At 44.0% G+C, this 140465-nt stretch overlaps 11 protein-coding genes across 14 annotated transcripts in view; 4 read left to right on the forward strand and 7 right to left on the reverse strand.

Annotated features, from left to right (window-relative positions):
- Positions 1-3079: 3079 nt before the first annotated feature.
- Positions 3080-9866, reverse strand: tspan7 (tetraspanin 7). Its single transcript, XM_068746105.1, has 7 exons — positions 9801-9866; positions 4769-4957; positions 4445-4519; positions 4257-4352; positions 3586-3741; positions 3338-3421; positions 3080-3148 (listed from the first exon to the last, which is right to left on the reverse strand). Exons 1-7 carry the CDS (start codon positions 9864-9866, stop codon positions 3080-3082), a joined length of 735 nt encoding a protein of 244 aa, XP_068602206.1.
- Positions 9867-10412: 546 nt separating this feature from the next.
- Positions 10413-21928, reverse strand: katnal1 (katanin p60 subunit A-like 1). 2 transcript variants are annotated; one of them, XM_068746103.1, is made up of 11 exons: positions 21881-21928; positions 20406-20579; positions 19956-20116; positions 19469-19637; positions 19262-19383; positions 17890-17995; positions 13836-13994; positions 13625-13751; positions 13216-13350; positions 12994-13120; positions 10413-11627 (listed from the first exon to the last, which is right to left on the reverse strand). In XM_068746103.1, the coding sequence occupies exons 2-11, from the start codon at positions 20565-20567 to the stop codon at positions 11429-11431; spliced, it is 1467 nt and encodes a 488-aa protein (XP_068602204.1). In that variant the 5' UTR covers positions 20568-20579; positions 21881-21928; the 3' UTR covers positions 10413-11428. The 2 variants fall into 2 exon arrangements, with proteins under 2 accessions (XP_068602204.1, XP_068602205.1); XM_068746104.1 differs by lacking the exon at positions 21881-21928 and adding an exon at positions 21554-21611.
- Positions 21929-22283: 355 nt separating this feature from the next.
- On the reverse strand, positions 22284-25124 carry kbtbd7 (kelch repeat and BTB (POZ) domain containing 7). Its single transcript, XM_068746495.1, has 3 exons — positions 23212-25124; positions 23087-23116; positions 22284-22710 (listed from the first exon to the last, which is right to left on the reverse strand). The coding sequence occupies exon 1, from the start codon at positions 25068-25070 to the stop codon at positions 23220-23222; it is 1851 nt and encodes a 616-aa protein (XP_068602596.1). The 5' UTR covers positions 25071-25124; the 3' UTR covers positions 22284-22710; positions 23087-23116; positions 23212-23219.
- Positions 25125-28507: 3383 nt separating this feature from the next.
- Positions 28508-37056, reverse strand: slain1a (SLAIN motif family, member 1a). The gene is made up of 9 exons (XM_068746417.1): positions 36647-37056; positions 35280-35416; positions 33724-33840; positions 31975-32073; positions 31611-31754; positions 30392-30721; positions 29541-29729; positions 29073-29400; positions 28508-28583 (listed from the first exon to the last, which is right to left on the reverse strand). Exons 1-9 carry the CDS (start codon positions 37054-37056, stop codon positions 28508-28510), a joined length of 1830 nt encoding a protein of 609 aa, XP_068602518.1.
- Positions 37057-38756: 1700 nt separating this feature from the next.
- On the reverse strand, positions 38757-47320 carry scel (sciellin). Its single transcript, XM_068746366.1, has 23 exons — positions 47265-47320; positions 45889-45920; positions 45243-45297; positions 45108-45170; positions 44970-45002; positions 44816-44863; positions 43956-44024; positions 43827-43871; positions 43630-43701; positions 43078-43194; positions 42758-42826; positions 42607-42657; positions 41943-42008; positions 41741-41800; positions 41262-41336; positions 41143-41184; positions 41014-41055; positions 40724-40792; positions 40564-40614; positions 40366-40428; positions 39963-40071; positions 39246-39348; positions 38757-39136 (listed from the first exon to the last, which is right to left on the reverse strand). The coding sequence occupies exons 2-23, from the start codon at positions 45905-45907 to the stop codon at positions 39120-39122; spliced, it is 1338 nt and encodes a 445-aa protein (XP_068602467.1). The 5' UTR covers positions 45908-45920; positions 47265-47320; the 3' UTR covers positions 38757-39119.
- A 2822-nt stretch (positions 47321-50142) lies between these two features.
- mycbp2 (MYC binding protein 2) lies at positions 50143-100238 on the forward strand. The gene is made up of 81 exons (XM_068745927.1): positions 50143-50777; positions 52069-52144; positions 57062-57277; positions 57825-57978; positions 58778-58974; positions 59425-59667; positions 60533-60604; positions 60920-61016; positions 61137-61210; positions 63120-63258; positions 63413-63489; positions 64798-65002; positions 65125-65289; positions 65393-65551; positions 65678-65882; positions 65999-66144; positions 66660-66746; positions 67095-67199; positions 68544-68663; positions 68813-68894; positions 69344-69461; positions 69646-70004; positions 70168-70340; positions 71342-71467; positions 71708-71835; positions 72354-72445; positions 72586-72720; positions 72865-72948; positions 73042-73138; positions 73225-73417; positions 73584-73858; positions 74227-74448; positions 74591-74782; positions 75681-75887; positions 75980-76117; positions 76271-76449; positions 76532-76674; positions 76779-76879; positions 76958-77176; positions 77294-77516; positions 78360-78478; positions 78679-78766; positions 78856-78905; positions 78997-79169; positions 79630-79774; positions 79859-80065; positions 80365-80420; positions 80510-80625; positions 80835-80932; positions 81324-81440; positions 81967-82107; positions 85209-85341; positions 85419-85544; positions 89653-91290; positions 91449-91618; positions 91696-91943; positions 92042-92209; positions 92393-92550; positions 92646-92845; positions 93030-93179; positions 93260-93420; positions 93627-93783; positions 93863-94087; positions 94208-94273; positions 94705-94944; positions 95068-95157; positions 95250-95330; positions 95427-95693; positions 95897-96180; positions 96310-96406; positions 96492-96611; positions 96700-96801; positions 96892-97020; positions 97132-97264; positions 97339-97442; positions 97806-97994; positions 98093-98200; positions 98402-98611; positions 98688-98795; positions 99103-99268; positions 99376-100238. The coding sequence occupies exons 1-81, from the start codon at positions 50506-50508 to the stop codon at positions 99489-99491; spliced, it is 13749 nt and encodes a 4582-aa protein (XP_068602028.1). The 5' UTR covers positions 50143-50505; the 3' UTR covers positions 99492-100238.
- A 4073-nt stretch (positions 100239-104311) lies between these two features.
- On the forward strand, positions 104312-108068 carry fbxl3a (F-box and leucine-rich repeat protein 3a). Its single transcript, XM_068746331.1, has 4 exons — positions 104312-104677; positions 104794-104916; positions 105997-106168; positions 106654-108068. The coding sequence occupies exons 1-4, from the start codon at positions 104312-104314 to the stop codon at positions 107292-107294; spliced, it is 1302 nt and encodes a 433-aa protein (XP_068602432.1). The 3' UTR covers positions 107295-108068.
- A 1430-nt stretch (positions 108069-109498) lies between these two features.
- On the reverse strand, positions 109499-113511 carry cln5 (CLN5 intracellular trafficking protein). 2 transcript variants are annotated; one of them, XM_068746083.1, is made up of 4 exons: positions 113352-113511; positions 112546-112720; positions 111169-111394; positions 109499-110896 (listed from the first exon to the last, which is right to left on the reverse strand). In XM_068746083.1, exons 1-4 carry the CDS (start codon positions 113444-113446, stop codon positions 110403-110405), a joined length of 990 nt encoding a protein of 329 aa, XP_068602184.1. In that variant the 5' UTR covers positions 113447-113511; the 3' UTR covers positions 109499-110402. The 2 variants fall into 2 exon arrangements, with proteins under 2 accessions (XP_068602184.1, XP_068602185.1); XM_068746084.1 differs by lacking the exons at positions 112546-112720; positions 113352-113511 and adding an exon at positions 111752-111933.
- Positions 113512-114283: 772 nt separating this feature from the next.
- On the forward strand, positions 114284-116751 carry zgc:162944 (uncharacterized protein LOC569993 homolog). Of its 2 annotated transcripts, XM_068746086.1 has the most exons (5): positions 114284-114500; positions 114652-114823; positions 114971-115152; positions 115569-115588; positions 115999-116751. In XM_068746086.1, exons 1-5 carry the CDS (start codon positions 114306-114308, stop codon positions 116192-116194), a joined length of 765 nt encoding a protein of 254 aa, XP_068602187.1. In that variant the 5' UTR covers positions 114284-114305; the 3' UTR covers positions 116195-116751. The 2 variants fall into 2 exon arrangements, with proteins under 2 accessions (XP_068602187.1, XP_068602186.1); XM_068746085.1 differs by lacking the exon at positions 115569-115588 and having other exon boundaries at positions 114971-115169.
- Positions 116752-117518: 767 nt separating this feature from the next.
- On the forward strand, positions 117519-118885 carry kctd12.1 (potassium channel tetramerisation domain containing 12.1). The gene has a single exon (XM_068746330.1). The coding sequence runs from the start codon at positions 117519-117521 to the stop codon at positions 118383-118385; it is 867 nt and encodes a 288-aa protein (XP_068602431.1). The 3' UTR covers positions 118386-118885.
- An 18946-nt stretch (positions 118886-137831) lies between these two features.
- lmo7a (LIM domain 7a) overlaps positions 137832-140465 on the reverse strand; it is a 39418-nt gene continuing 36784 nt past the window's right edge. The window contains 4 exon segments of the mRNA XM_068746036.1: positions 137832-138493; positions 138567-138669; positions 139080-139188; positions 140250-140465. The exon segment at positions 140250-140465 is cut by the window's right edge and continues 99 nt beyond it. Of these exon segments, the coding sequence (XP_068602137.1) occupies positions 138471-138493; positions 138567-138669; positions 139080-139188; positions 140250-140465 (451 nt within the window). The 3' untranslated portion in view covers positions 137832-138470.

Genomic DNA, 140465 nt, shown 5'->3' on the forward strand with positions numbered 1-140465 from the left:
TCCTAAAGTCACTGTTTTCTCAGTATTATTAATCTTTCTCAAGGATGGTCCTGCTTTCCGTCTTGTGGTGTCAGTCTGTCCTTCCTCGGTTGCTCACGCCACGCAGATAATCTGCATCTGCCTTGGATTGAGCGGGACTATCGGCGGCCCCTGCTGCCTCAATTAATGAAAAACTCCGATGCAGATTTAGGAATGTGTTTCTCCATCTGTAAATCCCAGCTCGGTTGCACCAGAGAGCCTTCGGCCTCTTTCCCAGCCCACGTTATCCAGATAACTCGACCTTGTGACCTGACCTCTCCCCAACTAATCTCCAGGCTAAAAATAGCACAATCCATGATTAATGCATGGAAGCTTCCTAAATGGTCACATTTCTACTTCTGAAAATGACCAAACGACTAATAAATCAGGTAAACGTTGCTGATTTTTCAGCTTTTGCTGATGCCGCTGATGTTTGCGGTCCTGTAGAAACGTGAGACCGGCAGCACCGGGAATAAGAAACCTGTTAACTCTGTTTAAAGTGATTGTTCTGTGTCACTGCAGTATGAACAGATGGAGAACCACGTTGTTATTCTGGATATTTATTGATAATAAGACCACTGATGGTGCCGTAAATCAATAGTCGACAGCAGGGTGAAAATGTGTTCTTTTGTTTTTTGGTGTCTGGCGACCCCATGTGTTAGCAGGAAGGTATTACATCCGATTATTTACAGGCAACATCAGTTTCAGAAAAAGGATAATTAAAATTCATAGTGCTGGAAAACGTACATTCACGAAATAAATGTACAACTTCAGAAGCAATAGGGTTCGAAAAGCCACGACGAAATAGCATCGATAAAGTCTGGACTCTCTCTGCATCACTCTTGAAAGTAGAAACTTAATGCCAACCAAATCATCATAAATAAACAGTTCAATTGAAACATGTCACTCTCGACAGAACAAATCAGCCACAGTTACTATTTATGTGCATTTTTCCTATAAACTATCAAACAAATAGAGATTAAAAGCACAACCTGCCGGATGAAACAGTGACACCACATCGATACCGATATTACAATGAGAAACATTACATCATAGAAATGACATTTCCAAGTAAATATCTACAGATGGCGGTGGCGTGTTATGATTGCACTACGTAATACAAGGCTATTGTAAATACTAGATAGCTAATGTAAACGTATTTCACTGTGACGTTACATTCCACAGTAACAGACTGGAAATCAGTTTCAGCTACTTTTACTGACACATTTCTAAGACGTTGCTGAGTTGGTGTCGTTTTTTTTTTTTTTTTTTGACACTCCTCCCCTTCACCTCGCACGGTTTCCAGGACAGGAAGCGTCTTTTCTGGCAACTTTTTGTCACTTTTCAAAAGTGAAAAATCCCCAAAAAATTCACACAACGGTTGGCTAAATGTGCGTCGGTGTGATAGTTGTCCGGTAGTAAACCTTTCTCTTCATTCTCAAACTCACTTTTCATCTGATGACTGGATGCAACGCCACGAACGGCTTTAAAGAGGGACTGTATAAGAGTGGATTTACCTCCATTTGTGTAATTCAGCGTATTCCACCACCTTCTAAAAAGACAGTTTTTGACATTTTAAATCAGATCCTGAAATTGCACATTTTCACCACAAATTCCATCTGATAAAATTTGAAATTTGTTGTTTCATCTGGCTGAAATCTCAAACGAGGGGAGATCCCGCCTGACACAATTAGTGACCAAGATGACGTGCTTGCTCATGGGCAACCACTTACATCTTCAGTCTGCAGTGTGAGAGATTTGCTCCAAAGCTTATCCTGATTGTTTGTTTTTAAATTGGGCGAACAGATTTATTTCACAAAACAATAAATAATAGAATAGCATTCATTATTATTCAAATGATATGCATCGGCTGTGACGCAGGGCAAAGTGGAGCGCTATTTTAAAATGACTCGCAGACTTTGAAAGTAAAGCTTCCACATTTTGAATTCATTCCACAAGAAAAATGTAACTGATAGCGAATTGCAATTCTTGCACGTGTCTCGTGCACAGGTAGAAATCCTCTCACACAAATCTCCCTTTTCTGTTCCTTCTCGGCTTCCTCCTCAGTTTCATAGAATTAGTTCACAGAATGTCACGACCGCAGGAATATACAATGGCGAGCTACAGCAAAGTCAAAGTCAAATGCAAAACTAAAAACTATCTGCTAAAGTATTACTTTCAAGCTTTAGTAATGTAAAGTCTGTACAAAGAAGTGCGGCAGTCCGCTGGTGACGGCCTGTTGCCGAACGGAGACGGGCTAATGAGCAACTTCTACATCAAGCAGCAACGCGTTATGTGATGCAAAACATTTGGATGCAACAGCGGTGAGTCGAGGAATGGTGCTTTACAATAAGATACATCGAGATATTACATGAAGACCACAGGCAGAGAGACGGAGGGGGTAAATTCCAATACAGACATGTGATAGTGCTTTGGGAATTCACTCCGGTCACGCGCGAAGGCTCTTTGAATCCTCTTCATCTCCCTGGAAAAGCACAAACACAACGATAGAAGTCTTGATTCCTTGATAAGGAGGTCTGATGAAAACACTTCAGTTGACAGAGTGAATGCAACAACAACAAAAAGCTTAAATGAAGAAGACTATTTTATATACTTGCGCCTGTAGTTTAATCTCCTAACTTATTCTCAGATCTATTTTATGGAATATTCCACCACCCCCATCGCTGCCCAGTCTTTTAAGACTCTACAGCGTCATAATTCCATTAACCATATCTCAGCAGAGTCATCAGCCACCACCACCACCACCATCTATTTAGCCGCCGCTCAGCCGAGATGCCATCGATCACATTCTCCCTGAAAAGTCGTCGCATGCGTGTCTGACTCATCATGAATAATCACATCTCATCAGCAGCACTAAAAAGTCGTCTTTACTTCCGTCCTTTCTCTCTCGTCGTTGGAACAGGACAGCAACGCCTCACATTACGTTGCTAAACGTGCTACGGCGCTGTGGCTTGTTAATTCTGTGACACGTTACACAAAAGAACTGCTTCTGAGAGTTTCTTTTTTTTTTAAACGTCTCTCACCTGCCACGCCACGTCAGCTAGACCATCTCGTACTGATTGGCTGTGATGATCCTGGACAGACAGCAGGCCAGCAGCATGCCAATCAGCTGCAAGACGGACGGACAAGCACAACCATTCGTTTCGGGGTCGGGGGTCAAACATATTCAGAACGAACAGCGTCGGTACATGCACGTGTTTAGAAAACACATTTCACTGCAGACACGTCCAAAATACGTCAAAATGTCTTTGAATAAAAAGGTTTAGTGAAACATATTTATGTGATCTGTGACTCCTACCTGTGAGAAAGCGATCCCGAACGTCACTCCTGCAATAATGGCCATGTTGGTTTCCATGAATGAAGTGACCAGCTCATAGCAACCCTGAAAGGCAGGGGGCAGGTTACAGGTAAATGTTATATTGAGTGCAAATTGGTTTGAAAAGGTAAGCGAGGACCCGTCATATGAGTCTGTTTTGTATAAAGCCTCAGAAGCTAAATATAATACCCAAGATGAGACATCGCAAAAACACGAATCAGCGTGCTGACCTGATGGTAGACCTTGCTCGGGGCCAAAGTTGTGTTGCGGAGGTCTTCTGGGTTGCAGTCGGAGGAGTTGGAGCAGCAGCTGGCAGGAATGCCCTTGGAGGGGTAATAAACGCTGGCAAACCAACTGGTGTAGTTATAAACGCCGCAGCAGCGCAGCTGGAAGGGCAGAGCCAATCAGAACGCATTGTTCTTTCCCCAGAATAAAAATGCCACATCAGAAAATTATATGGATGAATAATCAATCAATACTTCTTCCGCCTCTGAAAAGTATCTGGCTTCCCGACCTTCTCGGGTTGCCCTGAACACATCGCATATGGTTTCTTGCTGAAGGATCAAACTTCACAAAGTCGCATAATTATGCTTTAATTTTCTTCAGAGAAAAGGATCAATAAGTTCCTAAAACAAACGGCACCATCAAATTTGATCAAATTGAACAGAAGTTAGCGTTGCATTTTTTTAATGTTTTAAGAAACAGGGTCCGGGTGTGCGTTCGTTCGTGTTGTGTGGATTTGGGTTTGTTTACAGCAGTTTGTTGTTGTTTTTTCAGCCCCCTCGTGTTTCATTAATTATTATTTTTTTGCTTATTCCATGTGATTTATTGGCAAAAATAAAACCTGTTAAAAAAGCTATTATTTTTCTGTAAAAAAAAGAAATGTGTTTCTGAGTCTGACCTTGTGCTGCAAGTTATCAACGGCGCGACTCGCCGCGTCCTCGGAATTATAGTTCAGGACGGCATCGGTGTACGTCCTGTGGAACGTCCCTTTTATCTGCGGCGTGCAAACACAAGCGGCGCTTAATGACACTTGTTAAAAGCCAAAAAAGCACTTAACACGGTCTAAATGGTCGAGAGCATTCTGACCTCATGGCGAAATACGAATCCAGAGATCCCAGCCACTAATTCAGCGAGGAAGACGAGGGAGAGGAACATAGCATACTGCAGATGAAGAACAGAGAGAGAGAGAGAGAGAGAGAGGAGTTTTACATCGTTTGCATAAAAACAGTCTAAAGTAAACGCTTGCACACACACACACACACACACACACACACACACACACACACACACACACACGACTACGACTACCATGGAGAAGATTAAGTGCATTTGAAACGAATTAATCAGCATCAGTAACACTCTGGTAGCAACATACCCCCACCCCTCCCCCAAATACAGCCCCTCCCTCACCAGCTTCAGCATCCATGGGCTCCCTCTGCAGGTGGCGAAGCATCCGAACAGGCCGAACACAATGATGACGGTGCCGGTGCCGATGAGGACGTACGGGGCGTTGGTGGAGTTGTCCGCTATCAGAGAGATGTACGGCCCCAGCATCAGCTTCCCCCATACCCCCACCGCCAGCAGGATGGCTCCCGTTATCTAGGGGGGGGGGGGGGGGGGGGGGCGGCAGAGAGAGCACGGCGTAAGAGGCAGCGCATCCAACAGGCTTCTATCGTCGCGCCGCCGCAATACTACAAACGCTAAAAGTGTTTCAGCAGCCTGATGAGGGGCAGGAGGAGAACGAGGATCGAGGAGAGCAATTAGAGCGAGGAGATGAGACAGGAGACATTTATCTGGAGTGCAGGAGAGCTTTATGAATATGACTGCGCACACACACACACACACACACACACGCACACTCAGAGAGAGAGAGAAAAGCGTGGAATAGAAGCCGTCAAAGGAGCTCTTTGATCCGACGCTCCTTCCTGTTGCGTCTCTCTTAGCATTTCAAATGAAGGCTGCGGATAAAAGAGCATGTTGTACGAGGCAGCTGAAGAGGCATGTGCCTCAGCTGGGCACGCCCTCCCAGCACAGGATGCAGAGGGGGGGGGGAACGGCTGCTGATGCTTCGACTCTAATGGGGGGGCAAGCTGCTCCCATCCGGCTGCCAGGCCCTCTGGCCGGAGAGGGAGCATCTGCACCAACCATCTACGTGCATCCAGAAACCTCCAAAGAGGCCGATGAGCTGCAGAGAGGGAGACGGAAGCAGACTTTATCAGTTTGGGCTTTGAATAAATGTCCCAAACTCAGATTCGACATTGTCCCGGGGACAAACGTCACAATGATGGGCTCAGAAAGTGTGCGTTTCTGCTGACTCTGTGTTTGTCTGCCGGTTAATGATTGTGTTACCAGCGTTTATACTTTGCTCCGATGCCAGGCGGAGCAACATATAACGATTGGGCAAAGGTTCCACAGCGGCCTCGGCCCGCTTTGCAGTTTAAACGCAGCTGCGGGGAGTCGTTTCAGCCCCCGGCACAGCGAGACCGTCACAGGCCCGAACAGATCATTATCACAACTGTAATACCGCTGCAATGCCGCTACTAATGAAACAAATACCGTTTAAGTTGTACAGACTCTTCATGATACAGGCGTGGGTTGAAAAGAAAACAACACCAAAGGTGATATATATATAAAAAAACAGCATTAATCGCACACTAAAAGCTTTAATGTACACTATTTTTCTCTTGGCACACATTTAGCATAAAACAAACCTGCATGAGCTTTATTGACTATTTGAAGGCGGATGTGATAAACCTTCACACGGGAGAGATGAGAAAAAAAGAAAACACAATCAAGAGCTGTTTTAATGCCAGTTTAATGCCTTCTCTCCGGATCTGACCATACGATCACTGTAAAAGGTCAAAACCCAAATGTCAAACACGCACGCCGAGATCCAGACAGTCACCGTGTTTTTTTTTAACATCGATTCTAACCAAGCTTGTTCCAATATGGAGAGAAATTTGTTTATTTTTATACAATCAAACAAAAAATTGATTTTCAACCAAAAATAATGATGTTGATAGATAATAATGGTCTTGTTTGCAAATATTATTTTTTATTGCAAATCCATTACTTTTGTTTGCAAATGTTTTTTTTGGGTTGCAAATCCATTTTTTGTTTGATTGCATAAAAAGAAACAAATTTCTCTCCGTATGTTCCACGATTGAAATCGCCCTCGCCGATTGCTTTCCGGTTTCCTTCGTGGACTCGCTAAGGAACGAAACGACCCTTTTTTTATTCCAGCCGCTGCTGCTGATTTCATTTTGTTCATCCTGATTCTATTAAGAGTGATTCTAACGAGCCGGAGGAAGTCAGCGTCATTGGAGAGAGAGAGAGAGAGAGAGAGAGAGAGCTGCTGCTCTTTGACTCTTCATGTCACCACGACGTGGAATATCTGCCCTCAGCAGCTGCCGCCGCAAACAGACAAAAGTGTTCGCATTAAAGGCAGCGGGGGGGGGGGGAATCCATTCCCAGGAGGAGGGCACAACCCCTCCTGCAGCTGAATCCTGGTGTCGGAGCTCCTCGGAGCCAACTGTCCCCCCCCCCCCCCCCCACCCCCACAACGTTTTGTTTGAAATTCAATGCTGGTTGCCGGCCACCCTGGCTACAGCCGAGCTGGAAACAGATTGCCCCCCCTCTTCGCTCCACCTCCCCCCTGATTAATAAAGAAGTAGAAGTTGTGATGACAGAACATGCTGGCGAGGACACCTCGCAGACTCCAGCACCTGCTCTGGATTTAAAGTGTCCTGTAAAGCACAGCGACAAAACCTATTCACACACACACACACACACACACACACACACACGGCAGCTTTCACGTCTGTCTCCGTGCCAACGGGCCTCTCCTCCCTTCCTCCGCAGGATTGGAGAGAGACTCCGGGATGCCAGAAACCCGATGCTGCGAGGCAGCGGCCAACAAGACGGCCAAATCCTGACTAAATATAAAGGTCCATGTCTGCAGCACAGCTCGTCCTCACTGAAGGACTCCGGTTCCAGGATCTCCGGCGGCCTTTACTTCCTCCAGGTGAAGAGAGTCCTCGCCGGCTCTTAAGACATTACGAGCAGATAAGGATCATTTCACAACCTATTTAATCCTAATCCTAATCACAACCCACAATCTCAACCTTTATTCTTCCTTAACGTTTGCTGCAGAATTTACATCCAGATAAATGGAATCCTCAATTTTAAGATGTTAGAAGACAAGATTCTAATCTGCTGTTGATTGTAACTCGCACGTTCAGTCGTTCATCCACCCCCCCCACCCCCCCAGAGTTTACTACGCGACCCTGTTGGTACGTTTGCGCATGGATCAATGAAGACGGAGATCTCGACCTCCCCTCTGGACAGACATACTGATGCATTCTCATTGGATAAATGTGGCTGCGTTCAGAAACGGAAATAATCCGACAGGTATGTTTCTTCCTTCTGCCGGTCAGTTAGCGCAGAACCTTACCTTTATATATTATATCATTCGAACATTTTGTTTACACAAATACATATTTTAAGACCGGCTGGGGCAATCAGATGGTCATAAATGCAAATCAGCAAAAAAGCATACAGAGAATAAAAAAATTATATTTCAAAGACATTTATCCTAAAAGGGGGGGGGTATCTATTCTTTAAATTAGTGCTGTTATGCGCCGCTTGTTTATTGATGAGAATACGGCAGCTTCTGAATTCATATCTGACGGAGGCTTTGCAAAGATCTTCCACAGCTGTCGATTCAGCGTTGGAATCATTCCAGGCTCTGGGCTCTCTGGTGTTTGTCATGAATCTGCAAGGTGTGTCTCCTGCTGTTGCTACGGCGTGTGGATGGACATAATACCAGGAAGGTGCACGCATCCGACCCCGACCGACAACAAAGTGACAAAAACAAACTATCCTCACAATGCAGATGACGTCAGACTTCAGAAAACTGGCTGGCATTGTTTCCCAGCTGTTGTTTAAAACCAAGAAAGCATTTGGCAGATGAGCGGATGATTAAAGATAACTGCTCGGCGCAGCATCTCATCCTGTGCGATGCTCTATGAGGCAAAAACGCCACCACAAAGCCCCGCCTCCAAATTTAGATTTAACTAGAAAACGACAATCAGAGATTGCAGATCCTCGCCTCCAATAGACTATTGGATCTTGTGAGACAGTAAATAGGGCTTCCGGATCAGAGGGGCCAAACCTGCTCTAGCTTGCTGCTCCGGAACGTACTACAAGACTCCTTCTGGACTCTTTTTCCCATCATGCCATTTGTGTCCCTCCCTCTTAAAGTGGCAGTTTACAGCACAGGCACAATTCCAGATGTAAAAATAATTCTAGAATCTGAATCCAGATCCGGATCAACGCCATTCTCGGGGAGGACCGAGCCACGGACAGAACCTTGCTTGTGTAAAAATTTCAAGTCGATTGGGTTACTAGTTTTTGAGTTATGCGCTCGGACAGACAAACAAACAAACAAACAAACAAACAGACAAACAAACGCACCCAATTGCAACACCCTCGCCTCCGCTTCGGCGAGGGTAACAAGCAAGTTAGAGAAAGAAGCTGAACATGAACTGAATTTAATTTCTAAAAAGGACAGTGCTTGATTGACAATAGAGAGAGAGATAAAGAAGTCTGATGATGAAAACACTTCTATCGTAGCTCGACGTACAGTAATACCTCGAGATACGAGCGCTTTAATTTTTTTCAGTTATGTTATATGGGAAACATTTATTTGACATACGAGTGATTTGAAGTACGAGTTCGGTCCAGGAACAAATTATACTCGTATATCAAGGTATTTCTGTACTTGTAAGATTTCCTTTTATATCAAGCAGTCCTGCACGGGGAAGGTCTTTGACCATAATAACGCCTTCGTTTTTGTATTTTGGGTGAAGCTCTGAAATGGTTGATCTTTCTTGATCAGTCAAAACACCAAATTTACCAGATTAATAATTAACCCTTTAATGTCTGATCTTACTGGGGCAGGGGAACCACAGAAATGAATTTAGACTTTTAGAGGCTCCCCCGTCTCACTTTAAAACGCGTTTCCATGCCCATATATGGTTGCGGGGTCCCTTTAAGGAGCCGGGGCGAACACAAAACGAGCGCTGTGTGGTCAGAAAACGGGCTTTACCGGGCCTGATGGAGCAGAGCAGGCCCGGAGCGTGGAGCAGACCGGTGATAATAACATCCGTGATGCTCAAACCAGCGACGATCAGCGGCCGCAACACGCGCAAAGCCAGCAGGAGCCGATCCATCCACACCCAGATAAACCAATCAATAGCGCAGCCGAGTATTAACAATCAATACAGCACGATCCCGTCGATGATGCTGCCCTGGCGCTGGCCGCCTCTTCATCACGCACCACGCGCGCACACACACACACACACACACACAGCGGTGGACTGGAAGGGGCTGCGAACATACAATAAAAACCAGAAACATGTGACATGAAAGCGAGACGCACCCAAAACACGAAGGAATACACGATGAGCAGCGTCTTGAGGCAGGTGATGACCGGTTTGGTTTCCATCCTGAAGCCGGGCTGCGATGTGAACGCCGGGAAGAGAACGCGCTGCGGGATCGGTCGCGTTGCGTGATGCAGCCGCGGCGTCACCGGAGCCGCGCACACGCGTTTACATAACGCGCGCCGGCATCGCCCTTTCGATCGGGCATCAGACTCAAACAGAGGATAACAGCGAGAGAGGGAATCGATCAGTGATTGATCGCTTATGTCGTTTCTCGGTAAGCGTCACTTGCTTGCTGCAGAAGCCGTTATAAGCAGCGCTTATAACGTGTTGTTGTGTGTGTCTGTGAAGCGGACCCACACGTCACAGCTGATGCGTAAAAGTCACGTTGAACGGGGAAAGGGTTTATGGACCGAAATCTATTGATACACAACTTAACATTTAATTGATGCACTTTGCTCATGATTTTCTCGACATTTATACATTAATTTATCCTCTTCGTGATTTACCTCGACCTCGAACCGACTCAGATCATTCGGCGCAGCACAGAAAACTTTGGAATGAAGCCACCAGCAGGAAAAAAAAAAAAGAGTCAACAGTGTTTTAGTAATTGAACACTTTGTATTATTTATTGTACATTTCAAAACAAATAACGGCAAAGGCATTTCAAACGCCAGATGCAGATCTCTGATCTAAAAGACGCAAAATATGCAGACATCCCATAAACATTCATGACAAACAGTAAAGGAGACATTCTGGATGTCGGGTCAGAACAATGTACCCACAGTGCTGCTTCAAGGCTCCACAGCTGCTACACATCAAAAACACGGACAGATGAGCTGTTGTAATGGCAACAGTTAAAAAAATACATAAACGGATATTTCAGGAGTAGATGTGCTCTGGAGATATTTAAGCATCAGCTAGGTTGTGTTGGAAAAAGATCTGTGACCTCAGCAGCCATTCAAATGTCACGCGTAAAAGTCGCCTGAATTCATTCCTCGCTCAATTTTCAACGGATCCATCTCCATGACAACTGAGAAAACTCAACCTGCTGATAAAGACTGCCGCGCAGTCTTCATCAGCAGGTTGAGTTTTCTCAGTTGTCATGGAGATGGATCCGTGAAATTGGTTGGTGGCTTTGCAACAGACATCGAGTCGGTTTTTCTGAGTAAGAAAATTATTTTTAAGACTAAACTTGAGTTTTACTGAGTCGATAAAATAAAGAAACCGAGACACAATCAAAGAACCGCATCCTTGAACAATCCGTGGGTGCAGAGTGTTTCAGCTTCACTGCAGTTGTTTGTCACAACAGAACTAACATTAAAAAATACATTTAAACCAGCAAAGAAACAAAAAAAACTAAATACAAACACATTGTCAGCTCTCACTTAACACAGATGTGTTTCTTCAAGTGTGTTCAGTCAGTAGTAAACACGTGGGCTACACGAGAAAAGCATTAAAAGTGCTTAAACGTACAGTGACGGGACGACGGCCTCCTACGGTTCTCTGAAGTAGTGAACGGAGAGAAAAGTTCCCGCTCCTCTTCTCTCGTACAAATCATATACAGACAGGCTGAAATATTTACCTCCGTCTCAGTTAGCTGGGACAGCGTGGCAGAACACACTCCCTACACTGACCCAAACTCGCTCATCCAGGCTTCGTACTTTTCCAGGTCGGCGGCAGAGACAGACTTGGAGATCTTCTTCAGCGTGAGCGCGAAGTCCTCCATGGTCACGGGCATCTGCAGCTCGTCTTTGGACAGGGCTCGGATCTCCTCGGCGCCGAGGCCTTGGATGCGACGACGCATGGCCATCATCGACGCGTCTCTGATGGACACAGGAAGACAGGAGCAGAGGAGGGGAGCTTCTGTCAGTAAACATCAAAGAGCCCGTAGCTCGCAGGACGTACATACAGGGGGTGTAACGTGACACCGGACTACACGCAGAATGGAGAGTTTGCTTTCCCCTCCACGTGCCGTTTTGTCTAAGCCTACGGGGAGGGCATAAAGTAATGCTCCGCGCTCACAGAGCCAAAACAAACGGCACATTCAAGATCAATCGCTATTATTAAATGTGAGGAGGATGTTCCAAGGCTCTTTACAGCAGAAGTTAAGCTTGTAAAGGTGCTCATTGGAGGGGGGGGGCAAACATTTTTATTCGCGGGCCACAATAGGTTCTAAAATTTGACAGCGGGGCCGGGCCGGGAACAGATGGATGGAGTGTTTGTGTGAACTAATATAAATGGCATGTAAAAGACATTACATGAAAGGATTTGGCCTCAGGTAGCATTAGAGCGAAAAAGGTCAAATGAATGAGGTTTATAATAAAATTGTATTTAATGATATTATTTGGACAAGTTCGGCGGGCCGTATTATAAAGCCTAACGGGCCGTATATGGCCCCCGGGCCTTAGTTTGCACATGCCTGGGCTAAACAGAAGTCTCTCTGTTGCGTTTCACCTCTGTAGATAAATGACCACGCATTAAAGAGAAGGAGAACGAGAGAAAGAGAGAAAGAGAGAAAGAGAGAAAGAGAGAAAGAGAGAAAGAGAGAAAGAGAGAAAGAGAGAAAGAGACGAGGCAGCTGAATGACTTTATCAGCATGTGAACATGAATCAGGAGGAGAAACAGACACACGTCTGTTCATCTGCATTCATGCTCCCTGAACTAGAAACACACGCACACACACACACACACACACACACACACACCACCCTTTTTTGTCCAATGACTGAGAAACCGTTCCCCTTTAAAATCTCTGGTACATCCAATATATAATTGACAGCATGATGAGGTTTGGTTCTGGTCCGGCTGGAAAGGAAAGGGTTTGATTTCTGGGATTTTTAGAGAGAAATAGCAACAATGATAAATCAACAGTCTTTAAAAAAAGGCATGAAGCTACATCTGCATGAACTGGATCCTGCCAAAGGTCGTCCGTAACGTGGCGTTACCTCCAGGCACGTCACCTGACATTTTTGCGATGCTTACGGTTATCGGTTATTGTTTTATTTCTGTTTTGTCTCTGAAGTAATTCACGTTTAAAGGCAACGGGAAACTAAATACATCATCTTGAAATTGTTCTTTTAAAATGACAGAAGCTACCCATTGAAATGTGCAGATAAATACACAAACACGTCTTTAAATCACTTGCGTATGCTCTAGTCTGCACACTGCCACACACACACACACACACACCTGCAGACGTTGGTAATATCTGCTCCAGAGTAGCCCTCGGTCTTCTCAGCGATGAGGTCGAGATCCACATCGGCCGCCACCTCCACCTCCCTCAGGCTGATCCTTAGGAGCTCCACCCGACCCACCGCTGGACGCACAATGAGAAACAGCACAAGTCGCGTGTCAGGACCGGGGCGGTTGTCCGGTTCCGTCGTTCTAGTTCCGTCGCGGGTCATGTGGCACCGGTGGGCAGAGAGATGTAGATTCGCTTCTCCAGCCGCCGCCGCATGGCCTCGTCGATGTCCCAGGGGAAGTTGGTCGCAGCGAGGACCATCACCATCTTAGAGGGGTCATCGTTCTCCAGAGCGCCCCCGACCCCTGGTCGCCACACACACACACACACACACACAATGAAAACGTACACAGGACATAGTCTACAAAGTGTATCTAGGACTAACTGGACAAGCTTAAGGGCGCCGTGTCTGCATTTCTATCGATCCTTTCCAAAGCAGTTTTAAAAGTTTACTGTGAAAATGAAAGGGCGCCATAGAAAAACATTATTGTAAACAATTTATACCGAGTGGATTTATTGATACGATCATATACAGAAAGTACTTCCTGGTACGTCTCCCCACCTCTTTATTCCACTCACCATCCATCTGAACCAGGAGCTCGGATTTGACCCTGCGGCTCGCTTCGTGCTCATCCGAAGTTCCTCTTCTGCCACAGATGGAGTCGATCTCGTCGATGAAGATGGTTGTTGGTGCATAAAATTGGGCCTGTTAAAAAATAACAATAAAAGGCGGCACTGTTCCTCTGCCACAGTGAAAAATAAAATACTCGCGTTGTGTAAGTACCGATACCATTTTGAACAGCAGGCAAACAAGCTTTTCTGACTCGCCCCTGTACTTGGAGGTGAGCGTAGACGAGGACACGTTGAAGAAAGTAGTCCCGCATTCTGTGGCCACTGCTTTGGCCAGCAGGGTCTTCCCTGTCCCGGGTGGGCCGACCATTAACACCCCCTAAGACAAAATGTTGCACAGCGTTAGAAACTCGAGGCAAATGTACGCATTTGCTTGTTCATAAGGCCCCCCTCCAGTCACCAGGGTTTCATAGTTCACTGATTTAATTATAATCGACGTAAATTAAAATAGTAAGTTAACGGCCAGAAAGAGGTTGCCGTGGTGAAAACAGCAAACGACCGTTTGTGTGACGATGCTGGGAAATGTTTGTTTCTTTAGAATACATTAAACACAAATTGAGTGCGAGGCAGCCTATCAGAGCGGAGCGGCAATTACCGATCCATTAGAGACGAAAGGGAGGGCGACATTTAGACGGGCAAGGCCGAGCTAAAAGAGAGCGACTGATCTAAAGACAGATATAATCAGCCTCGTGGAGGGATGTGTGAAAAAAAAAATTCATTCATTCACCCGATGCAGATAAACGGACTCATTATGGAGCTGAGGCTGGGAGGTCGCCGTCGCTGTTCATTAGGAATCACACAAGGAGACGATTTATGCACAGAAATATTCTAAACAAAGAAAAACCTCGAAGGAGATCAAAAGGCAGAAATAAAAACACTGAATGAGAGGGTTATTACTGACCTTCACCACGCCTCAGAATGAGAGGGTTATTACTGACCTTCACCAGGCCTCAGAATGAGAGGGTTATTACTGACCTTCACCACGCCTCAGAATGAGAGGGTTATTACTGACCTTCACCAGGCCTCAGAATGAGAGGGTTATTACTGACCTTCACCAGGCCTCAGAATGAGAGGGTTATTACTGACCTTCACCAGGCCTCAGAATGAGAGGGTTATTACTGACCTTCACCAGGCCTCAGAATGAGAGGGTTATTACTGACCTTCACCACGCCTCAGAATGAGAGGGTTATTACTGACCTTCACCAGGCCTCAGAATGAGAGGGTTATTACTGACCTTCACCAGGCCTCAGAATGAGAGGGTTATTACTGACCTTCACCATGCATCAGAATGAGAGGGTTATTACTGACCTTCACCAGGCCTCAGAATGAGAGGGTTATTACTGACCTTCACCAGGCCTCAGAATGAGAGGGTTATTACTGACCTTCACCATGCATCAGAATGAGAGGGTTATTACTGACCTTCACCACGCCTCAGAATGAGAGGGTTATTACTGACCTTCACCAGGCATCAGAATGAGAGGGTTATTACTGACCTTCACCAGGCCTCAGAATGAGAGGGTTATTACTGACCTTCACCAGGCCTCAGAATGAGAGGGTTATTACTGACCTTCACCATGCATCAGAATGAGAGGGTTATTACTGACCTTCACCACGCCTCAGAATGAGAGGGTTATTACTGACCTTCACCAGGCCTCAGAATGAGAGGGTTATTACTGACCTTCACCATGCATCAGGATGAGAGGGTTATTACTGACCTTCACCAAGCCTCAGAATGAGAGGGTTATTACTGACCTTCACCAGGCATCAGAATGAGAGGGTTATTACTGACCTTCACCATGCATCAGAATGAGAGGGTTATTACTGACCTTCACCACGCCTCAGAATGAGAGGGTTATTACTGACCTTCACCATGCATCAGGATGAGAGGGTTATTACTGACCTTCACCAGGCCTCAAAATGAGAGGGTTATTACTGACCTTCACCATGCATCAGAATGAGAGGGTTATTACTGACCTTCACCACGCCTCAGAATGAGAGGGTTATTACTGACCTTCACCAGGCCTCAGAATGAGAGGGTTATTACTGACCTTCACCATGCATCAGAATGAGAGGGTTATTACTGACCTTCACCACGCCTCAGAATGAGAGGGTTATTACTGACCTTCACCAGGCATCAGAATGAGAGGGTTATTACTGACCTTCACCAGGCATCAGAATGAGAGGGTTATTACTGACCTTCACCACGCCTCAGAATGAGAGGGTTATTACTGACCTTCACCACGCCTCAGAATGAGAGGGTTATTCCTGACCTTCACCAGGCATCAGAATGAGAGGGTTATCACTGACCTTCACCAGGCATCAGAATGAGAGGGTTATTACTGACCTTCACCACGCCTCAGAATGAGAGGGTTATTACTGACCTTCCCCATGCCTCAGAATGAGAGGGTTATTACTGACCTTCACCACGCCTCAGAATGAGAGGGTTATTACTGACCTTCACCAGGCATCATAATGAGAGGGTTATTACCGACCTTCACCACGCATCAGAATGAGAGGGTTATTACTGACCTTCACCAGGCATCAGAATGAGAGGGTTATTACTGACCTTCACCACACCTCAGAATGAGAGGGTTATTACTGACCTTCACCAGGCATCAGAATGAGAGGGTTATTACTGACCTTCACCACGCCTCAGAATGAGAGGGTTATTCCTGACCTTCACCAGGCATCAGAATGAGAGGGTTATCACTGACCTTCACCAGGCATCAGAATGAGAGGGTTATTACTGACCTTCACCACGCCTCAGAATGAGAGGGTTATTACTGACCTTCCCCATGCCTCAGAATGAGAGGGTTATTACTGACCTTCACCACGCCTCAGAATGAGAGGGTTATTACTGACCTTCACCAGGCATCATAATGAGAGGGTTATTACTGACCTTCACCACGCATCAGAATGAGAGGGTTATTACTGACCTTCACCAGGCATCAGAATGAGAGGGTTATTACTGACCTTCACCACACCTCAGAATGAGAGGGTTATTACTGACCTTCACCAGGCATCAGAATGAGAGGGTTATTACTGACCTTCACCACGCCTCAGAATGAGAGGGTTATTACTGACCTTCACCACGCCTCAGAATGAGAGGGTTATTACTGACCTTCACCAGGCCTCAGAATGAGAGGGTTATTACTGACCTTCACCAGGCCTCAGAATGAGAGGGTTATTACTGACCTTCACCAGGCATCAGAATGAGAGGGTTATTACTGACCTTCACCAGGCATCATAATGAGAGGGTTATTACTGACCTTCACCAGGCATCAGAATGAGAGGGTTATTACTGACCTTCACCACGCCTCAGAATGAGAGGGTTATCACTGACCTTCACCAGGCCTCAGAATGAGAGGGTTATTACTGACCTTCACCACGCCTCAGAATGAGAGGGTTATTACTGACCTTCACCACGCCTCAGAATGAGAGGGTTATTACTGACCTTCACCAGGCATCAGAATGAGAGGGTTATTACTGACCTTCACCACGCCTTAGAATGAGAGGGTTATTACTGACCTTCACCACGCCTCAGAATGAGAGGGTTATTACTGACCTTCACCAGGCCTCAGAATGAGAGGGTTATTACTGACCTTCACCAGGCATCAGAATGAGAGGGTTATTACTGACCTTCACCAGGCCTCAGAATGAGAGGGTTATTACTGACCTTCACCAGGCATCAGAATGAGAGGGTTATTACTGACCTTCACCAGGCCTCAGAATGAGAGGGTTATTACTGACCTTCACCACGCATCAGAATGAGAGGGTTATTACTGACTGCAACACAGCTGCACAAACCTCTTTATTAAATGTCAACTTTTATTAACTTAAAAGGTCTTTTTTTTATAAGACTAGTTTGTGAATCTCAATTTTTTGTGAAAATCTTAATTAGGAATTCACGAATCAGGCAAACGAAAATCCCCGTTCTGTGAGAAATGGCGACTTGTCCAGGGTGTACCCCGCCTCTCGCCCATCGTCTGCTGCGACAGGCTGCAGCACGACCTGCGACTCGGTAACGGACAAAGCGGTTCAGAAGACGAATGATGACAGATAAACAGAAATGCTCTTTCTTACGATGGTGAGTTTACAAGTGGCCACAAATATCCTTTCTGCTTTTCAGCATAATATTGTGTGTGTGTGTATGTGTGTGTGTGTGTGTGTGTGTGTGTGTGTGTGTGTGTGTGTGTGTGTGTGTGTGTGTGTACCTTCCAGGGGCGACGGATACCCCTAAAGAAGTCGGGCATCCACATGGGCAAGACCACCGCTTCCCTGAGCAGCTTCTTAGCATCTTCCAGATCAGCAATGTCGTCCCTAGAGTTCAAGAATTCAGACAGCACTGCTGAGGAAAAAGGACTTCACCCAAACCATGTTGGGGAACATGTTCCCTTTCTACATACCCAACCATGTTGGGGAACATGTTTCCTTGCTACATACCCAACCATGTTGGGGAACATGTTTCCTTGCTACATACCCAACCATGTTGGGGAACATGTTTCCTTGCTACATACCCAAACATGTTGGGGAACATGTTTCCTTGCTACATACCCAAACATGTTGGGGAACATTTTTCCTTGCTACATACACAACCATGTTGGGGAACATGTTTCCTTTCTACATACCCAACCATGTTGGGGAACATGTTTCCTTTCTACATACCCAAACATGTTGGGGAACATGTTTCCTTGCTACATATCCAACCATGTTGGGGAACATGTTCCCTTGCTACATACCCAAACATGTTGGGGAACATGTTTCCCTGCTACATACCCAAACATGTTGAGGAACATGTTCCCTTGCTACATACCCAACCATGTTGGGGAACATGTTTCCTTGCTACATACCCAAACATGTTGGGGAACATTTTTCCTTGCTACATACCCAACCATGTTGGGGAACATGTTTCCTTTCTACATACCCAAACATGTTGGGGAACATGTTTCCTTGCTACATACCCAACCATGTTGGGGAACATGTTCCCTTGCTACATACCCAAACATGTTGGGGAACATGTTTCCTTGCTACATACCCAAACATGTTGGGGAACATTTTTCCTTGCTACATACCCAACCATGTTGGGGAACATGTTTCCTTGCTACATACCCAAACATGTTGGGGAACATTTTTCCTTGCTACATATCCAACCATGTTGGGGAACATGTTCCCTTGCTACATACCCAAACATGTTGGGGAACATGTTTCCCTGCTACATACCCAACCATGTTGGGGAACATGTTTCCCTGCTACATACCCAAACATGTTGGGGAACATGTTTCCTTGCTACATACCCAACCATGTTGGGGAACATGTTTCCCTGCTACATACCCAACCATGTTGGGGAACATGTTTCCCTGCTACATACCCAACCATGTTGGGGAACATGTTTCCTTTCTACATACCCAACCATGTTGGGGAACGTTTCCTTGCTACATACCCAACCATGTTGGGGAACGTTTCCTTGCTACATACCCAACCATGTTGGGGAACATGTTTCCTTGCTACATACCCAACCATGTTGGGGAACATGTTTCCCTGCTACATACCCAACCATGTTGGGGAACATGTTTCCCTGCTACATACCAGTGTATGTTAATGTTACGCGACACAATATCTCTCTCCAGTGCGTCGACCAGGTCGCTGTCATATCCTGCCCCATCGAACCTCTTCTGCTCTGCATTCCCTTCTCCAGACATTTTCTTTCCCTGATTGAGGGGAAAAATAACTCATTTTCTTTCACCCATTCATCCATCGCCTCCCACAACCACCAAATAAGCAGTGTAGTCCAACCTTATCGTCTTTGGCCTTTAAGCCTCGGGCATCTCTGCATCCCATTCGCTCTGGTTTGACGTTGGCCTGACCACGGCCACCTGGCCCCGCCCCTCGATGCTGCAGGGCAGGCGATTCCTTCCGCTGCTGTTTCGCTGCACTGCTGGGGCGCTTTAGTGCAACGGGATTCCTACAGACGCATTTTTATTCCACTTATTTATTCTCATTTTATCTTATTTATTCCACTTTAACATAAGAGCTGCTAACTATTTTCTCGCATTCACTGCCTTTCTGAGATGTGTTGATTCAAGTGTCAACATGTTTATTCCGAATATGTACAGTAAATTTACACAAATGTCACATGACCTTATCAACGTGACCTCGACACACAGCATTTATGCTCAACAAAAATATTCATTAGGTATGAATTACTGACTGTGCATATATTAAGTACCTTTATGAAGCACACGGGGGCTTTGGGGCAAAGATATAAGTACCACAAACACACCTGTGTTCTGCAGGGATGGGAGGGGGCCAATCCGCCGGATCCTCAGGTCCGTCCTCGGACTGCGGAGCCAGGATGTGCACTGGCCTCTCCGACTTAAAGCTCTCGAGCGTCACCATGATGCTTTTCACTTGTTCATACTCCTTTCTTAGTTCCTGTCCGACCTGTCGACAAACAGAGGAAGGACGGCATTCTGTACTTCACTGAAAATACAAGACTTTTTGTGTTCATGTATCTAAGATAAAAGAAAATACCCAGTTAGGATTGAATGTTCCACAATTATTTGACTTATCAATAGAAACGGCCACTGGTGAATAAAAACTGCCGCATCTAGTGACAGGTCAAATTAGATTTAGTTAAAAAGTCGAACAGCAGTTAGCCGCTGATGCTAACGATCCAGGCTATACCTGCTGCACGAGGGGGTCGTAGACGGTCAGGGTTCGGGGAACTCACCCGCTGCCATTTGGCTTTGAGTGCAGAGTCTCTGAGGGACTGCCGGAGCTTCTGGATCTGCTGAATGACGCCCTGGTAGTACACAACGGACGAGTCGTAATTTCCCAGCAGAGCAAACTCACGGCCCTTCTTGGCGTTGTCAAATATTTCCGCTAGATTCATGTCGAGTCGCCGCTTTAAGGTGAGAGAGAGAAAAAAAAGATCGTTTAGTGTTGAAATAACTTTGACTGGGAATAAAGTGTTAGTTAATGCTGACTACAATCAATCGGGATAACGATTGATTATATATTGTAGGTGCCCCAAACGCTCTCCATCGGGCCCCACGTTCACACTCCAGTGAGCGACGGCTGCCCTGCAAGGTGTTGCCAGGGAGCAAGTTGGGGTTCAGTGCCTTGCCCAAGGACACCGCGACACACGGACAGTCAGAGCCGGGATTCAAACCTAACGCTCTACCCACCGAGCCTCAGCCTCCCCTTACATGTTACGTTACATTTTATATGACTTGCACTACACTGGGATGAAAACCCCTGAATCGGCTTGTTTAACTCAGACGCTGCGTAAATACTGGAACAACATTCCCTTCTGTGGTGGATTTACATCAATTTCAAACTCTGTTGGATGATAAGCTCTATGACCATTACTATTACTACTACTATCCATTTTGTAGGGTGTGACCATTTAATCCTGCCTGGAACAAATATTTGATTTAATTAAGGGGGTCTACGTCCGAGCAGAACAACCCCCCCAGCAGATGCAGGATTTGTTTTTTGTATCATTCAATAACATGTGAAAAAGGGAAAACAATTATTTAACTTCTTGAGTTAATCCATAAATCGCACGTGTAGTCTAGAAAATGTCTTATTTCTGGTCTTAGTGGCATCGCAGTTTTCACTGATAATGGTTGAACTACACCCGGTTAAATCAACCTGTTGTTTACATTAGCCTGCTCTATGGTCTGCCCTCTTGTCAGCGTTAGCTCGTTGCTAGCTTACCGCTAGGCCACGAGCAAAACGACTCGTGTGGTAATAAATACCGAAAAACGCTATTTAATTCCCACAGCGCGTGTTTAGCATACGCGTCGCCGGAACAAGCGGAACTCTAAATAGTTCGTCTTTGAGCGCAGTAACGGGTCAAAGCAACGCGCGTACCCGCTTGGCATGTTCTTGTTGGGGTAAACGTCTGCATCAGAGGTCCGGCATTGTTACCATGGCCGCAGAGACGCGCGTGAAGACCACAGACTCAGCTTGTTTGTCGTGCTGCATTCACGGACTACACGAAGGGCTCGTAAATAGCAAACTCCTCCCGCTACGCGACCGTCTCTTGTAGATCTTAAAAAGTAATCTAAAAACGTTTTCTATAAAATGCCTGTACAAGTTGTAGAAAAATCGATATAGTTCCGTAAATCTACTCGCCTTTCAAATAACGAATACGTCATTTTCAATTTAATCTGAGTTTATCTGGTTTTCGGGACTTACGCAATTTTATCATCTGCCCTTTGGTCGGCGCTCAAACCCATCACTAAGTCCACCCCACGATGACGCAGGGAAGCTCGTCCACGGTGCTTTCCACGGCTGTTCCGGAGCTTTAAATTACAACGCATTATACCTGACAGTAGATTAAACTATTCTCGTTGAAATGAAATGAAGGATGATGGCTGATTGGTTAATAGTAAAATAAATCTAATCATTGAATTAAAAGTAATGTGTGTTTAATTATATATGAACATTATATATTATAATAACGATGCATATTCCAGTTTGTTACACTCCGACTATTTTAATGAAAATCTGTTAAATATTAAAGATTATTTGATGAAACAAGAGAAAAAATGTAATTTTGTTTCCTGCTTGCAACACAAACATGAAAACACGCATCCAGTCAAGAGAAGCGTTTCAAAGACACGCCCATTTAATACGGAATTTGTCACCAAAACCATCTGACCTTGCTTGACCTTCACATTATATCATGGCACACGGTCTGCAGTCTAAACCTGAGAGTGGACACGGCACTGGACCTCAGAGAACACCTGCTATACGTTTTATGTTCTGCACATGAACGTGAAACAAGGTTAGCTCATTTTAAAGCACTGAAAATGGCTGCCTTTTTTCTGCCCGTCAGTCACTGTGTGGTAGTAACACGGTAATAAGCAGGCGTGCCCACGTTTGTTGGCTAAATAAACCAAATGTTTGTCACACATTTGCTTACAACATTAAACAGGCCTTCCACAGAAAACTCAGTGCATTCCTCTTTAACTCCATCATCATCATCGTCATCGTCTGTGGATCCTCACCAAGCAGTGAAGGGCCTGACATGAAAAAGAAATTAGCCTGGCAAATATTCCAAACATATATAGTCATGTTCAAATAAAACTTCCTGAAGTATCGCACGAGAAAGACACAATGGTCTCGTCCGATGCTGACACCAACAAAAAGAGTAAGAAGGGTGAAACTGAAAATAGTACATTTGATTTTATTTGAATCCGCTGAATGCAAGTTATTTTTCCAATTTGTAAAAAGTCAGTTAACCCTATGATCTGTATCGCATTCTACTTCCTTGGTTACATCATAGCAACCTCATTCCCAGACCCTTTGTTTTGTAGGTGAGACTTTGACATGACAGGAATAACATACTGAGAAAAAAGCAGTAGAATTACTGGAGGCTTGGTTCCAGCAGTTAAATACCTCATCAAGCTACGCTTGTATCCGACATCGCTGTAAAAAAGAGACACGTTTATTCCCGTATTTCCCTTAAAGATATATATATATATATTTAATCACAAATGATAAAAGTGAAGCTCTTTCTTCACCATCAATTCTAATCTGAGAAAGAGCTCGAGCTGCCCGAGTCGGAGTCGACATCCGTCAGCCCGTCGAAGTCCCAGTCAGCGCTGGAGCCGCTGTCGTCGTCCTCCTCGGTGGAGAAGCGGCGCGCAGAGCCGAGGCACGCCGGGTACACGCGCGTCGACACGCACACCGGCCCCAGGGTGGACACGTACACCGCCTGGACTTTCTTCCACGCGTCCCCGGCCGGGTCGTACTCGTAGACGAAGACCTGGTTTTTGTTGTACTGCAGTAGAGTCTGCGTGAGGAGGAGCAGGTTGCCGTTGTGCTGGATCACCTGATAGTTTAAGGAACAGCTGTTAATAGGAATGTCCCCCAACCGCCGCCACTCCCCTCTGGCGGGACTGTACGCTTTCACCACGGGCACGTCGCACACGAAGACGATCTGGTCCCGGAACACGCACGCCTTGTGCAGCTTGTTCCTCCTCAGCGACCCGCAGTGGCGCCAGCGGTTCCTCTTGGGGTCGTAGCAGAGCATCCTCCTCCGGTTCACCACGTACAAGAGGCCGTTCAGCGGCAGCACCTGCATCTTACCCAAGGAGTGCGGCAGGGGCGCCGCGAAGGTCCACTGGTCCCTCTGGACGCTGTAACACTCCACCTCCTTTAATCTGGCGTCCGTCGCCGGGTGCCTCCCGCCCAAGAGGTACACGTGGCCATTGAGGTACCCGATCCCCGAGTGGATCCTCCCCATCGGCCGCTCCGCCAGCGCCCGCCAGCTGTCGCGCACGGGGTTGTAGAGCCAGAACTGTTTGGAGAGATGCGACGCCAGGAACAGGCGGTGGTCCGGCGTGGCGCACGCCGTCAAGGACTCCATCGTGGAACGTTTGTAATCCTGACTGCCGAGGTCTTCCACGGGGGGCGCCATGAAGTACAGGTCCTCCGAGGAAGGGTCGCAGCACATGATCCTGTCGTTCGGCAGGCCGAAGAAGAGAATCATTTCCTTCGCGCCGACGCCGATTCTCTGCTTCGGGACATTTGGAGCTTCCAAACTCTTCTCTGCGGACCGACTGTTGAAAAAATACGCAAGGTGCTTCCCGACGAGCGGCCTCGCCGCGAGGCTCTCCAGATAAGACTGGTCGCGTTCGGCCAGCAGGCCCCAGCGCACGCACGAGAGCGCCTGCAGCGCCGCGTCCCGGTTCTCCGGCGCGTTGGCCTCGATCCACTGCAACGCCGCCGAGCACACCGTCCGCTCGCAGTCCACGTCCAGGGCGGTCAGGGACAGCAGCTCCTTCAGCTGCATCAGACCCAGGTCGCAGAGGCCCCCCCCGCCGCACACCTGGCTCGCGTTCCTGGCCACGAACGCCTGGGCGTTCTCCTTCAGCTCCAGATCGCCGTAGGCGTCCGCGAACTGGAGCACGGCCACGCAGTTGGAGAGGTCCAGCCTCCTCGCCATGAAGCCGGCGCAGGCCGCCATGATGTAGTCGAACTGGAGCATGTTGGCGGCGGCGTACAGCCGCTGCACGTTGCCCTCCGTCACCGCCACCAGTCCGGTGTAACAGTAATGGATGATGGCGGACATGGACTCGGCGTCCACCCGGCGGATGAGCACTCTCTCCCGCGCGCTCTCGCCCAGCCCACCGGTGAACATGCTTCTGAAGTACGGGCTGGCCGCAGCGAGGATGTTGCGGCTGCACAAGAACACTTGGCCGGACTCCCCTCCGGTCGACGCGGCCTCCGGAGACTCCTCTTCAGGCTCGACTCCAACGGTGACGTCACAGAGCAGTCGACAGTCGTAGAGGCATTTCAATTCCTTTATCAGCCGTCGCGCGTGAGTGACGTCCTCCAACACCTCGGGGCCGGTGAAGCAGCCCAGCGCGGACGCCATTGCGAAGGCTTCAAAGTGGGCGTCGCAGTTAGCTGCTAGGCGGTAAACATGCTACCGCTGTTAGCATGCAAAGGAAACTAATTCGCTTTAGCAGCGAGTTGAGAGCGGAATGTTCTTCCGCGTGTCTAAAAGCCGCTCGTTCTTATTGCTTTTAAGTTGTTTACTTCTTTTTACCAGACGTAATCCATAAATGATACCCGGTTAGCCTCGTTCTCATGAATGCCGTCCTCTGTTTAGGCTGGGGGGGGGGGACACGGTCAAAGATGTTCCGCCATCGAATACAAGTTCCGGGAAAGATTTCCGAAATAAAGTTCCATTACATGTGGAAGTGGTGCACGTAGTTTCTTTTTAATGACCAAAACTATACAGTTCAGTAAGATATGAAATTATCATGTTAACAACCTTCATGTTTACGGATGGTACTTCTTGTTATTTTGAAATGAAATAAATTGAATATCTTACTTTGAAAATATATTCTTTGGCTTCCGGTCGTATCCATCGCTTGCCAAGAACGGCTTCTCTGATTGGTTCATGTCAATAACATGCTCTATGGTTGGTCCGATTGATTGAAGAGACTGCTTCACGATATTAACGATAAAAAAAAGTCAATCTTTAATTATTTTATCAAAGTTTTGTCTTTCTTTTTTAGGCGTAAGATGGGATGTGTTATAAATTTAATATGTATAAAGTACATTTGTTCAAGTGAGTAATGAAAGTGCTACCACATTATTGTGTGGGCCTGCTACTACTACTATTGCAACAAGTATTACTACTAATACTATTATCAGTAATCATTAATCATTATTGGACCAGTTTTCCAACATGGTCCTAGATTTAGTGTGGAATCATCTTATCCCCGGTTGAAGCCCAGCTCATATGCCAAAATCATCCACTCGACTCTAATCTGGATGGAAATATCCTGTAGTGTCTTCATGTTTATCACAGCATGCCAAAACATATTAACAAATAGATTTCTTGCTATGAGATAACTGAAAATGTAAAAACAAAGATTGTGCAAACCTATTGGGGCTTTGCTCAGCATCATCTCAAATTCCAAGCCAAAGTAACTGTCTTCACAAACTTCATTTCACAGATATATACTGTATACACACAAGTATCCAGATGTTAGAGATAAGCCAGATAACAAAAATACATTTGAATTCCAAATAACTGGCAGAGACTCACTCCCCGTTGGGTACTGTATCTCACACAAAAGTGTTACTGGGAAGATTCTTTAATCAACTCACTAATATGTCAAACATGAACAACCTTTTTGGTTCCCATGTGAGGCAAACGCCTCTCAGGTTTAATCACCCGCTACAAACTGATGTAATGTGTATAACATTACCACAATATCAGCAGGGTTTTAAAACCAGAGATTTAAAAATGCCCCACTTGAAGTTTTAGTCTATTAATAAGCATTTCCCCCCTATTTTCCCCCCTCCCATCTGGGAGGAGGCTGCGCAGCATCAGGGCCAGAACCACCAGGTTCAAAAACAGTTTCTTCCCTGATGCTGTGAGGGTTGTGAACAGTGGATAACTCGGAGGCCAAATGCACTGCTTCCGTGTTGGACCCAAACGGGGATCGTGCAATCACTTGTCACTTTGTCACTTTGTCACTTTTTAATTTTGTGTATATATTTACTTTAAGTTGAATGAATGTGTGTTGTGTGCCTCGAGCTGGGACCTGAGTGCTGTTTTTCGTTCGTGCATGAGAGTGTATGAATGACATTAAAGATTTCTTGATTCTTGATTCTTGATTCTTGATTTCATCTGTTTGAAAATATATTTTTCATCTATTTGTGGGGTAGGTTTTGTTAAAATTATCAACACACTGGGTTCAGTCATGCTTGGCTGATTCGAGTGTGCTGAATAAGAAAAAAACTTTTAAACACCCACATTTACTTTACCAAGTAATTCCAATTGTCCATCCCTTATTAAAGTATCCTCTAACAAGGAAAGAAAAACTGGATCTGTGAGAATAAATCTATCCGGATCATCCTACTCGTAACACGCTGTTCAACTCAAGTGAACCACGTGAAACAACACAGAATCAGGACAAACTTCAATGCAGTCTTATCAGCTTCCGGCACCGCAGCAGAGACTGCCAGCGCACGTAGCACACAGCGCACAAAGGTGTTTGTATTTGATCATCAACTATGATGTGAATGAGATGGAAAATTCAAATATTTTCAAAGGCTTTTATTTACCGGTACTTATAAAAAATTCATCTCTTCAATTTTTTGTAATCCATAAAAAGCATCAGACCTTCTTGTGCAATATCTTCATTTATGTTTATCAAAGAACATTACAAATATCGGCTCTTATGTAAACAGTAAACAACAGTAAAGCAGCCCAAACATAATGCAAGTATTTACAGCTATTTTAACATAATTTTATACAGCACTCCCCCAAAAAATGCAGATTCATTACTGGTAATTTATTTTGTGTTAATTGTTATTCTGATCAAAGTGCTACAAGGCTCAGTCAATAAATATAACAGACATGAATTACACAACATTAGTTTCACAGGATGTCAAAGTTTAACCTCATATGTTACAGCACAAAATGACAGAAATTAATAAAAACGAAATTAGTCATTGGGGGGAAATGATTCAAATCAAAAACAAAAGCCCAACCTTTAAAAAAAAAGATTTTTGTTTAAAGAGTCTAAGCACTCAGAGAGCGCAGACCTCCGCCAAGCAGCTCATTCCCCTCCTAATTGGATTTACACCGTCCACATGGTGATCTGGATCATCACTAAAAGGTTTTACATTGTTCTTGGTATCTTTATACACCAACCACGAAAAGTAAAAGTGAATCAGAGTTGATGTGTATGTTTAACTGATTTTTGAATCTGTAAATCGGGCTTTCAATGTAAAAATGTAATATTTTTTGCTGACTCCATTCTGGATCTGATCCAGATGAAATTCGGTGGTGAGATAGAGGCCCCCGTCCTACATGGCATATAAAATTCCATCAACATCGGTCACTAATCAACCGAGATATTGAGGAACAAATATCGAAGCTCCATTAACTGCAATGTTATCAAACATTTCAGGATCTTTTCTGGATCATGGCCAACATTTAATCATCTGTTCCTGGTAACATTCCCAACATTTCCTGAAAATTTGATCCAGACCCGACCAGAACTTTTTGAATTATCTTGCTGACAGACAGACAGACAAACGGCGGTGATTACATGACCTCCTCCTCGCCTTGGCGGACGTAAGTCTAAATCAAAAAACACATATTTAAGAGAATCCAGTTCACAATCAGCAGCTGATTCTAAGAATGTATGAGGTTGATTTTTCAGTCTGGATCTCAGTAGGCAGTAAGATAAAGATCCAGCCTGCTGGACCCAGTTCTCAGCACCAGTTCTCAGACACGTGCAACATTACTCCCTGTTTGCCTCTTGAACGTCACTTGATTTGGGTTCAGTAGCAGCCGTCCTTCCAGCTTCCGTCCCGTAGCGCACTCAGGGCAGCCAGGCTCTTTGGAGGAGCCAGCAAACTGCAGACCAGAAGAAACAAACAGAAACAATGCATCATCCCAGTTTAGTCTTTTTAAGTTTGAGCTTTAGCTACAGCGCCTCCTTCAGGACAATCAGTGTATAAACCCCTGTCATCAATACATAACAATACGCATAGTTTACAGTCTAGGGCTGTGACTTTAATTTAGTCACCAGCACAAGAACAACATGTATTCAGTTTACTATAAAAAAAAAGTGTGGCAGATTTAAAACTTAATATACTAACTTCAAACTTTACCAATCAAACCTGACAAAACAGACGGGAAAATGATCATTATTATTTCTTTACGACGTTCTCCTGGTGCTGTTTCTGCAGAACCCACAATTAATCTTTGATCCGTCTCTTGCGTGCCCAGCAGCCCAGGACAATAAGGAGGTTTTCCTCAGTGCTCGTAATGTTTAAAGCGTATTTTATTTCTCACTTTTAGGGGCATGTCAGGCAGATCTGTGCTGCTTTCCTCCGCCCTCACCTGCGTGTGGGCTGGGCAAACTTGGTCGAACGTGGAACTCCACTTGTTCCTACGAAGGAGGCCAGGCGAGGAAGAGAGCGGCGAGGAACAGCTGACTGGTTGGCACTGGATTTGAGCGGCTGTGGCACCGAACTGCTGCAGGGTTTGAGGGGATGAGGAAGGGCAGCACTGCTGGGGATGGAATGGAGACTGATGGATGTGGGCAGCGAGGTGGGGCCCTGCTGCACGGTGGGGCTCACGTAGGCCGTGGCTTTCAGAGGATGTCGGGGAGAGGCAAGGAAGCTCCCCACGCTCTGGACCCGCTGGCTGAGCTGCCCCGAGGAAAGAACTGAAATACAGCAAAGAAACAGTTCTATGAAGGGAAGTCAGAATCAGAACCGCTGCGTTTGGAATCAGTGGCCTACATTCCTTCATGAATACTAATGAGCCCATACGGCTGATTTATTCATAGACATCGAGGAGTCTTACTGGAAGACTGAAGTTGCGCAAGCCCGTTGGACGAGTCAAAGCTCCGGCTGCTCCGCAGGGGGGCTATTGTTGGCAAGGAGGAGGGGCCGTGGGAGGGCGGGTTGACGGGAGAAGCCAGGCACGGCATACTGGGAACGCTCGACATGCTGGGAGCTCGGATCAAGTTGGGCATGCTTCGGCGCAGCGTGTCTGTGCAAACCATATGAACAAGCAGAGATCAGGCACGGATTTCACTCGGAATCTTTTGCTCATATTTCCAACATTTAAGGAATATTTTAACATATTTTAGAAACCAGTCTCTTTGCAAGTCTGTCCTACAAAAGCAAAGTGCAGCAACTGGAAGTGAAAAAAGCAGCGTTGCTCTGCTGCCAGTCTTTATGCAAAGCGAAGCCAAGCGCCTCCTTGTAGTTTAGTATTAAGCAACGATCCGGCTGCTGGATTAAGTTATATTTTGATCACATCATTGATAGAGTTATAAAATGTGAAATCAACAGTAAAATGGCAGGATGAGAGAGGTGCTGCAGCTCTCTTTCATCCATTTGAGAAAGGGGGGGTGGGGGGGGGGACTCCCCCAGCTGAGAATAAATACCTAGGAAGGTAGACTGATTATGTGAGGAGAGCTAAGTATGAGAGAAAGAAAAAAGGAAAGTGATAAGTGTTGGAAACAGGAAAAGGGAAAAGCAACTGGTGTCTGCCTGATTTCATTACCGGTGCGTTTGCTAATTAATAACATGTTGATAGGGATTTATCCCCACCAATCATATATTCTATCAGGCCGGTGTCAGCCTTTTCTCTGGCCGCTGCCGCCCCATTTGACCTGATCATGCTAGTGAACTTCATGACACGCTCACCTGTGCTATTCCCGTAAGCTGTGTGCGTTTCTGACATCGGACCGGAGGGCACAGAGCACTGGGAGAGTCCGCTGAGTGAGAACGGAGCGTTGCGTCTGCAGTCCCTCATGCTGGAGAAGGTGTGAGAATGGGGCAGGCTGCCCCGCTGCATAGACCCTGCTCGGAAGAGTTTAGGCTGGGGAGGAGGGAGCTGATCATAGCCTTCATCCTCCTCCTCCTCCTCATCCTCCTCCTCCAGGTCCACGTTGCTGCGCCGGAGGGAATGTAACGAGAAGCTGGAGCTGCGACGGCTGGCTGTGGCTGCGGTAGAGGCGTAGTCCTGACGAAGACCTGCAGGGTGTCAAAGCGAGGTTTTTAATCTGTGGAACCATCAACCTGGATTCCTTATCAACATAAAGGCTCCCTCTGTAGCCGCACCGTCCACTGATCGCACAGTTAATCTACACCAGTTGTTTCATAATGCTCTTGACTGAATGTGACAATCAAGAACTTCAATAAATAAATGCTCCAGTTTCCATAATTGATAAATAATTACATGTAATTCAGTGCCTTATATTGCTGCATGTTCTTCACTTGCTTTATCTCAGGTCTGATGAAATGAACAAACAGAACGGAGAAACATCTACGGCAGGGGTCCCCAAACGGTTTCCTGTGAGGGCCACATAACATTTCCCTTCTCTGATGGAGGGTCAGTTTGTACAGGAAAAGTGTGATGATGGCAGGGGTGCCTAAACATTTATTGTTTTCCAGACAGTCACCAAATAACCAAATAACCCGTTCTTCACAGAAAAAAAAAGTCAGGAAATAAATAATAACACTATTAATAAAATAAATAACTAAATAACCCTTTCCGGGTTCGTCACAGAAAAAAAGTCCATTGAACATTACCTTTCTGGTCATATGTGATCATCATTAAAATTGTCCCAAACGAAAGGAAGAATGCTTTTCTTCATAATATTAATATATTCTTCACTATCAATATTATTTTTAATAAAATAAAAAGGGGGGGGGGGGGGCGTAGTTTGGGGACCACTGGTCTACGGTAAGCAGATGTATAAACATTTTCATTTTAAGCGATCTGTGACTTTAATGCATAACAGATGACAAATTACATTCTTTCGGAAGGTCAAACGCTAAACGCAACGTGAATCAGTATTTGCAGCAGTGACCCATTTCCTTTTCGTGAAGCTTCATGCAGACCTTCAGACAGTTCACTCACTCTCCTCCTGAAGTCGCGCCATGACCTCCACGTCTGTCATGTCCTGCAGTTTGTAGCTCGTCGAGACGGAGTCGTCCTCCAACTCTGACAGACCCGCCTCACTGTCCAAGGAAGACGGCGGGCTGAGTGCTGCGTGCCGGAAGCCTGAAAGCCCACAGGAGAGCCACATCTAAGACGCCATGATAGTTCACATCTCACAGGTGAGAAAGACAGGGGCAGCAAATGTAATAACATGCATGAGACATGGGCGCGCCAGACACAGAGGACATGGCTCTATGGGAGATTTACTACGACGGTTACAAAGTGGATGGTGAGGAAACTGCAGAAATGAACGATGGAGCGGAGGAGACACGAGTCGGCGAGCTCTTACTGTGGAGGGTGGAGTTGGACAGGAAGGTGGGCGCTCTGTCACCGAGGCTACGGCTGGGCCTGGGTGGGAGAGTCGGCTGGAGGAAGCGCTGACCTGGTGACGGCGAAACGGAGAGAGAGAAGATTCAGCGGGGAAGAGCCTGACATGCAAACCGCATTCATGTTCAAATTAAACGGTGGATCAACGGGCAGGAAGCTTCATCTTGTTTATCGCCATCTGTCTGAGGATACAGCCTCATAATCCCGTCGCCGAAATTTGCTGTAATCTGCAAGTAACAGGTTGTTCAGGAATTTGGGTTATGTTGAGCCTCTGAAGTATTTTGGAAGCAACAGATGCTTTTGGCGCTGCGTTCTTATTGGTTTGGATTAAAAAGCAAGCAGCAACGACTGAGCTGGAAGGAGGCCGGCCACAATGTGAGCAGCAAAGATTACCCATAAAGTTGAACAGATTTAAAATTAGGGATGCCCCAATCAGGTTTTTTGCCCCCCCCGAGTTCAAGTCATTTGATTTTGAACCGATACCGATACCGAGTCCTGATCCGATACTTTTATAATTCATAAAAAAATAAAGACAAATGAAGAAACGGATCCAGGATGTACTTTATTTGTTTTATTTTATTCATCTTATTTCAACGCTTAACTCTTAAACTTCTGTGGCGTAGCTTGAACATTCAAGTAATAAATAAAATACTTGGATTAGTGCAACAGGAAATATTAAATACGAATATTTAAAATAAAATAAACTGCACTTCAAAATAATTACTCGCGTGACTAGCATCAAGCTGCCTCCCTGTTTTGACCAATAGAGTCACAGGAAGTGATGTCACGCCGCACGCGTTGCTGTTTCTGTGTGGAGTAGAGAGGGCTCCAGATCTGATCAAAAGTCATAACTATCCATATATATCCGAGTCCTGATCGGGTGGTAAAGTCCGATTCGGGTCGAGTCCGAAAGCTCGTGATCGGGCCCGATTTCCAATCACGTGATCGGATCGGGACAAAATGTTAGTTCAAAATGGACGATAGTTGATTTTCATCTGCAACGTGCCTGTAACTTAGTGCATCAATTAGATTCTGGAATGAGGTCAGAAGAGGCTCGATTGTTTATGCAGGTTTGAGGGCTTAAAAGAAAAAGAAGCCCCATTCAGAGGCCAACATCTCACTGCGTATACGTGGACACATTTAATCGGATTAAAAGCCTTATCGGAATAAAAATGCTTCATGTACACACCCAAATCGGATTAGTCTGACCACTCAAGATCAATCCGATCAAGATTCTATTCCGATCGATCCATTCTGCATCGCCGTGACGTCATCAGCGTTTGGTTCCATGCAGTTAGTGTACAGCACAGTTTATGGTGCTGTTGGCATGACGATGTCACTTCCATTGGCTCTCCCTCATGCCAATTTACAAATTATTTGTATAATTCTATACATTTCTTGACCCTGGAATCTTATTGCATGAGACAGAAAGTGAAAATGACTGAATTATGTGAGCTATGGGGTGGATCTGGATCCTGTCGGTATTTTTTGTTTGATTGGCTTGTTTATTTATTTACAATGTCTGCAAAATGTAAAAAATAAAATAAAATAAAAAAGCCCCTATATTGCAATGTTATAATAAAGTGATAAATAACATGAAGTATTTTTCATCTACAGATAATCCGCTTGCCCAGGGCCAGACGCCCTGAAACAGTTTGGGGTGAGTTGAAGAAGAGCCTCCTGCTTGTGTGGTGAATGTCCTTACCTGGGGACTCGGTTAGTGCAGCAGGTTTGGCGTAAGGCAGGAGGGGCCAGCTGAGGGTGGGGGCTGCCTCTATGCAGCTGTATGGACGGATGGAGGACATGCCTCGCCTCCTCTTAGCTAGAAACGAGACCGTAGCCAAGGACATGTTAGACTGATTGCTTCACCGTGTCACACACACACACACACACACAAACACACACGCTGCATCGATTATATTTTAACTCCCCCCCGGCTGAATTTTAATCTGCTTTTCTCAGATCAGTATTGATGTTCTGCTCGGACAGAAGGTCCTGATACAGTAAGACGAGGTTTAGCTTCCCAGCGCAGCTTATTGGGCTGAACAACCGATTTTTTAAGGGATCTTCGGCTCAGCAGGGATTGAGCTTGTAAACTAAATCTCATTCCCCAAACCAGAACGTCCTCCGCTGGGCCTACTTCTGGTGTGCGTGCAACGTGCACTCATGCTGCTTGAATCAGGCCGACTAATTCCACGGCACGATAAATTGTTTGCAGGTGTGAATATGAGCGTGATTGCTTATTTGTTTATGCGTCGCCCCGTGATGGGCTGGCGACTCATCTCGGGTGTATCCCACCGTAGGCTGCAGTCAGCTGGGATTGGCTCAAGCAGAACCGTGGGCCTAGAAGTGGCTGGAAACAAGACGATTGCGATCGTCCCGTGTTCAAGAAGACGAATGAATGAACATCGTCTTAATAAACTTAATAAAGGTTTACAAATGTTTATGGCTGCAGCTGACGAAAGACTATAATTAACTTTACAGATCAAGAGTAAAACACAGATGCTAAAAGCCTGACAGTCCATTGATTATTTTCTTTTTGGGGGGGGGGGGGGGGGGGGGCACAAGCTTTCTCCGACAGCTCAAATAATAGCCCACCTTCACTGAAAGTAAAACACGCACAGCAATGCAAACAGATCTGCTTTACTGAATCACAGTTTGGACACTGCTGATCGACCTTATTAACACATTATACACCCATCCATGCACTCGACAGGAGAAGAGTCTCTTCTCTCCTCCTCGGCGTAAGAATGGCTGCTATGGCAACCATGTTCCCGTCTGTGAGCATGCAAAGAGAAAGCTATAGCAATCTCTCTCCCCCTCCTGCACACCGCTGTTAGCGCTATCGTCCGTCTCAAGGGTAAAACTAATAATAAAACCACAATTTATATTATAGTAATACTGTATATCATTTATTATATCATTGTGTGTGTATATAGCAATTAAAAACGTTTTTTCCATTGCTATTAGTGCTGATTTGAGTGTTCTTAGACCGCCGGAACGGATTAACTTGTTTTCAGTTATTTTATATGGGAACATTTGATTTGCCATACGAGTGATCTGAGTTCCGAGCTCGGTCCTGGAACATATTACACTCATATGTCAAGGTATTACTGTTCTTGAGATGCCGCCATGCAGAGAAGCTCAGAACCGATCCTGCTGCACGTGGATCGTGTGTCGCAGCTCATCGTCACATGTCTGCAGTCAGAGAGCGGCAGATGCCCGCATTAAACGTCAATCTGAGCGGTGTGAACGTTGTACCTTGGTCCAGTCTGTGACAGAGGGTCATCTTGGCCAGCTGGACCTCGGGCCCTGGGTGGTCCAGTACCCGCCTGCACCACCGGAGAGGGCTGAGGGCGCTCTCACCCAGCAGCTTGGCTTTGGGACTCACATACAGCCTGGAGAGAAAAGCACAACCCGTAGTTTAGTCCTGCCAGCTTAGCAGCGTAGCTCACTGTGTTTAAACCACAGGGAGAAGTCAGGTTGATACAGCTGCAGCCCCCCCCCCCCCCCATTGATGAGTGTCTTTGAGATTTTTGGAGACAACAGAGTGTAAAACAAAATATTATACGCCTATAATTAAATATATTTTTGATGTTGCCTCTTCTGTGAGGCAGCTATTTTGAATGCTGTCAGTATATTAATAGGCAAGGAAGATACTTCGTCAGAAAAACAAATACTTTAGTATAAAATAGAAAGAGAACATCGCAGCCTTTTTTTTTTAGTTTCTAAAATCGGACGTGGGAATTTGGAGAAGGAAAGCAATTTTAAGATGCCAGTTTTTTCCACTCTGAGATGCTGTAAAATGATTTTTTTTTAATGTTCCTCACACTTGACAGGTATTTTATTTGTATATTGATTATAATTAAAAAAATAAATTATTGTAACATAATTCGTTCAATCAAATATGACGGTATCAGTGACTTAGAACTTAGAAGTTTCAGCAGCAGCACAGCTGCATGACATGCAGTAACAGTGGACTATATGCACTACTCTGCATGGCACATTTTGCTACTGGGGGGTCCAGCTTTATGCTTCACAACGCTCCTGGGCAGATTCAATGAAACAGAGATCTGGCCTATTGAAAGCAATGTATTTGAAGGCATTTCCAAAAATAAACAACTCTGATGTGTAAAAAAAAAAAAAAAAAAAAGATGTGTCACCTCGCCTAAGCTCGTCCAAGACGGAATACACCTTTATCTGCTATTAATTAGCCAGAGGGAGTAAGACTTTGTTCAGGACAGCTCGTTATCGAGCTGGAGATGGAGATGAGGATGAGGATGAGGATGGGGACAGAGAGGCTGGATGCTGGATCCAATCAGCTGTGAGCTTCATGTTCCAGATACATGATGGATCTAGAATCGGGTCAGCAGCCAGCCAGCTTCAGGGAGCTGCTCGATCACTCTGGAGGCGGTCATTGTCCCATCCGCCGCCTCCCTCTGAATAGACGCCGCTTGCGCGGTGCGCGCCGAGGTGCCCAAACAAGCCTCCCTACTCCACCACAATGAGCGATCAATGGTATGATCAATACAACACGCAACGACATCGTAACCAAACTGCGGCTACTTGGCCTACAAACATTCATTTAGGTCAGAAAACCCAAATGGTGATGAAACGAGCGCGCTCACCAGCTATCGGGCTCTTCCACGGGGAGCGCCACGCTGAGGTCCACGACATCCACGTCATCCAGAACATTCGTGAGTCCAGCAGAGACGCTGTCCTCCCCGGCGGCTTCGGGAGGCGCCGCGCTCGGCTGAAAATACGCAAAAGGCTCCTCCGTCCGGACGCGCCGTCCGGGGGCGCATGGATGCGTCTGCGTCGGGCTGGAAGCGCCTCCGTGCAAACACGACGGGGGCCGGAGGAGAGGCCCGACGGGGCAGTTGTTGACAGCGTTCGCTCTCGTCCGCAGTTGCTCGTTCTGCTGTTCCAATTTCCGGACCAATTCCTGCAGCTTCAGCACCTCCAGCTCCGCGCTGGAGAATTGACCGTTTCCATTGACGTCTGGCACCATCTGCGGGTTCAGCACCTCCGCTTCCATTGGGAAAAGCGCACATGGAGAGGGCAGAATGCGCTGTCCGCTCCTCCTCGAACCCGAATGGGTGTCCAGATCCTCTGTTTGAAGCTGCTGCACGCAGATGATGATGATGATGATGATGCTGGGATGATGCACAGCCTCCTTCTGATTGGTCAGCAGCGAGGATTTCAACTCCCATCACACCACTGCCCACCAGGGCCGTTTATAGCTTCTTGGGGGCCCTAGGCAAGGTGCTCTTTGGGGCCCTTTAGTTTTAGACGGTCTCATAAGGCTACAGTTAAAATTCAATTTCAAGCACTATATAATGAATTATTTGCTATATTTTGTGTACATGGCATTTGGTGTTTTGTTTTGGACATATTTATTGTTTTTTTTTTTTGTAGAGATATGATTTCTTGTACATGAAAAGGTATTACCGTATTTATTTTTATTTTATTTTTTATTCTGCTTGAAACAAACAATAAACTAAACTAAAAATTAAACATCTTAAATTGAGCCACTCAAACTGTTAAACTGATAAAACTAAAATACAAGAAAAACCATCCTCTATATGTCAAGAAATAAAACAGATTGAATATTTATGAAAAGTTTACTTTAACACAAAAAAGACAACATCCCTATATAAAGCGCAACAATAAAAAAAAAGCCACCAATTTAAATTATTTTAATGGGTAGAACAGATCCGGCATAAAAAATGTAACATGCAAATCAATGTAAATGAGAAACTACCAACAGCAGAGTTGTTAACCCACAGAGGATGCTGTGGGTTAACGTAGACTACAGAGGAAGAAGAGGAGGAAGAGGTGCATCAGCAGGGAGAAAAGAGGGAATGGAAGACTTTAGGACTGAGAATCGAAACTTTGAATGTTGGGACGATGACAGGAAAAGCTGGAGAGCTGGTGGACATGGTGATGAGGAGAAAGCTTGATGTGTGTCCAGAAGACCAGGTGGAAGGGAAGGAAAGCGAGAAGCTTGGGAGCAGGACTCAAGTTGCTTTATCACGGAGGAGATGGAAAGAGGAATGGAGTAGGGGTTATCTGGAAGGAAGCGTTTGTGCAGAATGTTCTAATCTAGATGGAAGTGAGTGTTGGATAGACTGATGGGCTTGAAGTGGATTATTGTTAGTGGGTAAACTCCACAGGTAGGATGTGAGTTAGAGGAGGAGGAGATGTTCAGAGCATCCCGAGCAGTGATTGGAGCAGACCTCAATGGGCATGTCTGCTTCACTGATCCACAACTACACCTGCAGATACGCTTCAATCTTAATCTCCTTGTAGTGTCCAATCACCAAAGACTTTCTGCCATACTCATTGTTAAATATCATTTGTGCATCTGTTGCAAAAAAAACTGTCTTTACTTCATCCATTGATATTATAATTTTAAATGCATTTTAGAAATTCTGCATGTGGTATTTTGAAATGTACTTCTACTGTCTAGATTCTAGAATACATTTAAGATAATACATTTTAGAATATAATTTGAAATTTAGGGTTAAAGACAGTATAAATGGAAATAATTTCATAATAAAGTTAACTTATTTCTCAATTAAACATTACAAATTCAGTTACCGGTAATCGAGCTACCGTATAGGATTATGTTACTCTTTAAAAGCCTCTAATCAAAATGATCATTACTAATACACACAAGCCTAAATAAAGATATGAACAAAGAACAAAGAAAAGAATTGGCAAATATTACAGATATTAGTAACATATATTATTTCTTTTATTGCACAAAAAAAAAAAGTCCGGCCCAAAATATTGCAATATCTCTGTTGTGATACACATAAGGCAGGCGGCAATCTTCAGAGAATATTGAAAATACTTTCAACACTTATTGAAAGGGGTAGATTCAGAGACCGCTTATGACTAGTAGCTGCGTAGTATATGCATGAAAATAAAACTTAACGTTGTCATGTAACTAATCATGTAACACATGTCACTAACCCAAAGTAAAGCTCAATCAGCATAAGTGCACACATCTAGTAGAACCCACGTCACCCAAAACTTATTGATGAGGAAAAAACCTTTTCCTCTTTAATCTTGCGCATGTGTCTTCAACGACGCTCAACGACGCCACTTTTCTGTTGGAGAAAATATCGCACGATCAATTAAAGCTGTTTTATCATTTACTTCGCAAACCACAAAACAAAATTGACATACGCAAACTCTTCTCATTCTTATATCCTTTACCTCGGGTGATCTCAAAGCAGTTCTCGCAGTGCACCATGTGTCTATAGATCCACACCGAGTCGCCAGCTTTCAGATTACCCAGATTGCTGTTGCACACCTCACACTGTCAAACACAAACGCTCACGTGAGGCAAGAAACACACTGAGTACTCAGCTGCACAGTTCCTGATTACTAGGATCCAGGATGGACATTCAGAAAGAATATTTACTGTAGGAAAGAGCAACTGAAGTATTTGTACTTATTTAACTGAGAAGTAACGTGAAAAGTAAGAGTGAATCCGATTGATGTGTATTTTTAACAGATTTTTGAATCAGCAAATGGGATTTTCAATGTTAAAATGTTATATTTTTTCCTGACCTCATGCTGGATCAGATCCAGAAGACATTTTTCATGATATTGCATATGATAAACCTGATTTGTTTATTTATTTGTAGCCAAACGGGTATCTGAAACGCTCTCAAAATGTATTGGGATCGAAGTTTGACCAAGACCCATCTTCTGATTATTATTTTTTTCATCAACATTGATCCAGTAGTTTGTCCCTAATCATGCTAACAAAAAGACAGACAGACAGACACTGTCTAAAACGTAACCTCCTGGGTAGAGGTAGTACAAAAACTTTAAACATGCGTATTCTACCTGTAATAGAGTGTTTTGATATCTGCTTAGCTAATGTATCGCAATACGTTTTCAGTACTGCTATGGATGTCTGCTCACTTTAAAGCAGGAAGCATGACACTTGACACTCAAGTCGTCCAACAGCATCTTGGCATCGCCGTTGAAAGGCGTGTGGCAGGAAGTGCACAGATCTTTCTCAAGCACAGACCTATGAGGAAGAATATTAGCTTAAAAGCACATCATATTTGAGTTCCGTCTTGATCTTGGAAACGGTGTTTCGGAAGAGCCTTCCTCACACATACTCCCAAGTACTGTAACGTGGGTTGCAATTGTGGCATAAGCAAAATCCCAATCCAAAAATTCCTGTCCCGAAACTGGAGGATTTAGAGAGTGGATCTGCCAGAATGTCATCTATGAGTTACGAGTTAATTACGTGCACAGAGACTTGCTTTACTTTCATTTAACAATACTGAACCCAACCACATTTAATATCATAGAGTACCTGCTGCTCTTGTATGATGATGAAGAGTAGGCAGTCGGGCTTGAGGCGCTGCTGTACTCATAACTATTCAAAGTATAAAGAAAAACACAGATCAGACGACTCGTTTATTCATTTGGAAGGGCGGCGCTCTTTCTGAGGGTAAGGCCGTGCATGAAACAAAAATCTTCAGGCAAGAATTCAATTTGCTTTTTTTCTTACGGGATGCTTTTTCTGGAGAGAGAGCTGCTTTTCTCCCTGCTGTAGTCATCACTGCGTGGGCAGACACACGGCAGAGCAGGGCCGTTTTTTTGTGAGTATAAGCATGGACGCAAATGGAAAAAGGTGTGTGACTGATTGTAAGATGCAGTCAGATGACTACCTGGCAGTGGAGCTGATGCTGTAGGAGCTGGTGCGGGTGGTGGGAGCATCATCGTTGTATGAGCTGTAGCTGTGTGTGAGAGAAGCAAAGAAGGAATTGGATTTGGAGTCAAACTCTGTCATCGTTTGTTTAAACTTCACTGGTCTATTTTTTTAAATGGTGAGTTTCTTGTACTGTTACAAGCATTTCCACATCTTATAAAGCACATTGTTGGATGAAATGTGCTAATAAAGTTGTCTTGCTTGAGTTATTGGGTATCTATAATTATTGCGCAGTAATCTTATGCTTACCTGCTGGATCTCCACTTGGAAGATGAAGTTGGGCTTTCCCCTCTATATGGGAAATAAGGCAAAAACAGAAAAACACTGGAATGACAGCATTGTGCATGTAAAAAAAAGTTAATAATTTTCTGCACTCACCCTCTGCTACTCTCCACTGTGACTATCTCTCTCCGTCTGATGCTGGTATGAGCGAGAAAAGGACAATGTGATATTTGACTGATGGGATGTTGAAATGGCTGCGAGTGGCGAGATCCTACCTGTCAGAGGAAGGTGGATCAGATGCACCGGTAATGGCTTTAGGCAGGAGGGTGTCATACAGATCATCCACTGGCCTACAAATAGCAAGGATTTAACACATTTTAAAGCAGAACTCCAGATATTTCTTAAGATAACAAGTTGTTGTTTTTTTTGGGGGGGGGGGGGGGGGGGGGTTATATTTTGATGACATTGACTAACAACAAAACCTGAACATGTTCAGACTTAAAAGACTTAAATAACATTTTTTTTAAATTATATAAAGTACAATCATCTCACTAAATAGAATACATTTTCAGTCCTCATTCTGCACAACATGGGATCAAACTCACTTATTGTCAGGGCTGCCTTTCACTGTCACAGTTCCAGTAGTGGTGATAACAACTCTTTGACATTTGACATTGACATTTACCATATTGGAACATAGACTTACCGATTTGTTGGTGTCACAATCAGGTAGTCTGATGAATTAAAATATCACCTGTCTGTGGGTGTCCAGGCTTGCTTGATAGAGGAGGGCATATCTGTGACATCCTCTGCACTGTAAACACAGTGATTTATTTTTATATGCTAAGATTTAACTTTTCAGTGATAAACTCTTTTATCACATGCGCGAATAGCTGAGCTGGAAATGGCGGGCACTCAATGAGTTAAATTATTAAAATGATCTGACAACTGTTTACCCGGCACTGATGGTTCTCTCAGTCACCTTGGTTGTTCTGGCACTCGAGTAGGTTGAGTAATGAGTTCTGTATGGACAAAAACCGAAGACATTTCAGTGCTGGATTCATGTTTGTGCGCCAGCTTTCTGAGTGCTTTAAGTGTCGATGAACATTTTAACTGATAAAACCCTGCTGAAAATGTGTTACAAAATGTGTTTGGTACAATTTACCGGTCTGTTAACAGGCCTGAAGAAAATAAAAAATGCACAATTGTGTGTCGCCAGGATTAGAAAGGTAGTAAAATTGGTTTTTATAATACTAAGTAGTAAGTACATTAAAGATTAAAGAGCAGTGTCTCAAGGACTGCGCCTTGTTGAATTACTGACAATATTATTTTTCTTCTCGCGAGATTTAAAATCACCTATTGATACATAAAATATCTAAATATCTAAAATAAAGGATGATAAAAACTGACGAACAGGATCAGCCAACCCATTTGATTCATAATATAATCTTATAAATATGAATAATTAATAAAGATAAATAAAAAATATTGTGATCAACAGTGTCAAACGCAGCAGTACCGAGCAGTACCTCAGTGCTGTATTGCTTGGTACTGTAGATCATACTACTCTTTGTTGGGGTTCTTTCTATACCACAAAATGTACAACAGAGTGAAACCTACCTCTTCTCAGGGCTGCTTTTCACCGTCACAGTCTCACTACTGGAGACAATGCTGTTGGTGTAAAGAATAAGATAAACCATATTAGAATGTACATAATTACTGATTGACCACAATCAATTCATTTTCCATGTCTCAGACATTAAAATATTACCTGTGTGTGGGTGAGAAGATATCTTTGATAGTTGAGGTGATGTCTTGGTCATAGGGTTTGTCCTGTACACTGCACAAACACAGAGGTTTAAAGAACTAACTAACAATTTCTTACTATTTATTGCTGTTAATAACAATTTCTTATTTTTATTGGTGGTAATAATTTCTTACTATTTATTGCTGTTAATAACAATTTCTTACTATTTATTGCTCTTATTAACAATTTCTTACTATTTATTGCTGTTAATAACAATTTCTTACTATTTATTGCTCTTATTAACAATTTCTTACTATTTATTGCTGTTAATAACAATTTCTTACTATTTATTGGTGGTAATAGTTCGCTCAGTCAGACTGGAAGAAGGCGAGTAGGTTGCTGATGATGGAGGATCCTTGATAGATGAGGGGATGAGTGTATCGTAAAGTTTGTTCTCGGCACTGCACAGACAAGCAGGTGAGATTGTAGGTGATGTACAGGAGAATTCTTCTGTTATTTATTTGATTGTTTGTTTGCTTATTCCCATCCACCCATCCATCTTCCCCTTTTGCGAGCCTTTCTCAGCTTGCTATGGGAGAGGGGGTGGGGTGCATCACGTGGCCACACAGAGACAACCACTCACGCACACACACTCACACACGTAGTGGACAATTTGGAGTAATCAATTCAACTAAATTACATGTTTTTTTGGAGGTGGGAGGAAACCGGAGAACCTGGAGAAAACCCACGCGGACACGGGGAGAACCTACAAACTTTGCACAGATCGAATTTGAATCCGGTACCGTCTTGCTGTGAGGTGACAGCGCTAACTACTACGCCACCATGCAGCCTGTTCATTTACATGTGATTCTTTTTAAGGTAATCCTTAAGCTCACTCTGAATTGCTGGCAATCGGTGTCCCCGTCACTTTGGTTGTTCTGGTTGGTGAGTAGGTTGTGTATTGGGACCTGTTCACAGATAAGTTACATGATCAATAAAGCCTTGGAATTCAGAAGCTTTAATGTCACATTCAGCGGTAACTGGAATGATGGAAAGAATCTTAGTGCAGTATTGTGTAGAAACACCCAGTTACCCTTGGCTTGAAGACTTGACCCGCTCAGTGAATCTGGTGGGAGAACTGCAAGAAAACTCAGCTGTCATTAAGCAGATGTGAAATCATTCAGTAATGAGGCGGGGCATCTTAAAGCAGTGATATTTATACCTTAGATCCTTGGTGGTGGTGACAGTGCTCTCTGTGGTTCCATCCTTGGTCACCCTGGTAGTTGTGGTGCTAAAGGAGGAATAATTCAAAAAAGTTTTACAAAAACTCTTAGATATAATATCTTGTTGGGTTTTTTTTGCAAATATTTCTTTGCTGACTGGAAAACAGTGGATGTCCATAAAACGTGAAATAAAATGTCAGGATATGTCCACCAAAATGTAATTTTCCGTGATGGCAGATTTAGAGCTATTTCATGTGGCAAATTAAATGAAATCTACATAATCTCATTTTTATATTGGTCGTGGTGCCACGCCTCTACCTCTATCTGTTACCTTACTGTGATCCAATGTACAAATGCCCACCGAATATAGAATTCTGGGATGACTCAGACTGTAGTTCTTTTCACTTCCTGTTTTATTTTGTAGAATCTTTCCTTCATGTACTTCAGTCTGTTTTACTTCCTGCCATTGTTCAGTGTCTATATAAATATACAGCTAACTTGACCCCCCCCCCCCCCCCCCTTTTTTTATATGTATTTAAACAAATAATTGTTCGTTTTTTTGTATTACTTTTTTTATTTAACTTTTATTATTATTGATATTATTATTTTAATTATTTGTGGTTATGTATGTGTGTTTGTATATATGTATGTGTACATACTGGACATCAATGTTCATTAGAAACTTCAATAAAACATTTTTTTAAACAAAAAAAACACGTTTGATTCATCGGCCTATTAGAATTTATTATTCCAGCTCTCTGTGACAGATGTAATTAATATGTACTTCAATAATGAGGTCAATTAGTTTGAAAATCCCCTTTAAAAACCACCAGATACATTGTTGAATTAGGAATTGTACCTTCTGGTGGAGGTTGATGTATTCCTGCTTGAAGGATACGTGCTGCCACTAGAAAAGATGACTCATTAGGCCAGCGATCTGGTTACAGTTACTAAAGGAGGCATGCTTGCCTGTTGAGGGCAAGAATGTAATGCTCAATGAGTACTGTACCAACCTGAACGGTGGCTCATCCGACGCTGACCCAAATCTGCAGTAAGACAATTACCAAACAATTGTCAGTCATTTTTGAAAATAAATATCCAAATAAATTGATGAATATCAGTGTCAGAGATCGTGTTAATAAAAATGATACCTCTTGGTCAGAGACTTCACGGATGTTGTTTTACTTGTTTCTTTCCCGTCTTGGACCAGGGAACTATACAGATTAGGGTTAGGGTTAGTGTTCGTTAATACTTTACTGTTTTTTGGTCTTGTTCCGATGACTTACTCAGTGTCTTCATTGTCATTATTCCTTATCCAGCTGGTGTCTTTGTTGAATTTGGCTGCAAACACAAGTCAGCATAAAGCAGGTTAGGATTTAATGTAATAAAATGAAACCTGAATGAAAATGAAAATCTACTCAATAATATCTGTGAATTTCAGAAATTTGTATTTATCCCCTGAAGGTGACTTTCAGCACAGCTATTGTCCTGTCGACTTAAATGTTTAAAATTAAATTTCATTCATTCAAATATTTCATTTATATTTCACAAGAGCAATTTACAGTTTAAGTATGGAGTGCATTATTATTGATTGTTTTGTTACCTGTAAAGCACTTTGGATTGATTTTTTTTTATTTTTATGAATTGATATGCCACTGGACTGCAGGTATTACAACATATTTTAAACTACCAATATGTGCTGTGAAGTCCAAGGACTCTTAATTCTGTGCTGAAATCATAATTAGTATCAGGCAAAAAACAAAAAAACATAAATTCCTCTAACAAAAACTCGAAACAATGGTATTTTTTTTAATTACATGGTCATGTTATTATAAATTCAAACTTTGAATCTTGGTTCTTGTATCTAAAGTATCAACAGTATAATGTGTTATTAGTATTTTGTTATTTGATCATTCTATATTAAATACTTACAAACATATCTATCGCTCATTGTGCAACTGAATCTGTAAAAATGAAAGCAGAGAGAATGGAAAATGTCACATTATGAAGTTAAAGCACATTCGCCACTAGATGGCAGTGTGGGCTCAGACTTTTCACACGCAGTGAAGCAAATGATCTGTGTTTGACCTGAGATCAGCACGCAGGCAAATTCAGTTGATAAAGGAATCAAAGCTTTTTATTAACAGTATACTATATCTGTCGTATCACAGAAGTTCTCTTGTATACATGCGGATCAGATTGAGGTTGTTTTTTTCGACAGGTTTGCCACTGTGTCTAAAGTAGGCCTTTGTCATGTAAAGAAAGTTCAACCGCAAACTCGAAGATTCAGTCATAAACTGGTTTGTCTTGATCTCCACTGACATGGCACACCCACCCCCATGACACACCCTCTCTAAACACACCTTTGTCAGTAGCACAGTGGTGAATTTATGCCATGAGTAATTATTAATAAAGTTTTATGCCCTATTGACAAGTGACTTTATCTTAAGTTGTGCAGAAAATTACACTTTGAGTGCAACATTTGTTCAGTTCACACCGTTTGTGTGTCTGTTAGTCTATTGGTAGTTAACGTCATTAATTTGGCTTTGCGTGTTAAAGCAGTTAAAACATTTTGTATGTTCAGATGTGTAAGAGATGTTACATAAAATATGAAACTAGCAATCGTCTAGGAGGTCTTCGGATTGTTGAGATTGACAAAACAAAACAAAAACATACAAAAACCTCACACCTCATGTCAGTTGGTTCGCCTTTTTTTTTTTTTTTTAGAACCTTGTAGGACCGGAGGATTAAAAGGTTTAGTCCTGAGCATTCCACAGTGAACAGGTATGCTGTCTGATAACACACTGCTGCTGAAATCTGATTTGACTTCCTTTCAACTACATGCTTTATATTTATAGTGTCATGTAACAGAACAGATCTATGATGGGACGAGTGAAATGAATGGCAGCTGAAAACTCTGGCGAGGTAGAAACTGCCTTACACACTGTTACGTTTTGCTAAGCCCAATTCGTTTCTATAAGGTTCATGTGAAGTCAATACAATACAAATTCCATAGTAACAGAATGTGTGTGATGTCTGTAATTAATATATCGGTCAAACATTCCCTACAGTAAAGTTAATAATAATAATAAAAAGTGTGAGTGAACATGCTAATTGATTGCATAATCCTGATTTACAGCATCTTTATCAATTTTTCCAGAAGTGTCTTTATGAAATACAACCGGCCTCCAAGTACAGTTTGACACGTATTACAAAATGTATTTCCATTGCAGTTTTTTTAAATATATATATATAACACTACACAGAATCAGTGCTGTAAAGGGTTCATAAAGCTATGGAGTACATACCTTGACAGAAAGATCTGTGATTTGTTGACAGATAAACTCTCACTAAAGCTCTGCTCTATTGCTCTGCTCTCGACAAACACGCTCCTTGTCGTTCCTTCTGCTTTTAACCTTAAGGGAGGTGAGTCACAAGGCCACCCAGGGGCGGGGCTTCACACACAACAATCAATGAATACTTCTGCCACCATATTTACGTCAATCATCACCGCTTATGCCTTAGGAATGTTTTTTCTTCTTTTTTTTGCCATCTGTGTGACTGTAAAATAAATAAATACATGGAACTGGGTGGAGGGCTGAAGGACCAGCAATTCAACTTAGCTCTCAGTGAGACAGAGCTGCCAAGTGGGTGTGATAGTTTGACCTTCTGAAACCTACATTGAAGTTAATGATCTATGATTTAAAGGGGGGGGGGGGGGGGGGGGGTTGAGTTACGAGATCCTATTTGAAACATTTGATCAATATCATAGATGACGCCATGCAAGCAGAATTTTAATTTATGTGTTTAGATTATTTATTGCAAGTTCGGCTGTGTATTAAATATTAATATCTTGTCGGTTTTCTATTGCAATATCTGTCTGACAGTTAGGCCTGTATTTTTCACTTGTTTGGTAATAAAATATATAATAAAATATGCACCGTCTCACACCGTAGGCATATTCATCAAGCCACTGGAGGCTGCACAACGCCGGAGTGGGTCTCACAAAAAGCTGCTGATTGTGATTGAATCCTCCTCCAAACAGCATTTATAATCTTATAATCGCAGTGAAATCCCTCACATAGGAGTCTAAGTCACCCGAAGTGCCTTTAAACACAATCAGACATGGATTTTAAATGCCGTCTTCTGAGTTTCCTTATTGGGTGTGCCACACTTAGGATGACAAAAAAATGTACGAAGACCACATAGCATGCATGGGTGTGTTGCCGAGAGGCGAACCTCTCTTAGACACAATGACAGTCAGAAAGGAACGCTGACGTGTTTTAAAAAATATGTGCCAGAGGAGTGCTGCTCAAGTATGAAATAATGCCGTCTGTTTGGTGCACATTTGTGGACTCCTCATTTGTTTGAGGATCATGTTGGCATCTAAGGTGGGCAGCTTTAAAACAATTTCCTTCATTGCAGTCGATACCAAAGCCCCCCCATACAGATGTGCAATGACGACATTGCTCCTCCGTGATGACAGAAAAGGCGCTGGTGGAGTGTAAACTAGTCATTTAAATCAGCATGTTAAATCTTGTTACACTCAATTACAAGTTCACAAACACCTGTGTAAGCCTTTCTAAGCGGTGCACCCACTAGATTTCAGCTCTGCCAGTTCAGCTCACGCTTGTGACGCCTTTTCCTCGCATCATCTTGGCCTAGATATCTCCGCCCCTCCCTCCCTTTATTTGTCCCAGAAGGATAGAGCTGAGACAACCAAGGTTTCAATGAGCAGCTCTGGATGTGGTTGCATCTTCATCCTCCATCCCTCCGTCCATCCATCCATCCCTCCGTCCATCCATCCATCCGTCCGTCCATCCATCCATCCGTCCGTCCATCCATCCATCCTGTTGTAGACGAGATGACCTTAATTGCCTCGTCTCCAGATAAATTCGCCTAAGATGCATGTTTTTGGAAGGTGGGCGGAACCTGGAGAGAAAACCACACAGACATGGGAGAACATGCAAACTCTGCACGGGAAGGAATCGAACCTTCTTTCTGGAAGGCAACAGCACTATCCACTGCGCCACCCACATCTTCATCTCACAGAATTCAATGCAAAACTATAAATTATTTTAAAACTTGCCCATACCACAACACCACTCGAAATACGAGGAACAACACCAACCGATTCCAGTGCTTTTAACTGGGCCGCTGTTCGTATCCAGTGCTTCACACCGAAATAACAACCATTGAATCACTGATCCACGCAGGCACCCTGATGCTGATAACCCCTGAATGCTTCTTGGGTTGCTATGAGAAGAGCCTGTCGACCAACCCCTCTCTTGTCATTGGTCAATTAGAATGCCTGGCAGCCAATGAAGCAGCACGAGAGGCAGTGGAAGGCAATCAGCGTAGGCGTCTTCCTGCATGCTTATCACCTTTTATAAATGAGACATAATGGAACCTTTTGTAAATAGAGTCACACTAAATATTTTTTGCAGACAACCATGTCAGTCAGACAAACATGAGTAACAGTGAATATGCGGCGGGGTGTTTTTACTGCATGTCCCTCCCCAGTGTCTCCCAGTTTGGCCCTGCAGCGTTCCTGATCTTTACGCACCCAGAGTGGGACATTACAAGCGTCCCGGTAGTGATACAGTTTAAATGTGGCTGCATATAAAAGTCATCTTAAATCACATCATCTATATTCGCTACAAGGACCCCCCCCCCCCCCCTTTTTTTTTTGTTGCAGGTAAAATACCTGCTCATTGATAAGGACAGCTGTGCTCCAACGCACCAAAGAGCTGTTTTATTCTTACATAAAAAGTAACGCAACTGGATGGATCGATGGATAAAAGCAACGCAACATTTTACAGTAAGGGCGCGTACTTGAACGTTTACGCCATAAATAAATGGAACGCGAACTATTGCAGTGAATAAACTTATGAACTGCAATTTCATATCAGACATGGGAGGGGCTCTGAAAGGACTTTCACGAATCAAATGTCCATCCATTTAGAATAGAAATAGAAAGCCTTTTGTGCACAGTATGAAAAACAACACTCGCTCCATCTTCCAACGAACACATTTTTTTTATTTATGATAAGAAATCGCGTGTACATCATAAATATTCGGAGGTATATTCTGGTCAAAAATATTCAACGCTCGGTTTTTAGTTGTATGGAAATATCCCGGCACGCAGGAGACGCAAGACTCAGACCGGGAGGGGATGGAGCTAAGATGGCAGCCCGACTGAGGGTGCTGCCTCTGTGGGGGGCCAAGAACTATTCAAGCAGCGAATAAAACCGAGACGTCAGCGCAATTATTGGTGACGTGTTTAGCTATTTGATAAAAAAAAAAAAAAAAAAAAGTTGTATTATGACGTGAGAAGATACATTCTGTGTCGCGCATCGCAGCGTTAACCGGAACGGGAGACTCTTACGTTGCGGCTGCAGTTTGCGCGTGCGATGACCGCGGAGCGCTGGATCCCGACTGGGATGGGACGGTTCATGTGACACGATACGGACTGCAGTAGCATATAATGGCTAGATGTGATCTAGCTATGGCATCCGCTGCGTAATATATGCATTATTCTCCAAAACGATGATGTGTGCTGCTGCGGCAGCGGCCGCCGGTGGAGGAGTCCTGCCCGCCTCGTCCTCGTACATGGGGCTGGGTATCGGGCTGATTTCTGGGGTAGGAGCCGAGCTCTCCACCATTGGTTCGGGGATGGGTCCTTGTCCGACGCCCGGTGCTCAGTCGGATTGTCGGACTCGGTACCAGCTTTTACTGTCAGGGCGAGCTCTGGCCGAAAGGTACAGGCGGATCTACACCACCGCCATCAGCGACAAGGAGCAAGGGACAACCCAAGGAAGGTGAGCGTCTAAAAACACGAGCGTGCGAGATGCTGTCATTATCGGAGCTAACCGAGCTAACAGAAACAGTCGCTTAACATTAGCCACGGAGCGTCTCTGTAATTGTTTTTTATTTATGATACTTGAGATAGCGATATATTTGTCATGCAAATTGTCGTTTTGACTGCGAACATTTAGTTGGAATCTCAATTTAGGTGCTAGCAATTACTTGCTAGCTAGCATTCTGGCTTCGACTTCCCTAGCTTGGCGTTAGCTGTGCTAACGATATGCTAGTTCACCCCTTCGCTGTCGATGCGCCCACAGGGTCGCCTCGGCTTCGTGTTTGAGGTAAACGTTGACACGCAGTGAATAAAATAAAGCCCCCGTTTCACTCGGGCGATGTCACCTCGGAAGGGAACGCCGTCTTTTCGTCTATATTTGGACAGTGACAGGCTAACGCAAATGACAACATGTGACGTTTGCCAGCTTGTTTTGATCAATGGCTGCGACCGCAGTTCGCTCATTACGTGTAAACAAACGCAGCTCTCATTTTAAACGTTGCTTTGTGTTATATTTTAATAGAAGCGGCGGGGCTCTCGGTAATATGTCCGCAGTTCCCCCGGCCGACGTGTATTTAGGCCCAACCGCGTCACCGCCTATCCAGCTAGCAGCTTAGCTTTATTGACGTTGAGGAGCGTCAGCCCTTCCGCAGGTTACTTTCATTTAATAAAGATTTATTTAAAGTCTCTCAGCTACAAACTAATGAATTTAAACGCGACGTACACATAAGCGTAACGGTCCTATTCACAAAATGCTTTTTAATGCGTTGTGCACGTATGGGTGAGGATGAGCGGGTAGCGGAGTTACGTCACCGCAGTCAGGTTGTGGGCTGGAGCGGGATGGACGCAGCGTCTTCCCTCGGAAACAGAGACGCTATTTAGAGTTCCACGTTTACAATGTTTGCTTTAATCACGAAACAATATGTTATTAAAGTGCCCAACATTCAGGCTCAGTGAGGCATATGTTAAAGTAGAAAGGTGTCGTTTGTACCATGTGCCAATTATTTTATCTTTCATGTATTTGCCTGCATTTGTTTTCCATCTTATATAAAATAATAGTTTAAAATAGTGGACTCATTAATCATTATATAGTGTCTCTTTTAAAATGAATGGATGGATGTTAGGATAATAATTATGTTGTTATATAAAATGCTGTTATTCCATTTTTTTGGGGGGGGGGGGGGGGCTATACTTGTATTTGTCAGTAAACATAAAAAGTAAAGATTGACATTTATGTATCCACCAACTTCCAGGGGGAAGAAGGCCTTGAGTAAGAAGAAGCTAAAAAGACGACAGAAGGTCAAGTCAAAAGTCAAATCAAGAACAAAGGTAAGAGAACAGTGCACGGTCTGTTTCCTTTTTTATTTGGCTGACTGTTCGATTTGTTGTGTGCAAATAAATACTCAGAAAATACTCAATACTCAAACAATGGCCAATTGCAGCACAATATGATTGTTGTTTTTGAATGTAACATTCCTTTTGCTGTGCTTACAGTGGAATTATTTTGATTAGTTAATTAAGTTGGCTTAATAGTAAAGATAGTAGAATGGCTGCTTTGAAATTATTACAATATTCATAAAACTACAGAAATTGTTCATGTATCTAAATAAAAACATGTGTAAATTGTTGTACTGTCAAATCATAGATTTTTTTCCCAATATTATTTAGCGTAGCGTAGTGTGACTAACACTGAATGTAAGTATTTCAAAGACAGAGTTATTTACGTTTGTTTTGCACATTTTATTTACAGTATATTATTGATTGTAATTGCCACAGGCTTAGGTATGCATTGATAAGTCCTTGCAGCTGGTAGGAATCTCCACTGAACGAATTAAACAGATGGAGGATAAGGTTTAAGACATGGTTAGAATCCACGCAACCCTTAAAGTGGTTGGCAGAAATGTTATTTTTATTGCCTGAGCTGGTCAGATGTTGGAAAAGCCATCCACACATGAAGCTAGAGGTGGATAGACGCAATGTGAGATGCACAGGAGTGACTGGTTTGTGCATGATGGCCTGTTGCTGAGCGACCCAATGTGTTCCAAATCTCCACGGCAACAGTTGCCTGCCTCCATCTCATTTACCAACAAGGGAACCTAGTGTGTATCGCTGGATGTGTTTGTATAAAGCTAGTGCTGTAGACATTGCATGGATGATATAGGTCTGATTTTCAGCTCATGACGAGAAGCATTATCCGTGCAGTTTACATTGGCCATGTTTGTTTGCTGTTTTTCTTGTGTTGTAATAGTGTTTGTCTATTCATGCAGTGGGGGTTGTCAAATCGGTTCTCTCTAAAGATAACATTGTCAATAATTAATGGCTGGACCAGCAGAAGATGCACAATAGAGACAGATTGAAGGAATGGGACAGAGGCGGACGAGGCAATGTGGGCCATCACATGAGCAGTCATTCTGTTTGTATGTGCTGCACTCACTCCTGCTCTGTCACACCGGTACATAAAGTAGGGCTTGACCTTTTTTTTTATTTTTATTTTTTTATTTTTTTTATTTTTTTTATTTTTATTTTTCTTCTTTTTTATACCTTGTCTGCATTCGTGCTCCACAGTGACGGACATAACGTCAGTCACTGCTGGAGTTCTATGCAATTTTTATTCTTATAGTGATTGTGACCGTCACCTGCCCTCTTGGCAGCCTAGCCTATTCCTATTTTATTGGTTTTATTACCTGCTTACCGCCGTAGAGGGCTGTGCACACCGCGGTGAACATACAACATGAACAAACAAAAAGTGACAAATACACAGTGTTCTGAGAAGAAAGTGCAATGGATTTATTTGTGCCCCTTAATTCTACCCCTTCCATCCAATCATCACCAAGAGTTGTCCCAATACACCAGGTTCACATTCGTCTCTAGAGGAAAGTATGGATCACCAAGTTCTCAGATCTGAAGAAAAAGAGAGAGAGCATAGTGAGAGCCACAAGCACTGACCCAGCAACCTCCACTAACTCAGAGATCTGTGTGCGGGGTTGACTCTCTAAACGAGTTTTAATAGGTGCTGGAGTGGTGTATCTGGCATGCGTGAAACCTCCACCTAAGAACGGGGCAGCCATCCCGGACCCAACAATGGCGACATAAGCCCCCAGATCACCCCAAGCAGCTACAGCAACCCAAGAACGACCACCATGGCCCCACCAGAGCCACACGCAGAAGAACCAGTCCAGGGCCCGGGGGCAACTTACACCAACACAGCCGACGAAACCTAGGCCAGCGCAGCGGCACGGGGCACAGCGGGCTGGCCTGGCGCCCCACCAGCACCCAACACCACGCCCCCCCCAACCACCCGCCCCCCTCCCAGCACCCTCCACCCATCCCACACACCCCCCACAGTCCCCCAGCCCCCCCCACCCCCCACCACCGCCCCCCACCCCCACCCTCCTCCCCCCCCCGCCCCCTCCCCCCCACCGCACCCCCCCCCCCACCACCCAACCCACCGCCGAGCTCGGGCAACCCCCCAACCCAGCGAACCAGCGTCTGGGGAACGGGAGTAGACAGTGCAGGGGCTTCAGCCCTATCCGACCCTATACAGCCATTTGGGAGGAGAGTATTATTCCCTGGGATGGAGAGTAGGGAGCAGGAGGCCGGACCACCGTCCCACCCCAAGCCCAGCCCGCTAAGGCCCCACATGCCGCGCCAAGGCCAAAAATAAATAAATTGATCATGAACCCCCCCCCCGTGACCTTTTTTTTTCTATCTCCATTTTCAAATAAATATGATATCTGGCCATCTAAATGAAGATGGCAAAGAGCCTTCTTCATCGTCTCTCGGCTTGTCCCGTCAGGCGTCGTCGCCACAGCAAATCAACCCTCCATTCGATTGCATGCTTAATTCCGGCAAACCTTTATGCCGGATTCCATTCATGCCGCAGCCCTCTGCATTTATTCAGGCTCGGGGACCGGCTCAAGGGAGACGCTACCCGCGCTGCCTCTGAGGCTGCATTAATCAGATGCCTGATATATATATATATATATTTTTTAGTGTAATTATGGTGACGATTGCTGGTCAGCAGTGATGTTCCGGTGTCTTTCAGGACCAGGTATTTTCTAGTGGATTGGCATATACAGTATCAAGAACTTCTGCGGAGTGTAAACAAGTGCCAACTAGAATTAATCACACATGGTAGTGTCTTTAATGCACTCAAAAGAAATTAAGGGTATCCTCTTTAAATATTCTACATGTACAAGATATATATTTCAGTCAATAATAATGTATTTTCTGTGTGTCCCAATAATAATTTTGTTGTAGCTGCACTGCATTAATTGCAAGCCAAATGTTCCTCAGCTGGTTGTTCCAATAATACTACAAATATTCTAGCTATGCACATGTGAACCGAAGTAGTTACAGTGGAGAACAATAGCACTATTTCAAAATTCACCATCTCTCTACTTGAGCCTGCACATTTAAGGTTGTAATTTTATCCCTTTTCTTATTTGTTGTTGGTTCAATTGTTCTGTCTGCATCAGGCTCAGACCCACTTTGTTGTCATTTGGGCCACTTTATGATTTGAATGAATCATTGTTCCCAATTCCTCGGTGTGCATTTAAATAGCAATTTAAGAGTAGATTATCAGGTGAATAGAATCTAAAAGAACAGAATAAAACCAACATGGAAAAATAGACAGTCAAAGGAAAGAGTCTGTTGTGGAAATTGCAACATCGATCAGTTTTGGAGTGAATGTGTAAAAGGCGCAGTGCTTGGACTTTTGTCTGTTCTGAAATAGTGGAGACAAATGTGGCTTTCATAACAGCATATTAGACAACTACTTGACTCCAAGCAGGAAGTATGGACCCTCCTCTCACGTATAAGCTGAAACGCTGTGGGGGGGCATCTCAAAAGCACACCCTCAGGTTGACGTGCTTTTGTCTCCCGTACTCCACACGTTTTTCCTTTTGATCTTCCGAGAAACCAGTTTCCGTTTGTTAGTTCCAGGTTTATATATCACGGCTTCTGGAGAGCTTTTCTTCTCGGCAGTATCAGGTTATTTAGCATCAAGATGGGAGAGCAGTTAAAAGTGCTGCGAAAAGAATGGGAAGCTAATATCCTCTTCACTGGCGCTGAGAATGAATGACCTCTCCCCAAGTAGATGACATCACCCTGAGTGATTGTGGTACCGAAAGTGCAACACTGCAAGAGAGGCCCAATCGATCAATAATATTCTCTGGGGGTTGTCTGAGGACCATCAATAAAATGGCTTGCTTGGTGGGATAGAGAAAACTTATTTGCGTCAACATACCCGTATTAGTACCTGAAATGTAGTGCTTGGAATACTTTCGGGATTCCCCCCAGAGGGGAAATTATTGTTTGGATTTGACCCATCCCTGGGCAACCCCGGAAGCACCTGGGGAGCTGGTTGGGGGTTGAGAATCTTGCTCAAGGTTAATTCTTTGTTGTAATGTTTAAAACGTCGTCCTTCTGACTTCATGATATCAACATTACAGACTCTGAGAAGTTATACAGAGATAAAATAAAATGCAAGGATATCAGTAAATTAAGGTTAAAGCCTTAAGATGCGGCTCAAGTTTTGTCAGATAGAATGGAAAACGTGAAAAGGGTCTTCTGAAATTGTTGACCCTACAGAGACCGATCGCTTTAGCTATTCTGCTTTGAGCTTTGCAACTCGTTTGAGCTTGCCGCTTTGATGCGGGAGCGTCTCCCGTGTCGCTGGAGGTCCACTCTCGCTCTCGTGCCATTTTCATCTGTAGCCAGGAGCTGCTTTTGATTCACAAGCTTTCAAATCCCACTGTGCACAACCTGCATAGCACCAAACAGCAGTAGACAGACTCTGTTAGCAATTAGCTCACGACTGTATAAATAGCCAGCTTCTTCCTTTAAGAGATGGTAGAAACTAAAAGCCAGTCTCTTCTGTTTGCCAGATGACCGCAGAAAGGACTTCGTAAAGACGTCATCACAAGAGTTTTTACATTTGCAACCTATTGTAGTTCGAAATGATGCCACTCTGACTACGGCATCCATCCATCCATGGAGTTCAGATGTTCCATGGATGGATGACTGGGCCGTGGAGGCAACATCCTCAGCAGGGATCTCCAGAGTTCCTTTGAAAAAAGGAAAGCGAACTGGAAATGAATCCCAACCTACTCTTTACAATTAGATCACCTCATACACAATTGACATTGTGTATGAATGACTATATGGTTTAGCAGATGTTATTGCCATAAAGAAACGGTTTCTCCTACCTTACTGAACTCCGCCCACCCCTTGGCTTTTCAACAGGCTGAGAGTCTAGATGGAGCCCTCTGTGTGCCGGACATCAAACTGCACAGCAACCCCTCTGCATTCAATGTCTACTGCAACGTGCGACACTGCGTGCTCGACTGGCAGCAGAGAGAGGCCTCCCTAGCGCTGGCTTCCAGGAGCTCGGTGCAGAGCGGCGACTCGGACAGTGACGAGGAGGAGGAGTACCGCGAGCCGGCTGTGAAGCTGCCAAAGGTACGGGCATGGGGGTCGCTCAGGCTGCGTCAAGTCCGTTACGTTTTTAAAAGTTATGAAAACTGTTAGATATTTGAGTTATGCATGCATACACAGGTTGCACAAACACTCTTCAATTTGAGAGAAGGAACTCATTAGTGAGATCAGCTGCTGGAGAGATCGTTGGAAGGGAAAACCTGCAGTGTCTCGGCCCTCCATGGCACCGGTTCAACTCCCTTACTCTATATTCTCAAAGGTTTACCGGGGTTGTTGAAAAAAAATGTGTCGTAACACAATGTATTAACTAGACAAGTAACTAGACGAGATATCAAGGAACAAATATTGAAGCTCCATTAACTGCACTGTTAAAAAAGATTTCAGGATCTCTTCTGGATCATGGCCAACGTTTAATGTTTAATAAAACAGTTAATACGACCGTTAAAATGCTTTTCCGCAGTGTCTTGTCTAGTTTTCATTCACTCTTTCAAGTTTGCGTAAACTACACCTGCACAGTGGTGTGATGGCACGGTGTTCACAGAATTGTGTTTCTTTGTGTGTGTTTGTGTAGATAATTGGCATTGGCCTGTGTGGGGTATTTGAACTGATAAAGGAGACCCGGTTCTCCCACCCCTCGCTGTGCTTGCGGAGCCTGCAGGCCTTGTTGGACATGCTGCAGGGGCAACAGCCTGAGGGCTTCCAGACGGAACCTCCTGACGTGTTGGGTAAGGTCGATGTTTAAAACGTCTGCATGACGCATTGTTTCAGCACTGAAAATGTTGATGTGTGCAATAGTCACTATGCATGGATAACACGCGCTACTTATCTGGTGACGTTTCTTGCATATTTTTATGCCTGTAGAAAATTATTTTACCAGTTTGGTGCATCACTTTTGTGATCTACTTAAAGCAGTCCATTGAAATAACAAATAATTTTCCGGTCGATCAGCGATACCAAATTTATGAATAACTGACAGCGTACACCTTCAATGTTCCAATCTTATTTTATTGAACACAAACAAAATTTGGGCAACAGGTTACCCTGCAGACCTGTTTCGAGCATCTCACCAAAAATAAAGTGCACAGCAGTATTCTGCTTTTAAAAATAAAAGGAAATGACAAAGATTGATGTAGTTAATAAGTCATAAAAGGTCATTTCTGCTTTTTCACTAGACAGGTGACGTCTTTTCTCATCTACATGTCCACTCAAGCTAAACGGGTGCATTTAATGCACATAGGCTCGGGCAAGTAGGCGAACCTGTCGGTGATCTCATGGCAGAGCAGAAGGAGACAGTGGCTGACCTTCAGACCTTTGCGGAGGTCGATAAGATTGGTTTCACATGTAGAAATCGGCCGATCCCGCAAAATTAAGGAAATCGTCATCCCTGGAAATAACAGCAAGAAATCTTGCTTGTGAATGTTCCGTTTAATTAATGCATTCTTGCAAGCAGCTTCATGCATAGCGCTCGCATCTTTCTCTTTTGACAAAGATCTGATCTGTCTACCCTCTCCTTTGCTTTCTCAGAGTCTCTCTTTCAGTTGCTATTGGAAACCACGGTCCGAAGCACAGGACCCAATGATCCGACAGGCCAGGCCATTACTGCTCTGTCCTGTGCCTGTCTCTTCAGTCTGGTGGTATCCTGGGGAGACACTGGCAAAATCTTGCAGGCCGTCTCTGCCATTCTCACCAACAATGGTAGCCATGCTTGCCAGACAATTCAGGTAATTATCAAACGAGTAAAAAAAAAAGGTGTTATTGATTTGACTGCACAGTGCATGCTCTTCCCCTTTGTGTTGCATCTCTGACATTCTTCTGAAAAACAAATAATGAAATAAGATAATATCAGTCAGTGATTCTGATAAATGTGAGTCAGTGCTTTGCAAGTATTTTGAAATGCAAAGCTCTTCCTTGCTTGTCCTACAGCTTTTTTCTTTGCCCTGTAAATATATTTTAGTAGTTTCAAGTTTCAAAAGTTTTTTTTTTTGCCAAGTTTCGTTAAATCTCTTGAACACCACCGTCATGATTTAAGAAGCCAATAGCATGAATGAAAAGTTAATGCTACACATCCTCATGTGTGTTTGTGGGTGATGCATACACCTGATCATATCACACTAGACATTTGCCGTCCTGCAGTTTGCCAGCACCCTTCTTACGTTCCCAAATCTGTGTAGGTACCGACCATATTGAACGCACTGCAGAGGAGTGTACAGGCTGTCCTGGTGGGAAAAATCCAAATCCAGGATTGGTTTGGGAATGGAATTAAACGCGGAGCCCTGATGAACAAGTGGATCCTCAAAGAGGTGGCCATCGATGAAGATGAGCGCTGTCTTTTGCAGACTGATGGTTCCTTCCTGTACTTGCTCTGTAAGGACGGGCTCTACAAAGTAGGCTCTGGATACAGTGGCACCGTCAGGGTACGTGTCCCACAAAGCTCCGTGCTGTCACGTCATAACCTCTCGATTCTAAATATGTTGCCTTTGGAAGGTCATTTGAAGAAATAAGTGTGTTTTTAATGGTAAGTTTTTTTTCCCCAAGATGGCAAAACTATTAAATTAGTTTAAAAAGATGGGTTGCTTTATAGATTCTATATACTGTAATATGTCTAAATTTGCTCTCTGCTAGGTGACCTCTGTGTTTATTGTATGAGTTGTGGATATATTAGTTCTTGAAAACAGCAGTGATGGGAGGGAGCGGGTCTCTCCACAGTTCCTTAAAAATCACATGGTGATTGGTCAGTACCCTAAAAGCCTGCCTCTCGTAATTAGTTCCTTCAATTTGCTTACCGGTATTTTAATGAACATTTCAATTTATTGCTTTCTAAAGCGTGTTCAAAACGAGGTTGTCCTGCAGCGTTTTTCTTTGCCCTGTAAATATATAGTAGTTTCAAGTTTCAAAAGTTTTTTTTTTGCCAAGTTTCGTTAAATCTGTTGAACGCCACCGTCATGATTTAAGAAGCCAATACCATGAATGAAAAGTTCAGTTTATCCTATAAATGTAATATAAGAATCTTCTCATTTAGCCAATAACCCATTTCCTGTGAGATGAGGGAACTGAAAATGTTTAAATGCTTCCTCATGTCTGAAGTTATAGGACTTAAACTATAAACTATATTTCCTAGTTTGAAATGGAGGCAACTCGCAGCATTAGTTTTGTGTTTGCAATGGAGAACCATGCCATTGCATCTTTAAACAGAAAAGAAGAAGGATCACTATGAAATGCTTTTGCTTTTGCAATCCGCTGATTTAGTGTTAATGCTCATTTCTTATTAATGCTCCACAGGGTCACGTGTATAACTCCACATCTCGTATAAGAAATTGGAAGGAGAAGAGATCGTGGCTGGGCTTTGCTCAGGTAGTTCTCCATCAAGATTCTTCACATTGTATTTTGGCTGAGTTTCTTTTATGGAGACATTGCATGCATAGAACCTTCAGGTCTGACCCTCATCTGACTTGAGTGAAGATGGTAGTTTGTCATCAGTTCTCATGTGTTTGATCTCAGTCTAAATAGCTGAAAACTGTTTTTATAGCTGCTAGTGGATAGTTTTGAAGGATTTAAAATACAAGTCTTCCTTGTAATTATCAACAATATAGCTAAAATACAGTGCGGTTTACTTCAGTGAAAGCTCTTAATTATTGCAAATCAACTGTTTTTGTGTTGCGTCTTCAGGGGTACTTGTTGTATCGGGACACAAGTAGCCATTCTATGTCGGCCATAAAGATCAACAATGAGACTCTGGAGCCCGAGGGAACTGTCATCATGCCAGGTGCAAAGAGAAGAGACTTGCTTTGGCTCTTCAAACTCGCCTCACAGGAGCCGAGCAACTTAAATAAGCATTAAGAAAGTATTAGATATGTATTCAATCTCTTTGCTCTTCTCTTTGCAGGCCAACATTCAGACGGACAAAATATCATCTTCACAGACGGAGAATACATCAATCAGATTGCAGCCTGCAAAGATGTAAGGCCAAGCTAAACCGTGTTGCCATGACGGCAGTATGCTTCATCTCACTTGCACTTTTCAGAAGAAGAAAATGCTAAAGTGTAATATTTTTTTTTTTGCCATTTGAGAGAGCATCTGAAGAGTGACAGGAAGGAGGGAGAGAGTGGAGGGGTGGTGACACGCAGTAAAGGGCCACGAGTGGGAATCGATCCTGAGCCGCCACAAAGTGTCCCTACGTTCTAACCGCTGCACCCCTAAATGTGAAACTTAAAGTTGAATTAGTATCAGCTTGGGAATTGTCAGTCTTCCGCCACAGACCTCGTACGATGGCATCGAAGCAAAATTCCCTTCTCTGTGACCTCCTTGTGTCAAACAGGAACAGCCCAAGGCTTTGCAAAGCCACCCGTATATCTGAGTTCACAGGACACGACGACTGCGGCGTCAGAAGGCGCAGCAGCAACCATGCAAGCTGTAAAATTCACAAGCTTCATAGTTGGCATTCTTTTTCATTGTTCGTGTAATGAACTAAGAGTTTCTCCTTCCCATTTAAATCCCGTGAAACAGGTTTCACTCCGGAACACATTACTGTAACAGCACTCATTCCACCAGCGCATTCCTTTCACGTAGATGCCTCATTCTAGGCATCACAAAGTAATCTTAAAAACCTCACCCTTTCTGACGCTGACGTGTTTAGATCCAGCCCAATCCTGACCAGCAAAATAGTTCTGATTAGGTCACACCAAAGGGTTCCCAATATGCAAATAACCTAAAGTTTTGACTGCTAATTTTATTCCACAGATTTAACCCCCGCCCCCACTGATTAAACGTTTTCAAGATCAGTGTGCATGTTGCATTTGGTTTGGCCGCTGAATGATTAGTGACGTTTGCCCGAGCAGATAGTAGCAGCAAGTTAAGATCCTCAAGGCATTAACAGCCAGTGACTCTGAAGGAGCATTTAATTCTCCACTCCATGTCGGGTCTCAGTCCGAAATCAAACTGCAAATTGAGGTGGATTTTGATGGCGAGTTTCAAACAGACACCAGTTTTACACAGATGAATATAAATAGTTTATGCAAATAGCAACATTAGCACAAATTACTTGAAATCCGGATTTCATGTCATAATGGTGGCATGTCTGAATAAAGGCCATTTTAGTGCCAGAATATTCAGAAGGTATGTGACTTGTGGAAAATAGTCTACCGGTAGTTAGTTCTGCGATTATGGGGGGCAAAATAATGTCATAATCTGTGTTTAGGATTACAGCTAAATTTGGAATGAATAGACTCGAGACCTTCTCCTCGTCTCTTAAAGAGGCAGGACAACGGCAAACCCATGAGACACAGATGGAAGAAATAAGTGAGTGGTCGCTGCTGAAATGTACTGCAGGTACAGCTGATAGACCACCTATCGCTGCAATAAGGTTCATTTATTTATGACTCAAGCTGCACATTAGCTTGATTGTGTGGGCGTGCTTGAGCCCGGCGGCTGTCTTCATACAGAGATCATGCAACGGTGCACCAGCAAGTCCTTTCTCTACATGATCTTCGTTTGCGCCGAACGACACTAATGCTTTCTACATTTTCCGTTTTTGGCCTGCTTGCATAATACTTCTTTGAAATGTTGAAGGCCCCCATCCTACAGTTCCACTTTGCATTCGTACAGATCGTGTGTTTCAGGGCTGTAACGAGCTCTGCAATCATCACAGAGGTGGGAACAATGTGACAAAAGGGAATACGCTTTGAACAGGTTCTTGAGGAGCTTCTTTCAGTTTGATTATCACATTATTCACCAGGTGAAGTGGGAATATGTTTCCATAAAATCAGGGCCTTTTATGTTCGACAAATGGTGAAGGATGTCAAATGACACGCCATAGAAAAGCTGAGTCATTAAACCAAACGTGTCCTCTTGCTGTCTCTGACTCTTGCAGGATGGTTTTGTGGTGCGGATTTATACAATGAGTTCTGACCCGGCTCTGCAGCAGGAACTGCAGCTGAAGTTAGCAAGGAAATGTCTGCACGCCTGCGGGATCTCTCTCTTTGACCTCGAGAAGGATTTGCACATCATTAGTAAGTGATGTTTGTTTAAAGATGCGTGTTTGGATTTTCATGTGCTGCAGGCATTTCATATTGTCTGCGAAAGGTGCTCTATAAATACACTTTACTTGCTTGCTAATTGTGTCGTATTTTGTATTTAAATCTAAATAATACGTTGTGCTGCCAGGCACTGGCTTCGATGAAGAAGCGGCATTGCTTGGAGCTGGCAGGGAGTTTGCTCTGATGAAAACGGCCTCAGGAAAGGTGAGTGTGAAAGTCAGGTCTGGTGAAAATCCCAGTGTTAAAAAAAAAATAAAGAAACTTTCAGAGTGTGACAGTGTCATGATAATGACAGTGAAGGGACTTCAGAGAGTGAAGCCAGTTACAGAAACTCTAAATGGATGAATTAGGCTGAACAAAGAGATTCGTTTTTGCTTTGGCCATAGTTATGACCATCTTGTCTATAATGTTGCTGAAGGAGGGAGTATTGTTTTTTTTGTTTCCTCATAATCCGTTCACTGTTTACTGTGATTTGGACCCACTTCTCCTGAATGAATGCACTTTGAAATTATGAAGTGACGTACAAGCTTGACTAACTTTAAGTGACTTGGAGTATATTTATCAAGCTAAGAAGAACTTTTGCACGTAGTATTTTATCCACTTTCAGGAGAACATGCCAAGGCACACTACAAAAGACCTGCGTTGTTCACGAGAGTGGAAATCTAAGTAGGAATGTAAATTTGAGTAAAGGCAAACCAAATAGCATAGATGTTACATGTTCCCCTTTTGTACAGAAGCTGGGATGAATAGTTTGTTTATGCTGCTTGACTCCGAGAAAGACTGCAGGGTCTTAATTTGAATAAAGTCGGGCCACTGTCGGAAGGCCCTGCTTTTTTGTTGAAAATATGTAATTAAGATTAGAATGCTATGTTGTTTGGGTGGGAGTGTGGAGGGCGTGTGTGTGTGTGTGTGTGTGTGTGTATCTCTGCTGAGGGTGTGGTACTGTGTATTTCTTTGGCAGATAGCAGTCGAGGGCCATAGCCTGTTGCACATTTCTAATCTCACAGGGCACTTTATCTGCAGATTACCCCGACCCAGGCTGTTCTGACAGGTAAAAATAGGAGCAGGCGGCCGCTATCTTGGCACAAAGTTCACTCGTCGCTTCAGCTGGACTTCATGCCAGCCGTGATGTTAGGAAGAGTTGAGGGCTGAGTGTTCATGACTTACAAACCGGTTTCCTGTCTAGTTCTGTTCCAAATTGTGTTATTTCGAAGTTTCAATAATTGTACTTGTAATAAATCCCCCCTCCTATTTGAATTGCTTGAACATGAAGATCATGGTCAAATGAAATCCAAAAAGGGGAGTAAGAAAACTTTGTTTGTGTGGCAGGGGTGCAGCCTGTCACGGTGGCCTTTGGCAAAAGATGACAAGCAAATGAACTCCTTCTATCTTTCGCTACAAAATGAGTGTCATAAAGATCATTGACTCATCAAAACTTGGTCTATAAGGAAAATCCTTTGTCTGATTTTAATGTTGTGTTTGACTTTCTGCTCTCATCATATCCTCACACAGATTTACTACACAGGAAAGTACCAGAGTCTGGGTATAAAGCAGGGAGGCCCGTCAGCAGGGAAATGGGTGGAATTACCTGTTACGAAATCCCCCAAGATTGCTCAGTTTTCTGTCGGCCATGATGGTTCTCACGCGCTGCTAGTGGCCGAAGACGGAAGTGTGTTTTTTACCGGGTCTGCCAGCAAAGGAGAGGATGGAGAGTCGAGTAAGCAAAATCAATTCCAAGCTTGCTTTCACATTTCATTTCTGTTCAGTATGTGCCTAACATGGAATCGTTGCCATATTAGTTGGTATTCCAAATGTGCCGTCTGCTATTTTCCCTTGTAGCAAAAAGTCGTAGGCAACCCAAGCCTTACAAGCCCAAGAAGATGATTAAATTAGAGGCCAAGACGGCAGTGTTTACAGCATGCAACAATGGCAGCAGCAGCATTGTCACCAAGGAGGGCGAGCTCTACATGTTTGGCAAAGACGCCATTTACAGTGACAGCACCTGTGAGTGAAACGGGAGCGTTTTTAACTTCTGGGAGCTTGTGTGACACTTTGTTGGAATCCCTGTTCCTCCCTTCAATTAAAATCACCACTTTCTTGTCCGCAGGCCAGGTGACAGATCTGAAAGGTCACGTTGTAACTCAGGTCGCCATGGGTAAGGCCCATACATGTGTTCTGACCAAGAGCGGTGAGGTGTGGACATTTGGGGTGAATAACAAGGGCCAATGTGGCAGAGACACTGGATCCATGAGCCAGGCTGGAAAAGGTAAACCGATGGACAGACGCGAACAAATCAAAGTAACAGCGCGTGTTGTATTTTAGTTTATATACTGTACCGGCTTCAACTTTGTGCTGCAACTCGGCGTGATTGCCTTCTGTGCGTTCGCTGTAGCCTTCGGTGTAGAGAGCATGGCCACAGCCATGGACGAAGACCTGGAGGATGAGCTCGAAGAGAAGGAGGAGAAGAGCATGATGTGCCAGCCAGGCCTGCACAAGTGGAAGCTGGACCAGTGCATGGTCTGCACCGTGTGCGGGGACTGCACTGGTTACGGAGCCAGCTGTGTCAGCAGTGGACGTCCTGACAGGGTACCGGGAGGGTAAGAGGACCCAAATGTTATACACAATGCTTGTTTATCAGTTACAATTTGCTCATGATTTGTTAGTCGGTCTCAAGAAAGCATCATCTGAAGTGATGGGTGTTGTTTTTCACAAGTATCTGTGGATGTGGCTCCGGCGAGTCCGGCTGCTCGGCGTGTGGCTGTTGCAAGGCCTGTGCTCGGGAGCTGGACAGTCAAGAGGCCCGACAGAGAGGCATATTTGATGCTGTGAAGGAGATGATTCCGTTGGACCTGCTGCTAGGTATGCTAACCGGTCGCTCGCCCTGTTTTGCCTGTCGTTGAAGACGGTATTGACATCTCACCTGAACCACTGCTTGACGTCGTCATTGACAAGGAGCTTTAAGTCACCAATTCATTTAAAAACTCACACGTAACAATCATGATCACAAATAATATGTAGGTTTTTCTAATAGTGCTTTGCTGTACGTTGGATCTGTCCATTGAGCAGAATGGAGGAATGTCTTGAGCAGAGACGGGATAAATTGACTGATATTCATGTGTTCCTCCCCAACCGAGCTGTCAGCCGCTGCTTGTCTGTTGCATTTGCTCGTATACTTGTACTCACTCATTCTAGTGTTGTTCAGAGTCATTGCTTCACCGTCATGTCTCTCCATCATTCATTGACATGTGCCTTGTTTTGTTTTGCCCTGCTCCGCCTCCTCTTCTCTTCATCCTGCATCCTGTCTGGCCTGCCTGTACCTGGGTGGGGGGGGGGGCTTCTTGTGTTTTCAGCTGTGCCTGTCCCTCCCCCTCCAGGAGTGAACATCGAGGAACACATTCAGATCCGTCAGGAGGAGAAACGTCAGAGGATCAATCGCCGTCACAGACTGGAAGAGGGCAGAGGTATGGATCGCTGCGAAACAGGAAGGGGACACGGACTGTGTGGCATCTTTCTTTTTTTCTTTCTTCAGTTTGTGAAGTTCAGAAAACTACGATAGAAACTCCTCACACTCCACAGGAGGTGGTTTCTCAACAGGCTGAGGCTGCACACAGTGCGCCCGGCCCTTTTTTAGTCTTCAGTAACATTCATGTGCTGCGTGAGCTTGAGTGCTGAGCCTTTGTGACTGCCCCCTTGCGTGTGTCGTATTGGTTATTTTTTTTAACGTGTGTGCATTGTGGTGTCGTATTACCATGTTTTCTTTCCCATTTGTGAGCATTGTGCATGCATGTGAAAATGTCTTTCTCCCTCAGGCCCTCTTGTTTTTCCTGGTCCCATTTTTATGAACCAGCGTGAGCAGGCCCTAGCCAGAATAAGACCCCTTCAGGCACTAAGGCATAAACGGGACAAGCTCAAAGGTACTACGGTCTTCTCTAACTTAAAAGGGTGCGGAGACACCCCTTTTGACTTGCCTCCCAATCTGGATGTCCCGACCACCTCCTCTCTCACTCTCTGGAGGCAGGCTTCCGAAGAGGGGAAACGTTCTAACGTGAGGGAAATGACTGAACGCTTTAGGCCGGGGTCAAAGGCCGACATTATTTTTAATTTAAGGTAGATTAATTAATGGAATACTGAGGTTCACAGTTCCAGTTCTCTGGGTTAAATGTCTACTCTGCATAATGCCGTTCTTGACACCCGGATACAAATCAATATCCTTGTCTGACTGGATTTACCGTCACTCCCATAGAAGCCTATTTGTCGCATGTCGGAACAATCTATAGCTTCACAAGCAAATGAAAGAATTCGGCACTAGCAGAGCAAGCTTTGACGCAAAGCAAGCTGTCAAAAGTGTTACGGACGGAAGAAAGCAACGCTGTTAGTTTGAGAACATGCACGCTGAGGCACCTCATGGAAATGGGTTAGAAGTCACTCCTCGACATCTCAATGTCTACAAATGTGGCATGACGTAAATGTTTGTTGGCACTTGGCCATCAGACTAATGATTCTACATGATTATTGCCTGGAGTTGCTTTTCTGACACTTTCACCTAATGAATTGACCCGGCTTCCTCCTTAATGTCGATTGACTGAGCTGGTTCTACATCACCGAAGACCTTTCTTTTTGTGAGACAAGGTTATTTGGGTCCCTATCTTCATTATTTTGCCCTTCTGTGGGAGAATGGGTGCTTTTAATCCAACAATATTGGTGTTTTTGCCCATTTCATCTCAGCTTCTCTTCCTCCCTCATGAATGTTTGGGCTCTGAGCCAATGTATGTGATGTTCAAGTACTGAAAATGTATGTGAGGCATGTGGCTGGCCTCAGATTCAGAGGTAAACCACAATCAGCTGGATTGTATCGGCCTTAATATGTCCTGCAATGCATGATTCTCTCCCCCACGTGTTTCACTCACACAACTCCTGCAACCTCTTACACAGGGCTCAGGGTATACCAGGATATCCTCTTTCCCAATGGACACCAATGTATATTAAAAAGAAAATCACATCCTAAAGAAGCATTCTGTCTGATGGGACTGGTTGCCAAAAGCCCCTCTGACCTCTGTCATAGACGTTGTTCCTTCATTTTTGGCACGCTTCCCCCCCCCCCCCCCAGGAAGAAGCTGTTTTATTTCGAATCCTCCCTTTTCTCTTCAGCTATCTTCCAGGACTCAATGGAGACGCCCCACCACTGCAGTCTACCTCTGAATGTATTCTCTCTACCTGTTCTTTTCTCAAATGTGCTGACTTGAATGTTTGCCTCACAGATGGTAGCAGCGAGCGAGGAGAGAAGGATGCCAGTAAAATCACCACCTACCCCCCAGGGACAGTGAGATTTGACTGTGAATTGCGAGCTGTGCAGGTCAGCTGTGGTTTTCATCACTCGGGTAGGTTATTTTTCCTGATGTCAGTCAGCAGGAAATATTTGTCGACATATATTTTTTTTAAACCTCTAGCAAGAATGCCTGAACTTAGCTGAAAGAAAATGAAAAGAAAAAAAAAAACGTGAGTTTTTTTTTCTGGTTTTGCTTTGCAGTTGTGTTGATGGAGAATGGCGACGTCTACACTTTTGGTTATGGGCAACATGGGCAGCTTGGACACGGAGACGTCAACTCCAGGTGCTGCCCGAATGGGGAAAATGAAACCGTCTTTTCTTGTCACTTACACCTTAAACTTCAAATGTGTGGGATTCAGGTGTAGACGTGTAATCTAATAATAAATATATGATCAAAATATTTCAAAACATGACAATATGTAATATGAGTAATAATTTGACCCAAGAGTCTTTGTTCTTTTTTTTTTACTGCAGTAGCCTCCAACTAGCCAAATACTGGATAAAGACAGCCTTTTACATTTTTAAAATTTTTAGTCCATTAGATGGCAAGAATTTCTTCATATTGGACCTTTAGCTATTGTAGCTGTCTTGCACCACATTACCTGTAACTGACTAGGAAGGGGTAATGCCACGTTCTTTATTATTGGATGTATATTTGGGAAATCGTTCCCGCTTCCATTGAAGCCCAGTTGTTTTAGTAAGTGGATTTCTTTTTTTTTTTTACCTTTTTAGGGGTTCTCCGACTCTGGTGCAGGCTCTTCCGGATCCTAGCGTACAGGTGACGGCAGGCAGTAACCACACAGCTGTGCTCCTCATGGATGGGCAAGTGTTTACATTTGGCAGCTTCTCGGTAAGAAAACAGAATCCTTGACACAATGTGCAACAATCTGCGTCTTCTTTTTTTTTTTTTCAAGGCTGTAGAATTCCTCTGAAATATTAAATGTTTTAGACAAACTGTTTTGATGCCAGTACAGCGCCTTGATCATTTTCACAATAAACGTCTCTAGAGTTATTGCATATCTGCTTGTTTTCAGAAAGGGCAGCTTGGTCGCCCCATCTTAGACATGCCCTACTGGAATGCAAAGCCATCTCCCATGCCCAACATCGGTGCCAAATACGGGCGAAAGGCTACCTGGATCGGTGCCAGTGGGGACCAAACATTCCTGCGGATCGATGAGGCTCTTATCAACTCCCATGTCCTAGCTACTTCAGAGATCTTCGCCAGCAAGCACATTATTGGTCTTGTGCCCTCCTCTGTGTCTGAGCCAGCTCCATTTAAATGTTTGCTTATCAACAAAATGGATGGAAGCTGTAGGACCTTCAATGACTCTGAGCAAGAGGATCTGCAGGGATTTGGTCTTTGTCTGGACCCTGTGTATGACGTCATATGGAGGTCAGTATAAGGATTACACAGACAACAACATTGTCAAACTTGTACATTATGTGTCCTAAATTCATTTGAAACAACCTACAGATAAACTTAACTTGTCAATTAGTGTGTTTTTGTTTTTTTAGCTAGAACTATGTCATCCCTGTGACCTTCTGTGTGCTTTTAGGTTCCTGCCAGCCTCAAGCGAGATGCTGTGCTACAATGCAGTCATAGCTGATACAAGGATGCCCTGTGCTACGGATCTGCAGGCCCGCTGCAGCATCCTTAGTCCAGAGCTTGCATTGCCTTCAGGTTCCCATACCACCACTACCCGCTCTCACGGAGCCCTGCACATTCTTGGTAATTCTCTGCGTCATGCATACAGCAAAGTGGCTTTGGTCAAATGGAATTTTTATGACTTAGTGTCTTATAGATATGTGCATGAATACGACAACACAAATAATGCTTGGCGAGGAGATCGAATGTTTCTTTAAAGCTGATGTTGGCAGCGTCTGAATGCCACATTTGTGATGTGGCTATAGTCGAGGCATTGCAGCTCCATCTCATTCACCTTTTTATGGATCTTTGCTAGCTCATCATTCTGGACACAATTTGAAAAATGTTCATTGATTTCTTATTTTAAAATTTCTTTCATCAATTCTAAATCTTTTTGCTTGCTATAACGTTCCTGATGACATTTTTCTCTTTGTTTGTGACAGTGATGTGTAGTCAGGGGAGGCAGGTTAGGCTGTGCGTCACCTGCCAGCGTGCAAAAAAAATATATATAATTGAAAATATAAATGAAGTAGTTATATTTATCCAGTGACGTGTAAGAAAACACATTTTCCACAGTTTTTAATTAAAATCGCTGAGCTAGCTGTAATTTACTCTGTTTAAAACTGAAGGGAGATAAGGAAAAAAAGTTATCCATGCTTTTGTTCAGAAAGAGCAGCGCATGAAGTCCATTTATAATTAGATATAAAGGCATATGTTGTAATTGTTTTTTTTTTTACCATTTGTGTGTTTAAATAATAAATAATGTGGATACGAGATTTTTAACATAACCTATTAAAATGCCAATCAAATGGTGTGTAAGCTACTCTTTAGGGTTCATAAATTTGACAATCTGATTGTGATGAAGTCTGTACTTCGCCAGACATGAACCTCAACGTACGTCACTGGTCTGTGCCATAATGAGACCCTACAAAAAATAATAATCTAGTAGTTCATCTCATCTTCATGTCATCATGGCTCATCAGTTCTCTTTCAGTTGTTACGATAATTCTCTTAGAACATTTCAAACTTATCATGAAGTGTTTGAGAGGCATACTTAGGGTAACTATACTGTATTATCCACTTAGGCTGCCTGGATACGCTGGCAGCCATGCAGGAGCTGAAGATGGGTGTAGCCAGTGCAGAGGAAGAAACTCAGGCAGTGATGAAAGTCTACTCCAAGGAGGACTACAGTGTGGTTAACCGCTTTGAGAGTAAGTGGGTTCTCTCAAGGATCTGTTTCAAATGATTGATGAAGTTACTGGAAGCTACATTTGGCTTTTATGTGTTTATCACTTGGAATTATGTAGAGCTAGGCATTTTATTTTCTGAGTTAAAACTCTAAATATTTGAGAGATACGTTTGAATTAAAATCCTGTTTAAAGAAACAACCCCAGTGGGTAATAGTCGTGTGTGTGCATTGCATCTTTTTGATCCTGTGTGTGATGTTACAGGTCATGGCGGTGGCTGGGGCTACTCGGCCCACTCTGTGGAGGCCATCCGCTTCTGTGCTGACGCCGACATCCTGTTGGGAGGGCTGGGCTTGTTCGGTGGACGAGGGGAGTACACTGCTAAGATCAAGGTCTGGAGTCCTCTCACACTTTTTATTATGCCCCTCTTTGGGGTCGCACATTCACAGAAGTTTAGGACATCTCACACAGGCTTTGTAGCGACCTTGGAGGTGCGTGTCATGTAGTTACGTTCTTATTACCTCTGCTGAGGAGGGTATGTTGGTATATTTTCAGTTTTTTTTTTTTAATTACCAGGAAACATTTTATTTTGTACCACAAAGTTGATTTCAAGTTTTTCTCACCCACAGCTGTATTTTTTAGAACGGATTTGCTTTTTTTTTTATAGCTAGGACTGACACTGTAGTCTTCAGCATATGCAGCTGCAAGATGTTTACACAGATATGTTAAAGTGGTTGTCTTTTGAAATAATACTTAGTTTTATGGTGAAAATGTTACAAAATATGTCACAAAACCTAAAGAGCAAGTAAAGGGCAAAATTGGTGAATAATTGCATTTTGCATTTGGGCCACTGAAGACGATACAATCGATGGATTCACTGTTTACATTCCTCTGTCTTAAATCTGTGCAGCTTTTTGAGCTGGGTCCTGACGGAGGCGACCACGAGACAGACGGTGATCTGTTGGCTGAGACCGATGTTCTGGCCTATGACTGTGCTGCAAGGTACAGTTTATGAATTACTGTACCGGTACTTTTATTTGCCTTTGGTTCTCCCAACTATTACATGAGAAGAAGTTGTGGAATGATTTGATCTCTTTGTAATTATTTGTGTTGGCTTCTTTTTTTTTTTTTTTTATCTGTAGGGAGAAGTACGCCATGATGTTTGATGAGCCCGTGCTGCTGCAGCTCGGCTGGTGGTATGTAGCGTGGGCTCGAGTGTCCGGTCCCAGCAGTGACTGCGGCTCTCACGGACAGGCCACCATCACTACAGATGATGGGTAAAACTGAGTCACGACATAGATAATAACCATGGATTTAAGAATTAGTAATATGTCTTTTAGGTTTCCTATTATTTGGTCATTTTTCGACAGTATCGGTCGCAATCAATTAATTGTTTTTTTTTTGTCACATTTTATTTGAAGGGTGGTTTATCAGTTCAAGAGTTCTAAGAAGTCAAACAACGGTACGGATGTTAATGCGGGCCAAATACCACAGCTGCTGTACAGGTGAGTGACATTCCTCCCATTTTGCCTATTTTATTTTAGTTTGTTGCGTTATGATTGTTACATGACATTTATTTTTTTGTAATTTAACATTAGGCTTCCTTCAAATGATGGCAATGCATCTAAAGGGAAACCGCAGACCAGTGAACCGGTCCACATCCTTAAACGATCATTTGCTCGTACAGTCTCAGTGGTGAGAACTTAATTCTTAATCGCACACCTTGACCTTGTGTTTTTATTTGTTGGTTTTACCGTATGATTTCCTCTGTCTCTTTGTAGGAGTGTTTTGAGTCTCTGCTGAGCATCCTTCACTGGAGCTGGACCACCCTTGTTTTAGGTGTGGAGGAGCTGCGGGGGCTGAAAGGCTTCCAGTACACAGCCACCCTTCTGGACCTGGAGAGACTGCGCTTTGTTGGCACTTGCTGCCTCCGCCTACTAAGAGTCTACATTTGTGAGATTTTCCCAATTGCTGGTAGGAGTATAAGAGATTCAAGAGAATTCTGGCATATTCTTTGAAAAGGAAAGCCTTGCAAATATAATAGCAGTTACTACTATTTTACCTTTCCAGTCTGTGGCCTAGATATGAGTGAAACCAAGACTATAACGACTTTGTACACTTTGTATTTCTTTCTTTCTAGCTAGCACCAAAGCTGTGGTGGACGAGTCGAGCAAGCTGGCAGAGTGCGTAGGAAAGACGCGCAGCTTGCTGAAGAAGATCCTGTCAGAAGGCACGGACAACTGCCTGACCAAGCTGGACAACGACCCCCAGGGCTACTTGTCCCAGCCTTTAACCTTGCTGGAAGCCGTCCTGCAGGAATGCCACAACACCTTCACTGCCTGCTTCCACTCGTTCTACCCAACCCCAGCTCTGCAGTGGGCCTGCCTCTGTGACTTGCTCAACTGCCTGGACCAGGTGAAGGATGGAAGGCCTTGGTTTTTTTCTACTTAAATTATTTATACGTTAGTGTAGGTTAGGGAAGAGTTATCCCTATCAGAAGTTGTCAATTTTACCATGTAGCAGTCTTCAACCCAATTCCATTCAATTTCAAATAACAGAAAACTAAGAGACAAACTAAAGAGCCTCAAAATAAGTGAATGTCATTTTCCTGACAGTTGATTTATTAGTGATTCCTAAAATACAGCAGTTAGATATATTTTCTTTCAATTTATCCTTCCTTAAAATGTGTTCAGGTTTTAACACCTTAGCCCTTAATTACATTTATTTCTTTTTCTTTAATGAAAACTGAAAAAGTCCTGATTTGTGTTGATCCCGTCTGTTAGGACATTGCTGAAGCCAATTTCCGAACATCTAGCAGTCGTCTGCTGGCGGCTGTGATGTCAGCTTTGTGCAACACCTCAGTCAAGCTGACTTCCATCCTGCCCATAGCGTATGACGGGGAAGTGCTGTTGCGTTCACTTGTCAAGCAAGTCAGCACAGAGAACGACTCTGCCCTTGCTCACCGCTTCCCCCTGCTGGTGGCTCATATGGAGAAACTGAGTCATGTGAGTATCTTCATCTTAAAATTGTAGCCTTACTTACCCAGTCACGGAGAACAAGTTAATTTATCTTTACATCCTCAATTAAATTTCAGAAAATCTGAAATTGAATTTTTAAAAAAATCTTATTTTAATTTCACTCCTTTAGACTGAGGAGAACCTGATGGGCATGACCAGTTTTCGGGAGGTACTGGAGAAGATGCTGGTGATTGTCGTTCTGCCGGTGAGAAAGAGTTTGAGGAAGGAGGTGGAGCTCTTTTCTCCACATTTGGTGTCCAACACCTGTGGTCTGCTGGCCTCCATCGTCTCAGAACTCACCGCATCCGCCCTGGGCTCTGAGGTGAGTTAGCACGCAGGCGTCCACATAAATAAACACGTAACACATAATATTTGGCCTCAAGGCCATTTTCAAGTTAAAAAACCTGTAATGTTAGTTGTATTTTGACTAAAGACACACTTAACCCTGAAACTTTCTTGAGTAGTATAGTCATGTGTGAGCGGAGTGAGGGGCAGTGGACCGAACATACAGCCCTGAGTGGCTCCTGAGCTCAGTGTGATGGTACATGACGTCTTGATGCCAACACCACACCGTCTGGCCTTTCTGAGAAAGAAAAATCCAAGATCCATTTGCAGAGAGAGATGGAACAGATTCATCTAGTTTCCATTTTTTCTTATGGGAAATATAACTTTGGTTTTCAAACAGTATTAAGGAATGAATTATGTTCGACAACCGACGTTCCACTGTATTAAACAATTGCTTTTTAAAGCAAAGTAAACCCAGTCATTGTTGTTGCCATAGTGACTGTTACTGGGCGGCAACCAACATCTACATCACTGTTATCCCCTGTCTGTCGTCATGGAAACGGCTCTCCCTCCCCTGCGAACCTGGTTGGGGTCTGATGTTGTGTCTGTCTCTGTATAACCATCACGCTGATATAAATAGTCACAGGTGGTGTTTTATTAAAACATCAAAGAGTTTATTTCGGGCAATGCAATTTTTGGAAGTTTTTTGTTTTCTATTTTTATCCAAATGAGACATTTCTCTGCTCATGAAATCCACTGCTTGCACAGATATGTTTGAGATGATTGGATTTGTTTTGTAGAACATGTTTTTTTTTGTCATTATTTTTCTGTAGAATCTTTTTTCTGTACAGTATTCTTTCTCAAACATGCCAGACAACCCTCTGTTGTAATGTGATATGTTTGACTACATCCCTTATTATGTCCTTGTTCATTAGGTTGATGGGCTGAACTCACTCCACTCTGTGAAAGCATCTCCAAACCGTTTCACCAAAACAAGCCAGGGCCGGAGTTGGAACACGGGCAATGGCTCCCCGGATGCTATCTGTCTGACGGTGGACAAGCCCGGTGTTGTTCTGGTGGGTGTCTGCGTCTACGGAGGAGGGGGCATCCATGAGTACGAACTAGAAGTGCTTGCAGATGATGTAAGTGGATTACATTATATTTAATCTATTGGCAGATGTGACTTGATTAGTGAAGTCTTGTTTTGAATACTTTTTTCCCCCTGATATTCCAGGCACAGACTGAACACACGGGGGATTCTGCACATTCTCACAGATGGACATCCCTGGAGCTGGTGAAGGGGACCTACAGCACTGATGATTCTCCCAGTGATATTGCTGAGATTCGCCTGGACAAGGCTGTACCACTCAAAGTATGCAGGATCTAGATAAAATAATACATGCAAGTGATTTGCTGTTGAGATACTCAGGCTTTTTTGTTGTCGCCTTTATTTTCCTTATACATTTGTGTGCTGGTTTTTATTAATAGGTGTCATCTTACTGAGATGAAATTCTTGTGTTGGCAGGAGGGGGTAAAGTATGCCGTCCGATTACGGAACTATGGCAGCCGGACGGCTAATGGAGACGGAGGAATGACCACGGTGCAGTGCTCTGATGGCGTGTCCTTCACCTTCAGCACTTGCAGTTTGAGTAGCAATGGGACCAACCAGACCAGAGGCCAGATCCCACAGATCCTATACTACCGGTACACAACAAGCCAGCGCTTGATAACAGCTCGCGTCTCAACGCTTGCTTTTTCTGACTTGTCTTTTTTCCAATGTGTGCAGGAGCGAGTACGATGGCGATCTCCAGTCTCAGCTGCTGAGTAAAGCCAATGAGGAGGACAAGAACTGCAGCAGAGCACTGTCTGTGGTCAGTGCCGTGGTCAGAGCTGCGAAGGACCTACTTCACAGAGCTTTTGCCGTTGATGGTAAATAAGAAATCTTTTTATACATTGTAAAACCATATTGGTAAATCCTATGGATTTGCTTGGATTGTATTTTGATTACATGTGTAACTGGGTGTATTTTTCAGTGGATGATATTCCAGAGCTGCTTAGCTCTTCCAGTCTGTTCTCAATGCTCCTGCCTCTCATCCTGGCCTACATCGGCCCTGTGGCTGCGTCTGTGCCTAAGGTAAGTGGCAAAGCCCTTTGTCTGGACTTATTCTGTTGATATGGCATTGAGGTAAAAGGTCTCGTCTTCCTTTTCCAGGCGGCCGTTGAGGTATTTGTACTTGTTCAGGAGCTGTTACCAGCTGTGTCCGCCCTCAACCAAAAATATGCCCCACCCACCTTCAATCCCAACCAGTCAACAGACAGCACGACTGGCAACCAGCCTGAGCAGGGCCTATCTGCTTGTACCACTTCAAACCACTACTCGGTAATAGAGAGTGACCACCCTTACAAACAAGCTGGTGTCACGCAGTCCAAGGTAACGTGTCCTTTGGCTGGCTAACTATTTGGCATATAAAATACACATGAAAAAGATAAAGGAAGAAATGTAATTTGAATCCAGACTAAATCATGCTCTGTCCCATATATTTTTCAGATATCATTTCCAGACTGTGTCCGCTGGACCACCATTGAATTTGATTCACAGTGTGGCACTGCACAGCCGGAAGATGTTCTGCGCCTGCTCATCCCCAGCCGCACCCTCCACCTGTCCAGCCTGGGGGGCAAACCTTTGGTCCACGACACCATCAACACCTGGACTGAGCTGAAGAAGTTCTCTGGTTCCACGGGCTGGCCAACCACTGTCCAGGTGCTGCCAGGTAAGCGAGAATTCAACAGTCTTTTCGTGGACAAGAGATTTGTAGATTTAGATGAGTCGCTCTATTTTAGTTAAGTACCAGAAAAGGTAGGTTCCCTAGAATTTCTAAAGTAGCAGTTTGATTTTTCAAGTCTTGAAGTGATTATAATCATGCAGTGTCCAGCCACAGGTGTGATACACATTTTATTTTATAGTTTCTGCTTTCTAGTATAGAGAATTTAATACTTTAAGAGCATTTCTGGCTGTTGTATAATAAGCTAAAGACGTTGCACTTCATATATATTTGATTATATCAGCTGTTTGACGTGCGAAAACTTGGTTTACGCAATTTAACAAAATAAATAAAAACATTTACATGTTTAATGGTTAAACATGTAAATGTATTTATTTATTACTTTTGCTAATACCTTTACACACATAAATTTGTTACTCAAATTTAGGATAAATTGCATTCTTCATCTTTATATGAGATGTTGCTTTTATTGGGCGTGTGAGAACATATTAAAAGTTTTCTAGGGGTGCAAGGCATAAAACAAAAAAGGTTGGAAACCCCTGGTCTAAGTGTAATTACAAAAAGTAGCTTTTTTATTCATGCAAGGTGTTTGGTAAACACTTAGCGAATGATAAATGTTTACCCATTTTAGTATTAGCACCGTGCATGTGTAAGGACACAAATTCAATAAGTCATCACCAGAACGCCATCACCACAAATGGATGCTGAATAGCGTGACTCGAGGAGCAGACAGAAATGTACACGGATTCTGTAATTTGCCAGTACATTAATATGTTCTGATATTTCTTGCAATAATTATCATCATCTTTTTTTTGTCATCCTTGCTCTTAGGAAATGAAGTTCTCTTCTCACTGGAAACTGCCTCAGATTACGTTAAAGATGAGAAAGCGTGTTTTTACGGCTTCAAATGTGTGGCCGTGGGATACGAGTTCAACCCCGGTCCTGATGAGGTAGAGCGCAGTCGTGCATTCTGTCGCATAGTCTTCCGTCTATCTCTTTGAGCGGCGTTTGTTTTGTGAAACTTGATTTCAGGACTGCGCTGCATGCTGTGTAGTTCAAATTCAAGTTTTGTGCATGGGTCCAGTCATAAGAAATGTTACATGTTACAATAAAAATGCTTCCTGACAACAAAGCATTATGGGCATTTCAGGGTCTCATCATGCTTGAGAAAGAGTTGGCCTACCTGGGCAGCGTGTGTGCTGCAGCTCTGATGAAGAAAGACCTGGCCCTCCCTATAGGTATGGATAAAAACGTTACGTGTAACTAATTAAAATGATGTATGATCTTCAGTTAAGTGTTCACCTTTTGTCATTTTTTTTAATTTGAGGTAATGAATTAGAGGAGGATCTTGAGATTCTGGAGGAAGCTTCTCTCCAGGTAAACCATCCGTTTTTGTTCAGAAGTACTTGCTTGAGAATGATTCTGTTCCCTCCTTTTCTAATTTCTGATTTTCTTTGACTTTACTCAGGTGTGTAAATCCCACTCTGGAATCCTGGGGAAGGGCCTGGCCTTGTCTCACTCCCCCACCATACTGGAAGCCCTGGAGGGAAACCTGCCCCTGCACCTCCAAACTAATGAGCACTCCTTTCTTGAGGACTTCATCACCTGTGTACAGACGTCAAGCGGAGGACGTCTTGCCAGGTAAATGCTCGAGACGTCCGCTCCTGTGAACAGATTTTTCATATAGAGTTACCTGATGGGAGCAAAGTATTAAATGTCTTTATTTGAAATACAGTAATACCTTGACATGAGTATAATTCATTCCTGGACCGAGCTCGTAACTCGACTCACTCGTATGTCAAATACATTTTTCTCATATAAAATAACTGAAAACAATTTAATCTGTTCCGGCTGTCGAAAAACACCCAAATCAACGCTAATAATGATGAAAAAAACTAGATAGATACACACACAATGATATAATACAGTATTACTGTAATATAAAGGTGGTGGTTTATGGTGATTATGAGATTAACTTTGAAACAGACGATAGCGCTAAGGGCGGTGAGCCATGCGCTGGAAAAGTCCTACCTTACCCCTGCAGTTTAAGATTCCCTCATCATTAGACATAATTCACTCTCATTTCATTTCATTCACGCAGGTGGCTCCAGCCCGACTCTTATGCGGACCCTCAGAAGACATCCCTGATCCTTAACAAAGACGACATACGCTGTGGGTGGCCGGCCACCGTGGTCGTACAGACCAAAGACCAGTATGGAGATGTGGTGCATGTTCCCAACATGAAGGTCAGAATATTCTTTCTGATAAGAGCAGAAGTTTTCAACATTCCTCCAGTGCAACAGTTGTAAGACTCGGTCCTTGTTCTCCAGGTGGAGGTGAAAGCGGTTCCTGTTTCACAGAAGAAGTCGGTGCAGCCTGAAAATGTGAAGAAGCTGCAGCGACTTCCTGGAAGCTCCTCGCCTTTGTCCTCTGGCCCTGACCTAACCTTCGGAGGTTTACCAGCCCCCAAGCTGGAAGCCACCTATGAGCCCATGATTGTGAAAGAGGCTCGATACATTGCTATTACCATGATGAAGGCCAGTCTTTTTTTAACTCTCTTATTAAAACTCTCTCACTAGATCACCTGGTTACAATTTTGAAGGATGTTGTTGTCATTTTCAGATTTGTTGTCCACTAATGTGTAACCTAGACGGAAAATGCATAGTATATATCAGTACATGTCGTTTTTGTCAGAAACAACCAGACATTTTTACCAAAGGGGCCATCAAGTTGGTTACCTTTAGAATTTTTAATATGTAAATAAATTTGTAATAAACTGTAACGGTTGAGTTTTTTTTATTGTTACCTTCATATTTATACACCTTGACTATTTTAGGCATATGAAAACTACTCATTTGAAGAGCTGCGCTTTGCTTCACCCACCCCAAAGAGGTAAGTCGAGTATTGTAGAAACCAAACAGCTTTTTTGGGTGAGTTGCAACCTACTTGATTGATCAACCCCCCCCCCCTCCCCACCTTAGACCCAGTGAGAACATGTTGATTCGTGCCAACACTGATGGAACCTACAGTGCTAACTGGACTCCAGGAGCAGTTGGCCTCTACACAATCCATGTTACCATTGATGGCATTGAAATAGGTACGTCAGTGTCAAGTATTTACCCCACAGTGAATCGAGGGTAAATCCATTACCCCACAAAATGACATAGCATAAAGTGATTTTTGACCTAAGTTGTTTTATACTATGAACAGTGATTAATGGATACTTTAAAAACTCAAAGACCTTGAGAAAGCAAGGGCAATCGCTATCTTTTAAAATGTGCGTGTTTTTTTTTTTTTTTTTTTTAGATGCCGGTTTGGAGGTTGAAGTAAAAGACCCCCCCAAAGGCATGATACCGCCTGGCACACAGATGGTCAAACCTAAGGCTGAACCTCAGCCTAGCAAGGTGAGGTTTTTTAATTTTTATTATTATATGGAAGACATTTTAAGAATCATATGCATTTTTGTTTCAAATTAAATGTTTATTCTAAAAGCTAACCTAAGCAATGTTGGGATTTGAACTGTATTGTGAAGTGATAGATAGTATTGTACCTTCTTGCTGAGATTGCACTGATTTTACACCATAGTTCAGCTTTTACTGTAAACAGTCTCTCCAGTACAAGATGATGGGAGTGATGGAAGGAATTGAGAAATGTTCCTCATAGACAGAGAAGAGGGCTTTATGTGGATCAAATAGCCACTTGTCCTGCTTTCTCTTTCTCCTCCTGATGCCTTCTTATCGCTCTCTATGCTTTGCTGCTGCTCAACAATCTCCATCTCCCTTCTGCTTCTCTCAGGTCCGCAAATTTGTGTCGAAGGACAGTGCAGGCCTGCGAGTGCGTAGTCACCCCTCCCTGCAGAGTGAACAGATAGGCACAGTGCACGTTAATGGCAATATCACTTTCATTGATGAGGTAATTGATCCTAGACTCGGGAAAATTACATTCCAGTTAGATTATGGCACTATGCTGTATAGTTATACTATTTGCAATAATTTCACTATATTTACTTGTTACTTCTTTAAATTGATCATATTAAAATTTTAAGTTTCTTGATCTTTTAAATGTTTGTCTTGATACATGTTTTTCAGTACTGTAGTTTTGAGTCATCCGATTACTTTTATGCATTGTCTGTTAGTACTGTTACTACCTCTTGAAATGAAAACTACAGTAATTATTATTTTACCACATACTCTTACAAAGCACTTTGAGGCTTCAGGAAAGGCCTGATCTCAATCATGATGCCACCCAAAGGAATCAAAAAAATGTAAACTGCAATTCAAATCATTTATTGATGTCCTACCTGCACGCTGCTGGAACCTTCATTCACTGTCTTCTAATTGACTTTGGAACTTTCCTGCAGCCTCACAAGTGTCTGAGGGGTACCGTTTCCATAGTAACAGGACAGCGTGGCGCCGCTCTGTTACTTGTTTTCCCGTAGATCCACAATGATGATGGTGTTTGGCTGAGGCTCAATGATGAAACAGTAAAGAAGTATGTTCCCAGTATGAATGGGTACACTGAAGCCTGGTGCCTCTCCTTTAACCAGCACCTGGGTAGGAGCCTACTGATCCCAGCTGACGTAAGTGGGCGGCCTGCTGAGCAGTATGTCTGCGTGGAATAATGCAAGAGCCTCCTGCGCTGTTCATTTGTGGGATTGCTCAAGAAATGTTGTCTAACTATAATGGTCTTTAAAGGACTTCAGTGTTTGGCACACTCTCCCCACAACGCACTTCATCAGCATCTAACCTGCTGGGCTGTTCTCTTGCATGAAATGTCTATTTAAGCAAAACTGAGTTTGAAACACTGCCAAAAGCAACAGCGGCTGGGGAGCAGTGTCATTCCAGTCTGTGCTGTTTACCTTTCTTTTCTCATTCTCACACCGCAAGCATGTAAAAGTAACATTTTGCTCCATGCCATAAAAACCACCATATTATACAGATTTAGATTGTGACGCAGCATAGCTCAGAAGTATCTGAACAAGCAGATGTTAAATAATCGGTGGTTTCCTGTCATGAAGCAATCGCTGCTCCACAGAATGTTTCACTGGGACATTGTAGCTCTGTCGCGCTACAATTCCACCTTCGCATCGGTTTTCTTGAAGTGCCCGGAAGCTTCCGTAGAAGGTCTCTGTCGGAACAGCATGACATACCACACGATCAAAGTGGGGAATTTTTTTGGAAGTTTCTCCTTGGCCATGGATTAAAAAAAAGAAAAAAAAAAAAAGGGCTCAGCATTGGAGTGTCGGGATCTTTCAGTTCTTTGTCTTCCCCTGAAACTTGGTTTATTTTGCAATTTTTTTTAAATGTTACACTTATTGTCAAGTGTTCAAACATTTTCCAGGCTTTACGCATATTTGTGGCTCCTCGTGGCCCTTTTCATAGTAGCGCGCCAAGATTTAACTCTCTGACAAATCCTCACCTCCTCTCCTCCTCAAATATTCTCTGATGCTGGAAATTCCAAGGGAGCTCAGCCGAAATATATTGTTGTTCTTCCAAAAAAATACGTGAGCGTCTCCCCCCATCCTGTTTTCTCTCTTCTCTTCAGTCATTTACTGTTTCTTGACTCTCACAATCTTGCTCAGAATGTCTTTAACGCTAGCCAAGGAGTCAGGGATGATATCGGCTTTTTGTCGTGGACTCCTTTAACTATATTCCCGCCAGAGGTGAGTAGTCTAAGGGATAAATCATTTCACTGCCCCCCCATAGCTTATCATCTATCTGTTACCTCTGCTCGTCTTCTTGAACCCCTTTGTGACTTTGTATTTTTCAAACAATATCATATTATAGGATGGCCATAAGACATGAACGCATGGTTTAGTCTGATTTTCGACGTACAGTCGGTATGTTAGCGGCTCCTGTCCCGTAGACTCGGCGATCACATTCTGCAGTTTTACTCTTTCACTACTACCTTGCATGGGATTGAAGACACTAATGCCCCAACTGTTGCATGAGGTTTTGAGGCGTGTGATGTGCATATATAAATAGTCCTGCATCCTCATGTGTAAAAGCATGCATCCCTTCACACTATTGAAATACCTTTACTATTGTCTATTGGTCTTTAAACTGCATAACTACAATTTCAAATGGAGGTTGATTCCTGTTTTATTCCCTAGGAGTACTTCAGTGAAACTTTCCAAATGTATTTATTTACACTACATTCATTTCTAACCTGAACAATCAGGCATTGATTATCGCATACTCACTTACCGGTACTACTTCTGATGGTGGATGTTTGTTTAGGTTTTCAGTTGCGTGTCTTTTGATAACTCGGGAATTGTTAAACAAGACTATTGGAATGTCTTCCAATCGAGTCTCAAGCTTGTTCGACAGAGTCCTGTTTTATAGTGTCCTGATCTTTTCTGTTTAAAGAAGATCAATCTCGACATACGTTGTAGGGAATGCTTATTTGGTTAAACCTAATTTTGTTCGTGAAATTACCATAGCATGATGTTGTTGTTGTTGTTATTTGGGTTCTAATCCACATTTGCACCGCTTGCAGGAGGTCAGGGGCCAATCGGAGGAGAACACAAAGGAGGTGAGCAGCTGCCCTTCCCATGAGCCTCCCATTCTGGTGCAGAACAGGGCAGGGCAGGGCGGCGGCCCGGGGCTTTATAAGGTAGTGAAGACCGGCCCCTCTGGTCACAACATCAGAAGCTGCCCAAACCTTAGGGGTATCCCCATTGGAATGTTAGTACTTGGCAACAAAGTCAAGGCCATAGGCGAGGTACGCACTCACCCCAAATAATGCAATGTGTTTTCTGTGGCAGGGTTCAAGTACATAAAGTTTAAGTAATGTAATAGTTGCAGAAGATATATTCTGGCCTCCATTCTCAGAAATGAAAGCTCCCTCTTTGTTTCCAGACTGAACTGATTTTGAATGTAATGTCTCTTTCTAATGGGGAATACATCAAGTTCTTCCGGGTGTGTGTGTGTGTGTGTGTGTTCTTTATCTTTCCACTCACTGAGGTGCCAGCTCCTGTGGCTGCAACATTCTCGCACGCTTCCTGACTTCCTTACATTCAGCTTTAAAACCCTTTACAGTTTCAGGGTGTCGTATTCAGCGGCTCCAAGGCTTCTCAGTGGAAGTCTGAGCCTTTCTTTGCCTTGTCTGCATCGTCCCTGCATTGTTAACGATCTTCTACTAACTGTCTTTGGCGTGTCGATAAGTGGACCCCCCCCCCCCCCCCCTCTCTGGATACGACCTGTCATTGGTTGCTGTGGTGTGTCATGCTGTTTCAATAGCTTCCTCTCTGAGCCTGTACTGGGATGCCTTGTCTGGATCTGACAGGTGCAGCCTGCAAATACTAATACTTCCATCTATGTCTGTTTTCCGAGAAAGGGAAAGGGAAATGAGGGGAAAACAACCTCACGCATTTACCTTTCAATAAGCTGCCTCTTTGTAATAGTATGTTTTTCTTTCCTTTACGTTACCTCAGTTTTGTCCGACAGTGTCTGCTGATGCAACAAAATCAAGCTCGTATGATCTGCTGCCGTTTATTTTATAGATGTCAATCACATGGATTGTATATTTGCATGCTACTGATTTACTATGGTAGAATTTGGTTTTGTTTTCGCATTAATAATGGACGGGCTGATATGAAAATGTTGACAGGTTTTGGAGTGTGTGCAGCCGGTGTTCTTTGTGTGGTGAGTGTGGATAAAGAGTGTCGTGTGTCGCTAGGTGGTCAACTCAGAGGGGACCTGGGTACAGCTGGATAGGAACAGTGTAGTGGAGTTCTGTGAGAGTGATGAGGGAGAAGCCTGGTCGCTGGCCAGAGACCACGGTGGAAACCAGTACCTTCGTCACGATGATGGTGAGACGTGTTCCACGAGGAAAAAATGTAAACCTCGAATGTGATATTTAATGGGATAACGTTGAATTTGTTCTCAGAACAAGCACTGCTGGAGCATGGTGCCCAGACTCCACCGCCCAGCCCTTTCTCTGTGCAGGCCTTCAACAAAGCTGCAGCCTCCAATGGAGCTCAGGGATTTGACTATGGCATCTCCAACAACAAAGGTTAGACCGGGTTGAGTTTGTTTCAAGAGACAATGCCCAACATTCTTTTGATGTATGCTGAATCTGAAAATCGATATTCCTTGACTGCTGAGTGTTTTTGATTTTTCACCATTGAGAGAACGATCACTGACGTTTATCTCGGCTCTGACCTTTCCCCCGGTTTATTTTTAAACGGATCATCTCCCCGCGTCGGACTCTGACCCGTCATCATTTATCTCTAAACATATTAACATATTTTATATGTGTAATTAAATCGTGTCTAACTTCTCCTTTATCCAAAACGACTGAATTTCACTCGACATCTACAATTTTCATCGTCCACGGGGTATATCTGACGCAGCATGCTTCAGAATTGCAGATTCTGTCCATCCGCTTTTATTTGTGCTCGCTGTCCTTTCAGTCTACTGTTATTTCATGCCTAACATCTCTGCAGTGTCAGTCAGTGTGCACGGACATGCGCTCATTCATCGTTTTCCATTTAGCTGTGGATACCCTGGGCAGGTTGTAACACCCACAACTGGGCCCATGTGTGACCTCACCCTTTAATCCCTTAGTCTCTTAAGAAGCATTCATCTTTTGCACGGTCAGTGTTTTAGTTGAATATTGAACATCTCACCTTAATTAACTACTTGAAGTTTACCCACAACAAAAATTGACTTGATGAAGATTCACCAGCAATACAGAACTCGACATTTTTATACATAAATGAATGACGCAGAATGCGGCAGTTTTGGAGTATAGCGGTCCGCATTTTAACAGAATTCTTTTGAGGAATCGATTCAGCCCAAATTTGAATCATCAAATGGAAACGTTTGGATCAGTAGTGATGGATCCATCATGCTGTGAGACGGTATCAGAAATAGATCGCATCCAACCTGGTCAGCTTTAGAATCTCAAAATCTCAATAGCGGTCTTTCCATTCCTGGCTCACGATCCGTCCCAGTCACACGTTTGTTGCGTTCTGGGAGATGACTGAGTGACATGCAGTCATCCTCGCCACCTTTTGAAAACCTCAAACCGTAGCATAAGCTGTAGTTTCCCCCCCGTCCTCTGTCTCCATGTTTGCAGGTGACCGGTTGAGTGCCATTCTGAATTCCATTCAGTCTGGGCCTTTCCTCTCAGCAACTCCCTCCTCCGTATTTGAACAAGCCGCCCAACCTCCCTCCACCTCCTCCTCCTCCTCCTCCTCCTCTTCTTCCTCCCTTGTCCACAGCCCGTTTGTGTTCGGAAAATCCCCCTCCCAACTGTCTCAGCCACAACCACAGCTTCTGAGTAAGTCTGTCTTGCTTTCTGACAGTGCTTGCTTGTGTGGATGTTGAGCCTTTTCCTCCTCGCTTTGTGCTTTTCTGATCTGTTCTATATTTGTTGTCTCTGGTGGGTTCGCGTGAGATGGCCAGGAGTGGTGTGACACGATACAGTACAGTTTGTACCAAATGTACAACATATGCCCCGGCCAGATATCCTCAACAAGGCATGTCGTCTGGTATTTAATATCTGGATTTTGCTTCTAAAGAAGATCCAATAAGAACAAAGAGATATTCTATTTCCAGGTTTTTTCACTTGTTTTTGAAAACGTGAGACTTCAAGCCCTAAAGTCTGACAGTCTTCTCCTCTTGATTGTTATTTCTCTTCACTTGTTCTATTTTTATTTATCAGCATTTCTTTTTGTGAAGGCTTTAACAGTAGTTGACTCACAGCAGGTTTGGCGATCATTAAATAACAAGCGGACATTTTTCTAACCTGGTTAAGCAGCTATGTGGTTATAATTAATTATATTAAGTTATATTACAAATAATGAGCCGGCTCGGTCTGTGGCTGCTCCCCTGGACTCTATCGAGGTGGTGGGGGGAGAGGAGGGCTCTGTGCAAGCTGTCCGACATCATGGAAAACACCTCCCACCCTTCCGTAGATCCTTTGTTCCGTCTGTAATGCTGCACTGCAACCTGCCTGTCCCTGGAATCATGGCTGATGCGTTTAATATTTACACTTTTGGAAGTTTACACTGTCCTAAAGTTTTTATTTTTCCCTGCACTTTAGTTGTACAGAGTGTGGATAATATATAATGGACATGTGACGGTGAACTTTCCCCCCCCCCCGAAGGATCAATCAACTTTATCTTGGCTTATAATACACAAACCTATTCCACGGGGTGTAATTTGCATTGCTTATTTGTAATGACTCAATCAATTCGGTTGTGCATCTGTTGTGTGTGCAGGAGGATGCGCCTCTGAATGCTCGTGTGTTTGAAATTAAATGTGCTGCTATTTCTTTTTTAACTCTTGAACTTGAATGTGTACGTTTGTTAACGATACTGGGCCAAAATGGCAGCTTTTTTCAGAAGCACTTTTTTCTTTCATGTCGAGCCTGGGAAGTGTCCCAGAGGAATTTCTTTTTTTTGCATAAATGAATAGTTTTTAAACTCATTTTACCGTACGAGTAACGATTACATCTCACAATCACTCTGGGTCACTTGCATTAATTCATTTTCATTTTGAACTTGAATAGATATATATGGATATACTTTGGAATTTGGCTTTTTTACATTTTCCAATCTCCAATTGTTTTGCCATGAAACCCAAATTGTTACATTTTTAATTGGTCTTTTTTCTAAATCCCAGCTGACTGATTGAGGCACGCCAAAATTTATGTAAGAGAAGTGGAGACAAAAATTTTGATTATAATAAAGAGCACAAATCAAAAAGTAATCGTGTACAGCTCCTAGAGCTGAAATTTCTCTTTTTCTCTACTTCTGTTTCTCCATGTTTTTTCCCACTACTCTAACATGTTGTCCTTTTCAAGTTCTTGACTTCAGGCCATTGCACCTTGATGCTTTCTGTCCATCTCTCTGTGGTGCCCCCCTTGCATTTCATGCCTTGCTCCTACCTGCTCCTCTGTTGTCTGCTGTAGATGGTTCATCACGCAGCCTTGCTTCTGGTGAGCGTGTGCACAAAAGCAGCGTGTCCGTGGCTGGGCATGGCACTGCTCTGTCATCTGTTGCTCTCAGGCAAAAGGGTGCGTAATCATATCGCTAAAGTAGAACATTACCGTATTTCAAAACGATAAGTCGCATTAGTCCAAAGAAATATGTCATGAAGGAAGAAAAAAGTCGCATTTTTCAAGGAAATTTATTTTACAAAATCCGACCACAGCTGAATAAGTGTCCAGTATGTTAACGAAACGCGTTAACAGTTATTCAGCTAAACAATAGAATAAAGAACATACTTGGGAGGCTGACGAGGCAGAATTCACAAGCTCACGAGTCTAAAAAGCAATTTTACCAAACTCTCGCTCTCATTCCACTTCACTGAATCCCTTGAACATTTTTGTTCCAGTCACTCATCTGTGGACTCGTTCCTCCAGCTCTGGCTATCTTGCTTTTAACCTAGCTATTAGCTTTCTTTGTTTTCTTCATTGCAGCAAGAGTAACCTCTGCTTTTCACCAGTCCCTCACAAGTTTTTCACTCTCTCTAAACTTTCTTTCTGCCGCTAGATTACCTTTTTTGGCTGCATATTATACTACCTGCATCTTGTAATCTGCAGAATAGGATTATCTTTTTTGGAGGCATTTATGTTCAGTCTTTCTCAGTTGTCTATAAATTAATGTTACAGGAGTATCACACACCGGCCCTCTCACGGCATGTCGGCAATGTTTACTCCTTAGTCATGTCGGCCAATGGGAATTGACATTTACAAACATGTCAAATTATATATTTTATAGTTGCAGGACCAGCCAAACTATGAAAAAAATGTGTGACTTATAGTCCGGAAAATACGGTACAATATTATGGATCATGAGGTAAAAAAACGATGTTTTTTTAATCAACATAAATATTTATTAATCAATACATTTTCAAGGTTTTTTTCACAGGCAATACTTATCCATATCAGAACCGTCTGATGCAGTAATAGTAACAATCAAAAGTGCTTTTTTTAAATATATATCACGTTATTTTGTTTGATGTCTTCAATCCTTCAACTTTTAGACGTATTCATTCATTCTTTCTATTTTAACATACATTTTAACATTACATTTAATTTTCACTCGGTTCTACTGATTCCGATGATCTAGTCCTTATATTCTTACTCTGTTTGAATTGTTAATGTTTAGGTGAGAGAGGGAACCTGATGCCCGGAGCTCGCCCCTCGTCCCCAGCCTCCAAACACCGGCAGGAAAATCGCTTGCCCAAACAGGAGAGTCGAGGAATCCGCTCATCTGAGCAGTGCCGGACCAAGACGGGGGAGGGAGGACTCTCTGCCAATGAAGCTCTTATTCTGCGGTCTGACACTGCCAAACTGAAGTCTGACTCTCACAGCCGCTCCCACTCACCCAATCACAACACTCTACAGGCCCTAAAAGCAGATGGGAGAACCCCAGGACTTCGGGCTGACTCGCCAAACCCTGGGTCTCGCTCCTCCTCTCCGAAACAGAAAGGCGTATCCTCTACAGGCAGATCTAGTCCCTCAAGCACGTCCTCGCAGCACTCTGCTTCAACCTACCACGACAAGAACCTTCCACCAAAAGTGAGCCCTTCATCTAAAGCTCGATTGGATCCCCCCAGAGAGAGGTCCAAATCAGATTCTTACACTCTGGACCCAGACACTCTGAGGAAAAAGAAGGTTCCATTCACGGAGCCCCTGAGGGGCAGGTCGACATCTCCCAAACCCAAACTGTCTCCTAAAGATCCAAACCAAGGAGTGATCAGTAATGCCGAGAACCGTGTTCCTTCTCCACACGTAACCCAAGAAAATCTCCACAGTGAAGTTGTGGAGGTCTGCACTTCTGGTGCGCTCCTTTCCAATGAGGACGCCAAAGACGAGAATGTAGAGGTCCGTAACGCTGAGGAAGGATCGGGCAAGGTGCATTTTAGCATCGGTAAAGCGCCTGTCAAAGAGGAACTAGAGAGTCGCTCTTCACCAAAAGTCAGCCGCAAAACCTCCAGTCGGCACGTACGCCCTAAGAAAGATAAATCGGGGCCTCTTTTCAAAGGTGAGAGTTCGTCACGGGTCACAGAGCCTGCCAAGCAGGCCATGTCGCCCTCTGTGGCCGAATGTGCAAGAGCAGTCTTTGCAGCGTTCCTGTGGCATGAAGGTATTGTCCATGATGCCATGGCCTGCTCCTCCTTCCTGAAGTTCAACCCCGATTTGACCAAAGAGCATGCCCCCATCCGCAGCTCCCTGGGAGGACAGGCTGCCGAGGAGAAGGAGAACAAGTTAAAGAATCGCCACTCCTTAGAGATTTCATCTGCACTGAACATGTTTAACATTGCTCCACATGGGCCAGACATCTCCAAGATGGGCAGCATCAACAAAAACAAGGTGCTCTCCATGCTAAAAGAGCCTCCACTGCCAGAGAAGTGTGAAGACGGCAAGGGAGATGCCACTTCCTACGAGACGGCTTCCCATGGCTGTCTGAGGGCAAAGTCAATCTTGCCATTGACATTACAGCATCTTGTGGCATTCTGGGAGGACATCTCTCTGGCCACCATTAAGGCAGCCACTCAGAACATGATTTTCCCGAGCCCAGGGTCCAGTGCCATCCTGAAGAAGAAAGAGCACGAGAAAGACGGTAAAAAGGCAAAGAAGGATAAGAAGAAGAGGGAGAAGGCAGAGGTGCGTCCCAGAGGGAACATGTTTGGAGAGATGGCGCATCTCGCCATGGGTGGACCAGAGAAAGACACCATCTGTGAGCTCTGTGGGGAGTCGCACCCTTACCCTGTCACCTACCATATGAGACAGGCTCACCCAGGTATGAGTACAAGAGGTTGTCGCTAAACAGTCCTTATTTGGAAGAAGCTAACTTGTCATTAAGTTATCCTGTCACTTTGACTTGACTTGGAAGTTAACAGATCTTCCCAGAATTTACTTTTGGTCTTCAGCATGCCCACCTTGCTATGTCTCTGGCAGGTTGTGGTCGCTACGCTGGAGGTCAAGGCTACAACAGCATTGGCCACTTCTGTGGTGGCTGGGCTGGGAACTGTGGCGATGGAGGCATCGGAGGCAGCACCTGGTACCTGGTGTGCGATCGCTGTCGGGAGAAATACCTGCGAGAGAAACAGACGGCTGCCAGGGAAAAGGTGGCCCACAGGACTTTCTGCATCGCGTTGACTTCTTTTAGGTCAATCCAAAGCAATCCCTTGTTTTATTTGGGCAGGTGAAACAGTCCAGGAAAAAACCTCTTCAGGTGAAGACTCCGAGGGCGCTGCCCACCATGGAGGCCCACCAGGTGATCCGTGCAAACGCCTTGTTCTTGCTGTCGCTCAGTAGCGCTGCTGAGCCCAGCATGCTGTGCCACCACCCTCCCCGGCCTCTGCACTCCCAGCTGCTGCCCAGCCTCAAAGAGGGCGTGTCAGATGAACTCCCCAACAAAATGGGCTGCCTCTATCTTCAGACACTAGCGAGGTAGCTAACAGGTTTCCTTCCGTAGATAAGAAAACACCCGCAGTAACGCGCTCCTGTTACGATTGCACCTTCTCATACTCCCTTTTTTTGTCTCTCAGGCAACACACTGAAAACTTTGGCGTCTACCATGACGATAACCTCTTCCAAGACGAGATGAGATATCTGCGCTCAACATCTGTTCCTGCACCCTACATTTCAGTCACCCCTGACGCCTGCCCCAACGTCTTTGAGGAACCAGAGAGCAACATGAAATCAATGCCCCCCAGGTACACCGCTTTCATTTATTAGCATGCCATCAAAACAAACTAGCAGATAGAGATGTATGTTCCGAAGATAAGGTCGAAGATGATATACATGAATGATAAAGAACAACCAAACTATGAAGTTAGTTGCTTAGAATGCACATGCCGTTCCGTGCCATGTTTAAATTCTTTCGGTTTATCTTTCAGTCTTGAGACCAGTCCTATCACAGACAGCGATACTGCGAAGCGTACCGTGTTTCAAAGGTCGTACTCTGTCGTGGCGTCCGAGTACGACAAACATCATTCACCTTCTCCTGCCCGGGTCAAAGCCGTGCCCAGACGCAGGGTCCACAGCGGCGACACGGGTAATTCCGCCTTCTAATCTGAGACGTGAATAGTGAAATGTGAAGGTAAGCGGCACTTTGCCTGTAACGCCATTCTTGTCTTGTCCTCCATTCAGAGGTGGGATCTTCGCTGTTACGGCATCCGTCTCCTGAATTGTCCAGGCTGATCTCCGCTCACGGCTCCCTCAGTAAAGGGGAGAGAAACTTCCAATGGCCGGTCCTGGCTTTTGTTATCCAGCACCATGACCTGGAAGGCCTGGAGGTGGCCATGCGGCATGCCCTTAGGAAGTCTGCTTGCAGGGTGTTTGCCATGGAGGTACATTTGTTTAGGCGGCAATACGTTTGAATCTATGACCACAGTTTCTCTATAATTATCAGTATAAATGAGTTTTATATAAAATTGACTCAGATGTCTGTGTAATTCATTATCTCATAAATGTAACTTGCATTCTCGTCGTGCTTGTTTAGTTAAAAAAAAAAAATTCTTGATGTCCTTCCAGGCGTTCAACTGGCTCCTGTGCAACGTGATCCAGACCACTTCCCTGCACGACATCCTTTGGCACTTTGTAGCGTCTCTCACCCCTTCACCTTTTGAACCCGAGGATGAGGAAGATGATGAGAACAAGGGAAACAAGGAAATTGTGGAGCAGGTAATGAGTGATTTAAACTAAAAATCCTGCAGCATTATTTGCATCTTCTGAGTCTAACATTTCTGCTGTCCTCTATTCAGGAAAGAGACCTTGGTGTTTGTGAGCATCCGCTGTCAGACATTGTTATTGCTGGGGAGGCAGCTCATCCTCTGCCTCACACCTTCCACCGCCTCCTTCAGACCATCTCTGACCTCATGATGTCACTTCCTAGTGGCAGTTCACTTCAACAGATGGCACTTCGGTAATGTTTTGGAAAGAATGAAAAACACACAATCTGTTTTTTGTGGATTGATTTAAAATATCATTTTAAAATGTCTTCTACTTTTGCTTCTGTCTAAATTTTGGCGTTTTGATGTTTAGATTTTTAGAAATTCAAAACAAGACAAGTGAACTCATAACCTGAAATTTGTTTTGTGAATTTTTGTGTTATTTGGGACTTTCTTCTAGATGCTGGAGTCTCAAGTTCAAGCAGTCTGACCACCAGTTTCTCCACCAGAGCAATGTTTTTCATCACATCAACAATATCTTGTCAAAGTCAGATGATGGCGACAGCGAGGAGAGCTTCAACATCAGTGTGCAGTCAGGATATGAAGCAATGAGCCAGGCAAGACAACGGCCACTTATGAGCTCTGGGCTTATGACGTGCATCGGCCTGATGCTGACACATCTGTGTGTGACGACAGGATCTGTGCCTGGTGACCTGTCTGAAGGATCTGACCGGCGTCGTAGACATCAAGACATCCAGCCGTCCTGCCATGATTGGCAGCCTGACGGACGGCTCCACAGAAACCTTCTGGGAGTCGGGAGACGAGGACAAGAACAAGACCAAGAGCATTACCATCAGCGGTGTGAAAGGCATCAATGCCTCCAATGTGTCTGTTCATGTGGACAACTCCAGAGACATTGGGGTAAGTTGGAGACCGCAAACCAGGCATTTAGATATTTGGGGGGAAAATATGTTTTGTTGATGATTGCAAAGTGTTTATAAGAATTTTTAAATAAATGCATTTTATTTCTCATATCCACAGAATAAAGTCACATCAATATCATTCCTGTGTGGAAAAGCTTTGGAGGACCTCTGCAGAATCAAGCAGGTATGGTTGTTTTTGTTAGTAGTGGATTTTATATATATAGATGTATGCCGATTGAGTACTTTATCAACTGATAATATAGTAGAAGAACTGATAATTTGAAGCCTAATTTTCTTAGTCAGTCGTGTCGTCGCAGAGGAAGATCAACAAAATTAGTTTTTCACAAGGAAAGAGACTAAAAACGAATCTAATTTTATATTAATTGGTCCATGTTTGTGAATTACGTGTTAGCCTTCCTCACATTCAGGATTGGATTGACTACAGGCTCTCAACTCATTTTAAAAATAAAAAGTAGCAAAGTGTTGGTATAGTAATAGTACTGGAAGTGAGACAGTTTATTATCAGTCATCTGTATCATTTTGGGGGGTGGGGGGGCATCCCAGTTTAAAAGTGCGGCGGGGTAATGTGAACATTTCTTTATTGCTTCATCAAAGGTTGACCTTGACTCGCGTCACATGGGCTGGGTGTCGAGTGAGCTTCCTGGAGGGGATCATCATGTGATCAAGGTGGAGCTGAAAGGTCCCGAGAACACGCTGAGGGTGCGCCAGGTGAAGGTCCTCGGTTGGAAAGAGGGAGAAAGCATCAAGATTCTCGGACAGATTTCAGCCAGCATGGCTCAGCAAAAGAACTGCGAGGCTGAGACGCTGCGAGTATTTCGCCTCATCACCTCACAGGTCTTAATATATCCTCAAGTTGTTTCAAACAACTCTACTGGTTGTTTGAAATCTCTACATTTTCACAAATAGCCAGAGGAATCTGGGAAACACAACTTTTCCTGCTTTATTTTGTTTTATCAGGTCTTTGGGAAACTCATCAGTGGCGATGCAGAACCAACTCCCGAACAGGAGGAGAAGAACCTGCTGTCATCACCTGAGGGAGAAGACAAGGTCTGTGCTGTTTCAATGTGATGACGCTTCCATTTAACTGACTCAAAGACCTTCGACTGAATGCTTTATGGTATTTATAATTTTTAAAAAAGGTGCCATCTGATGCTGACCTTAAAGAACACATGGTGGGAATCATTTTCAGCAGGAGCAAACTGACCAACCTTCAGAAACAAGTAATTCACTCCTAAAACCTTTCAACAGAATCTCATCTCAACCCTGTAGCTGATATACAAATAAAAAAAATAATGGTCAATTGTATTTATTTCCAGGTGTGCGCGCACATCGTCCAGGCCATCCGCATGGAGGCCACGCGTGTGAGGGAGGAGTGGGAGCACGCCATCTCCAGCAAAGAAAACGCCAACTCGCAGCCCAGCGACGACGACGCCTCGTCAGACGCCTACTGCTTCGAGCTCCTGTCGATGGTCCTGGCTCTGAGCGGGTCCAACGTCGGCCGCCAGTACCTGGCTCAGCAGTTAACACTCATGCAAGACCTGTTTTCTCTGCTGCACACGGCTTCCCCGAGAGTGCAGAGACAGGTGGGCGAGAGAACGCGCTAAAAATCCGTTTCACGTGACCTGATGTTATTGTGAATTTTAACCTGGTATATTAGCCCGCTGCATATCTAATTAGGATCAAGACTGATTCAGTTTAATCTTTTATTTTGTAGTAATTTCCTTTCAGCATATTTCATTAGCTTTTCCTGCACACTGCTTTGCCCTCTGATCTCGCCTCCTCTCAGGTCACGTCCTTGCTGAGACGCGTCCTCCCGGAGGTTACGCCCGTGCGGCTTGCCAGCATCATCGGGGTGAAGGCTTTGCCACCAGCGGACATCAGCGACATTATCCACTCCACTGAAAAGGGCGACTGGAACAAACTCTGCATCCTCGACATGTTCCTGGGCTGCATTGCAAAAGCCCTCACTGTGCAGCTGAAAGCCAAAGGCACCAACATCTCCGGCACTGCTGGCATGGCTGCTGGCAAAGGAGTCACCACCGTCACTCTGCCAATGATCTTCAACTCCAGGTATGCTTGATTTCCGCTAGGCATTCGTAATTTGAATATTCATAGAAGTGTTTTTGTGTGACACTGAAAACAGGTTTGTGGTGGAATCCTGAGATCTCTGTGCTTATTGTCATTTTCTGTCCTGCTCAGCTACATCCGCAGAGGGGAGAGCCACTGGTGGATGAAAGGGTCGACTCCTCCTCAGATAGCAGAGATAATCATAAAGCTGGTTAAAGATATGGCTGCTGTAAGTTCTCGTTGTTTTAATCTGTCTCCTTTTTGTCAGTCGAAAGGGAAAAATAACCTCTTAAGATCACCATTTGCACTTTTAGGGTCACCTTTCAGATGCTTGGTCCAGAGTCACCAAAAACGCAATAGCAGAAACCATAATAGCCCTGACCAAAATGGAGGAGGAGCACCGGTCTCCTGTGCGATGTATCGCCACCACGAGGGTGTGTATGCTTAAAGCCATCATTTTAAAGCATGTCTAGAATCATGGGTAACAATCCCTGGGATATTCTCTCCCATTCCGTCCTCTAGTTATGGCTGGCCTTAGCTTCACTGTGTGTGCTGGACCAGGACCACGTCGACAGGCTTTCCTCTGGACGCTGGATGGGCAAAGACGGACAGCAGAAGCAGATGGTGAGACTCGTATGAAAGGCAAAGTGCTCCACTCCGTGAAAACAACTGATCAGAAAAGAGTGATAAATTGCTCTCCTCTTGGATCCGCAGCCGATGTGTGACAACCACGACGACGGCGAGACGGCGGCCATTATCCTGTGTAACATCTGTGGAAACCTCTGCACCGACTGCGACCGCTTCCTCCACCTGCACCGACGCACGCGCTCTCACCAGAGACAGGTGAGACTCTCCCCGTTTATCGGCAGCGTTAACTGCTCATCGGTTGGATGACGTAGAATTAGTGGGGTAGAACGAGATGGGCTTTAGTCTCATCTTCGTGGCTGCTTTCAGGTGTTCAAGGAGGAAGAGGAGGCCATTAAGGTGGATCTCCATGAAGGCTGTGGGAGAACCAAGCTCTTCTGGCTCATGGCCCTGGCAGACTCCAAAACGATGAAGGCTATGGTGGAGTTCAGGGAGCACACGGGTAAGAGAGGACAAAGGGCTTCCCCCAGTGCAGGTGCCTGCTTAGCATAATACTACTGTTATATACCTGTGCAGGTAAACCGGCCTCCAGCAGCTCAGATGCCTGCAGGTTCTGTGGGACGAGGAATGGGACAGAGCTGTCTGCGGTGGGCAGTGTCTGCTCCGACCCAGACTGCCAGGTAGTTAACCTCAACTATTCCTAAATGGATCTACTGTTTTTGTTTAAAAAAAAACAAAAAAAGGCTACGACATGGACACAAATGTAATCTGTTGTGCTAACATCTGTGTATTCTGTGAAAACATCTGGTTTGACTGCAGGTAAATTATGCAATAATTATATAAATGATCAATGTGTGTTATCGATGTAGAAAGAGAACCTGAATTTAAATTGAAACCTGAGAACACAAGACGGCAGATCCTAAGGTTCTCCTCCCAAACCCAGAGATTTGTTCCGTTTTGCTTAGAATGTCTGAGAGACTGAATTAAAGAGTTGGATTTGTGTGCAGCGCGACCTCAGCATTTCCCCTCATTTTGTCCCTCAGGAGTATTCTAAACTAGCCTGCAGTAAAACACATCCCTGTGGACACCCCTGTGGAGGAGTCAAGAACGAGGAGACCTGCCTGCCATGTCTGCACGGCTGTGACAAGCGCACTGGCTGCCTGAAACAGGACGCCGACGACATGTGCATGATCTGCTTCACGGAGGCCCTCTCTGCTGCTCCTGCCGTTCAGGTATCTCAGATCAGGAGTCTCTGTCCGTGAGGTGAAAGCGTCTCCATGTGTCATTCTCATTCGCTGTTCTGCTCTTCTGTGTTTGGTTTTTTCTCCAGCTGGACTGCACTCACGTGTTCCACCTTCAGTGTACTCGTCACGTTCTTGAGAACCGATGGCTCGGCCCTCGAATCACGTTTGGGTTCATGTTGTGTCCCATTTGCAAGGTATGGTGTTGCCTTAGAGCTCCTTTATTGGAAGCACCACGAGAGGCTGTTCCCACTAAGCCTGCCTTGTTGAACATGATCTGTCTATTCCTGCATTAGTCACTGTCGTTTTAGGGATGTCACGAGCACGCCTGCGTAAACGGTAACTCAACAGAATCTTCATCACGACAAAGGGTTTCTTGTTTTCTTGTTTGCGTCTAGAACAAGATCAATCACTCCGTGATCAAGGACTTGCTTGACCCAATAAAGGAGCTCTATGACGATGTGAGGAGGAAGGCTCTGATGAGGCTGGAGTACGAGGGGCTACATAAGAGCGAGGCGATAACTACACCGGGAGCTCGTTTCCACAATGATCCCGCGAGCTTCGCCATGAACAGATACGCGTATTATGTCTGTTACAAGTGCAAAAAGGTACCACGTGAACGGTGTTTTTTTATTTTAAATGCAGTTTGAGGTCCGGGAATTCCTAACGAGCCTTGTTTTCCAGGCCTATTTTGGTGGAGAGGCTCGCTGCGATGCAGAGGCGGGACAGGGAGACGACTACGACCCCAGCGAGCTCATCTGCGGAGCATGCTCAGATGTGTCCCGGGCTCAGGTGGGTGAACGTGATTCGCTGCTAAGAGTTTTAGACTAAATAACCAGTTTACTTTGCATGTCACTGGAAATGTGCAAACAGCTGGCCTGACTGTGTGAAGAGAATAAATGTTACAGGTCATTGTTTAAAGTTAAATAGTTTCAGACTGTTAAAGTTTCTTGAATGTTTTTTTTTTTTTTAAGTGAATCTTGTCACTGTGAGGTTGTCAAACAACAAAAAAAAGGTCAAGACTCCATATCTGAGCAAGGACACTCGTTACCTCATTAATACGGACTCATCCCTGATGATTCCTCCGACTTGTCCCCAGATGTGTTCCAAGCACGGCACTGACTTCCTGGAGTACAAGTGCCGGTACTGCTGCTCGGTGGCGGTTTTCTTCTGCTTTGGCACCACGCACTTCTGCAACGCCTGCCACGACGACTTCCAGAGGATGACCAGTGTCCCCAAAGAAGAACTGCCCCACTGTCCTGCCGGTTTGAACTATAATTCCATTGACTACATTTTTCTGGATCTGCAATGCGTTTACGTGCCAATATGAATGCCCCCCCCCCTCCCCTTTTTTTTTTCCTTTTCATCTCAGGGCCGAAAGGAAAGCAGCTGGAGGGTACGGAGTGCCCTTTACATGTGGTTCACCCTCCAACGGGGGAGGAGTTTGCCCTTGGCTGCGGGGTGTGCAGAAATGCCCACACCTTCTAGATAAGACTTAAACCGAAGACCAGTTTGTCTACTGTGATTTCTGACTGCTGCTGCTGAAGCCCAGCCGTGAAATTCGGCTCTTGCATGGTGAAGTCTCGGAAGAAGCGCGACCAAGTTTCTGCTCTTAGCGGAAGGAGAGAGATTCCTCAAGTCTGCTCCTCCACAGACGTCCGTACCCAGGCTCTGCGGCGGACTGTGGTTCCGTTGGATTCAGAGTGATCCAAATGAAAAAAGAACAATAGAACTTTGAAAAAGAAGAAGAAAAAATTAAAGCCGCAAGCGGCGTTGTAGGCCCTCGCCGGCCGACAGGCCGTTGAGCTGACCCGCCGACGCACGCCGCTTTTGTCCTGAGTGCTTCGCAAGTGTTTAGATTTTAGCTGCATTGGTAGCTCACAGTTTAGTCAAATCGTTATTTGGATTATATGGCCATCTGCCATCAGGAGTTTCAATCCAATATGGCCGCCTTCCTGTGTGTCTGGGGGCGTGGCCACAATACATTTTTTTTTTGCCCTGACATGACGCATGTCTGTACCGAATTTCGTGGCTGTCCGACAGAGTTGGCGTAGGACCCCTCCCCATAGGAGGGGTTGCCATCGCCACGGCAACACCGTAAAAACAACATGGTTACGATTGTGGTTTTTGATCGGGACCACATGAGGGACTTTTCTGGTAAGTTTCAATCATTTCTGGCAAAGTATTTTTTTAATTCCCATTCAATTTTTGTTATTGTTCTCTAGGGGGCGCTGTAAGGCTGATTGTCAAAGTTTCACTTTTAAAATGTCCAGGTAGGAAGGGTCAATAAGTGTTTAAAATCTGGTTTGGATTGGATTGTGTGTGTGTGCAAACGCTGACTCAGCAGTTTTTAAAATTATATCCAATATGGCCGCCTTCCTGTGTGTCTGGGGGCGTGGCCATAATACTTTTTTTTTTTTGCCTTGACTTGACGCATGTGTGTACCGAATTTCGTGGCTGTCCGACAAAGTTGGCGTCGGACCCCCCATAGGCACAATGCATTGTGATTTTTGTAGGTGGCGCTAGCGCGCCACTTTTTCATGCCCAATTTTAAAACACATAAAATAATTAATTTTTCGCCGGTTCTGAGCTTGGTTCAAAGTTTGGTGAGTTTTCGAGCATGTTCAGGGGGTCAAATTGCCGTTTAAACAGCAGAACAAAGAAGAATAAAGAAGAATAAAGAATAAAGAATAAAGAATTTTTGCAAAAACAATATAACTTTTTTTCTGAGTATGCGATTTTTACACAAAATACATTTTCGGAATGGTCTCGACGAGGGCTACGCGTCTGTGGGGGCACACAAACACGAGTTGACGAGCTTCGCTCGTCAACTCGTGTTTGTGTGTGTGTGTGTGTGTCTGTGTGTCTGTGTTGTTCAGTGTGTCGGGGTGTGTGTGTGTGCTGTTGAGTGTCGTGGGTGTGGGCGTGGGTGTGTTGGTCGCCCGATGGTTGACTCGCTGCGCTCGTCAACCATCGGAAGACAGTTACAAACACAGTTGACTCGCTGCGCTCGTCAACTGTGTTTGTCGATGTCTGTGTGTGTGCGTGTGTGTTGTTGAGTGTCGGTGTGTGTGTGTGTGTGCTGTTGAGTGTCGGTGTGTGTGTGCGTGAGTGTGTTGGATGCCGAGGGTTGACGAGCTGCGCTCGTCAACTTTGTCGAGGGTTGACGAGCTGCGCTCGTCAACTTTGTCGAGAGTTGACGAGCTGTGCTCGTCAACTTGTCGTCTTCTGCGTTGCAAAAGCAATAGCCCCTTACGCCTAGAATAGGCGCTCGGGCCTAATAAACTTGTGACGTGTTTGCATGCAGCCGTTGTATTCCCTCGGCTTCTACAGGCGTTGCACATCTTCTTATCATTGAAGTTTAGCAGATTAAACATTGAATATGAAATAAATTTGCTTAAAGGCAACTGTGGATCAGCGTGGTTTAAAAAAAAAGAAAAGAAAAACGGAACGGGCCGTATTTCCAGCTTCCCAACTATGAATTTAAAATATTGTTGTATGTAAACTTTTTCGTAATCATGTACAGTATTCTCCACTATCAAGTGCATCATCGGTTGCCGGAAAAAATGATCTTGGTGGATAAGACTGTTAAGAATATTATGTTTGGGAGGAAAATAGTGTACGATTTATCTAAACCTGTATATAATGATACTATTCAAAATAGCTGTATTCCGAAGTTGCTACTCTTCACTTCAGTTTCGTTTGATATTCTGGGTTAGATTTTGAGCCAGAACTTTTAATGAAGTGCAATACTGGGTGTGCCTCCTATTTGCAGCTCTTTAACCTATGGAATGTATGTCAATAAATGCCACTGTACATTTTTATACAGTAGACAGTTCAAAAGCCCCCCCCCCCCCTCTTCTAAAATATCAGATCACCTGTCAGATGGAAATTGGGAAAGGAGGAGTCTCAGTCAATGAAGGTGTATGTAAATCCTATTTACAGCTCTGTCAATAAGTACCAAAACCTATAGGAATAGGAAATACGCAATGAGGCTCGTCTTCACACCAAATAAAACTGCACCTGTAATGATTTTCCTTGCTAGGAGGCAGGGGGCTTTGGGGGGGGGGGGGGGGAACTTAAGTGTGAATAGAAAGCAGCTGTTCTCATATTCCAAAAAACAGAAAAAAAGCTTAATACTTGTGAATCTGCTCTGTAATATCTGTGGTGGATGGAGTTGAATGGTAATAAACCATGCTCTCCGTTTCGCAAAATAAACGTGTCATTTTGTTTGAATGCTGACTGTTACCTTGAAGGCTGTAACGGCTTCGCTTGTGGGCTGTTGGAGAAATGCCATTGCCGATTCTAACCTATTTATATATACTTTAAATTCAAAATGTACGCGCTCGAGTGTCTCAGCAGACACCAAAATGTCAATGAGGACTTAACCATTAATTTACGTATGCCAAAAGGCCATATCTATCAGCAGTAAAAATATCCACTTAAGTCAGTTTTGGCTGGTCTAAGGCCCGTTCTGCACACCAGCTGAGTGTAGAAATGTCCCAGGAAGTCAAAATGTCTCCCTTTAGCTGTTTGCTAGTACATAAACCTAAAAGAGAATACATCAGGGAAAGGATGGGAGTCATTTTAAATTAAACGGGTCAGATAAAATTAGATCGTATATGGGTCATTCTATAATTGATCAATTTTACGAAATATTCACTTCAAGCAATGATCAATTTTATAAAGGGGCACATTTCTCTTTCATTTAATTTAAAAAAAAGTAAACAGGTTCCACCATTTATTTTTTGCAGAAAATGCATATTCTATCCTGGAATTTGCTGTTTTTGTGCTGTCTGGTTTGCCTAAATGTCACCTTTTGCTCTTCAGATTAACACTAAATTACATGTTTTTTTATATAATTTTAAGAATTATTTCTTAAAAATAATAATTATAACATAATCAAAGAGTGATTTATTCACTTTTTGTTTGATGTGAAATGTACCTTTAATGACTTGTGTAGGAAACTAGAAAAGCACTCAGGAGTGCTTCTTCCTTTTTCCAATTATGATTAAAAATGCGCATGTAAATAATCACAAATAATACAAAATTCGTGTATAAAAATTGATTGTATTCGCAATAATATTCATTTAAACCTGTCGTCTCAGAAAATATATGACAACATATGCGCATCGGTTTTTAACAGCGGGCAAGTCACCCTTCCGCCGAGACGATCTTCACGCACAGCCATTTCACATAGGACTTCCCATGATGCACCGGTGCTGTCACAACAACATTTCGCCATTTCAGGCCGAAGGGGGCGTAACTCCGGCTAGGTCAGCCGAGCGGAGGCGCCGGAGTGTGGCTCGCTGCGTTTCCTTTGAAAACACCGTTTAACGCTTTTCTTTCGTTGAAAGGTTTAGTTATTGCTGTCCGATGCGTGTTATAGTCCGGCCGGTGCGAATGAGCCTTTACAGCGGGGGCCCGGGCTGAAGCATCATCTTTGTACTTTACTGCGGACAGCCAGTGAGCTAGCTGAGCGTAAACAACAAGGTACGGTAGCGGTGATTGACCGAGCCGAGGATCCGGACCTGCCATGTTGTCCTTTCTCTGGCACCTTAACGCGCAACGAAACGCAGTGCGACTTATTCTGCAGACGCGTTTGTCTCGATTAATACGACTAGCTACAGACTAGCTACAATAATCGTTAGCGCCTGAGTTTGGTTGCGTTCCCGGTAACGTACGCAGCTTATCCTGATGTTGCAGCAAAGCGAGTTGCGCAGCTACTGAATGCGTCGTGCGGCGACCTGCTCGAGCAAGCTGCTGTTACTGTCGGGGATTTTTAGATTCCAGGTTTATTTATTTTTCACTTGGTCTATAGCGCGATTGCACCGAGAGAAAAAAATTCCTAGTTTGTGAATCCTTTCATTGACAACGGCAAATAAATCGATTCTGATTCTGATTCTGATGTACGTCGTGAGACACAAGGCGTCTTTGGTATTTTATAGTGATAATGATTAATTATATAACCATTAATTAACAACGCTGAAAATGAACAGTGATAGCATATAAATGCTTTAACAAATCATCAAAGATGTGGATTTTCATCTAAAGTAGAAGATGAAACGTCTCATTTAAGACATAATATAATGTTTATGAACCCATCCGTGCACAAGCGTTTTAAATCTCCCAGTAGTTTGTGTGTAGTTTTAATAGATTGATTGTTTATTAGGCGTTTGGAACATGCACCCCGAGACTGCGCCTGTTTACACGTCACAAGGAGTGAAACTGATTTCACTGCTTTTTCCTTTGTTTGTGTTTTGTTGTGCGAGACTATTATAACAAGGTCGTCATCTCCCTTCCTCAGCATGAAGCGGCTGAAAGGAGGAGAGGACGGGAGCGACGGTTCCTCCGGTAACGGCTCGCCAGAGGCGTGCAAGAAGGCGCGTAAGCAGATGAGCGAGGAGCTCGACGCGGTTGTCGATGGCGACTGGGCTCGACTGCCTCAGGAACTCCTGCTGCACATCTTTCAGTACCTCCCCCTGCTGCACCGCGCTTACGCCTCTCAGGTGTGCCGAGGTTGGAACCAGGCTTTCCACATGCCGGAGCTCTGGAGATGTTTCGAGTTTGAGCTCAACCAGCCTGCAAGCTCTTACTTGAAGGCCACGCACCCAGACCTCATTAAACAGATCATAAAGAGGCACTCCAACCACCTCCAGTACGTCAGCTTCAAGGTGAACATATGAGTTCTGTGTCCTTAAGGGGTTAACGACTTTGCAAGCACAATTCTGATGATAATTTTGTCGCCATGCTCCCAAAAACGAGCCCCGCCTTTCCTTGTGTCTCCCAGGTGGACAGCAGCACGGAGTCTGCGGAGGCCGCGTGCGACATCCTGTCGCAGTTGGTGAATTGTTCTCTGAAGACTTTGGGCCTCATCTCGACAGCCAGGCCGAGCTTCATGGAGGTTCCAAAGGTAGAATCTGCATAAATCTGAAGCATCCTTGTCTCATAATATCTCCATCCATTCATGCCCTTGTCGACGAGACGACCTTAATCGTCTCCTCTACAGCCGCTTAGAGGGGGGGGGGGGGTTGCTGGAGCCGATCCCGGCTGCCTACGGCCGAGAGGCAGGGAACACCCCGGAGACGGATTCTTCAAATTTACACTTCAAAGAGATTAATTGAGCAATTTCATTTTGTTACACACAGCTAGTGCGTTTCCATGGCGCTATCGCTCCAACGTCTCTTCCTTTCTGAGGATGGGGCTGAAAAGCGTTTTTAGATTGTGTGCGAGGACAAGGATTCTTCCTTCCGAGGCCTCCCAGCGCAGCAGGATGTAGTTTTATGCTCTGTTTTCTCTCTCTGAGTGTCCATGCGAGGTTCTATATATAGCTCTATATTCATGACGCCGCTGTTCTGCTGTGTTTTATTTTATTTTTTAACCAATTACCACACACACAGTGTTCTAATCCCCATGTTCTCCATGTCCTGGTATTTAAGATCAGCTGAAGCCTCCAGATGCTTTGCAGGATTTCTTATTAATAAAATACAATTCATTACGAGTACACGTACACTCTTTACCCTCATATCCAATTTGATCCCATATTACATTCCCGTTGTAACCAAATGTTTTTCATTATACTGTAATCCTGACAGATAAAAAATAAATGTTTCACATCAACTAAACCAAGGGAGATGTTATGACAAAAAAGGCTAGAATAAAACACACATATATATGTGTGTATATATATGTATATGTGTATATATACATGTGTGGTTAAAAGGAATACAATATTTGCCGTTGTGTACCACAGTGTATAAATAACTTGTAATGGGGACTGTTTTTGGTTTTCTTCAGATCTTCAGAGGAATCAAGTCAGAGTTCACCCCCCCCCCCCCCCCCCCCCATGTCTCTTAAATAGACTTAGCATCTTCTGGGGAACGTTTTTTGTGTCTAGCTGGTGAGAGCAGGAGTGTGATGCGTCTTCCTCTTCTAGCTGAAATGTTGGCCGACTGCATTATAATCCTCTTACGCCCTCTATATCCTTCCGCAGTCTCATTTCATCTCAGCTCTGACCGTTGTGTTCGTCAACTCCAAATCATTGTCTTCGCTGAAGATCGACGACACTCCGGTGGATGATCCGTCGCTGAAGGTTCTGGTGGCCAACAACAGCGACACCCTGAAGCTCCTGAAGATGAGCAGCTGTCCTCACGTCTCCCCGGCAGGTACGGGGGTGCTCTGAAAGCACCCTGAAAGCACCCTGAAAGCACCCTGAAAGCACCCTGAAAGCACTCTGAAAGCACCCTGAAAGCACCCTGAAAGTCCTGAAAGTCCTGAAAGCCCTGAAGCCCTTTGGGCAGAATACTGTAACGTTTCACACGTTTCTTCCCTAAAGGCGCGGAGCTCAACATTGTTTTCTTCAGATGCATGTTTTCCACATTTTTCGGTTTTTTTTTTAACTGAAGCAACTTTTAAATCGTTTGCCCTCATTCAGGGGACAAAGTCTGTCCACATTAGCAGCAGCGTCTTAGTCCTGGGACACAAACGAGTTTTTGTTTTGCTTGTTTAATAATTTTCAGAGGAAGATTTTCAAGCAAGCAGCTCATGATTTGCTTTTAAATAATTCAAATTTTAAATAGTTTCTTCCTGTGATGTTTCAGGATGTTTTTAATGAATTTGTAATGACCCATCGACCTGTCCACCTTCGCAGGGATCCTGTGCGTAGCAGATCAGTGTCATGGGCTGCGAGAACTGGCTCTGAACTACCACCTCCTGAGCGACGAGCTCCTGCTGGCGCTCTCCTCGGAGAAACACGTCCACCTGGAACACCTTCGGATCGACGTGGTGAGCGAGAACCCCGGCCAACGCTTCCACGGCATCAAGAAGAGCAGCTGGGACGCCATGGTGCGCCACTCGCCAAAGTTCAACCTGGTCATGTACTTCTTCCTGTACGAGGACGAGTTCGGCCCCTTCTTTAAGGAGGAGATCCCCGTCACGCACCTCTACTTCGGCCGGTCGGTCAGCAAGGAGGTGTTGGGCCGTGTTGGCCTCCACTGCCCCCGCCTGGTGGAGCTGGTCGTGTGCGCGAACGGCCTGCGCCCCCTCGATGAGGAGCTCATTCGCATTGCTAAGCACTGCACTCAGCTGTCGGCTATCGGCCTCGGCGAGTGTGAGGTTTCCTGCAGTGCGTTTGTGGAGTTTGTCAAGATGTGTGGCAGAAGGCTTTCCCAGCTGTCCATCATGGAAGAGGTGCTGATTCCAGATCACAGCTTCTCCCTGGATGAGATCCACTGGGAGGTTTCTAAGCACCTGGGTCGGGTCTGGTTCCCAGACGTGATGCCCACCTGGTAAAGCGTGGCGTGGAGTGTTTGGTGGCATCGTGACGCTTGTAAGCGTACCTCGCTGCTACACAACTCAAGAATGATGCTTTTGTTACTGTAAATCAAAGTTATGTAGGCTGTAGTCTGGTTATGATGTTTTCCCTGTCTGTGTGTGTGTGTGTGTGCGTGCTCAAACGGGAGTCTATGTTCTTGTGTGTAATGTGTAGTAATGTGGGACTAATTTGGGAGAAGTTGCACAATTGCATGTTGTTCCACCGTCTGCCTCCTTAAAATCCGTTTGAGATAAGCAGCTCTGCCCTCTGAGCGGGAGCTTTTTAAACGATGTTTGTATGTGACGGATGTGTTTTGTCTGTTTTTTATGTCTTTTTTGGGGGGGGGGGAGGGGGGGCTCCCACCCGTAACTTTAAACTAATGTATAGAGCTTCTGTTCCATGTCGGAGCTGAAGCTGTAGAATATGTTAGGAGTTGGCCAGGACAGAACCAGAAACATGTAAATACGTATTTAGAACCGTGATGGTAACTTGTACAGTGTTTATGAACATTATAGTTTATATTTTGGGCCATGTTAAGCAGATTTTAGTTTGTTTTTTGCTGCATCACATATCAATTGACGCAACAATTTAATTTCTGTGTTTTGTCATTTCAAAATAATATTTGTACAGTCATAAATAGTAAGCACCTTAAAAAAATACCAAATATTTGTCACTGTTCTCTACCTAAAGGAGGGAAGTTTCTTTGTGATGCAGCAGTTGGACTCGGACTGTAATGGATTATTTACATTCCCGGGGGGGGGGGGGGGGGGGGGTCTGTTGAATCAGATACCAAGGGCAACATATCGAAGTAATAAGTATTGATACTGCATGGGATTGTCTGGATTTGGAAGTACATATTTGTGTATCCGACCTCCTGATCAGATTTGTGATCTAGTCCCTGTGATCCCTATGATCTAGTAGCTGCAGTGCACTGTGGGAATGCAGAACATTCCTGTTTTGTGACTCAGGTAAAACCAGATTCAGAAGTTGATGCTGGAATACGAGAGCTGGGGTTCAGATTCCTTCTGGCGTCGCATCAATCATTTCATGGCAAACAGGAATGTCGGATAAAAGTCACCCTGCGGGAAATCAGACGCGTATCCTGAATAGAGTAAACTAAGTACACTGCTGTGCTTTTAGTCTGTGTTATCATCGCACTGATGCAGTACATCTCCTGATTCTCCCTCTTTGTGCCGTGTGTTAGAAGGCTGAAGTGAACTTTGTCTCTCAATAGTCATTTTAGTCATTTTCTGTTCACTTTATCGGAATGTTCGGCTGCAAGGGAACACGTTTGACTGAATTCCAGCTGTTTAACCCTCATTTGTTTACAGAGTCCTCCAGTCCTTTTTGTGAGGAGTAAACTGTCCGCATTAATCCTGTGTGGCAAATACTTCGTCTTCTTCAAATGTCAGTTGTTTTAGAGGTGATTGTATACCCGTAATAAAAACTTGTGATTGTGACTTCTGGCATCTGTCATTTCATTGATTTCAAACAAATCTGAAATAAAATAATGAGTGTCTGTACTAAACCTTGTGTTGCTTCTGTAGATGATTCGAGTAGTTCCATTTAGTAAGAATTCGGCGTTGAACTGTTTTCCGATAACTGTAAATCATCTCCATCCAGGTCTGTCCTCCCTAACTTTACCGCCAAAATCACAGTTCCCCTCTGACCTTTCCCTTCATCCTATCACAGAGCACACCTGATACTTTCCTCCGCCCGTTCCAGCCTGCCTGCACACGATTCTCCATCACTCTGCACTGTCAGTGCTAACGACTGCCATTTCTGTCCTTTTGTCCAAGCCCACCACCATCTGTCCTTCTCGGTTCCTGAACACCAAACTTGCCCATCGCTTCTTCATCTCCTCCATTTCCCTCACCAACATGCCCGTTGAGGTCTGCTCCAATCACGGCTCCCTCGCTGCTCGGGATGCTCTGAACCACTCCTCTAACTCACATCCTACCCGTGGGGCCGACCCACTAACAATAATCAACGACGCCCTCAATCTCCAGCTTTCGTGTGTATTAGTACGGTAATGATAATTTTCATCAGCATACAATTGATCATTAGGAGAGGTTTTTAAAGAGTAACATGATCCTATACGGTAGCTCCATTAACTGAATTGAAATGATACAGTAATGTTTAATTGAAAAATAAGTGACCTTTATTCTGAAATTATTTCCATTTATACTATAAAATTGATTATTTTAACACTTCAGAGTCTAAATTACATTCCCTGAAGTCCTTCACTATTCAGGCTCTAATACTTGAGTTTAAATTATGTTGGAAGTGAAAGCATACGAAACACGAACATCTGGATGGGTGGATTGTCATGTTTTTGAACGTCGCCTGCCTGCCCTGCAATCCTTTTTGCTCTATGAAAGAATGGTTTTAATTTTTATTTCAATTAAATAGAAAACACATACAATTTACAATTAACTGAAAAAGTCAGACTTATTCTTGCTTCTCCTACTCCCTTCCTTTGAATTAAATGCAACTAAAGCAAAATGGACAATTTAAACTGCATTCCATTTCATAAATCACTTCGAGCTTTATAGCCTGAGAATTTCACACATCTGAGCTTTTCCAAAACTCAGCAACAAGCTACACAATTTAAATTTTGCCGTTTAACTGCTTCCATAATTTGACACCAATAACAAACGCATCGATATTTAACATTTGTTCTTGCTTTACATGTTTCAAACACAAACAAGCCTCTTAAATTATCAAACAGAATCTCTATTACGTGAATAAAGTCCTAACTCAGCATAGCATAATAAAAATAAACTACAGACAAGTATCACAAAGTCTTTTTACCAGTATATATATTACTTGACAGCATAGTAGTTTATTTGACACACAAATCAGAAATGTATTTCAAAAATACTATGCATATTATCATGTTTTGATTTTCACTTAAAGTAAAAAGGTTTGACTTTGAGAGGTGTGATTATTTTCAACTTGTTTGACCCGAGTACTGTACGACACTGATGTTAATATCTTATTGCTAATATATTTAGCATTAAAGACAAATGTAAACAACGCAATGCAAGAAAAACAACCGCTCATCCGTACTAAATATCTGAGGTTTAATGTTTAGGCAAAGGCACCTCTTCATATGTGATCTGCAGATAAGGAGGCTTCATGGGCAGATGCCAGTACTCGAAGTTGTAGTAGAAGTAGAAGCTCTTCTCCAACACAACAGTCTCAAAAGCCTCCATCAGGCTGACAAAGACGTCTGCCAACGACTGGTGCGGTCTGAACACGCGGTAGAATTTACGGATGTCCGTCGCCAGATTCTTCAGAGCAGGCTGCCCGAAGATGTCGCTGTCGTTCCCGAGGTACGCCGGCTCGCCGCTGTACAGGTAGATCTTGGTGTAGTTGGTTTGAGTCTTGCTGGAAAGTTCGGCTCCCAATTCAGTCAGTTTCCTGTATGTGCGGTGGACAAACTGGGAGCAGTCGTACGACTCGAACCACACCGTGGCATTGGGGCCGGGGTCAGAGCGAACCGTCCAAGTCTCGTAGTAGATCCCAGTCTTGTTGTCGTTTTGGACCCACCGGGCCATGGCGTTAAACTGGTCTCCTAAAGCGAGAGAGAAAACCTGATCAGGAAGCATTAGATCAGGATCTGGACCCAACTGGGAACAGAGGGAACATCCTGAACTCTCCATGCCCAAAGTTTTTATTATTTTTATGACATTGGCAAAATATATATATATTTTTTAAAGGTTCTATCTCGCAATTTTGCACGAGATGGAAAAAAATAATAAAAGATAGCGTCTGTATAAGACTAGCATGGATTGGACAGAAAGAGAAACGACGTCAGGCTGCCACATAGTGCACCCGAAGTCTTACCTGTGAGTTCTCCCAGTTTCTCCAAGGTGCCGTTTTGTGACCAGTGAACATCGTCGATGCCCTGGAAGAAGCAGGCGGCCCCCTGGTTGCACCAGAAAGGCGGGTGCATGTCGGGCCGGAGGTGTGGGAAGGTGCAGTTGCCCAGCTGAAACAGCTCGTACCACTCCATGGTGTAGTTGGCCCCCGTACCCAAACTGCTGAAGCCAATCCCGTCATGCATTATATGCTGCGAACGCAACAGAGATTACAGCAGTTCAGTAAAGGGGGCCGGCGGTCTCTACTAGTGAACAGAGGAATATTTTATTTGTCTCATCACAAAAGAGGTTTTTGAACAAGAACTAAGGAACAGAATTCCATTAAAATAGGAGCAGCTCCAGATAAAGAAATAATGAATGTAGGAATGTCCTCACACTGGCTGCGTTTACAAAACTTCTTTAACTTCAGAGTTCAGATTAAAATTATAATCCGACGCACTGTGTTGATGGACCCTAAAAATATTGATCCGATTCGGACTTGCGCGTTCATGCATCACACTTTCGATCGGAATCAATTATTTTGACATGCGCAATTTTACCAAATATACCGGAAATAGTAGAAGAAGCCGTGGCGACTTCCGTTGTAAACAAACCATTGCTCCGCCCTTTCCTGTTTGAAACATCGGCGTTATTTCGTGCGTCTTCCCCGTTTGCGCCGTTACTTTCCTCCTTTAATATATTAACGTGTTTGTCTCAGATATTGACCGGTTCTGTTTTTCGCTCGCTCTGCTTTAACTAGCTTCCGGGAATAACAGAGGCGCGTAGCGCTGACGTCACAGACACGCGCAGTAACGACGGCTTGTACCAAAATGTCCGGATAATTGTTTTCATGCGCACCACTCGGATTATCGATCAGCACAAACCACCCCTCCCGATCGGAATAAAATCTTGATCGGAACGAGCTTGATCGGGTCAGACTAGTCCGAATTGGGTGGACTTTTATTCCGATCAGGTTTTTAATCAGATTAAATGTCTCCATGTAAACGTAGCCCTTTATCGTAAGGATGTTTTTTCATTTAAATGTTTCTCAATGAAATATTTAGGGGGGGGGGGGGCGCATCTCTGAATGTGTGCAAGTTGATTCAATAAAAACCTGGATCCTCCAGACTTGAATGGTCGCCTGTTACAAATCTAGCAGCGTGACTCAGGCACGGCGAGAATCCAGCCTGATCGAATTACAGGCTGCTGCTGGTGGAGGAATGTGCTTCGAGCGCTAATCTATAATCGACACAGAGAATTACGACACCGTTTGGCTCATTTCTACAGAATCTGCTCGTCCGGCCGCCTCAGAAACACATCTGCAACGCGTCTCAGGCGACAATGAGAGGAGTCGCGTTCGTACCAACTTCCCCAGGAAATCTCCGTATCTGAATTCCCACACCGGCGTCTGCATTCGGTAAACCGAGACGACGTCGCCGCTTTTCATGGAGGGAATCCGTCCGTCTCGCTCGCCAGCGGGACAGAACGGGTAGAGAGCGTCGCAGTAGGCGTCGGCAGCAGGGCGATGCTCAAAGCGCCTGTTGATGCAAACGGGCTGCGTTAGCCACAAGGAGACTTTACAACACTATAAAAGAACGTTCATGAGACGGTAATCCAGTCCAAAGTCAGCAACGACAACACATGATCGAGCACCCGGTGCAACAGGAGGAAGAGGAGGAGGAAGAGGACCGACACGGGGAAACACACAAATGACTGCAGAACACTGCAGAAATTCACGCTGCTTAAAACTCCAGCGTTGCTTTTGTAAAGTCGGTTTTGCAGCCGACTAAAATGTCATTAAAAGATGAAAAGAATAAAACATATGCTGATAATTTCATGCAACACTAAGCATGTAAAGTTTATGAACTTGTTTTAAATCACTTTGGTGCACTAGCAGCAAATAATAGAACAGAAATACGTCATGTTCGTAAATAGAGACCCGAAATTTCATATTTCAGTTGAATGCACCATTAATTACTTTTAAAGATTGAACACTGATTGTGTTTGGATGACGTCATGTCGAGAGAGTTTAAAAAAAGCAAATACAAATTCTGCACTAAAAAAAACACAAGCTTTTTACTTCCTTCTGTCACGTGACTGTATTTTCCTGAACCGACTCGGCACAGGGAGAGGGAGGTGAGGAAGGTGAGGAAGACTTTAATGTCGTACCTGTACGGGACGGGCCACCGCTGCGGTCCGCTCGGAGCTCCGACATGAAGAAGGACGAGCACGTTCAAGCACGCAGCAGCCTCCGTGCGCCTCATGTTCAACCGTCAAAGGTGAAAACGCTAACGCAGCCAGAGCCCATGTTCCTTCCCTCTCACTTCCTCATTACTGATCACGTGATGGCATCAAATCACGCGCGCGTGTGTGTACGTCATTATTTATCTACAATTTGTTGTGGGGCACTTTTTACGAATTTAAACCAGATTGTTTTTTGCAATAAACTATATAAATATATGAAAAATACGAAAATATTTTTCATAGCTGGAAAAAACAAGTTATACATTTTAATTGATGAAAAGTATTGACTTCGTTATTTAGTCATTTAAGTCTTACTATTATTATTATTATTATTATTATTATTATTATTACTTTTGTATTTTTAATTTGTATTGTGAATCTATATATTTCCCCTTATTCTAAATAGCTAATATTCTAAGAGGCTAATGATGAATTTGCTGAGGTGATAGGAGAACTGAAAATACATATTTTTGTTTTATGACGTTGAATAAATATATGAAAATAACAAATAATTTAGTTTTACTAATATATGGAGTAAACTGAGTTAAGACAGACTAAACGCAACTCTGTATATTTTTTTTTTGTTGCAGAACGTCCACTGTGATTGGTTTGGTAATCTGAATCTTGTCTCTGTTTATCTGTTTTTTGTTGTTGTTGTTTTTTAAACAGGATTGCACAAAAACTAACAGGCTTGTCTTTAGGACCATTGCCTTGCCTTTAATTGGACCATTGTGTCTGCAATAAAGATTTGATTTGATTTAGGGACGCAGCAGTACCGAGACACGAACAGCAGGTGGCGGTAAATCACACATAAGCCTGAATTCACGCAGCGGCCCAGCCGAGAAGAAGCAGGGGGCTCCGAGCTCTTCGTGTTCCGCCATGCTCCCTTTGCTGCGCCTCAGCGGCCGATCTTTGCTGACCTCCGGGCCGGTCCGGGCCGTCCGCAGGACCCGCTGCTCGGCTCGGGCGGCTAAACGCGTGGCCGTGGTGCTGGCGGGCTGTGGGGTTTATGACGGCAGCGAAATCCACGAGGCCTCCGCTGTTTTGGTTCACCTGAGCAGGGGAGGCGCAAGTGTGAGTGGAGATGAAACCGGTGCTGTGGTTGGATTTGGGAAAAAACATTTCAGTATTTCAACACACGAATCTATGAATGTTATGAAACGCTTATCTGACAGCTTTTATTGTGTCTCATTTGTTGTTGTTTTCTTTGCTTTCACGGCTGCAGGTAAACATGTTCGCACCCAACGTGGAGCAGATGCACGTGGTGGATCACCTGAAAGGGGAGCCCTCTGAGGAGAAGAGGAACGTGTTGGTGGAGAGCGCCCGGCTGGCCCGCGGAAACATCCAGGACTTGTCCAAGCTCAGTGTCGAAACCCACGACGCCCTGATAGTCCCAGGTCTGCTTCCCCAGCGCCCTGTTAAATATTAATATCACTATAATAACACACAATCATTTGGAGCCATTCAATGGACCTCGTGTTAAACTGATGGAGATCTTTGGCTGGTCTCATCTCCACCTGTTGCGTTAATGGTTTCTCCTGTAGGGGGCTTCGGGGCAGCGAAGAACCTCTGTACGTGGGCGGTGGAGGGGAAGGACTGCTCTGTCAACGGCGAGCTGAAGGCTGTGCTACAGGCGTTCCATGGCGACGGTAAACCCATCGGCCTCTGCTGCATCGCACCCGTTCTGGCTGCCAAGCTGTTTCCTGGCTGCGAGGTCACCGTCGGCATCGCCGGGGATGACGCGTGAGTCTCTGAGAGCGCTGCCGGGTCGGCTTCATCGCTGTTTGTGTACGGCACCGTCATAGTTCTCTGTCTGTCAGAGTATTTGAAAGAAGCAGTCAGATCCTAAAATGATCCTGTTTCTATGCAAGTCCACAGATTTAAACCTCCTCCAAGGAGGTTATGTTTTTACCGGTGTGTGTTTGTTTGTTTGTTTGTTTGTCTGATTGTTAGCAGGGTTACAGGAAAAACAAATGTGAAGAAGGGTTCCTGGTCTAATTTAGATCCCATTAAATTTTGAGCGCGATCCGGAGAGCTGTCTGGATACAAAACAAACAAAAAAATCTGGATATTCCCATTTACTTACAATGGAGGCTTTTTCAAAAAATCTTATCTTATAAAATATGCATTCAACTCACTCACCACGAATCAGTCATAAAGGGGTCCGATATGAACTACCATGATAAATGTCTTTGATCAATCCAGAATGAAGTCAGGAATAAATATTACATTTTAACATTTAACCTCCATTTACAAATTCAAGAATCTGTTACAAATGCGCATCATCTCCGATTTCCATGTACTTTTCGTGATTGGTGTATAAAGATACCAACAATGATCCAGATCACCATGTGGGCTGTGTAAATCCAATTAGGAGGAGAATGAGCAGTTCCCTGCTGGGGATTGATCTGATCGGCGCTCCTCCTCTCAGGCTGCTCGATTAGGGTTAACTCCTCCTCCTAACTAGCTGAACCTGGCTGGATGAGCTCGAATGACGCTTTCAGGAGGAGCCTAAAAGCCCTGTGGAGTCCCTGTGAGCAGCTGAACAGTGTGTGTCGCCTCTTCCTCTCAGGTACCCCGACGCCGCTGACACTGCAGCGGCCTTCCAGCAGCTCGGCTGCGAGCACGTGAGTACGAGCGTGGACCAGGTCCACGTGGACCAGAAGAACAAGCTGGTCACCACCAGCGCCTTCATGTGCAACGCTCCCATACACCGGGTATTCGACGGCATCGGAGCCATGGTGCGGGGCGTGCTGAAGCTGGCTTAGCATTCTATTTGCTTGGTCAGAAACATCCCTGATGCTCGCGATATGCAGGATATGGTTTGATTTAATCAGATAAAATCTAGTCTGAATTCATCTTGCAGTGTAACGACCGAAATACTTATCACGTTATAGAAAAGCAGCAGAAAAAAAAGCAATAAAATGTCTCGAATATTTGTTTTCTGGAATGCGTCTTTCAAACTTGACGAAGCTAATGACACTATTTTGCTGCTGATTTAACTTAAGGCGGTTGAAGATCATTTGTTTAGTGTCTTCATTTGTCTACAACAGTCCTCTAGTCCGTCCGAGACATCCGACCGCCGCCGTGTAATCGGAAAGCGTGTGGAGACGGCAGGGTTCAGTGAGCTAGTTGAAGTCTAGCCGAGGGTTCTTCCTGTTAAAAGGCAGTTTTTTCCTCGCCCACTGTCTCCATGTTCTGGATTGTTGGGTCTGTGTAGAATAAAGTGTCAGTCTAGACCTGCTGCTCTTGTAAAGTGACTATAGATGTAACTTTTTATGTTGTGATCTGGCACTATTTAAATAAATGAACTTTATTTGAATTGACATAATTCTGTCCATCTGGTTCTTCTTGAATTTAGGGGTCAGACATCCAGATTTGATCTTCAAACACTGTTTTAAGAACATGATTAACTGCATTCTGAACTTCCAGAACACATTTAGAGTTTGATCGTGAATGTGGGCATTACAAATAACATTTGATTAAAGTGATATAAAATTCTTTTTTTTTTCGTCCCTTGAATATATTTGAGACTTAATTGCTTATGAGAGGGCCGTGCAGGCCACGCCCACTATATAACACTTGCACTTTCCTCACATGAAAATTTCTCTCAATAAAAAAACAATGTTCTGCTTTTACACAGAACTATTTTAACTCATTACACTGCATTCCTCTGATAATATTCCAGTGTGTGTGTGTGTGTGTGCGTGTGCGTGTGTGATGGTTGCATTTCCATCAGCGCTGCGGTGGGTGTCACTCTTTCCACATTCTCCGGCTCTTTGCTTTTCATGCCTGAAACGTTCTGGCCTGTATTTTTGTAGCTTCTTGTTGAATGTGTGAGAATCTAAAGGTGACTGAAGGAGAGCCGCAAAACGAACGAACCGTTTCAGGAGGACAAAGACAAAGACAAACGCCTTTTCCTTCAGCGACGGGGGGATACAACAGTTTACAATCCATCCTTTTCACGCGCGAGGAAGAAGCGTGCCCCCGCCCCCCCAATCAGGAGACAGACGCACGCACACACATCACGCACGTGGTAGACCCAGGCTTCATAAACAAGCGCTCCCTCCTCCTCATCCAGACCGGAGAGAAATGGCTCTCGCCGGCACCGAGCGCGGAGCGTCCAGCTGCGGCGACCCGGCCGCCCCGTTCCCGGAGATCATCGAGCTGAATGTCGGCGGCCAGGTCTACGTCACCAGACACAAAACGCTGGTCGCCGTCCCGGACTCGCTGCTGTGGACCATGTTCAGCAAGAAGTCCCCCAGGGAGCTGGCGAGAGACAGCAAAGGGCGCTACTTCTTGGACCGGGACGGCTTCCTGTTCCGCTACGTCCTAGATTATCTCCGGGACCTGAACTTGGTCCTCCCGGACTACTTTCCAGAGAAGAGTCGGCTGCAGAGGGAGGCTGACTTCTACCAGCTGCGGGACCTCGCCAAGCGGCTCAGCCCCCGCCTGAGCAAGGACAACTCCATCAGCGAGGACATCAGCCAGAGTGACGCGGAGGACGGCGCGCAGCAGTGCTGCTCCTCCAGCGGCGCGGACACTTTACGCACCGCGGCGGCCGGCGGCGCCGTGCGCTCCCCGTCGCTGGACTCCAGGAAGTCGGGCTACATCACGGTGGGATACCGCGGCTCGTACACCATCGGCAGAGACATCCAAACCGACGCCAAGTTCAGGAGAGTGGCGCGCATCACGGTCTGTGGGAAGACGTCTCTGGCCAAGGAGGTGTTTGGAGAGACGCTGAACGAGAGCAGAGACCCCGACAGGCCCCCGGAGAGGTACACATCCAGGTATTATCTGAAGTATAATTTTCTAGAGCAGGCGTTTGACAAGCTCACAGAGGCGGGCTTCCACATGGTGGCCTGCAGCTCCACGGGCACCTGCGCGTACACCAGCAACGACCCCAACGAGGACAAAGTCTGGACAAGCTACACTGAGTATGTCTTCTGTCGGGACTAGCAGACGGGTGGACACGCCACGCTGGAGTAAACTCACCTGGAGGAGAATGTCTTCAAGTTGCTTTGTGACACGTAAAAATATTTTGCAGGGCGGATGACCCCGGAGCATTATTGTTGTTCTGAGGACACACACAGAGAAGTATTATCGCTCCTGGTGTTCACACGTGGATCTAAAAAAAAAAAGCCCTTCAAGAGACTCCACACGAACAAATTTGACAAGTTGCAAGGAGAAAATAGATTCTCAAAGAGAGGAGGGCATCATGAGAGCTGACACGCCCACCCAAAGCCCCATATTGACTGGAAAACAACAACAACAACACAAATGCCACCATCGCCATCTCGTAGATGTGCGTGTCAACGTTTCATCGCTGACTTGTGTGACTTGAGTGGGATCCAAGCAGCCATTAGTATTCAGTGTCATTGTAACTTCTAGGCTCGCCTGGCCAAGTCTTGCATCATTTCTTATAGCGGATCTATCATTGACATGATTGTAATTATATAATCCATGCTTGTTTGGTATATCTATAGTTGTATTTGTTAAATCTGTTTGGATGAAATAAAAATCTCTTTATTCCCAGCACTTGAAAATGATCCGTATCTTCTTCTTCTTCTCGACGTTTGCACACCAGTCACCAAAGAGTGAGCCTCAAAGAGAGGTGCCCTAGATAGAAGCGCCAGCCGCAGAAGGGAAGTGTGATTGGCGGTTAAGCGCCTGCACTGTGTTTATAACCGACTCGCCCCAATTCTAACTATTCACTTTCTTTGGCTCTGATGTAGTCTCACTTTAAATTCATCATTTCAAAGCATGGGGCCTATTTTCTATCCAGCTCTGTCCTGTTATTAAATCACACAAGCAGAAGCCCAGGGCCCCCTTCCCCCCCCACACACACACACATCTGAAAATAGTTAGTATGTAAATATTGCAGGATTTGTTTCCACCCATCCATTTGTCTCGCACCAAGTCAGCTGCATGCCGTGCCGGATGCAAATAGCGCAGCTGTGGACAGACACATGGCAACATTATCATTCAAGCGTAAACAATGAAAGGCTCCAGCTGCACACAAATAAGATGGTCCAGTCTGGATGGGACTCGTCATGAATGGAGAGTGGCGGGTTTGAGCACCTCTGCGGCAAGACCAGGATGTTTCAGATGCCTATTGTACAACTACAGCTCTGGATTATGCAGTCCATTTAGGCAGGCATCAAACGGGAGCCTACATCAGAGCCAGATTAGATAGCACAGAGAGATCTGGTAACCCAGAGGCAGTCTTTTGATGCCTGTGGGGGGGGGGGGGGGGTTAAGGGCTAAAGTTTCATCTGGTTGGATGTTGCCGGAATCAACACATCTTATCCATCTGTTTGGGAATCACTGTATTCATGAATAACTCGAAGTGTGTTTACTGCAGCTGATCATTATCGCGTGAAGCCGTTTCCAGACGGTCCCGACAGGTCAGAGCAGGAAAAACGAGCACAGCAAATAATAAATCTATTTATGGCTGAATTTGATTTAGATGCCTCTGCGTTAGTGTCCGAGACGCACATTTACCTTTTCATGACGAGACATTTTTAGACAGTTTAAAATGGAAATGTTTCACATTTTCTCTAAATAAGAACAAAATTGATGCAGAAGAAAAAGGTGATCAGTATATTTATAAGCAAGCGTGGCGCTCCACTTTGTGCTCAAGCTAACCTGTTTGTTTAGATTTCCTGAAATTTGCCAGGAGTGAAGGATTAGGATTTAGGGAAACGTGCTATCTTTACAAGAATTCATCTCGCAATCTGGAAATTCCAATTGGATTAAGCGTCATGCCAAAAATCTGGCACGATCCAGTCCTTTGTAGATTAAAACACGTCAAAGAGCTCATGTTAAATGTCATTTCTCTTTTCACACCAGTGAGCCATGATTACTCTGTCGCTCTCTGGACTAGTTTAACCAAAATGCAGGGAGACATCATTCACCGTTATAGATAGCCTGCCATCCTCCACTGACACGTGCACACACTATAAGAACAATGAGTTTCCACTTGCATGTCCCTGGACTAGTGTCCTACATGTAAAACACAGACTGTCCTTTATTCTAGAACAAATAATTCAAGCTGTTGCAACACATGCAGTCACAATCCCACTGCTTATATATTTCATACAGGTTAGGCTCCTAACCTGCAATTTGAATTGAGTAAAAAAAATGAACCTATATATTTGTTTTTGTTTATATCAACTGGCATTTTATTCATATCAGTCATTCCTTTTATAATACATTTCTATTTTTAGCACTTAAACATATCCTATTAGAAACAAAATTGTTACATTATCTGACTGCAAATATATTTTTCCTGCAATATTTCATCTGTCGGGTAGTTTAATTATGACAAGGAAGGAAAATTCAATTTGGTTGTAGTTTGTACAAAATGGGATATGAATGAATCAGTACAGTAATTGAAGTGGACATACAAACGTTGTCAGGATTTGGTGGTATAATTTGACAACAAAGGAGAGAAACTATGAGAAAAGTGAGACAAGGGTTTGATCAACTTGACAGACGAGAGAAAATGACCTTTTTCTGATCATTACTGCTCATTTGTGTCACAGACGCGTTTCTCTCCATGCAGCATTTGTTTTGAAGTCAGTGACAGAAACCTCAGCAGATCAGCGCTGTTTGAATTCCATGCATGGGTCCAAGATGCAGCTTCCTGAGTTATTTTAGATCAAAGTTGTTTTCATTAGCACATCACACGGTCTCTGCAGACCAAAGGCGGCATTATTCTAATTAAAATCCAAGTCAGAAATACATTTTGATCTTGATATGCATCGTGCAGGGCTCATTGGGACGGCAGCCCGTCGTGTTTGACTCGGCAAAAAGGCTCGTGATGCGGTGATCTATCCAAAATATTTTACAGTAGAATGTGCTGCACTTTACTTTTTGTAATGAATCGGCTGCTAATACAAAAACATTTCGTTAGGAAACATTGTTTTCAATGTGAGAACAACATGTAAATAAAAACAGAAACATGTATAGACCTTTTTATGAGCAGTGGTTTATTCATTATCCAGAACTCTACCCAGAACATTCTTATGCATTGCAGGTCCCCGTGTGAAATCCAGAACATGTTACGCATCCCAACCAATCATGACTCGATGCAAAAGTCATACTGTGTAATGTATATCCTGCAGAGTGTCCCGGCCCTAATGTGGGTCAGAGAAAACAACATAATTGGGATATACATGCACAAAAGTTTCAATTTGTACACACAGTTTGTCTTTTTTGCCATCATCATAACTACCAAATCCTAAAAATGATATGTAAGAATGCAATAGGTTCAAGTCAATAGGTAAATAAAACAAGGTTTCAGCAGAAGCTGGCATGAAGGACGGCTTTCTTATTAATATGGGAATAAATATAACCATAATGTTATTCCTGAGGGCGCCTCAGCCAAAGAGAGGCAGCAGCTTGAGCCTCTGCAGCCACAAAGTGTGCATGACCCTGCACTTTAATGAAACCCCCCCCCCCCCCCCCCCCCCCGATATTGATTCAACACCACTGAAATCAGACTGGGCACATCTCACATATAGCAACTGATGTTTTCTTCACTGCATCTAAAATGCATTTTCAAGATTCTAACGTGCTTTGCTTTTCTCTTTTGAATTATTTTAATTTTAGATGATTACAGAAGTCATCATTTGTAATTAACGGCATTCAGACGTGTAATGTCTGCTGATCACCTGAGCTGAGATATTGCTCTGGCTGTTCCGGTGGCCTTTCATGAGTTTTGTTTTTGTTAATTACAGTCATCAGATAGAAAATGCAATTTCCACTTCTTTAAAAGCTGACTTCTAAACTGGAGCCGCTCTTTACTTTTATGGTCAATGCAGAGCAGATGTTCTTTTAGCAAGCAAGCAAACCATTCATTTGCCCGACGCCCTGAAAAGTGTTTCCTTCCATCATTTTCTTTTTATTTCTTCCCCGCTCCCAAAACGTGGAAGTGATCTCAACTTCATAAAATTAGTTTATCATGAAGAGGGATTGTGCGTTTTCTGGTTTGTGTTTTGGAATCAATAAAAGTTTCATTCCTTCAATGATGCACATTATTAGATGTGCTTGTTTCCTCACTGAATCTGACGGATTGTTGCAGGCGGTGAGCAGACGGGGTCCAAAATGACAGTCTTACCTCCGCATGGATCTGGACCAGTGGACTTCAGATGGCTTCAGCTCAGTTTGAGTGTTTTTCTTTTCTTCAATTGTAGCTCTAATTTCTAGTTACACATGCTTCAGATTTGAGATGACGTATTACTGTGAGTAGGAAACAAAATTACAGGGCAAAGCATAAATAATGAGAATAAAGAGGAAAGCCACCAAGATGCTGACATCTGATTTTCAGTGTGCTGTGTATTCGTGGGCAAAAGTGTCCAACAGAATCACGTAGAGTCATGATCCAGTTTTGTGAGCGTGATTAGTGAATCATTCTTACTGAGGATTCACACCAAAAGTATTAGAACTAGCGTAGTACAAATATCCAGCTCTGCTTATCTCAGCACCACTCAGCACACATCAGCATTTAGCTTAGCATTACAGCTGGATCTCTCATGGACAGGTAGCCTTCTGAATAAGACAAAATGTAATGTCTTTAAGTTTTGTGTGAGTTTGAACATTTCTTCCAGAGGACAGAAAGCAGAAAGATTATTATCTGACTCATTACCTGTGTTCTAAAATAAACTCTATTTTAGGTTAGATTACCCTGAGATTCATTGAAAACTGTGCGTTGTAGAGTTTGTTTCTGCATACCTTATATTCATATAGTAGTAAAGAATGCTGAGATAGACTGCAGGTTATCACACCGCTTTCTTCCTCTGACATCATCTCGGTGCTGCATTAGATACGATGCAACACAAACAGGAGTGTGTGCTTGTGTGTTCCTCAAGCCATGACAGAAATGAGAACGCGTTGAGAAGACATGAGTCTAAATGCTGCAAAATAACAACAGCAGCGCCCTGAGACGCTGATAGAATGACAGACTCAGCTCAGATGAAAGGGAATAAATATCTGTATCTGTCATGTCGCATCCATAGCAAGGATTGGTGGTGGTGGTGCGAGGGGGGGGGGTCTATACACAGAATTTCACAAGTGACTTCATACAGCTTGCTTTGTGCTTCGCTCATCTGCTCACTGGCTGTCTGACGAGTCTCTATTTGTAGCAGGAGAACGACCGCTGCAGGAGAATCCCCTTCAGATATTATCCAGCGCAGCATCAAATCAATAGCAGCCAAAAAAAAGACACCATTATAGGTACATTATGATCTTTTGCGTCCTTTTCCCTTTTATTATTTAAACTTATATTAGGCGTGAAATAACTCTTCTTCTTTTTTCCAGAGGTGCTCAGTTTGAGTTTAGTCAGGAGGCATCTAACACATGGGGACATGTCAGCAGCACAGAAGATCACGCAGGGGATCCGTGGCGTGATCTCAGCCAGGGCTGTTCCCGTCATGGAACAAGCACAGTGAGGCGCTGATGTAGGGTGGAGAGCTGTAGAAGTCCAGGCTTGGCAAACATCTAACATCTGCTTGCCTCCTTGGTGACAGATGCCTGCCTCCACTCCGCTTGTTTACAGGTTAAAGCCTGATTAGATAACTAGGTCAAAAACTTTTCCTCTACCACAAATAGCATTGAATTCTTGTACACGTGTCGGATTTACACTGGGATTTTACACATATACCATGTTTTGTATTGGTTGTATTGGTTACCAAGGATACAGTTGAATATGTAAATGGTCATTATCTACCATATCATTTTATCATTCAAACACTTTAAAGAAATGCAAATGTCTCGGCGCGTTTACGTTGCTGTTTGTGTTAGAAATGCAGAGACGAGTGTCTGTTCAGCAGAAATCCACAGCTTCAGCCCAGAGGCTGGGCTTAGGCGGCGGATTCTGGCATGCATTAGTGGAGTTATTTTGATACTGGAGGAGCATCATGCGGAAGAACAGTTTTTCGGAAACATATTTGGATGGCGTTTTACACATTACTGCAGCTGCAGTCCTGCAGAAGGCATGTGAGCATGCATTTCCATGCTCCAAGCGTCTACTGATTCATTTCATGACATTGTGACCAGGAAAATTAAAACCTCAAAGTTATAAGTCCCTTATTGGCGCTGCCCTTGTTGGGCTCGGGGTGACAGCTCTTTGGTGGAGCTTTCAGGCATGCCAGATCTCCCCCCCCCCGGTCACTGAGTCAGTAGAAGTTGCTGGTTTAGTGTCTGTATTAGACTATAACAAGAGCAGCGGCATGATGCTGCTATGCGCTCAGTGAGAAACATTTAGCTGTGCTGCAGGCTCTATCAACTCTGGATCAACGTCTTCTCCTTTATAGAAGACGCTGCATCAGATCCCTCGAGGCGCAGCCGAAACCCTGCCTGTCTCTGGAGGACCACTGAACTGCCTATCTTTAATAAAGTGCTGATAAAAACATTCACCGGTACATCTAAATCCCCACCTAGTTATCACGAAGGCAGGGTTGGGTTTTTGCCAGCAGCAGAACTTTAATCGCTGTGAAAAGTGAATTATTCTGAGTGGGAGCAGGAGGTATAGGAAATCTTGTCTGATTGCGGCAGAGAATAACACCTTATATGAGAATGGCGGTGTTTAAGGGGCTGAGCGTGAGTGGCGGCATCGCCATCCCTCTTTCAACTGGATCAGATTCAAGAGGAGGATTAGATGAAATGGTGGGAAGTGAAAGAAAAGCGCAGAGAAAACGTTGCCAGTTCCTTCTGCACTCAATTGGAGGGGCGACTGTGTCGAGTCTCACTAAATCCTTTAATCCAGAGGCCCATTTCATTGCTTTTAGTAAATAATGTACATGCAATAATATTGTCAGATTGTTCCTGTTTGACCGTGAAGCACAGATCACACTGAGGCAGGTGACATTTAAATGACACTGCAGCCATTCAGGGAGGTTGTGTAAAGGTCACATGATGCCAGGGGAGCAGGAAGTATACCCACAATACGACAGCTGCTTCTTTCTCTTTTTACAGGAAGCACCTTATTAGGCGCTTTTATTTTGTTTGATATTAGATTATGGTAGTTTCACTGTCAAACATCCTGATAATAAACACCTATGAACCTTTATTTACCTCCGCGCTGACGCCCATAGCGACCCCAACCTCTGGCTGACATGAAAAGTAGTAAAGTTAGCTGCCACTGTTACAATAGCCTCCTGCGTTGCTTTGCTACCCAGAGTATGGGTAGTTATTATCACCTGTAATGGCTGGAGTAGTTATGTGGAGAGGAGACAGTAGTTTAGCTCACTATAAAGTGTTTTAATGAATTGATCCATTTAATTGAATGATTGGAGATAATGTAATAATGACTTTCACTGCAATAAAATAATCAAACTGGATCAGGCTCTTATCTTCTACACCAGTTAATGATTTACGGGAGACACCGTGTTCTTTTCTTCATTTACTCAAGCCTCTGCTCTTGTCATTGCTGCTCTCCACTCATCCGAGCGTACCTTGAAGGGTGTGATTTCACTCTTCACTATGATGGGAAACACCAAACTGACAGACAGAAGGGTCCAATGGCTGCTGGGAACCATCCTGATAGCTCCCAGGGTAAAAACCCATATCCCCCGACCCAGTGGGAGAGACACAGACCGTCCTGTGGGTCGTTAGCAGCACAATCAGTTCATGTCATTAAAGGAAACAGTCACTTTTAAGTATAGCTGGCAGCGCAGATACTTTTTCCACTTCTCCTTCATTTTATTCTCTGTGCTTCACCTATGAAATCTGCCCGCTGTGAGGTTTGTAAATTATTCAGGGTCTGAGGTATTCAAACAGGGAGCTGCGCTCCACAGGGTGGCACAGGAAGCTCGAGAGATAGACCTCAGGAAGGAAATGAATTGATATGAACATTATTAGGTTCATTATTTTATTTAGGCCTGCTGATCAACTCCGCCAGCAGCAGCGTTGACAGGCAGCTCACGGCGGTCATTGTGGCAGAAATCCTCAGAATCATGATGTGGTCACATCTGCCCTCTGAGAGACGGCCACTCTTTGATGATATTATCTGCAAGGTCGATCTACAAATATATATTGCAAGTCTGCAGAGAACTCATAGAAAAATATGCTCTTTATATATTTCCTTCATGGTCCACAAATAATGTAATATTAGAATAATAGCTAATTTAGCCTATTTGTAGTGCTAATTTGCCAAAAGTTAGAATTGCAAAAAAATGTTTTATACGTACTTAATGTTTATTTTAAAAGGAACCTGACAGTAAAAATAATCTCATGATACAATAATGACCCCTGTGAATGTCCTCTATGTTTATGGATCCTTTCATTTCCTGCTTGTCCTTCGCCACTGACATTTGGGTGAGAGGCGGGGACCACCCCGGACGAGTCGTCAGTTCATCACAGCTCTGAAACGCAGCGGTACAAACAGCCAATCAGACTGATGGATAACTTAGAGTCCATCCACCTCATCTGACGTGTCATTGGACTGCAGGAAGGAGCCGGCGCTCCCAGCAGGCACACGTCGCTAACCCTGCGGTGCCACCCGTAGAGTTAATCTCTCATAATAATTGGGCATTCTTTCAGGTCATACCCCTCCCTGACTTACAGCAACTCAACCCACGCCTTTATTGTATTCCGCCGGCTTAATTGCTGTCAATATTTGATGGTGACCTCGACGGTCAACTCACTTTTCTGCTTTTCGTCTGGTGTAGGAATGTGTGTGAAACGCTAAGAAAAGCCGTCAGTACCAGATGCTGTCTGCATCCTGGAACTATTTAACCACTGACAGCAGCTCCATTACACTTCTAAGAAACGGAACCGAGTTCTGTGTAGATTTACCTCTAAAATTAATGCTTGCTTGAATTGCTTGGAAGTCAATTGAATTTCCTGGGATCTAATTACCGGTCTCTGTTTCCCAGTATAATTCTCTCTGAGTGTTTAGGCTCTCACTTTATTTCATTTTTATCTGCTAATATAAAATATGACCATTAGCATGATGGCAAATAATTGCTGCTTTAGCAGTCCTGCTCATGCATATGAGTCATCTTGTGAAAGTCACCGGATTCTAATGCAACAGCGCTTACAGAAGTGCAAATGATTTCCCTCAGTTTGAACATGTGTCCCAGGATGCTCTTTGGTAGCTACAAGGAATGGCATTTCGCCCGGAGAAAAAGTTTTGATCCTCTGTACGGCTATCCATGAAATACATGATTAAAAGCGGCAAAGCGATAAGTCACAGATATGACTTTGAAGTGCAGAGGTGGGTGAATTCATTCCAGTGAGTCATCCAGAACCGAATCCTGCTGCAGCAGCGCGGCGACCAGCAAAGTGCAACGATATCCTGAATTCTGCAGTCAGCGTTTGATCATGCTGTGAAATTTATGCTGATTTAAATTGCAGGTGTAATAAGGGGTGACTGGTACTTGGCTTCCTCGCCCATAATGCTATTGGGAACAAGAATAGTTATATGAAAGAAATTATGCAATGACAACGGTAGTGCCAGCAAATGAAGAAAGCCATTGACAATCAATCAATCAATCAATCAATCAATCAATCAGTGCCAGACAGCCCTTACAGTACGGATTTGTACATTGGTTATAACGTTTCAAATTTTCTGGCTGCTGAGTCATGATTTTGAGGGATTTTATGAAACAATAAAACATTTTTGAAGAGAAGAATTTGCTGCTGCAACTAAATGAAAGCCTCTTGTGGAAAAAATAAGTGTTTTGCATTTTATTCTAAATGTATAAAGCACGTATCCATATGTATATGTGTGTGTGTGTGGAGAAAATGTGTTGTTATACTTAAACCCCAGCTGCACGCTGATTTCCAAGCAGAGAAGATGAGCGGCGTCTTCCGACCTCTCCCAGGGTGCGTCGTCTGTCTCGCCAATTAATCCCGCTACCTGGGCAGCCATTGACCCAATGCAAGGCATTCTTTATGCACGATAAGGCCAGATGGGATGGCATATTAGTGGCATTGATTACTTGTTTAATTGGAGAGGGGTTCGTCAGGAAGGCAGAGGGTGGTATTTTGGAGGAGACAGCAGCTTTGTTCCAGCTGGTGAATCAGCAGATTTTTAATGAAATACACAAACAAATTTAATGAAATACACAAACAAATAGAAATAAAATAATGCTCTGAAATCAGTTAAATCTATCTCCATGTTAGATATCAACAGCTGCCACTCCTTGGTTAGGAGGTGAGGCTGGCTGGAAGAGATTACTAAAGGGCACAGAGGATTAATGAGCACAAACAAAAGATGCAAGCACGACGACATACTTCCTGCTGATCTACCTTCACTGCTCCCCGCTCTGGTTCTAACCAGTCTCGCAAGGTTGACAATAATGTTCACTGTTTCAGATATTACTTGTTTGGGCGGTGAATGTTACGAAGAGCTTTAAAGGAATAGCTCGATGGATTTTTACACGAGGCAGATTGGAACGGTTCCACCTCATATACAGCATGTTTGTTCAGTGTACGGCTGCAGACAGCTTGCAGCAGCTCGCTAGCTCTCTAAGCAACACTTTCATTTTCTCTGTGTATTTGCATAAAAGTGTCAATATATATATATATATATATATATATATTATTGATTTGATTCGAATTCAGGAAGTTTCTATAGCGAGCTGAGAAACACTGGCTTTTATTTTGACAGTTTTTGTAACAGTATTAAGAGACATATAGCAGGTTATCATGGGCCGCTTTAGAGTTATTGTGTTAGGGAGTCAGAATACAGTTTTGATTCAATAATTTAACTAAAATATAAAACTATTTCTTAACCAGAAGCTAGAAATTACCTACACTCACTGCAAATAAAATGTAATAACAATTTGACATTTGGTCTTGAGCAGTTGAGACATGAATATTAAATTATTGCCACCAGTGAAAACTCTCAGAATAGTATGATACATCCTCACTTCATCAATTAATAGTTTTATAGAAACATGGCCAGTTTAACATCCTCAAGGGGCTTGCGTTAATAATATGAGAGTGAAGTGTTTGCCAAAAACCGCCTGGCCTAATTAAGAAAAAGGGATCGTTGTCAAAAATAATTTGAGTAGAGCTGTGGGCAAGTCACACAAGATGAACAGTCAGTCATTGCTGGAAGAACAGCTGAGGATGTCACTAATTTAGCAAAGATGGCTGGATGACTCAGTGGCAATGTCACCTTCAGAACAGCAGGTTGGGGGTTTGAATCCCGGCGAACCTGCAGTAATGAAGGGAAGACAACATGGAGACGTGGATTAGATGGAAGGAAAATACCACCCTAGATGCACATCACACAAACAAGGTCTAGCCTTCTGCACGAGAGCGAAACCGATGACAAATAACGGAGAGGGTCATTAGAACAAACACAAAGCTCATAAGTCCCATAATTATAAAAATCAGCAAAAATGTAATTTGGTTCAAATCAATTCAAGTAAGATGGAAATCTAATCCATCAATCATAATAACTAACAGGCGTTGAACGTTAAATGTGCATTATTTATTCGCTCACTGGAACTTGAAGGAAAAATAAGTTGATTAAAATGGAAAAAAGACTTTCAAAGATCATAGACGGAAAATGAATAAAACACATTTGCATTGATCCGGTTGAATTCATACGCGACAGGAAGCAGTAAACACAGCACAAATACATTTTCTACTCTAAATATATTCTGCATCAATACCTTCACTCGGACTTATTGAGGATGCAATTTGGACAAAGTGAAATTTCTACCACAGCAGCAACTGATGAAGATCTAAAGGCTTGAAAACTCCTCCTCCACTGAGCTGCTATTCTTCATACGCTGACACAGCATAGACAAGTGTATGGCGCGTGACACAGGGATGATCCACTGCTCAAATCTCGCCACGCCTCCTCTCCTGCGGACGTAAAAGTATCGGCTCAGGAGAGCATGAAATTGGGTTTTGAGACAAATGGGAGAAAGCGGCGTTTTCTGATAACCTAGAGCAAACACCCAGGCCGTTAGCCGTTAACAAGCCAAACACTCTGATGCGCTCAGCCTGTCCCTCGGCTTTGTGCTGCAATTTGGAGCACTTAGAAGCTTTGATAATGAATTGCAAACAGAGACGGATGCAGGCCGTGAGGCGACTGGTAGTCCAAGTCGCTATCAGCTGATTCCCAACCACAGAATCAAGTGATCAAGTCGGGAAAGCACACTGAGAAAACGTTAATAAATGTACGTTACGTTAATAAATGTCTGGTGCAATGTTGAAGAAAGATAATTGAATCTCAGGGACATTCTTTCACACAGTTTAGATGTGATTAAGGTTTAGCAGTTTAGCATCGGGGTTAGTTGTCATTTACACTGAGATACTTTAGAATGTGAATCAGATTTAGGAGCTTCCATCCAAAACAAGCAGATTATTGAAGAGTGATTTAGGAGCGACGGCTCTGGAAGAACACTTGAGGGACTCCCTGTTGCAGCTCCGGCTCCACACACCCCCCCACTCCCCCAGGCCTGCGGTCCAGTGGAGAAGATAGCAGCTGGCATATCGACGTCCCATATGCACGAGACTTCAGGGGGAAAACCTTAGAAATGCAGCCTTAAATTCAAAGTTAAATCAACCAAAGTACAGCAGCAAGAAAAAAATGTTAAGGCTCCATCGGTGTTCAGTGTCCTGCTGCTATTATGCTCCTTTACAGTGTCTAGCTCACACAAAAGCAGAGCTGAAGTCAATTCTCCAATGTCTCACAGACTGTTTGGACTTTTTTTGCACTCACATCGATGTCCAATTCATCCTTTGCATGCTTTGGCAGAGGAACAAAAGTGTCCCCAGGGTCGCAGTCACGAAATTGCTACCATCAATACATTCACAATAACTCTTCTCCTCTGTTGTGGCATGGACAAAACAAGAGGCTTACTGTGCAGGAAATCAGCTAGAGCTCTGCAAGGGAGATAACAATGCTGAATGGGCCACAAACAAAAGAGTGGACTTACAGCTCCGCATTCTCGCGATGCATTTCAGATGAAATAATGTTCCTTTGCAGCAGTGGGGACGGGAGAATCCAGTTCTGAATGGCCTGCCACCTTTTCAGGAATCAATTCATGCCACAGTCACATGGTTGAGTGTGGAGAAACACAAAGCCAAGAAAAATGAGAGAACTCGGGAAGTCAGGAGACGGAGGAGGATGATGAGGGGTCATTTCTTTTCAGAAATAAGGATGAATTTGATCATTGTCCGTACAACTTATTTTCATCATCTTCCGGCATGCAATTATTTGATCTCCTTCTTGATTTCTTGCCGAATCAGACTCAGTAGATTTGAGAAGAACGGCTAGATGAGTTGAGGACAGACCCTGGTTTAGGCTGTTATACACTGACAAAAAACATCTTTCCAACCATGACATGGAACATGGATAGAAGCCCGCTGAGAGAATGCTGTCCTCTTGTCAGACCAGAGAAAGAGAGAAATGCGATCGGCCTCCTATTCGACAGAAATATCATTCTGCTTTATTTTTTAATGTCAGCCGTTGTCGAGCGTTTTCTCTCACCGACTCTATAGCTGCAAGAGATAACCCTAAAACCAAATCTGAGTAAACTGTTGGGAAAACAAATTCCTGGCTCACGACTGAGATTCTGTTTGAGTGGAGGAAATTCTCGATTCTATTCATTTCTCCACATGACATCTAATATATTTTACAGCAGCAGTAAAGCAATATAAATGTACATCAGAGGATAAGTTTGGGTTGTGCTCATTTGAATCCATGTGGAAACAAGTTAAACTTGCATCACTCAGTATTTTTTGGGCCATTTTTTTTTTTACAAACTGAACAGACCAATTATGGGCTGCATAATTAAAGGTGCAACAACATATTTGCATAGGAAGTCTGGAAACATCCAAACATTCATTTTTGTAGTGAAGTGAAAAGTAGTTTCACTCATGGTTGGAGAAATTAGACTCTGAGCATCTTTTCCTCGCAGCCTTCATGTCTCGCGGTCGGCAGGTCCGAGTGAATCCAGTTTGTGCTCCCAATCCTCCACAGGCTTGTTAGGTTTCTGAGAATTTGGTTCCTTCTTATCCTCCTGGGTTTAGTAACGCTGTTACATAATCTATAAAACAGACTCTGCTCTGCCTAAAGTGGTAAGAGTTCCACAAAAAAAAAAAAAGCTCCTACATTTCAGACCAAATGAAAGGAGGGATTAGAACAAAGCAGTTGTGCATTAACGCTTTCATGAAGCTCGCCGCTCATCGTTAAAATCCTCCTAATGGGTGGCAGAAAATAGCTGTCTTTAAAAGCATAACGCGTGTCCTAAATGAACAGAATATCATCTCTGCTGTGAGTCATTCCCCTGGGTTACATAAGCATTTAAACAAAGATGGTGTTTCTGTCAGCGTGAGCTAATCAGCCTGTTCCTGCCTCAGGTTGGCTGCAGGCTATTCACAGAATTAGTCAGGTTCACATTCGGCTGCTCAGAAGACGGAGACAGAGGCAGCAGTTTATGGAGAGGGGGGGGGGGGGGACTTGAAGCGGGGGGCCCTAACGTTCCATTGGTGAATGAACGGCGCTGATGCTCCATCACAAACGCTTTCCCCGAGCCTGGGAAGTGCAGCGGGACAACGTCCTGCCAGAGACGCATTAAACAGCTCTGCTTCCCTCTGGAAGGGACGTGCATGTTTGATGGGGTTTATTCCTATTTATGCATTTTCATCAGTACACCATGTACAGCATACTAATAATATATAAAGAAGTATTCCCTCCAGTTGAGGATATTTTCATCCTGTATTGTTAACAATACAACATAATTCACCTGCACACAATGCAAATACAGCCTGATATATCTGCCTTCCAACATCCATCAATAAATAAGATATTACTTATAGCTAGGATTCTTACCAAAATTTAGAAGCGGCAAGTAACAGTATTTAGTCCTGATGTGGTAGAAATATTGATTGGTGTGAGGAATCAATCTCTGTGTGTGTGTCCACCAATAAGCACAAGTCACACAACTTTAATCGCCTCCTTCATCACAATGATATCATCATTGTCTCTTTCAGGACCTGCTGAGTCAAGACAACCCCCCCATTGGTGCTGGAATGATGCAGTTCAGGGACTGCCAATGTGAATTGATTAGAGATATATGGATCACAGGTTTGAACATCACAAATAGAGCTGCTTAAGCAGGGTTTTAATGCTCAGTGCCTTTAGGAACGGCTTTGCATGGCAGCATACTCGCCAGATGATGATCAGGGGGGGGCAGCATTGATCCTGTAATGAAGATAAGAGTGAGTTAAATGAGCTTTTCTAGCCTGTACGGAAACACAGCACAAGGTCGATGTTAGAATACTTATTATTTTATCACCAAAGAAAAGCTATTTGTTCAGAGGAGATGAACTATGAAGTCTCTGCAGAAAACCAGAACCTCTTTAAACCATAAAGAGGTTTATTGAACAAAATCTCTTTAGTTCTGGAAGTTGAAATCTTCTAGACACGTTTAAGACCATGAGTATGACTGATAAGTAATTATTAGTGGAGTGTATAATAGCATGTTTAGTGAAGGGTATTTTTGCATGTCAGTCTGACGGTGGGGGGGTAGAAGTCACGGGTGCTCCAGAATCCACCAGGACACCCCCATCAGAACAAACTTCAGGATGTCTCTCCTGACATTTAAAGGAAAGACAGATTCACGTCTCTTTTAAGTTGTCCTCTGATAACATTCTAATTAACTTCACCCCTGGGAATGGGCGGAGTCCAGGATGACGGCGTCTCTGACGAACCTCAGCACGACTCTCACGACAGACAGCGAGTCAATGAAAGCCTGCAGCTGCAACTTATTGAGTCAATCCTTTTGTCCGGTGGACGTGCAGCATCTGTCATTCTGCCGGATGGATGTTGGAACAGATGCGGCACACTGTGAGGTGGCGCTGCTTGAATCAGTGAGTCGTATTACAGCAGCGACACTGAATAGGAAATGTGAGATGATGACAATATTCAGTCTCAGCAAATTATTGCTCGCCTGCATTCATCCTCCTCTTACACACACACACACACACACACACACACACACACACACACACACACACACACACACGCACACACACACACACCTACACACACACACACAAAAACAACAACCCCAGATAAATGAGTACAATTAATACATTTAGCTCATTCCCATCTGTGGTGTGATTTATTTTAAATTTATTGTTAGTCTGCATCTGTGGTGTAAAATTATTTTTAGTTTTCTAATGTTATTCTGCATCAATTGAGTAATTCAATATTGATTTTATTTTTATTTTTATTTGCATTTTTAAATGTCGATGATTTATGTGCTAAGGACTTTCAACGGAAACAAGACCGCAAGGGCTTTTTTGAAATGCTCCTCTTAGACCGGATGTTTGACTGTACTTGTACTGTAATACATGCTACTGTGTGACTCTACTTGTACTCTAACATTCTATCTAATAAATATATCCATCTACATCAGCACTGATGCAGGGCTAATTAATATGAGGACAGAAGACGTGCCCCCCCCAGCCGCTGTCCCCGTCACCCTGGGCATAATGCACGCTCAAGCATATCAGGAGGTCCCAGCTGTGCATGCGAGTCATTTCAGAGGCCTTTCTGCACTTTCTGCGCTGCTCCTTGCCAACGAGAAAAGAAACCCCGATGCGTCTTGTTGCCAGAGACACATTTCCCTTCTCAGCCATGAAGAACAATATAAATTCTTGCTGCTGGTTTGAAAACGGCCGGAGGGAGTCTTCTTAAGATTTATTTCTGTTCCCTGAAATGGAAAAAATAAATAAATGTCCATTTCAAACAATGTATGCCTGACATCGGTGCATCACCAGGAGGGCACTGAAGAGGCAAAACTTTGAAAAATAAAAATGACGTTTGCCGAGGCGGTTACGATCATCAGATCCATCGTTACACAGGTGATACTGTTATTATGATTATTATTATTTAATGCACTTTTTTCTTCATCTTGTCCATAGATTCGTTCTTGCTTTAATTACAGCTACACTACCCCCCCCCCCCCAATACTTTACATTACATATCAGAAGGCTTTCAGAAAACCTGCACAAATATGAGTAAAACTAAAGCCGAGCACACGAGGAAGAATCCATCTATATCCTGTTAGCATTATATGTTGAACATAAAATTACTGTTGAAAGAGAAAGACATAGAACTTTCTCTGGCCTACTACAGGTGAAATATAGAGCGGACCCTGCCAATGTGTTATTAACAGACTTAATAATAGCTGTTATCTATCTAAAAATAATAGGACAAATTTCAGTGCCATTTCGGCCATGACTTGTAGTGCATGTCGCAATCGGTTCCTTCATTTCATATCATTTTAATATTTTTGAGTACATTTTATGCAATTCTGCATTGAAACTTGTCAATATCCAGATCAATACAGCTAAAATGTCTGTGTCAAAGATATAATGTTTCAGTACAAGTCAAGAGGACAATGTTGCACATGATGACTCGTGGCTGTCGATGGTCCATCTGCACTAAACAAAGATGCTCCTCTGGATTTCACTGTAAAGCCTTCAGTCGACAAATCAATGCAGTCCTATTTTAAAAACACACACATTTGCCCTTTTCTAAGTCAGGACTAGAGTCAGCATTCATAATGAGAGCAAGTAGGGATCTAGGCTGATCGTTTCCTCATTGAACAGAAGGTCACAGATCAATATCTCTACACGAAGCTTGAGAAAAAAAGCTTGGTCTCATGTCTGCTTATTAGAGTTGATTGGTGGTGAGTGATCAATAGTCACCTGCACCACCGAAGAACAGATAAACTGGAAAACACTATATGACGAGACCTTTAACCATGAAAGGCAGCATTAAACTTCCTAATCATCAGAACCACTGTGTTAATGCCACAGATCCTCTAACATGATAAACATAATCTGCCATCATGCATAGGGAATAGTTTCACAGATTCATGCTGGTGCTCGGGGAGTTTTCAGGTTCGCTTAAAGTCGATTTAGATAAATCTCTGTGGGTCGTCATCTTTATGACAACACTTTAGGGCCATAAGCGCGGTGCCTGTAAAGCCATAGCAACAGGTCCGGCGAGACTGTAATAAAAAAGGCGGCCTGTGTTCCAGCTGCAGGTGGATTAGTCCCTGAAAAGGCACAAATGGCAGCAGACGCTCCTCTCTGGCATTAAATGAAACATTTTCTAGTGAGTCAAACTTGTAGGAGAAGACTATTACAGTCTGACATCGATTGTCCTGATTCATTAATCACTTTAGATGAATATACAGTCTAATCTGATGCTTTTAATCTACTGTGGCTGCATCCATGCATCCCATCACGTAGCTATGGACTGTATTCCATTATATATTTTTCCCTGATCTCTATTTGAGTTGACAAATCGCTCAAATTTCGGAGAAAAATAATGAAAAAGTCTGTTTCTGCTGTGTTTGTAAACTAATTATATAATCTTGATGATGATGATGATTTAGGTGGAAATTCTTTTTGTTAATGAATCAGCCATGGAAAACTGGAGGCATTCTTCATTGGTGTGATTCTTAAATCGCAGCGCCCCCTGTTGGTGATTCCAAGTCAAACACAGGCTTTAGACAAGCTTTTTAAAACATGGCTGAGGTGAGGGAATGGAGGATGATTATTGGACCTAGTCATGTGTATGATTGTCGGGTGAAAAATCCTTCACAAGCACCTGAGGAGAAAAATCCTTCCATTAGACGTGCATTAAAACGGTGGTTTAAGGTGAGCTTCTCACTCACATCTCTTCCTGGTGGAGCCATTATCTAAGCTGCTCCATCTTCTCTCAGCCCCGTTCCCCCCCTGCACAGCCAAATATAGTGTTTATCTGTCAGCCCACACCGTTTGATTCTCCAGGTCAAATCCTTCCACACAGGCTGGTTGTGGTCTTTGCTTTGGTTGAGTAGATGGGATTCTGATCCTGAGAGGTTTTATATTCCTCAAAAGACATAAGATTTAAAAATATACAGATTAAAATCTCTCTCCCACGAGAAGGCCAAGAAAAATGTCAGAAAGGAATGCAAGAATTTGAGTGGTCTGCCTCTGAGGGTTGTTTGCGTTTCCCGTCAAGAATACATAATATTTATACGCAGTCCAATGGTTTTTTTGCACGTCAATACTTTTGTGAATATTCAGTGCATGTTTATGCAGATTAGATGTTATGATCGCTGATCAAAGAGCAATCAAATGTAATGCATGCAGGCTGAAATAGGTGAATGAATGACAAATTGGCTTTTGGAGAGCACAGGCAGGTCCTCTGAACCCAGGCGCACACGCTCATTGAAATGCCTTTGATTTTGACTGTGGTGCTGCAGAGAATCAGGTGCAGTGAGTGACAAGCTGGGAAATAGCATCTTAATGCTTTCTGATTACACAGGCAGGAAAAACCTTGCATCACATACTGGAGTATTACAGTACAAAGAATTATGCAGTTTCATGGAGGGGGAAACAAGAAAGACACAAAAACAAATGAAATCAGCATTTAGTAATTTTATTTTAAAATGTTACGATGTGCCTCAAAGCTATTCAACATTTCACACTTGTCACACTGAAACTTGCTAATGTATACAATACAATCATCCATCTCCCACTGAAAGGTCCACACGAGTGCTAGCCGAGGAATGGTTTTTAAATACGTTTTATAAGTGTTGTAGTAATCCTAATTACTTTTCCCTGTTCCAAACAAAAAGGCACACAGAATGCATTAAGAACAGCTTGATCGACAACAGCTTTTAATGGCCACAAAAGATGCATTATGTAAGAGATGATCCTGCAGGGTTCATTAAAACTCAGTAAAAGGTCGTTACAAAGATCTACAGCAACAATCTTACAGACGATTTAACAGTTTGACTAGTTTTGTGGTTAAAACCTTAAAAACTTCCAATCCCTTACGCGCTGTACAACCGTAATACTAACATGCCGTAAATGATGCGAACACATTAAAGCTGATAACCTCCTCCAAAACCTCACCCTCTCAAATCACACGCTGGAAAGACAAGTATAATTTTCGTCAGCAAAACGTTAATAGCTATAAACGGAAGCATGTTTCACGTGGATATTTACGAGTTGTTGTCACAAATTGTTTCTTCGTCAATCGACTGGAGCGAAGTGACGTCACATTGAGGTTGGCTGGCCAACTGGAAGAAAAGAAACGGAGAGTTAATAGAAGAGAAAGCCAGCAACGATGCATCAGAAGGGTCGCACGCTCACTTTTGAACTGCATGTAGCAGGAGTTACAGTAGAGCCGCTTGTTCCGTATTCGGACTTCAGCCCCTGCTTGCGATCCTCCAAGATCAGAATGGCAAGAGATACACTGAGGAAAGTGTAGGAAAAGGAAGCTTTAAAAACAAAAACAAAAAAAAGACTCAACATTTGAAAGCTAACGCAGTGTGTCCCAGTCCAAAGGGCGAGAGGTGAGGTCAGACAGAAACCCACAGAAAGAGAACAGGGAAGGGAGACGAATTAACTAATTGATAGTCAAACGGCCAAGACTGGGAGGATCAGTTGCTGTTCGGATGCAGGAGACCAATCACAGGCGAGGACAGAAGCGCCAGGAGGCGTCCACAGCGAGAGTGGAGCGTCAGGAAAGTCAGTTTGTAGGTTTTACCACAGGAGATGTATGCTTTGCCTTGAGACAGACCAGGTTAGAAAGGAAAGAACAAGTTTGGAGTGATCAGGTGTGCTGATGGAGCGCTCCCCGGCCAATAGGAGGCCGGCTCTCACCTTAAAACATCTCAAATGATAACAGAGCCCGAGGGACTCGATGATCATGGCTGCTCCCTTTCCCAGCGGGGCGTCACAGAACGTACAGGTTTTTTTGCCACTCACTGACCTGGATTACAGAATGTACAGCTGTGATTGGACAGTCCAGCACATACACACAACATGCATGTCATGCACACACAAACACACACACACACAAGTCAAAGCTGCTATGAGGCGGGGCTCAGCTGATGAACCGTTTGGAATAATTCTGGCTAATATTCTATTTTAATAACTTCAATAATTGTCTTCTGTGAAAATGGAATAGAGTAGCCAGTGTTCTCCTCCTCGTTTCTTTTAACTGCACTGGTCATCAAGAGGAAGCGATATGATGAGCGTCGTTGCCTTCGGTGTTAAAATATCAGTGCCAAGCTGCCAACACAGGAACACACACTCACTGTGTGATCATGTAAAACAGAGAATAAGCATAGTGTGTGTGTGTGTGTGTGTGTGTGTGTGTTAGCTGGGAACGGATGGGACATTTACATTGAAAAATATCATCTGTAGCAGCACATTATATAACATTCAAACAGCGTAGGCTCAGCCAGTAAACACCAGCCAGTAAACACCAGCCAGTATACACCAGCCAGTATGAACCAGCCAGTAAACACCAGCCAGTAAACATCAGCCAGTATGAACCAGCCAGTATGAACCAGCCAGTAAACACCAGCCAGTATGAACCAGCCAGTATGAACCAGCCAGAATACACCAGCCAGTATGAACCAGCCAGTATGAACCAGCCAGTATACACCAGCCAGTATGAACCAGCCAGTATGAACCAGCCAGTATACACCAGCCAGTATACACCAGCCAGTATACACCAGCCAGTATACACCAGCCAGTATATACCAGCCAGTATGAACCAGCCAGTATACACCAGCCAGTATGAACCAGCCAGTATACACCAGCCAGTATACACCAGCCAGTATACACCAGCCAGTATACACCAGCCAGTATATACCAGCCAGTATGAACCAGCCAGTATACACCAGCCAGTATGAACCAGCCAGTATGAACCAGCCAGTATGAACCAGCCAGTATACACCAGCCAGTATACACCAGCCAGTATGAACCAGCCAGTGTACCAGTGGAAGGTTAGGAGCATTAAGCCAATCAGCGTTGTTAATTTACCTGCTCCTGGGTGGAGGGGCATCAGACTTGGGCTCTGGAGAGGGGGTGGGTGACGGAGGAGACAGTGAGGGGGAAGTTGACTGGCGGGACCAAGGGGACGAGAGGTTTCCTGCGCCGCCTTGGAGGGAGCCTGTGGAGTAGGAGGAGGGTAGGGTAGAGGAACCGGGCTGCTGGGCTGCTGACCCGCCGCCATATAAGGAAGAGCCCCCCGAGAGG

The sequence above is a fragment of the Brachionichthys hirsutus genome, chromosome 12, assembly GCF_040956055.1.
Source record: "Brachionichthys hirsutus isolate HB-005 chromosome 12, CSIRO-AGI_Bhir_v1, whole genome shotgun sequence".
Taxonomy (NCBI): domain Eukaryota; kingdom Metazoa; phylum Chordata; class Actinopteri; order Lophiiformes; family Brachionichthyidae; genus Brachionichthys; species Brachionichthys hirsutus.

Excerpts from the sequence above, each read along its gene's own strand:
- tspan7 (XM_068746105.1), bottom strand. The coding sequence starts at position 9,866 with ATGGAAACCAAACCGGTCATCACCTGCCTCAAGACGCTGCTCATCGTG. Across the intron at positions 4,958-9,800 it reads TGTATTCCTTCGTGTTTTGG|ATAACGGGAGCCATCCTGCT; the intron begins GTGCGTCTCGCT and ends CCCCCCCCCTAG. Across the intron at positions 3,742-4,256 it reads TTGATAACTTGCAGCACAAG|CTGCGCTGCTGCGGCGTTTA; the intron begins GTCAGACTCAGA and ends CTGCCCTTCCAG.
- katnal1 (XM_068746103.1), bottom strand. The coding sequence starts at position 20,567 with ATGAATCTAGCGGAAATATTTGACAACGCCAAGAAGGGCCGTGAGTTT. Across the intron at positions 13,121-13,215 it reads CTACATCTCTCTGCCCACCG|CGGTGGGTCGGGTGGAGCTC; the intron begins GTGCCACATGAC and ends TTGTGCGTCCAG. Across the intron at positions 11,628-12,993 it reads GATATTACCAACGTCTGCAG|AGACGCGTCGATGATGGCCA; the intron begins GTGTGTGTGTGT and ends TGTGTCCATCAG.
- kbtbd7 (XM_068746495.1), bottom strand. The coding sequence starts at position 25,070 with ATGGCGTCCGCGCTGGGCTGCTTCACCGGCCCCGAGGTGTTGGAGGAC.
- slain1a (XM_068746417.1), bottom strand. The coding sequence starts at position 37,056 with ATGGAAGCGGAGGTGCTGAACCCGCAGATGGTGCCAGACGTCAATGGA. Across the intron at positions 35,417-36,646 it reads GTGGAAGAGCCCGATAGCTG|GCTGTATGTGAGTCCCAAAG; the intron begins GTGAGCGCGCTC and ends TTTTCTCTCCAG. Across the intron at positions 28,584-29,072 it reads TTTGCCCAGCCCACACGCAG|TTTGCTGGCTCCTCCAAAGA; the intron begins GTGAGGGCGGAG and ends TCTGGTCTGCAG.
- scel (XM_068746366.1), bottom strand. Across the intron at positions 45,171-45,242 it reads AATGACAATGAAGACACTGA|TTCCCTGGTCCAAGACGGGA; the intron begins GTAAGTCATCGG and ends TAATCTGTATAG. Across the intron at positions 40,793-41,013 it reads TCCAAGTGGAGATCCAGCAG|CTACAGCTCATACAACGATG; the intron begins GTAAGCATAAGA and ends TCTCACACACAG.
- mycbp2 (XM_068745927.1), top strand. The coding sequence starts at position 50,506 with ATGATGTGTGCTGCTGCGGCAGCGGCCGCCGGTGGAGGAGTCCTGCCC. Across the intron at positions 73,418-73,583 it reads TGAGATTTTCCCAATTGCTG|CTAGCACCAAAGCTGTGGTG; the intron begins GTAGGAGTATAA and ends CTTTCTTTCTAG. Across the intron at positions 93,180-93,259 it reads ACAAGGAAATTGTGGAGCAG|GAAAGAGACCTTGGTGTTTG; the intron begins GTAATGAGTGAT and ends TCCTCTATTCAG.
- fbxl3a (XM_068746331.1), top strand. The coding sequence starts at position 104,312 with ATGAAGCGGCTGAAAGGAGGAGAGGACGGGAGCGACGGTTCCTCCGGT. Across the intron at positions 104,678-104,793 it reads TCCAGTACGTCAGCTTCAAG|GTGGACAGCAGCACGGAGTC; the intron begins GTGAACATATGA and ends TGTGTCTCCCAG. Across the intron at positions 106,169-106,653 it reads TCCTCACGTCTCCCCGGCAG|GGATCCTGTGCGTAGCAGAT; the intron begins GTACGGGGGTGC and ends CCACCTTCGCAG.
- cln5 (XM_068746083.1), bottom strand. The coding sequence starts at position 113,446 with ATGAGGCGCACGGAGGCTGCTGCGTGCTTGAACGTGCTCGTCCTTCTT. Across the intron at positions 112,721-113,351 it reads CGGTGGCCCGTCCCGTACAG|GCGCTTTGAGCATCGCCCTG; the intron begins GTACGACATTAA and ends TTGCATCAACAG. Across the intron at positions 110,897-111,168 it reads GAAACTGGGAGAACTCACAG|GAGACCAGTTTAACGCCATG; the intron begins GTAAGACTTCGG and ends CTCTCGCTTTAG.
- zgc:162944 (XM_068746086.1), top strand. The coding sequence starts at position 114,306 with ATGCTCCCTTTGCTGCGCCTCAGCGGCCGATCTTTGCTGACCTCCGGG. Across the intron at positions 114,824-114,970 it reads CGACGCCCTGATAGTCCCAG|GGGGCTTCGGGGCAGCGAAG; the intron begins GTCTGCTTCCCC and ends TTTCTCCTGTAG. Across the intron at positions 115,153-115,568 it reads GCTGCGAGGTCACCGTCGGC|CACGAATCAGTCATAAAGGG; the intron begins ATCGCCGGGGAT and ends CAACTCACTCAC.
- kctd12.1 (XM_068746330.1), top strand. The coding sequence starts at position 117,519 with ATGGCTCTCGCCGGCACCGAGCGCGGAGCGTCCAGCTGCGGCGACCCG.